Source organism: Rhinoraja longicauda, chromosome 41, assembly GCF_053455715.1.
Source record: "Rhinoraja longicauda isolate Sanriku21f chromosome 41, sRhiLon1.1, whole genome shotgun sequence".
Taxonomy (NCBI): Eukaryota; Metazoa; Chordata; class Chondrichthyes; order Rajiformes; family Arhynchobatidae; genus Rhinoraja; species Rhinoraja longicauda.
This window is the reverse complement of record NC_135993.1, coordinates 4,170,824-4,315,002: the sequence shown is the minus strand read 5'-3', so window position 1 is coordinate 4,315,002 and position 144,179 is coordinate 4,170,824. Positions and strand designations below refer to the sequence as shown.

At 42.4% G+C, this 144,179-nt stretch overlaps 1 protein-coding gene across 6 annotated transcripts; it reads right to left on the bottom strand.

Moving 5' to 3' along the window:
- Positions 1-29,380: 29,380 nt before the first annotated feature.
- On the bottom strand, positions 29,381-122,179 carry LOC144611814 (alpha-actinin-1-like). Of its 6 annotated transcripts, none has more exons than XM_078431086.1 (22): positions 121,725-122,179; positions 87,055-87,169; positions 82,687-82,806; positions 79,845-79,931; positions 78,304-78,391; positions 76,444-76,522; positions 73,408-73,489; positions 66,969-67,054; positions 64,580-64,672; positions 61,876-62,106; positions 58,994-59,141; positions 52,751-52,901; positions 52,378-52,486; positions 50,318-50,458; positions 50,031-50,213; positions 48,295-48,429; positions 47,066-47,245; positions 46,133-46,279; positions 37,127-37,207; positions 36,803-36,868; positions 34,638-34,796; positions 29,381-31,916 (listed from the first exon to the last, which is right to left on the bottom strand). In XM_078431086.1, exons 1-22 carry the CDS (start codon positions 121,863-121,865, stop codon positions 31,758-31,760), a joined length of 2,781 nt encoding a protein of 926 aa, XP_078287212.1. In that variant the 5' UTR covers positions 121,866-122,179; the 3' UTR covers positions 29,381-31,757. The 6 variants fall into 6 exon arrangements, with proteins under 6 accessions (XP_078287212.1, XP_078287214.1, XP_078287208.1 ...); XM_078431088.1 differs by lacking the exon at positions 66,969-67,054 and adding an exon at positions 66,691-66,776; XM_078431082.1 differs by lacking the exon at positions 36,803-36,868.
- Positions 122,180-144,179: the final 22,000 nt, after the last annotated feature.

Below are 144,179 nucleotides of genomic sequence, written 5' to 3'. Positions count from 1 at the left end.
CTCACCAGTCACTAATATGTGAAGTAGTGATTGCGATTTATTCATACATTTTTCTATTGACAAGATAATTTGCAATTATAGCCATGATCCTTAACCTTCTCTTGTTCCCGATATATTTTAAAAAGCAGGCACAAAATGCTGGAGTAACTCAGCGGGACAGGCAGCATCTCTGGATAGAAGGAATGGATGATATTTCGGGTCTTCTCCTTCTTCCAGAGATGCTGCCTGTCCCGCTGAGTTAGTCCCGCATTTTGAGTCTATCATCGGTGTCTACCAGCATCTGCAGTTCCTTCATACATATTTTAAAAGGCAGCATCCTCAAGGGGATGTAGGTGAATGAAGCATATTTAAAGGTGCCCTTAACTAAGGTTTCAAGATAAGAACTGCTTCCTCCAAAATTCACCCAAACAATCAGGTCTATTGATTTATTTCTAGTTTCATATACTCCCAACTGGTTGGATACCGTTTCATTCCTTGCATTATGCAAATCGCACGGGCTTCCATATTGAATTCTATGAGAATGGATGATAAGGGTGACGCAGTGGTAGAGTTGCTGCCTTACAGCACTTGCAGCGCCAGAGACCCGGGTTCTATCCTGACTACGGGTAACGTCTGTACAGAGTTTGTACGTTCTCCCCGGGACCTACACAGGTTTTCTCCAAGGTCTTCGGTCTCCTCCCACACTCCAAAGATGTACAGGCTTGCAGGTTAATTGGCTTGGTATAAATGTAAAAAAAGTCATCCCCAGTGTGTGTAGGGTGGTATTAATGTGCGGGGATCGCTGGTCGGCGTGGACTCGGTGGACCTATTTCCGCACTGTATCTCAAAATTACACTAAAACTAAACTAAACAGGTTTGCATTCACAAAATGCTGGAGTAACTCAGCAGGTCAGGCAGCATCTCAGGATAGAAGGAATGGGTGACATTTCGGGTCGAGACTGAAGAAGGGTCTCGACCCGAAACGTCACCCATTCCTTCTCTCCTGAGCTGCTGCCTGACCTGCTGAGTTACTCCAGCATTTTGTGAATAAATACCTTCGATTTGTACCAGCATCTGCAGTTATTTTCTGACATTAAACAGGTTTGTAAATGCAATGCACACAGATAATATATAACAAACAACCTTTGTGAAGGTAGTCTTGTATTTAACTGCTTTCTGCACTCTGTAGTTTTCCCGTTGCATTTCTCGATGGTGTGCTAACGTGGACACAGAACCGCTGTGCACCATGGAAAAATGGCAGTGTAAATCCAGCTTCAACGTATTAACCACGGTTCCACCCAAGTCCAAAAGGGTGTATAACATTTCACATTGTGTGACTGGGTCTCAAGCCAAGCTGTCTGGAGGTACGATGTGATTACAATCTTTATTGTGCAGAATTTATTCTACACATTTCCTCCTCCTCTGAAATTAGCTCAGTTTCCAAGTTATGCCTGAAGATTTGCTTGTCTTTCACCAGTTCCATATTAGGCAATAGACAATAGGTGCAGGAGGAGGCCATTCGGCCCTTCGAGCTAGCACCGCCATTCAATGTGATCATGGCTGATCATTCTCAATCAGTACCCCGTTCCTGCCTTCTCCCCATACCCCCTGACTCCGCTATCCTTAAGAGCTCTATCTAGCTCTCTCTTGAATGTATTCAGAGAATTGGCCTCCACTGCCTTCTGAGGCAGAGAATTCCACAGATTCACAACTCTCTGACAAAAAGTTCTTCCTCATCTCAGTTCTTCCTCATCTCACTCCAAAGACGTACAGGTATGTAGGTTAATTGGCTGGGTAAATGTAAAAAAAAAAAAAATTGTCCCTAGTGGGTGTAGGATAGTGTTAATGTACGGGGATCGCTGGGCGGCACGGACTTGGAGGGCCGAAAAGGCCTGTTTCCGGCTGTAGATATATGATATGATATGATAAATGGCCTACCCCTTATTCTTAAACTGTGGCCCCTTGTTCTGGACTCCCCCAACATTGGGAACATGTTTCCTGCCTCTAACGTGTCCAACCCCTTAATAATCTTATACGTTTCGATAAGATCTCATCTCATCCTTCTAAATTCCAGTGTATACAAGCCTAGTCACTCCAGTCTTTCACCATATGACAGTCCCGCCATTCCGGGAATTAACCTAGTAAACCTACGCTGCACGCCCTCAATAGCAAGAATATCCTTCCTCAAATTTGGAGACCAAAACTGCACACAGTACTCCAGGTGCGGTCTCACTAGGGCCCTGTACAACTGCAGAAGGACCTCTTTGCTCCTATACTCAACTCCTCTTGTTATGAAGACTAACATTCGATTGGCTTTCTTCACTGCCTGCTGTACCTGCATGCTTCCTTTCAGTGACTGATGCACTAGGACACCCAGATCTCGTTGTACATCCCCTTTTCCTAACTTTGTTTGTACTCTTCACTGTTTTACATTTGCCTCCATTTGTCGCAGTACAAATTCATGCATTATACATTGGGATCAGTAGCTCAAACACAGTTCCAGGCTTCACAACGCCACTCCACAACATCCTATTTAATACGCTAAAACTTAGGGGAAATGGAACAGATCTTCATTTGTGAAGTGAGATGGATAGCATATGAATGATAACCAACATGGCTTTGTAGCAATTCAGAAATCTATAACGGCTCTTTTAATATCTTAATTATCTCCTTTCCTCTTACAAGGCCAGTAATGAGCACACTATTCCAATGATGCCCCTCCATAGCCAGTTCGCAGGCGTGAATCTCAACAAAGATTATCTCAGCAGCTGGTAGAGCTTCATGGACACAGTGCCAGACACCCGTTTCGATTCTGAACACGGGTGCTGCCTGTGTGGAGTTTGCAAGTCCTCCCTGTGACCGTGTGGGTTTCCTCCGGATACTCTGGTTTCCTGCCACATCCCAAAGACGTAGGGGTTGATTGGCCTCTGTAAAATTACCCCTGGTTTACAGGGAGTGGATGAGGACAATGGATAACGTAGAAGTGGTATGTATGGGTGATCGGTGGTCGTCGTGGGCTGAAGGGGCTGTTGTTATGCAATACATTTAAAACTCAGAGGTGCAGGGAGGCTCTCTGACTTGAGGTATCGCAACCTCCATCCTTATCCTTGGGTGATATGTGCAGTTTTGGCAGACCGATTTCCCTCCTGGGATAAATACAGTTCTATCGTATCGTGTTGTATTACATCAGTGAACTTGTTTAAAACCCTCAGCATCTTTTTTCTTCATATGTTACATTTCAGTGAGAATGTGTCTCCACTCATCTATGTCATATCAGCCAGCTCAGCAGAGAGATAGATGAAGGGGATTCTGTCGATCGGATGGATTGCTTGAAGGCAAGAGTGTGGTTATACGCATCCGTATATAGAACCCAAACTGCTAGTCTCCAAACTGCTAGTCTTCAATCAGAGTAATGACAACCTACCAACCACTAGCACAAGCAGACGAAATCGTGCCAAATCTATAGTCTCTCACTGAGGGGCAATTTTAGTGAGAGGAAACATTGTTGGAGATCGCTACACTTATGCAAGTTCAGTCATTTCACTATATTTTGTGATGAAAACAGTGATAAGAGCAGCACGGTGGCACAGCGGTAGAGCTACTGCCTTATAGCGCCAGAGACCCGGGTTCGATCCTGACTACGGGTGCTTTCTGATGGAGTTTGTATGTTCACCCCGTGACCTGCGTGGGTTTTTTCCGAGATCTTCGGTTTCCTCCAACACTCCAAAGACGTACAGGTGGAGTGGGAGCACGTGGCCGCTGGCTGGGCGAGGTCATGTGGGGCGCGGGGTGGTGAAATCACCTTTGTCCCTTATTTGGGAGTGAGGAAGTTGGCAACCCTACTAATACGGGACAAGAGCGGTCCCGTACGGGACAAACTAATTTAGCCCAAAATACAGGATGTCCTGACTAATACAGGACAGTTGGCAACCCTACTTCACCATGAACAGAATATTTCAGCTGAAAAGATGCAGCTTGTTTTAAGGAATCAAACTCCACTGACCCCCAAATGTAACTCTCGAAACTAAGCACTTTTGATTCTAAACTTTCCCCCAAAGACTCGCAAATGTCAAACTAGAAATGTCCAGAATGTTTTCTTTGGCCTTTACAGCCACATGTCCCACAAAACACCCAAGATCGAGAGTAAATAAATATAAAGACAATAAAGCAGCAATACCCTCCCTCTCCTCTCCATCACCAAAGGGTTATTTATCTTGTGTTTTGAACAAGGGAGAAGTTTATTTCTGGCTTTAAAACATTGTCAGAACCCACACCGCACTGACCTCAAGACACAGACTCTGGAGTTGTCACGTGTACTGAGGTACTTTTGTTGCGTGCTAACCAGTCAGCGGAAAGACAATACATGATTACAATCGAGACATCCACATTGTACAGATATAGGATGAAGGGAATAACGTAAATAACATTTAGTGCAAGATAAAGTCTGATTAAAGATAGTCCGAGGGTCTCCAAGGAGATAGATAGTAACTCAGGACTGCTCTCAAGTTGTTGATAGGATGGTTCAGTTATAGACAATAGACAATAGACAATAGGTGCAGGAGTAGGCCATTCAGCCCTTCGAGCCAGCACCGCCATTCAATGCGATCATGGCTGATCACTCTCAATCAGTACCCCGTTCCTGCCTTCTCCCCATACCCCCTCACTCCGCTATCCTTAAGAGCTCTCTCCAGCTCTCTCTTGAAAGCATCCAACGAACTGGCCTCCACTGCCTTCTGAGGCAGAGAATTCCACACCTTCACCACTCTCTGACTGAAAAAGTTCTTCCTCATCTCCGTTCTAAATGGCCTACCCCTTATTCTTAAACTGTGGCCCCTTGTTCTGGACTCCCCCAACATTGGGAACATGTTTCCTGCCTCTAATGTGTCCAATCCCCTAATTATCTTATATGTTTCAATAAGATCCCCCCTCATCCTTCTAAATTCCAGTGTATACAAGCCTAATTGCTCCAGCCTTTCAACATACGACAGTCCCGCCATTCCGGGAATTAACCTAGTGAACCTACGCTGCACGCCCTCAATAGCAAGAATATCCTTCCTCAAATTTGGAGACCAAAACTGCATTGTCTGATAACAGCTGGGAAGAAGCTGCCTGAATCACACTTCTATACCTCTTGCCTGATACTAGAGGGGAGAAGAGGTAGTGGCTTCTCTGCGACTCGTCCTTGATTATACCGCTGGCCTTGCCGAGGCAGCGTGAGGTGTAAATGGAGTCAACTAGCATTTGGTCACCTTTCCCTGTGCGAGTAGAGCCAGTGAAGTAAAGAGTGAGAGAAGTCATATCTGGGAGGTCTCTTGCACACTAAATCTGCTCGTTCAGCACAGACTGTCGGTGAAACCATATGCTCTGGTTCCACTTTTGAAAGGAGACATGATCTCAACGATGAACTCAAAGGCCTTGTGTGATTAGTATTCCCCATTGACCTCTATACTTTTTTAGTTTCATTTAGTTTAGAGATACAGCACGGAGACAGGCCCTTCGGCCCACCAAGTCCGCATCGACCAACGATCTCGCACACTTACACTATCCTACACGCACGAGGGTCAATTCACAATTTTACCAAGCCCGATTAACCTACGTCTTTGGAGTGTGGGAGGCACTTGGAGGAAACCCACACAGGTCACGGGGAGAACGTACAAACTCTGTACAGACAGCACCCGTAACCAGGATCGGACCCGGGTGTCTGGCGCTGTAAGGCAGCAACTCTACCGCTGCGCCACCCTGCTGCCGATCAGGGGAAGCACCTTGTAGAGATTGCAAGTTTAGAAAGCAGCCTTGGGAAATAATTGCAGTCTATGTTTTAAATGGTGCCGACTGTAGGCCCAGTAGCGGGAGTGACCCTTTCAGTTTATTGTCACGTGTATCGAGGTACAGTGAAAAGATTTTGTCGCATGCTATCGAGTCAGCGGAAAAGCTGTACATGATTACAATCGAGTCTTTACAGTGTATAGATAGAAATGTTGCTGTAGGAGTAGAGATTTGGGCGTGTGATTGCAGATTTGCCTCTGTGGCTAGCACGCAAATAGTCGCCTGGGTTGGGCGCCATCTTGGAAGATGAGTAATGTGTGTCTGCAGTGCAGGTTCCACCAGCACCAGGAGAATCCGTGCCATCAACAGAGGAAGTGAAATTCGAAGAAGGGTCTTTGAAGAAGGGCCTCGACATGAAACGGCCCCTATTCCTTCCCTCCAGAGATGCTGGCTGACCCGCTGAGTTACTCCACCCTATCCTCAGTGAGGTTCAGGACAGGGTAATGGAGGCAAAGACCAGAGGGATGAGTGAACAAGTGAATGTTTGAAGGAGCTGCACACTTTTGTCAGAGCAGAGAAACTTAAAATAGCTCCCATCTCACATTCAGCTCCTGATCTTGCACGACAGAAGCGGGATGCATTTACCCACTGGGCAATTAGGAGAATCTATCAAATTAAGCCATTAAAATTCATTTGGACTACATGCTTTGAGATGTCAAGTTTTCATTATTAAAATGAATAATGTAAAATCCAAGGAAGGACATGCTAGTTGTTGTAGAACAGGCGCGTACTCTTATTAAAACCAAGGGAATACATTAAACGCCTGCTCGAATTAGGATCTTGGCCCTTCCTGCAGACATTGACTTGTGTACATTTGTATGAAGAAGCCTGTTCTACAACACTCTAGATGGTGATTGCTAGAACATTTAGACTTAAGGCTTAAACTCACCTCAGGAGAGGGGCTGGGAGTATTGCCTCCATCATCTTCAAGGTCGGCTGCAGGAAGCATCCCCCCCCAGGGATGGTCACAGAGGCAGTCAGGCGAGGAGAGGGACATTGGGTCACGGGGCCTGCAGCACCCTGGGGCTCACCTGGGCTCACCTGGATCGGCAGCCCTCCAGTACTTCCAGCAGGTGGCTTTGCATTTGGACATTTCCTTTGTAAACGGCGCCAAAATACGGCAACTATGATTCGTCGGTTGTGCAAAAGAATTTCACTGTGCTGAGCACAGGTGACAACAAAGAACCCTCGGACTATTATACCAGTGCAACCATCCCCGTAGTAAACCTTTAGAGTGTGATTAATTATTTTCATGTGGATGAAATCATTATTCCTTCCACCTTTCCATCATACCTTATAGTTACCAATGTTTGGAGCAAGTCAGGGAGGTTGGTCTGGGCAGAGATGATTTTCTTAGGTTTCGATTCACAAAATGCTGGGGTAACTCAGCAGGTCAGGCAGCATCTCAGGAGAGAAGGAATGGGCGACGTTTCGGGTCGAGACCCTCTCCTGAGATGCTGCCTGACCTGCTGAGTTACTCCAGCATTTTGTGAATAAACACCTTCGAGTTGTACCAGCATATGTAGTTATTTTCTTACACTTCTTAGGTTTGGAAGTCAGTGTCGTGGAGTCTAGAAGGAACACAAAGCTTTGTAGGACTACCATCACTACTTCCCTGCTTAAACAAAGGAACAACATGGGCTACTCTCCATTCCACCGAGACCTTGCCACTGGCTAGAGAAGATATAAATACCTTCAACAATGCCCCTGTAATCCCTTCCCTTGTCTCTGTTAATAATCTTAGATATGTCCCATCAGACCCTGAGGATTTATCCACCCTAGTGCTCTTCAAGAGCCCAAGACCACCTCCTACTTGGGTCTCAAACTGCCCGAGCATATTACTATTCTCCACACAGATCTCACTGTCCCCCATACTCTTTTTAGTCTAGTTTAGAGATACAGCGTGGAAACAGGTCCTTCAGCCCACACCGACCAGCGATCCCCGAACACTAACACTATCCTACACACACGAGGGACAATTTACAATTTTACCAAGCCAATTAGATAGATAGAGCTCGAGGGGCTAGTAGAATCAAGGGATATGGGGAGAAGGCAGGCACAGGTTACTGATTGTGGATGATCAGCCATGATCACAATGACAATAGACAATAGGTGCAGGAGGAGGCCATTCGGCCCTTCGAGCCAGCACCACCATTCAATGTGATCATGGCTGATCATTCTCAATCAGTACCCCGTTCCTGCCTTCTCCCCATACCCCCTGACTCCGCTATAAGAAAATAACTGCAGATGCTGGTACAAATCGATTTATTCACAAAATGCTGGAGTAACTCAGCAAGTCAGGCAGCATCTCGGGAGAGAAGGAATGGGTGACGTTTCGGGTCGAGACCCTTCTTCAGACTGAAGTCGGGGGTGGGACAAAGGAAGGATATAGGTGGAGACAGGAAGATAGAGGGAGATCTGGGAAGGAGGAGGGGAAGGGAGGGACAGAGGAGCTATCTGAAGTTGGAGAAGTCGACGTTCATACCACCGGGCTGCAAACTGCCCGCTATCCGCTATCCTTAAGAGCTCTATCTAGCTCTCTCTTGAATGCATTCAGAGAATTGGCCTCCACTGCCTTCTGAGGCGGAATGAATGGTGGTGCTAGCTCGAAGGGCCAAATGGCCTCCTCCTGCACCTATTTTCTATGTTTCTATTTTTCAATTAAACCTGTACATCTTTGGAGTGTTGGAGGAAACCGGAGCACCCGGAGAAAATCCACGTGGGAGAACTTACAAACTCCAAACAGGCAGCACATGTAGTCAGGATCAAACCCGGGTCTCTGGCACGGTAATGCAGCAACTCTACCACTGTGCCGCCCTAAATTTTCAATGTTTTCCATGAATATTTGTAAGGGAAATTAAATAGGAGCAGTGGAGTTGTGGGGGGGGGGGGGGGGGGGGGGAAGGGTAGCAGAGAATTAACTTTAGTTGTCAAAAAAGCCAATGGAACAAGTGCTTTTAGCTTCCATTAAACCTTCTCAAGTTAAACCAGCTGCTGAAAATACCTGATTTTTCCAATGAACACCTGCAGTAGATTATATTTCAGTGTTCAACTGGCCATTTTGCTTGGCAGTTTCAACATTGTATGCTGTAAAAGTCACAAGAGGAAAATTCCAGGGTCTAACACATTTCACCAACTGAATTCTCTCAAAGGGAGACATAAGCAAGCTGGTAAAATCCTCGCCAAGTGTATTAGAGTTCCAGTTCTGTTAAAAAAAAAAGGGCGTCACAGTAGCGCAGCTGGTGGAGCTGCTGCCTCACAGCACTGGAGACCCCGGTTCGATCTCGACCTTGGGTGCTGTCTGTGTTGAGTTTGCACCTTCACCCGGGGACTGCGTGGGTTTCTTCTGGGAGCACTGGTTTCTCCCCACATCCCAAAGTCCTGCGGGTTTGCAGGTTAATTGGTCCCAGTGTGTCGGGAGTGGCCGGGAAAGCGGGATAACATAGAACTGGTGTGAATGGGTGATCGATGGCTGGTATGGACTCATGGGCCGAAGGGCCTGTTTCCATGCTATTATCTTTCAAATAAAACTAAGCTAAAAAACAGCTTCCATGGTTCCAAAGAGGCAAACACAGCAACTTGCATTATTGAAGTATCTTCAATGAAACAAGCATTGATGGAACCAACCAAAGAAAAACTATTTTGCTTGTTTATCTTTAACGTAGCATTTTTAAATATTGTAGCCCACATCTGCAGTGCACAACACTGACTGCAAACTGTCCAGTTGCACACCTTGCCCCACGCACTCAGCTCTACAACACCTTGCATCCTCGGGAACCTTCTATCCAGAGATGACATTTGTCTCTGGAGAGAAGGAATGGGTGACTGAAGGGTCCGAAACGTCACCCATTCCTTCTCTCATCTTTTAGCTGTAAAAGACCAGCCCCTGTTTGTCAGGAACAATATGATCGAAGAAGTTCCTTTCCCCATGGAGAGCCTAAAATTTAACACGTGCTAACACGACAATCACCTCTCAAAAGTTTAAAGGATTAAATTAAATTAATCAATATAATTTGAAAATCTTAATGAAAGAAAACCTACCTATATTCAGAAGGGCACAAGATAGCAATTAATATATTTAAAACTGACATGAATAGAATTGGGAGATCAAGCAAATAGATTGAATAGATCAGATGTGATCTAACTGAATCGTAAGAAGGGAATCGACCCGAAATGTCACCCATTCCCTCTCCTAGATGCTGCCTGACCCGCTGAGTTACTCCAGCATTTTGTGTCTACCTTCGATTTTAACCAGCATCTGCAGTTTTTTTCCTACACGATGATGCCTGTCCCGTTGAGTTACTCCAGCATTTTGTGTCTATCTCCAATGATTTTAAAGTTCTCATCCTTTTGTAAACCCTCTGTGGCTTTTCTACTCTCTCGGACTCTCTTTTCATCTGCTTCTATGACTTATGAACCTATGAACACCAGCACCATCACTGAAAACCCAGTCATCACACTGAGCAGTTACAAGGCTTTTTAACGCTGATATATGATAGATAAACTACTCAAAAGAAAAATACCTGATATGTCATTTCAAGAATAAGTCATAAGGTCATGTGACAGGAGCAGAATTAGGCCATTCGGCCCATCAAGTCTACTCCGCCATTCAATCATGGCTGATCTATCTCTCCCTCCTAACCCCATTCTCTCCTGCCTTCTCCCCATAACCCCTGACACCGCATCACATAATGGGATGAGAAGTTTCTATTGTCAAAGACCAAGAGCATGATTATATCAGGAGGTGTACACTTTAATGAATGACGAGGATCCTACACACTTCAGGCAACCCATACGCCCCGGCTAATGCCAACTCACATCCGAACCAGTACAAAGATTGGTCTCATATTTCGCTTGGGCAGCTTACAGCCCAGTGGTATGAATATTGATTTCTCTAACTTCACATAGCCCCCGGTATTCCCTCTCTCCATCCCTCCCCCACCCAAGTCACACTAGATACTCATTTTCACCCTACAAACAGCTAACAATGGCCTGTTTCCTTTATCATCGTTTCTTTTTTGCCCATCTTTCATTCATTGTTCTTTATCTCTCCACATCACCGTCTATATCTCTCGTTTCCCTTATCCCTAACCAGTCTGAAGAAGGGTCTCGACCGGAAATGTCACCCATTCCTTCTCTCCAGAGACGCTGCCTGTCCCGCTGAGTTACTCCAGCATTTTGTGTCTTTCTTCAGTTTAAACCAGCATCTGCAATTCCTTCTTACTCAAAGATTGGTTGTTGTGACTCTGATAAGGGTTTTGTTTTTTTGTGCTGCATTGTGGGCAAAGAGGGAAGCACTAATGTAATTCCAGCAAACATGTTTTCATTCAAGTCTAATTAGCAATTCTAACACCGTAAACCTCACACAGGGTTTTCAGGACAGATACAGTGTGCGAGAGTTGTGGGCAATTCTGCCCAACTCAACTCGGGAACTGAAACCAACGACAGAACCTCATTTATTCACTCCACTCAGCAAGGGCCACAGATTTAGGCGACCGCAACTTTTGTTTATGCATCCCAACATCTTTTGGCACTCCACGTAACCCTTGAAAACATGGCAAGCAGCCACACAAGGAAACAGGGCAGGTGGCCAAGGGTTGATCAAAAGAGGCAAGCTTTGAGCATCTTAGAGGGAGAAAGGGAGAGATGGTAATGTTTAGCAAGGGAGTTCCAGAGCTCACAGCACCAGACAACTAAAAGTACAGACGTCAATCCGCGATGAGAGAATTCAGGGCTGCAAATGGAGGTGAGGGGGATTACAGTGGGAGGGTGGGGTAAGACTATGGAGGAGTGATGTGAAGCATTCTTGTTCTGAATGGCTCAGAATCTCACATCTATCATACCTCTGGGCTTATAATCACAGAGGTTCACAGCTGAGGATGCGTAATGGAATTGGCCATTTCCTGCAACATAAAAAAAGTCTTGCAGGAGCAGAGCCAAGATGAGCCTGACTATTGAATATTGATCTCTCTAACTTGGGTGACGTTTCGGGTCGAGACAGCTGCTTGCCCAGCTGAGTTACGCCAGCATTCAGTGTCCATCTTTGGTGTAAACCAGCATCTGCAGTTCCTTCCTACATATGGAATGCTTTAAGCTTGTGTTGGTTTATTTAATAGTAGCTGGATATACCTTTGTTAAACAAGACATTTGTGTATACCCATGCATGGAACATGCTACCTGAGGAGGTAGTTGAGGCAGGGACTATCACAGCATTTAAGAAACATTTGGACAAGTACATGGATAGGATAGGTTTGGAGGGATATGGGCTCAACGCAGGCAGGTGGGACTAGTGTAGATGGGACATGTTGGCCGGTGTGGGCTAGTTGGGCTGAAGGGCCTGTTTCCACGCTGTCTCACTCTATGACATTTTTCCCCTAGATGGTAGGATTTCAGACGATCTCCGTCTATGTATCCAGACATTGCTCATGTCCCATTTGGCTGCAGGGAGTAGATAGTTTGGAGAGAGACATCATGGAACGGTCTCTCCAGCCCACTGTCACACTAAGACCAGCGCAGAGCTTGACAGGCAAATGTAGGGATGATGCCTCCTCCGACAGTGCTGTGCCTGGAACCGGGAGTCAGCCATTCAGCACAGAAACACTAAGACATCTTCCAGCACACAGTGAACCTTGGAAACCTTCCACCCTGGAGAGGACAGGAGGCAGAGTTTATAACTTGTGTCAAAATAAAAGTGACTAGATTTGGAGAGAAAAAAACCAAAGTGATGAAGGAACTCAGCAGGTCAAGCAGCACCTGCGGTGGGAATGGACAGGCAATGTTGGGTCAGGGCCCTTGTTTAAGGTTAGTTTATTGTCACGTGCAGTGAAAGACTTTTGTTGCGTGCAAACCAATCTGCGGAAAGACTACACATGATTACAATTGAGCCGTCCACAGTGTAGATGCGTGGATAGGACAGGGTTAGAGGGCTATGGGCCAAACGCGGGCAGGTGGGAGTAGTGTAGATGGGACATGTTGGCTGGTGTGGGCAAGATGGGCTGAAGGACCTGTTTCCACGCTGTATCACTCTCTGACTAGTGTAGATGGGACATGTTGGCCGGTGGAGGCAAGTTGGGCTGAAGGGCCTGTTTCCACACTGTATCACTCTATGACTAGTGTAGATGGGACATGTTGGCCGGTGGAGGCAAGTTGGGCTGAAGGGCCTGTTTCCACACTGTATCACTCTATGACTAGTGTAGATGGGACATGTTGGCCGGTGTGGGTAAGTTGGGCTGAAGGGCCTGTTTCCCCGCTCTCAAGACTCCATGACAGGATAAAGGGAATAACGCTGAGTGCAGGGTAAAGTCCAATTCTTCAGACTGAAAGAAGGTATCCCGACCCGAAACATGGCCTGCCCATTCCCTCCACAGATGCTGCCTGACCCGCTGAGTTCCTCCGGCTGCTCTCCTTTCCCTTTTGCTACTTTCTTGTCTCCTGAACAGCCTTTTTATCAGGTTAATAGGGACCTTGCATTAGTGATGCTGCAAGGTGCGAAAATTCACAAGACAACTGACTGTTACTATTTTCTTCACACGTTCCATTAAAGCTAGATAATTACACAGCAAGTTGTGACATCTCTATTAGGTGTTAACTTTTCTCATCAGCTTTTAACAATCTTGGTAACACCAGAAGTATGGTGGGTGACGTTTCGGATCGAGACTCTTCTTCAGACGTCTGAAGAAGGGTCCCGACCCGAAACGTCACCCATTCCTTCTCTCCTGAGATGCTGCCTGAGCTGCTGAGTTACTCCAGCATTTTGTGAAATAAATACCTTCGATTTGTACCAGCATCTGCAGTTATTTTCTTACAACACCAGAAGTATGGTGGATCGCCCAGACCATTATTTAGCTTGGTGGGATCTCATCATTTCTGATTAGAGGGTGCAGACCACTGTAGATACAAAATGCTGGAGTAACTCAGCAGGTCAGGCAGCATCTCAGGAGAGAAGGAATGGGTGACGTTTTGGGTCGAGACCCTTCTTCAGACTGCTGTAGTTACGCACTGAAGGTAGAAACAATGCTAGTGCAGGTGCTGGTTTACAAAGAAGGTCACAAGATGCTGAGTAACATATTCGATCAGAAGGATCCTGATCCAAAACGTAATTTTGGACTGCAGAGGTACAGTGCAGAAACAGGGACTTTGGCCAATGTGTCCGTGCCCACCAGCAATCGCCTTGTACACTAATAGTAGGGACAATTAACAATTTTTACCGAAGCCAATTAACCTTAACGTGGTAGACACAAAATGCTGGAGTAACTCAACGGGTCAGGCAGCATCGCTGGAGAGAAGGAACGGGTGACGTTTCGGGTCGAGACCCTTCTTCAGACTCAGTCAGGGGGGAGGGAAACTAGAGATATGGAAGGGTAAGAAGAAGGGTCTCGACCTGAAACGTCACCCATTCCTTCTATCGATGTTTGCCTGCCCCGCTGAGTTGCTCCAGCATTTTGTGTCTATCTTAAAGTACTCCAGCTTTACTTAAAAGCTGGGTTCATTTACACCCAGCTTTACAGCAAATGGATTCCAAGGAAAGATGTCTCTGAAGTTTGATCTCCCCAGATCTCTGCCATTTCTGCTTGATGTCATGTCACGCGAGCTAGACAGATTATCCGAGGCATTTTGTGAACGTAAGCAATACAGACATTAAGTGCAGGCCTTTAACGGGCTCCTGATCCAAACCACCAGCCTTGTTGTAATTAAAATGCCATTCACCATCACTCCCAAACCTGGCTTTCTTCACAGCGCATTCGACACCATTCCCAAAGGAAAATCAACGTTTAGCCTCCATCAATTCAGGTGAGGGGGATTAGAACAAAGGATGGCGTTAAATGTCAAGATGATCTGGCATTACAAACTCCAGGAGAGTGGCACTGCTGTGGGACAGCGAGGGCTTTTATTTCAGAGTCCACCAGTAGCGTCCGAGATTGCTTATCCAAGTTAGAAAGCTGTGCTTTCAACTCTGATAAGTTCAGTAACATGGTGCCCTAGAGAGACACTTACTGCCAAAAAATGAAGGGGCCGCACAGTGGCACAGCGATAGAGTTGCTGCCTTACAGCGCCAGAGACCCGGGTTCGATCCTGACTACAGGCGCTGTCTGTATGGAGTTTGCACGTTCTCCTGTGACTGTGTGGAGTTTCTCCGGGTGCTCCGGTTTCCCCCCACGTACGAGTTTGCAGCTTAATTGGCTTTAGTGTAATTGTGTTCTTTATCTTGCTACTGCTCGGTCTGAAGAAGGGTCTCGATCTGGAACGTCACCCATTCCTTCTCTCCAGAGATGCTGCTGGTTCCGCTGAGTTACCCCAGCCTTTTGTGTCTACAACCAATCTTTGCACTGGTTCAGATACGAGTTGGCATTAGCCGGGCCATATGGGTTGCCTGAAGTGTGTAGGATCTTCGTCATTCATTAATGTGTACACCTCCTAATGTAATCATGCTCTTTATTCACAGAATGCTGGAGTAACTCAGCAGGTCAGGCAGCATCTCAGGAGAGAAGGAATGGGTGACGTTTCGGGTCGAGACTCTTCCTCAGTCTGAAGAAGGTCTCGACCCGAAACGTCCCCCATTCCTTCTCTCCTGAGATGCTGCCTGACCTGCTGAGTTAATCCATCATTTTGTGAATAAATACCTTCGATTTGTACCGGAATCTAGTTATTTTCTTACATAATCATGCTCTTAAGTCTTTGACAATAGAAACGCTTCATCCCTTTCACACTATGTGATGTGGGCACATTATGTGATGCGGAGTCGGGGGAGAAGACAGGAGAATGGGGTTAGGAGGGATAGATTAGCCATGATTGAATGGCGGAGTAGACGTGATGGGCCACTTATGACTTGATGACCCTGGGCCGGAGGCGTGAATCCACTTGTCACTTGCTCCAATCCACTCAGACACTCCGCCATGTCCCATCCCAGCTGCAGCTCCGCAAGCCGCAATCCTTTCATGTTGCTGAGTTAAGCCTTGACCTTCTCTCAGCCCATGTTACTAAACTCACATTCCAGATGTCTCTAGTGTAAGAAAATAACTGCAAATGCTGGTACAAATCGAAGGTATTTATTTCACAAAATGCTGGAGTAACTCAGCAGGTCAGGCAGCATCTCAGGAGAGAGGGAATGGATGACGTTTCGGGTCGAGAAGAAGGGTCTCGACCCGAAACGTCACCCATTCCCTCTCTCCTGAGATACTGCCTGACCTGCTGAGTTACTCCAGCATTTTGTGAAATAAATACCTTCCAGATGTCTCTAAATCACCGCTTTGTTGCAACGAGACTTCTCGACGCGCTCCCCAAGTTCCCCAAACTCTCCCAACCATTTTCAACCTGCGATGTACACTTTCCCCTTTGCATCGCCTTTGCAAGTGCCCTTCCCTGCCTGCTGTACCTCTTGCATTATTGGCCAGATTGCTGGCTTATGACAGTGCTGAGGAACAATCCCAGGAGCTCTGTCCCTTTGCACTCACTCACCGACCGGCTTAAAGTTTTGATCTGGCAGGCTCGGGAATGTCTGCCGAAGCTGCCTCTTTGACAGGGCAGTAACCACAGGCACCTGGCGTTTGAGACCAGAAATTAGAGCAAGCCTTCAGTACTCCATCATTGCACAGCAAAGACCTGGACACATCCGTGCCCATAAATCTTGGTCGAGATAACAAGATAGTGACGAGTTGAAGATAGGAGGTCAGAGGTAGAAGGGAGTCATCGAGTGAAAGCAGAGGGCGATGGAAACATTGCAGGGTCAGGCAGAGGTGCAGAGAGGAGGGGAGTTGAGGTCTCGGGACTTCACTCCCCTCTCAATTCTTTGCTCTCTCACTTCACAGATGCCTTTCGCCCCCGCCCCTCTCTGCCCCTCTCACCCCACTCCTCCCAGGATCTTATCGAAACGTATAAGATCATTAAGGGGTTGGACACGTTAGAGGCAGGAAACATGTTCCCAATGTTGGGGGAATCCAGAACAAGGGGCCACAGTTTAAGAATAAGGGGTAGGCCATTTAGAACTGAGATGAGGATAAACTTTTTCATTCAGAGAGTTGTGAATCTGTGGAATTCTCTGCCTCAGAAGGCAGTAGAGGCCAATTCTCTGAATGCTTTCAAGAGAGAGTTGGATAGAGCTCTTAAGGATAGCGGAGTCAGGGGGGTATGGGGAGAAGGCAGGAACGGGGTACTGATTGAGAATGATCAGCCATGATCACATTGAATGGCTCGAAGGGCCGAATGGCCTCCTCCTGCACCTATTGTCTATTGTTACTTCTCTATTTTCTTAAATCACAAACAGCCCTCCGGAGAACAGGTTAAGGAGTCCATTCAAGTCATTAGGCTGATGCTGCCAGTTTTGCAATCGTGCCAACTATGTTTTTCATCAAAAGTGCCGAACCTTTCTCCGTCTCTGATGACCCTGACCATCTCCAGTGCTTTCTTTTTGAAGACTTCAAAGTTAGTCAACTTAGTCTATCTACGGCCATCAATTCCCCCTATTTCAATAAGAAAATTTGCTGCAGGTAACTTATGGATATACGAGGTGTGCTTGTGTTTATAAATTACAGGAGCAAAACCAGGCCATTCGGCCCATTGAGTCTATCACACCATTCAATCATGGCTATTTATTCACAAAATGTTGGAGTAACTCAGCAGGTCAGGCAGCATCTCAGGAGAGAAGGAATGGGCGACGTTTCGGATCGAGACCCTTCTTCAGACTGTTATTTTCTTACTTCTTATTCAATCATGGCTGATCTATCTTCTCCTCTCAACCCCATTCTCCTGCTGTGTCGGCTGCAGAAGGAATGGGTGACATTTCGGGCCGAGATCATTCTTCAGACCTGGAACGCAGAACAGCAGAGCAGGAGGACAGGCCCTTCGGCCCACAATGTCTGTGCTGATTGTGAGGCCAAGTGCTGAAGAGGGCCAGGTGAGGAGAGGGACGACCGAACTGAGGCGACAGCTGCAACAGGCCTTTGTGGCCAGCTATAGCTGGGACTGTAATATGGTGCCACCTCTTGCATATGGACGCAGTGGGCTGTTCTGCACATTCTGGACTAACCGAGGGACTGTGCTTATGTATGATGATAGTCTTGCTGAGCTGCATGCAAAAAAAGTATTTCACTGGACCTCCGTACACATGGCAATAAAGCAATCGTTAACTATTGAAGTGAGAAGCCATCTGAAAGAGCTAAAGAATCTGTAGGAAGGAACTGCAGATGCTGGCTCGACCCGGAATGTCACCCATTCCTTCTCGCCAGAGATGCTGCCTGTCCCGCTGAGTTACTCCAGCATTTTGTGCCTATCTTCGGTATCTATAGAATCTCTTCTGTCAAACTCACCTGTTCAGCCAAAGAAGACACAGACTGCTGGAGTAATTCAGAACGTTACAGAACAGCAGAACATGGATAGGTGACATTTCAGGTCGGGCCCCTTGTTTAAACTGCAAGAAGAGTCCTGACCCAAAACGTCACCTATCCATGTTCTCCTGAGATGCTGCCTGACCTGCTGAGTTACTCCAGCACTCTGTCTCTTTTATAAGACAGCATCTGCAGTTCCTTGTTTCTACATTTCCACTAACAGATTATACACATTGATTTTGTTACGTGTCAAAGTTATGTTGCAAAATTTAAAACATTTATCGAATCACACAGAACCCATAGAGGTTAGTCATCTCATCACTCTGACGTCACCCCTAAACACCCTCACCCACCCTTCCCCTTCACCCTTCCTCTACCCCCCCGTCCACCCCCTTTTCCCACCCCAGCCCACATCCCTCCCGTCCCCTTCACCACCCTCACCTCTCCCCCCTCCCCTGCTCCACATCCTCTCCCTACACCTTCCCCTCCCCTACGCTCCCTGCTCTCACCCTCGACACTACATTCTCCCCTCCCTCCTTTGCCCCCTCCACCATCCCTCCCCTCCATCATCCTCTCTTCTGCACCTCATCTCCTACCTCCTCCTCTCCCCTTCCCACCCTCCTCTCCTCTCCTTCACTATCCCATCCTCCCCTCCCAGCCCTACACCCTCCCCTCTCCCCACCCACACCTCTTCTCCCCTCCTAGCCCTTCACCACCACTATTTGCAGCCCTAAACCCCCTCTCCCCTTCCCTCTCCACCTCAACATCCAACTCGACACCACCTCTCCTCTCCCCTCCACCATCTCCCCAGCCCTTCACTCTCTCCTCAACCACCCTCTCCCCAGCCCAATACATTCTCCTCTCCTCTCCACCCCTTCTATCCCTTCACCCTGCTCTCTCCCCTCCCCTCCGCCCTTCATCCTCTCCCCTGCACCGCAAATCCTCTCCTGCACCCTCTCCTTTTCACCCTCTCTTCTCCACCCTTTACTCTCTCCTTCTATCCCTTCACCACCATCTCCCCAGCCCTTCACCCTCTCCTCCCCTCAATACTTCACCCTCTCCTCCCCTCCTACCCCTCTTTCACCCTCTCCTCCCCTCCTACACTTCACCACCCTCCCCCCAGCCCTTCACCCTCTCCTCCCCTCCTATCCCTTCACCCTCTCCTCCCCTCCTACACTTCACCACCCTCCCCTCCTACCCCTCCACCTTCTCCTCCCCTCCCCTCTTTCACCCTCTCCTCCCCCTTCACCCTCCCCTCCTACCCCACCACCACCACCCTTTCCCCAGCCCTTCACCCTCTCCACCCTCCCCTCTCTCCCCTCCTACCCCACCACCACCCTCTCCCCAGGCCTTCACCCTCCCCTCTTACCCCTTCGTCCTCTCCTACCCCTTTACCCTCTCCTCTTACCCCTTCATCCTCTCCTACCCCTTCATCCTCTCCTACCCCTTCATCCTCTCCTACCCCTTCACTCTCTCCTCTTACCCCTTCGCCCTCTCCTCCTCTCCTACCCCTTTACCCCTCCTCCCTCCCTCCCCTCCCTCTCCCCCCCTCCCTCCCCCTACCTCCTCCTGTCGCCGCCACATCCGGGAATCCCCCGCAGACCGCATCCGGGTCCCGGTTCCCCGGGCGACGGGCGATTCCACTCCGACCGCGGGGGGGGAGGAGGGAGAGACCAAGTCCACCGAGCGGACGGGGGGGTGTGGAGCCGCTTGCCCCGCCCATCCCCTTTTCCCCGCCCCACCCCTTTCGCCCCTCCCCTTCGCGTCACCAGCGGCGGCGCTGCTCCTCCTCCTCCTGCGGGCGGCCGCGGGCTCTGCCCTCTGGCGGCGGTGACCGCAGCTGCAGCGAGCAATTGACACACAATGCTGGAGTTACTCAGCGGGTCAGGCAGCATCTCTGGACAGAAGGAATGGGTGACGTTTCAGGTCGAGACCCTTCTTCAGACTGAGTGTCAGGGGAGAGGGGAACTAAATATATGGAAGAGCAAGGTGTGAAAACCACAGTTCAAAGCAGATAGTGATAGTCCATAGAGCTCAGAGAACCATCGGGACACAGCTACCAGCCTTGGAGGGCATCTACAACACACGATGCCTCAGAAAAGCCACCAGCATCCACAAAGACTCTTCACACCCCTGCAACAGTCTGTTCGAACTTCAACCATCAGGCAGACGATACAAAACCTTCTACGCCCGCACCTCCAGACTTTTGTGCACAACCCGCAGGCATTGCCACTTTTATTTCACTGCACATCGTGTATGTGTATGTGACAAATAAATTTGACTTGATCCCCAGGGCCATAAGCTGTTATGAACCGGTCCTGCTGAGCCGGATGGTCACATCGCACAGCGAACCGGCACAGATTTACTTGCACTTTATTCTGTTTTAAAACTGTTCTCATTTGTTTCATTGGGTTGTTTAAATCAATACTGACTAGCTAATTAATTTATTGCATCGTATGGGAGGCCCATTCCCAATCTCGTTGTATCCCTATACAATGACAATAAAGATATATTGTATTGTATTGAAATGTAGAATGGTTCATTGAAGATAGACGTAAAATGCTGGAGTAACTCAGCGGGTCAGGCAACATCTCAAGAGAGAAGGAATGGGTGGCGTTTCGGGTCGAGACCCTTCCACAGACCGACAACACAGAACAAGACGGGGACATGTAGTTTGAGCACAATCCGCAGACGTTGCCACTTTCATTTCTCTGCACACAAAGACAACATCTGAAGAAGGGTCTCGACCCGAAACGTCACCCATTCCTTCTCTCCAGAGATGCTGCCTGACTCGCTGAGTTACTCCAGCATTTTGTGTCTATCTTCGATATAAACCAGCATCTGCGGTTCCTTCCTACACCAAAGAGCTGTGACATACTGCAAACTCCACATCTCAATAAACATCCCAGCAAACTGAAGACAGAAAGTGTTACACCACAAGGTATACTAGGGACCTCAGGGTTTTGTTTCATTTTGCCCTACATTGCTCTTTTTTATTTTTCTGAACTTTTTTTTTTCATTTTCTTTATCATGTTATCGATTGAGTGCAGTGTTTACAAATCTGTTGTGTTGCTGCAAGTAAGAATTCCAATCTCCTGGTTTGGTACAAATGACAATTAAACACTCTTGACACTGCTAGAATGAAAGCTGAAAGACGTTTGCTTGGTCACCTAGACGTGGAAGTGTGCAAAGCAACATGCCGCTTTGGTCTCCAGGCAACGAGATTTTTAGATTAACATTTCTTGTTCTTGTGTCAACTCTTACATGCACCTCGACCTATTTCTGAAACCTCGCCCTTTAAGGAAGAAAGAGAGTTTGTTCCACAGTACTCTGACTCTTGACACAAGTTCCCTTGATATTTATTGATCCACACACAGAAGTGCTTGGAGGAACTCAGCAGGTCAGATGGCACCTGTGGAGAGAATAGAAAGGACAAAGTTTTGGGTCAGGACTCTTCTTCAGTCTAAATTTCTCAATCATTGTCTTACATGGAGGCCCCCAGGTGTGCTTTTCCTGCTTCTGGCCCATTGAGTCCACTCCACCATTCAATCATGGCTGATCTATTTTTCTCTCTCAACCCCATTCTCCTGCCTTCTCCCCATAACCTTTGCAGCTCTTACTAATTAAGAACCTATCATTCTCCACTTTAAAAATACCCAATGACTTGCCCCCCACAGCCACGTGTGGCAATGAATTCCACAGATTCACCACCCTCTGGCTAAAGAAACTCATTTCCATTCTAAAGCTAAAGCTATGTCCTTTTAATCCGAGGCTATGTCCTCTGACCTAGGCTCTCCCATTCCCCCCCCCCCCCCCACTGCAGGTGTCCTATCTATGGAAGATTTGTTTTGGTAAAGATCCCATTAAGTGCCCAGCTTCCACTCATAAAGGGAATTTCCTTTGGCCAACAAACTTATAATCAAATATACACAGTGATGGAAATGGGGGTTACGCGGGGGACTGCGCAGCGGTAGAGTTGCTGCCTTACAGCGAATGCAGCGCCGGAGACGCCGGTTCGATCCTGACTACGGGCGCTGTCTGTACGGAGTTTGTACGTTCTCCCCGTGGGTTTTCTCCGAGATCTTCGGTTTCCTCCCAAACTCCAAAGACGTACAGATATGTAGGTTAATTGACTGGGTAAATGTTTTTTTTTTAAAATGTGTCCCTGGTGTGTATAGGGTAGTGTTAATGTGCGGGGATTGTTGGGCGGCGCGGACTAGGTGGGCCGAAGGGCCTGTTTCCGCGCTGTATCTCCAGCTCGGGTTTAATGAGCACTGCAGAAAGATTCAAGTCGTTTATCACTTTATTCAACTCAGACGAAAACGATTTGTTAACTGCCATGGTTAGCACTTGTTAACAGGTAGTAGTTATACAATGTGTCATCAATACATCGATCCACATTCCTCAGTAAATGTAATTGTGTTTTGACCATGTATTGATGACACCTTAGTACTTTTTTCCTTAGTACCTAAAAAGATGTACAGCACTTTGGTCAACGTGGGTTGTTTTTAAATGTGCTATACAAATAAAATTGACTTGACTTGACCACGTTCCTTTGAATAAAATTCAAGGGAGAATTTCTTAAACTCACTGTCAGGGCTAGCGGACAGCGAGCACGGGCTCAGGTAAAGTCACGTTATTTTATTATTCCACGTTATTTTATTTGCTGCTCTGCCTCAGTTGTTTCAGTTAAATTAGAATGGATGAGGAGAAAATTAAATAAGTAGTACCAATAGTTTTTCCCAGCCTAATGCCACCACTGAACATTGAGAGGCAGTGGCTGGTCAGAACACCCCTCAAACAATGGAAGGGAGGTCACTCCAGGTGGCCAAAGAAGATGTTGCGTGTAACACAGGCAATAGTGCAGAGACACACTATTAAGAGTTTAAGGTTTCTATTTTGTATATAGAGTTGTGTTGCATCTAGGAGGCTTTTAGATCGGCACAGATATTCAGGAATATGGAAATAGTTTACCTTTGCAATAAAAAACGAAAGCCAGTCAGCAAGGAAGTCATTCACAAGTTGCCAAGACTGTCTGTAGGGCATAACGGTGGCACGGTAGTTGTTGCCTTAGACCCAGATTCTTAGACCCAGATTCTTAGACCCAGATTCTTAGACCCAGGTTCTTAGACCCAGGTTCTTAGACCCAGGTTCTTAGACCCAGGTTCTTAGACCCAGGTTCTTAGACCCAGGTTCTTAGACCCAGGTTCTTACCAGGTTCAGAGACCCAGGTTCACTCCTGACTACGGGTGCTGTCTGTGCAGTTTGTACAATCTCCCCGTGACCTGCGTGGGTTTTCTTCGGGTGCTCCGGTTTCCTCCCACATTCCAAAGACGTACAGGTTTGTGGCTTGGTATAAATGTAAAAATTGCCCCTAGTGTTCGGGGATCGCTGGTCGGCACGGACCCGTTGGGCCGAAGGGCCTGTTTCCGCCATGTATCTCTGAACTAAAACAGTTCTGGATTTCCTTTGCAACAAAAATGTAGAGAGAAAGGGAATCTGCAGCATAGGACCCGTGAATCGTGAGGGATATTTGGGGAATGTTGGTGAGTGGAGGTAAACAAAATGCCAACCACTCACCACCACAAGAGGGAGCATGTGGGCAGCAGAGAGACAGGATGCACTGGGATTTCCATCATTAACAGACAGACTTTCCAGAAGTAAATATTCACAATTCAAAACATCATTTTGCTCTTTGAATGGAGGGAAAGGCAGAATTGTCGGAATTGAGGGGTTAGTGGAGGATAAATGATTTGGCAAATTAAAACAAAGATGCTGGAAACTCAGGACAGGCAGCACAAGTGAGAAACCCATTGACCTTTTAGTTTTATTCCAGCTGTTCTGACCAACATCTGTTCTTTGCCTCAAACATTTCACAGCAAAATGTAATTGTCCACGCTTCATCCGGTAGCACTCTGGTAACATTAACACTGCTTTATTGGCCGTTACAACTGACCCTAGACAATGGGTGCAGGAGGAGGCCATTCGGCCCTTCGAGCCAGCACCGCCATTCAATGTGATCATGGCTGATCATTCTCAATCAGTACCCCGTTCCTGCCTTCTCCCCATACCCCCCGACTCCGCTATCCTTAAGAGCTCTATCCAGCTCTCTCTTGAATGCATTCAGAGAATTGGCCTCCACTGCCTTCTGAGGCAGAGAATTCCACAGATTCACAACTCTCTGACTGAAAAAGTTTTTCCTCATCTCAGTTCTAAATGGCCTACCCCTTAATCTTAAACTGTGGCCCCTTGTTCTGGACTCCCCCAACATTGGGAACATGTTTCCTGCCTCTAACGTGTCCAACCCCTTAATAATCTTATACGTTTCGATAAGATCTCCTCTCATCCTTCTAAATTCCAGTGTATACAAGCCTAGTCGCTCCAGTCTTTCAAGTCCCTAGTGTGCGGGGTAGAATCTAGGGGAGAATGAAAGGGGTTTAATCAATTGAAAGAGACAGCATGGAAACAGGGCCTTTGACCCACCGATTCCACGCCAACCACCGAACACGCATTCACACGGGTTCTATGTTATCCCACTTACTCATCCACTCCCTACACACAAATGGAATGTACAGAGGCCAATTAACCTACAAACCAGCAGATCTTTGGGGTGTGTGAGGAAACGGAGGAAAACCAGTCATAGGGAGAACGTGCAGTCTCCACACAGACAATACCAGAGGTCAGGATCGCATCTGGGTCTCTGACACTGATGCCATCAGTTCAAACTCAAGGACAATAGGTGGGGCAAAGGGGAAGATACAGAGTGCAGAATATAGTTCTCAGCATTGTAGCGCATCAGTTCCAGAGACAAAGTCCAATGTCCACAATGGGGTAGAGGTGAATTGGACAGTACCCTAGCATATTGAAGGACCATTCAGAAGCCTGATAACCGAGGGGAAGAAGCTGTCCTGAGTCTGGTGATGCACGCTTTCAAGCTTCTGTGCCTTCTTTCTGACAGGAGCACAAAGAATGACTGGGTTTGCCAGACATTTTGGATAACGTTAGCTGCTTTTCTGAGGCAGCGTGAAGTGTAGATGGAGTGAATAGTGCGGAGTTGGTTCTGTGTGACGAACTGGGCTACATCCACAACTCTCTGCAATTACTTGTGGTCTTGGGCTGAAACCAAGCTGTGATGCAACCTGTATGCTTTCTATGTGTAGGAAGATAACTGCAGATCCTGGTTCAAATCGAAGGTAGACACAAAATGCAGGAGTAACTCAGCGGGTCAGGCAGCATCTCAGGATTTCTTCTCTCCTGAAATGCTGCCTGACCCGCTGAGTTACTCCAGCATTTTGTGTATGCTTTCGATGGTGCATTGGTAGACGTTTGTGAGAGTCACACCAAATTTCCTCAGTCTCCTAAAGGAGTTGAGGCGTTGGTGTGCCTTCTTGACCGTGGCATCAATGCGGTACGGTAAGCAGAGAGTAGAGTGCACGATAGGAACTGGAGAGGAATCACATATACTTGAATATTTTCAATTGATAAACAGTTTAAAGGAAATTAATATTGGGTGGCGCACTGGTAGAGTTGCTGCCGTACAGCGCCAGAGACCTGGGTTTGGTCCTGACTACGGGAGCTGTCTGTACAGAATTTGCATGTTCTCCCCATGATCTGCGTGGGTTTCATCCCACACTCCAAAGATGTACAGGTTTATAGGTTTTACGTCTATCTTCGGTTTGTAGGTTAATTGGTTTCGGTAAAAATTGTAAATCGTCTCCAGTGTGTGTAGGATAGTGTTAGTGTGTGGGGCAGGTGAGGATTTGGTGGGCCGGATAGTCTGTTTTCGCGCTGTATTGCTAAACAAAACATTCATGCTGACAGTCCAGTGGCATTTGGTTGCGTTGCACAATGCAAGATTTAACATGAACTTAGACTGAACCCTCCAATTCTCCCAGAGGAGGTTGCCTGTAAACATATGATCACCTTTCATCACGGGACTTCTAACCAGCATCAAAACTCTGGAGGGGAAATAATGCAAGCATGAGGGTAAATGGTGCGATGTGACAAGGTCATTTGATGTCACCTTTGAGCAAGGTGCAAATGGAAGCATTCCACTATGTTCCTGTGACATTTACGCATTTATTCAGCGTGATCTTTGCTGGTTCGTTCTCATTTACTCTGCACTGGTCCACACAGCCTGATGTTATCGATGCAGTTGACATTCACCTGGTGATGTTTCCTTTCACTAATTCGAACACAGAACATGACGGTCAACTGATACGTTGGTTAAAAAGGTTTACTTCACAACACCATCTTAGATCATGCAAATACAGTCAACCTTTTACCATCTTGCTATTGAGGGCGTGCAGCGTAGGTTTACTAGGTTAATTCCCGGAATGGCGGGACTGTCATATGTTGAAAGACTGGAGCGACTAGGCTTGTATACACTGGAATTTAGAAGGATGAGAGGAGATCTTATCGAAACGTATAAGATTATTAAGGGGTTGGACACGTTAGAGGCAGGAAACATGTTCCCAATGTTGGGGGAGTCCAGAACAAGGGGCCACAGTTTAAGAATAAGGGGTAGGCCATTTAGAACTGAGATGAGGAAAAACTTTTTCAGTCAGAGTTGTGAATCTGTGGAATTCTCTGCCTCAGAAGGCAGTGGAGGCCAATTCTCTGAATGCATTCAAGAGAGAGCTAGATAGAGCTCTCAAGGATAGCGGAGTCAGGGGGTATGTGGAGAAGGCAGAAATGGGGTACTGATTGAGAATGATCAGCCATGATCACATTGAATGGCGGTGCTGGCTCGAAGGGCCAAATGGCCTCCTCCTGCACCTATTGTCTATTGGTGAAATGCATGATGATTCACCGTGCCATTGTCTCTCAAGTGAGAGTGCACCAAATTATTTAAGCTGAGCTTTAAGTTCTTTGCCACAGAATGCTGTGGAGGCCAAGTCAATGGATATTTTTAATGCAGACAGACTGATTCTTGATTAGTACGGGTCTCAGGGGTTATGGGGAGAAGGCAAGAGAATGGGGTTAGGAGGGAGAGATAGATCAGCCATGATTGAATGGCAGAGTAGACTTAGTGGGTTGAATGGCCTAATTCTGCTCCGATTACTTATGACCTTATGTTCAGAGGGGCAAAGTTTAAAAGAGGTTCCAGACTTTTTTTAAACAGGGGATGATGGAATTTGCTGCCAGAGGTGTTGGTAGAGGCAGATACGAAGAGGCACACAAGAGGCTTTCAGATAGACTCCGAACAATGTAGGAAGAGAGGGTTCTGGTTCATACTCAGAGGAGACAGGTTTATCTGGTTGATGTTCGGCATGGAGACAGGTTGATGTTCGGCATGGATATTGTGGGGCCAAAATTCTGTTCCTGAGCTGTACTATTCTATGTTCTAAATTCAGATCAACCGGACACTAAATTCAATGGTTTCATTCAGGAGCAGTCAATGGGGAAAATACAAAATGCCCTGTATATTTTATATAACTAATAACAGGACTTCTGAAACAGATCAGCCTCCCCATCATCGACTCCTTTTACACTTCACGTCGCCTCAAGACCGCAGCCAACATTAGAGGATCATTTTCACCCTTCTCCCGTTAGGATGAAGTTAAAAGCTTGAAAGCACGTACCAGATTCAGGAACAGCTTCTTCCCCGCTGTTATCAACTAGCGCTCAGTCTGAAGAAGGGTCTCGAAGCGAAACATCAGCCATTCCTTCTCTCCAGAGATGCTGCCTGACCCGCCGAGTTACTCCAGCATTTTGTGTCCATCTTCGGTCCTCCCATAAACCTGGGTGTAGTCCTGATCTCCCAACCTACCTTATAGAGGATCTTGCACTTTTTACTCTGCACTCTGTTTCTCTCTTTATAGTAGCCTGTTGTGTTTTGCTTGATTGCACTCGTGTAGAGTCTGACTGGATATCAGTGTTTCCACTGCATCTCAGTACACACCAATTATAAATGATGGCATTGGCATATTGTTTATCCAGAGTAATACATCAGCCCGGCTGAAGCAGGGACGGTCCCAGCGGCTGATGTCAACAAAGACCTTGTGGGCCGCCAGTGGCCCCATGCAGTGGCAGGTCTGGTTCACTGCGGTGAACAAGGGCTCAGTGGGCCGCTGCCTGCAGGGGGGTGGGGTGGAGGGAGGCCCAGAGGACAAATCCACTGGCGAATTCAGACGCGAGGAGGATCAGGGTATTGCCTCCAGCGCCTTCACGGTCGGCTGCAGGAGGCGCCCTCGGGACACAGATGGTCGGGTGAGAAGGACGTCGGGTCACGGGCCTGCAGCAGCCTGGGGCTTACCTTGGACCCGGGGGGGGGGGGCGTGCTCTTTACTCCCAGCATGTGGGGCGGACTCGACATTTTTCTTCGCAAATGGTGCCAAAATATGGCGACTGTGCATTTATGGGTTGTGCAAAAGAATTTTACTGTGCTGAGCATTCGTGACAATAAAAACCCATTGAACCATTATACCAGTGCAAACCGTCCCTGTAGAGGGCGATTAATTATTTTTAACCCTTAGAGGGCGATTAATTATTTTTATGTCAATAAAATCATTAGTCCTGATCTTTCAGCTTATCTTATTGTAGACATTGGACTTTGTCTGAAGCACTATTCTGCACTCGGGTATTTTTCCCTTTGCACTACCTGTTGTGCTTGCGTATGGTTCGATTGTACTCTGATTGCATGGGATTAGCATGCAAACAAAAACACACGTCATACATGGATATGCCAGCTTTGGAGGGATATTGGGCAAGCACAGGCAGGTGGGACTAGTGTAACTGGGACATGTTGGCTGGTGTGGGTCTGTTTCCACACAGCAACACTATGACTCTATGATTCTGTATGTCAACAAAATATATCCCAATAGATCCCAATGTTTGGAGCAAGTCAGGGCGGTTGGACTGGGCAGAGACGATTTGTTCAGTTTTAGAAATCAGGGTTGTGGGGTCAAGAAAACTTTGTAAAGCAGCCTGGCATTCAAACATACGAGTGCTGGAGCAACTCAGTGGGTCAGGCAGCGTCTGTGGAGGGAATGGATAGCCAACGATTTAGGTTGGGGCCCTTCGACAGGCTGGCATGTGACAATAAAGCTAAGTATTCATTCATTCATAACAATACCAATTCAGGGGGCAGGGTGAAACGGTGAATGCCAGGTTGCCGAACAATACACAACATAACATGCAATTGAATGCATTTTCTTCCAAACTGCTCACTGCAGTTCCAGAGTTCAACCACGCCTTAAGAGTCCAGGAGTAGCTTTGTATCGCAAAAAATAAACACACCTTCAAAGTCAGACTTTAAAATAAAGAGTCTGGGAGCTTTTATTTCTCAAAAATAGTGATGATTTATTTCATCTAATAGGGCTAAGGTAGCAGAGACCCCCTGAAAACACCCTTAAATCAAACGTAGAAAGGCAGCCCTCGTTTACACTTCACAATTATGGCAAGGTGGATACAAAGGGGAAGAAAATGTTCACAAAATTTCTAATATTCCAGAAAATCTAATTTGTCCATTGGAATGTTTCTTTTTAATCCAGAGAATATTCAATTTATTTCCTCTTTTAAAAACCAAGCAGTAATTACAGTCCATGAGAATTTCAGATTATATATATATATATATATATATATTTATATATATATATATATGTCGTATAGCAAGTCCCATATTAAGGTAAATAGCAAAAAGCCCTCCCACACCACCAAGAACTGCAGTTATACTCTCTCAAGGCCAGCCTATTTCTCACAGCAACAACAATTCAACGTCTAAGTCCGAGGAGCAAGGAGAATCAAAAATTAAAACAAAAGCCCCCATTTCCACCTCCCAACCCACCCCCCTCCCCCCAAGACTTCTTTCTGCAAAAAAAACTCAGTACCCTCACAGAAAAAGCCCAGCTTTGTTTTGTTTTTATTTAAAAAGGCAGTCATTCAAATTATAGACCACTGCAGTATGTACATGAACAGATTAAATATGGAGAGATAAATACTTTTCCTACCTCAAAAATAACCTATTTTACCCCTGGCATAACTATTTAAATGGGGGAAACCATTCTCTCCGTTTAAGTTTGAGGTGAAGCTACTCAGTCACCATAGCCAGTTGCAGTTGTACCATAGCTTCGAGCACTGGGCTTGCTTTACAACTGCATAACTGGAAGTGTCAAGATACATAGCTGACAGTCCCAGCTCATCACCGTGTTAGTTACAGCACTTCACTCGAGCTGCCGACTTCGAGCAGAGCCATGATGCATTTCTGGGGCAGGCATATCTCAAGTTTCCCTCCAAATTCATTCTTGGGCATGCAGTGTGCATCCCCATTTGCGTTCACCGCAGATTATTATACTTTCATGATTTAGGATTCTAGACTGTGCATTTCAGTCATTTTACACCCATCTCCTTTGCTTTTCCATGATTAGTTCGCATGAATGAATCCGACTTCCCAGCGGAAATCTGCAATACCATGATGCCAAGGCTTAACGGTGCTACTGGACAAAGGAGAGCGTTGCAGTACCAGCCATGATTTCCTGCCCTACTCCTTCGGTCCCGACACAAGTCAACGTAATAGCAAAACACTCCAATCCCAGTCCCCATTATCATTCAACACTGCCTCAACTGCACAACAGTATCTAAAGCCAAGGCTATTTTAACGAGCTATTCATAATAAATAACTGGAACAGCGAACAGCAATTCACCCTTGGGGCTCTGCTAAACCCATGACACCACTAAGGTCACATGGTTTATTTAAGAAGCCATCAGAAACTCAAACACGTCACTGTCTTAATACCCACTGCCAGCAATTTATTTATCTCCCCTGCATTTCAGTAAAGGGCTGCCTACTCAGCATGTCGCCTGACCTGTCCAAACACCCCCGAAGCCTAGATGCAGATTCCGTTCAGCAAGGGCAGTATGGGCTACGCTGGAACACTGAATTAAAGAGGGGAAAAAAACTCGCAAAAAAAAAGATCAAAATCAGCCATGATTTTCGGTTAAAAACAATCGGCAGGTAACCACAATCTCCTTCAAAGCATATACTGCACTGTAGAACTAAATACCTTATTGTTTGAAAAATACATTTGTGCTATTTGTATGTGGCCCACCTGGTGAAATTTATTCTACATATTGGCTGCAGCAAGAAAATTAATTGAAGCAGCACATCAGTATAACTTGGTTTGGAGTTGGGGGAGAGAGGGGAGAGTGGGGGAGGGCAAGAGGTGAAAATAGGATATTTATAATACAAAAATATTTAGTTTTACAGTATCAAGTACATTTGGAAAAATACAAAGGAGCCAGTTTCCTATGGAATTTCTAGAATTTAACATCAAAACCTCCAAATTCCCGTGAGTCTGATTCATATAGGTCCCGGTGGCACTTATGAATAACAGTTGGTGCTCCAAATGGTGTGTCTGTGCAGAATGTACAGAAAAAAAGTTTACAGTTTTGCACCCCAATATAGAAACGCAAAATGGAAATTTGCATAGATTTAAGACTAATGAAGTCATAATATAAGACACATAATGGAATGTACAACAAAAGGTTCCTTGGTAATTGTGTGTGCCAACTGCAAAACGCTGCGGATAGCACTGGCATGTGCAGCTGGTGGTGGAGAGGATGCGCGTGCATGCTCCGGAGGGAGTGAGGAAAGAGTGGGCTGGCTATGGAGAAGAAAATTTGCTGATCGGATTACAGATCACTTTCACCGTACAGAGCTGTGGAGAAAGACATGTAATCCAGGGCACCAGGCACTGCATCATTTCCTCTGTACGGAGCCATCCGGGCAATACAGTATTCAGCTTGATCTGGGGGCAGCTCCCGTCGCAGCTCCTCCGCTGTGATGTATTCCTGAAAAAAGAACACACACACGAGCTCGTCAGACTTTTTTTTAAAAGCAGATCGTCAGGCTCTTGAACACTAACCACAACTCTACCTCTGCATCTTCACGCTTCTGTGGACTGCGCTGAGGACTATCGTTTAGTTACTTCGTACCGCGATGAATAATCTATGGCACTGTCGATCATTGAATATTTGCAAAGCTGGGTTGCCTGGGCTGTAAAATCGCAGCAACTAAGAATGGCACAGTTGCATGAAACATAGAAAATAGGTGCAGGAGTAGGCCATTCGGCCCTTCAAGCCTGCACCGCCATTCAATATGATCATGGCTGATCATCCAGCTCAGTAACCTGTACCTGCCTTCTCTCCATACCCCCTGATCCCTTTAGCCACAAGGGCCACATCTAACTCCCTCTTAAATATAGCCAATGAACTGGCCTCAACTACCTTCTGTGGCATGACTGGTGCATGTGACAGTTAAACACGCTTGACTTTGTCTTGATTCTCGACACTGTACCACCCAACCCTAGGCTGAAGTGTCCTGACCAGAAAAATGACTACATTCCCTCCACAGATGATCCCTGACCCACTGAGATCGGCTGGCACTATTTTGCTCAAGATTCCAGCATCGGCATTCCTCGTGACTGCATGACCCAACCCTAATATCTACAACCTGCCTCGTCCAAGGTGAATGTAACCTGGTCTCCCAACATTCTCATATGCCCTGTCGTGACAACGGAACTGCAGCAGAAACTATACATTCATTCTTTATGCCAAGGTAATATGGCTGCGGTGCTCATCTAGAAAATGCTCGAGTGTTACTGCCGAAGCCACTCCACCAGCACCTCCCCGACACGCAACCTCCACCAATGCAAATGGCAACACATAGTATAAGAAAATAACTGCAGATGCTGGTATAAATCGAAGGTATTTATTCACAAAATGCTGGAGTAACTCAGCAGGTCAGGCAGCATCTCGGGAGAGAAGGAATGGGTGATGTTTCGGGTTGAGACCCTTCTCAGTCTGAAGAAGGGTCTGGACCCGAAACGTCACCCATTCCTTCTCTCCCGAGATGCTGCCTGACCTGCTGAGTTACTCCAGCATTTTGTGAATAAATACCTTCAAATGGCAACAGATGCTTGGGAACAACAGCACCTCATTCCACTTGGGCAACTTACACCCCAGCGGAATGAACATTGACTTCTCCAACTTCACGTAACCCTTGCTTTCCCTCTCTTTGTCGTCGTCCCCCCCGTCCCAGTTCTCCAATCAGTCTGACTGTCATTTTATCTGTTTGCCTTCTCCTAGCTAACAACTCTACATTTTCCTTGATCTCTGCCACCCTTGATGCCACCCCTCCACCCACCCCGACTCAGTCTGAAGAAGGGTCTCAACCCGAAAAGTCACCCATTCCTTTTCTCCAGAGATAGAAACATAGAAAATAGGTGCAGGAGGAGGCCATTCGGCCCTTCGAGCCAGCACCACCATTCAATATGATCATGGCTGATCGTCCTAAATCAGTACCAGGTTCCTGCTTTCTCCCCATATCCCTTCATTCCCTTAGCCCTAAGAGCTAGCCTAACTCTTTCTTGAAAGATGCTGCCTGTCCCGCTGAGTTACCCCAGCATTGTGTCTAACACCACTCTCCAGGTCACACTATCCTGACTTGGAAGTCTTTTTCATAGGACCCAACCCATGAAAGTCCCAACTCAACAGCAGGAAATATTCCTCACCTTGACAAGCTTTATCCCACCCCCACTGCTCTTTTCCAGCTTACTCCCTCCATACTCCATCAGTCTGAAGGATGCCGACCCAACATGCCATCTATAACTTCCCTCAGCAGACACTGCCGGACCCACTGAGTTCCTCCAGAACTCGTTTTGCTCAAAACACCAGTATCTACAGTCCCTTGTGCCTCTAGGAATAGTTTTCAGCAGGAGTGCAACGATTCAAACTGCGGTCAAGTGAAAAGGGGCAATTTGCACATCAGGAAACTATGGGGTTTGTTTTTCCAACCACTAATTTGATAGGAACGGAGCAAAAAACTTGTCTGAGGTAGACACAAAATGCTGGAGTAACTCAGCGGGGACAGGCAGCATCTCTGGAGAGAAGGAATGGGAGACGTTTCGGGTCGAGACCCTTCTTTAGACCCGAAACGTCACCCATTCCTTCTCTCCAGAGATGCTGCCTGTCCTGCCGAGTTACTTCAGTTTTTGATGTCTACCTTCGATTTAAACCAGCACCTGCAGTTCTTTCTTACACAAAAACTTGTCTATGTGGCTCAGCTACACATTTGATCAAACCACAGCAAAACCTGTTGCAACAGATGATGCCATCTACTGACAACACAGGCTGGGATTTGCCCTATGAATGCCTTTAATGGAAAACGAGGCTTTCGCTTCACTTGAAGATTGTATCTTGTCTCCATGGCAACAGCTAATAAATCAGAGCCATATTAATTCACTGACACAAGACTTACTAACAGTGCGACCGACACAGAACCCTGCCTTAACAAAAGATTAGCTTTCCAGTTTGTTTGGTTAGCACTTTCAGCTTGTTCGTAAAGGTTAATAGACAATTTTAATAACTTTCTGCAGAGAGGTAACTGTGGCAAATTTCAAATAGTCATTTAACAAAAAGAGAAGGTTGTCATTACAAATAATTTTAAAGCAAAAATGGTATGTTCTACCTTGCAGCAAATTTTCTGGTGATTTTTAAGTAGAAAATGTTTACCTTGTCCCCTGCCAAAATCTTGAAAGAGGCCATGACTTGTTCAGCTGTATCAGTATCTGTTGTCTCATGTGACATGAAGTCGATGAAGGCCTGGAATGATACTTCCTCAGTGTTGTTGGGGGCAACAACACCCATTATACGCGCAAACTCGACCTCTCCCTGGGAAAAACAGCAAGAAAGTCAATACACACGAGCACTGCAAATAGGAGTGGGCCACTCGGCCCCTCCAGCCTGCTCTGCCATTTGATTTGATCACGGCTGATGCTAGCCTCAGCTCTTCCGTCCCATTTCTCCATATCTATTCCTGAATCAAATATTTATCCAACTGCACTTTAAATAGTTCTAATGATCCAGCTTCTACCACCTGCCAAAGAAGGGAATTGAGGGATTCACCAGTCTGCATGAAGGCATTTATATGCAACTCAGCGGGTCCCTTGCTCGAGGTTCTCCCACTGAGAAAACATCCCAACATTTGCCCTGTCGAGATTAAGATCTGAGGTTTGAATGAGATTAAACTTGATTCTTTGCAATCCCAGGAGATACAAGCCCAAATTGTTTTGTCTCTCTTGGTAGCATAACCCCTTCATCCCAGGAATTAGGCTGGGGAATCTCCTTTGCACTGTGACATGTGCAGCAAGGAGGTATACTATAGAAGAATTTCCTTGCCAATTTGTTTTCACGTTACTCAACCTGCCTCGCTGTTAGCCATGTGTAAGAACAAGTCTAGTGTAAAAATGCGCACACCACCGTAGGCTAACAAGGCATACAACTGTTTCAAGGAAACTTGCAGAGTTCCTTCAATTGAGAGTTTCCAATTGCAGTTGGCTATGGCCAGACGTTATGCCTAGACCACATAGACCTGGATCTGTCACTGCCAGATTGAAAAGAAAATCACGTTCTATTTTCCCCCATTTCCTTCAACATTCTCACCATAATTTTGTTGAGAAAGCATAATCTCATGGAATGTTGGTGCCATGTAATGAGCAACTTTTACTGCGAGATTAGGGCAAGTTAGGCCAAGTTTAGTCCTCTCAAACTGTCCTCACTTACATGTATGAAACTTTCAGCATGGATCTATTGCATATTATCCTTCCTAACTAATGCGAGTGTTCCATGGATGAGATCAGGTAACAAATCAAAGCTGAATCCTCCCCGATTCTCAATATCAGACGTATTCTTTGCCTACTTATTGTTAGAGAGAATCCATATTGTTGAGCGGAGATGATTTCCACCTCACATTTAAAATACATTTTTTTTAAAGTTATTCTATTTTGCAATTGCACGAGATTCCAGTTTATTACTTTAGAAAAAGATTGATTATCAGAAAGCAACCAGGGAGCAGATTATTCGATGTAACAGCCAGTGCCAAAACAATGTCTGGAACACAAGCCACAACATTTCCACAAAGTATTAACTGGTGGAATTGAGTTTATTTGAAGGCAAAGGCAACCAAGATATTGGGCAAAAATGTGTAACATCAAAATCATTCAGCAATTGACAACAACTTGACTATGATTGGTTTTTGTAGAGTATCCTACTTGCTTACTTTGACCTCGAATCTCCCGTTACATCAATTTAAGGGGGAGAAACTGCAAGATGTTTAAGAGCAAAAATTGCTTAACCAGATAGACACAAAATGCTAGAGTAACTCAGCAGGACACGCATCATATCTGGACAGAAGGAATGGATGACGTTTTGGGTCAAGGTCTTTCTTCAGACTGAAGAAGGGTCTCAACCCAAAAAGTCACCCATTCCTTCTATCCAGAGATGCTTCTTGATCAGCTGAGTTACTCCAGCATTTTGTGTCTATCTTCAGTGTAAACCAGCATTGGCAGTTCTTTCATACACATCACACATAACCAACTGCCTCACATTTAACAGATCAAATGCACAAAACTAGGGAATGTTTTGAAATATTATCCAATTACCGCTAGGTTCCTGGAGTACCCTGCAAAATGTTGTCTGGTCAGTTGAAGTTACAAATTAATGCCCAATATACAGCAATGCTTAAAATCTACTCGTGTAATTCAAATATGGAAGCTTCATACTGTGACTTTTGAGAGCAAAACTACTTCTACAAAAGATTTACTAAAATACAAGAGAGCTTACAGGTCAGACCCCTGGTATTTCTGGCTGAAGATGTGAAGGAGGAAGAGGAACCGTACCAGACTGTAGCCCGTAGAGATAAGTAGAGCTCGAAAATCATCCACGTCCATCAGCCCAGTTCGCTTCTACTCCAACAGGAGTAAGCACGAGGAAATTACACAGAGGGCAGAGTACCATGAACAAGGGTTTACATGTCAGACAAGACAGGTACAGAACCAACCCAAAAGGAGGAAAAATATTAAACAAATATAAAAAAAACAGGACAGGGTAATTGAGAAAGGAATTTGGGGATAGGCCAGAAAACAGAATCCAGGAGAGAAGTGGAGAGAAAAAATACATAGTTAGCAATTTACTGACTTTTAATTCATTCAAATCATCAATACCTGTTGGTCATTTCCAACATCGTAGCCCAAGCTGATAAGGCAGGCTTTAAACTCTTCAGATCCCAGTTTCCCGCTATGGTCCTATACGAGGTCATGGTACAGACCAGAGCATGCAGGTAACATGATGTGCACACACACAGCGAGGATGATTGGGGAAGAGGGAGAGGGAAGGAGGGAGGGAGGGAGACAAGGGGAAGAGGATGGAGTTTTGGTGGGGTCGTTGGTGATTCAGCACAACATGCACCATGCACGTAACATGCAGATGGAGAGAAGGAAAATAAAAATTAGACAAAAGACAATGAAAAACATTTGAACAAAAAATAAAAATGCAAATGAAATCATGAATTTTACACAAACCTTTCAGCTGCAAAACAGTACTAAAGAATTACACAAACAAATCAGTCCCGGACTTTCTCCCCCCCACAAGTTAACACAATTTCAATATAAACTTTAAATCAACCTTATTGAACAAGAGACTAATAAATCTCCATTTTGCAACTTGACACATTTTACTATATTGCTCTACAAATTATTAACAATCGATGTTGATGAAATGCAAAATTTCAGAAGTAGAATTTAATACATGTTGCTATATCACCCACCTTGCACATTAATGTTTGTTGAACATTTTATTTTTATTTTAGACATCTACTCAGAACGTTTCCATCATATACTTTATGCATTAAGATCACATTATAAATGCCTGAATTTTAATTGGCAGAGAAATATCTGATCTCACATGAATAGTAAATTGGAACAAAACAGTATTTTAAACAAACCTGCCACAAGTTTAAGGCACTGATCACAAACAGCTGCAGTCCCACTGGACTTCTGTTGGTAGTACTAGTCACTATCCTTAGCTTAGCAGCAGTTTCAACAGCAATGCAATACTAAATATACAACCCAAAAGCAATATTTTCTGCATTCCATTGTGTTTTGTCATAATACACAAATTCCTCATTTTATAAAAAACAGGAGTTTGGAAAACCCACGAGGTCGGCAGTAACTTGATAATAACTGCATTTTCTGGTGAGATTTTTGAAACAATAATTATTGGGCACAACAACAAAAACAGTCTTACTTAGAAGTTGCACTTAATGATTCAGACAATTCGAGTCCCACAGACATTTAAGAGAACTTAAATGTAGTATAAGAAAATAACTGCAGATGCTGGTACAAATTGATTTATTCACAAAATGCTGGAGTAACTCAGCAGGTCAGGCAGCATCTCGGGAGAGAAGGAATGGGTGACGTTTCGGGTCGAGACCCTTCTTCAGACCTACTCCTTTATTTGTTCTGTTGATAAGCTATGATGGTAATGGAAAAACTAATGCCCCTATTAGTCACTGTTAAGCCATTGCTAAACCTAACAATTAGTTTAAAATCTAATATTGCTAAGACAAGGTTTTCCACCTACAATGATTCTGATAAAAATCAAACAAATTAGTGGTGCCTCAACAAGTCCACCCCCGACACTTCTGTCACCACTGGTTACGCTGTGTTGGAAGCAACGACTAAGAAAGCACACCAATGCCTCGACTTCCTTAGAAGGCTTAGGACGTTTGCTGTGTCCCCTACAACTCTCACCAACTTCTACAGATGCACCATAGAAAGCATTTTATCAGGATGCATCACAGCTTGGTTTGGGAACAGCTCTATCCAAGACCGCAAGAAATTGCAGCGAATTATGGAGGCAGCACAGATCACCACACAAACCAACCTCCCATCTATAGACTCCATTTATACCTCATGCTGCCTCGGCAAGACCAGCAGCATAATCAAGGGTGTGTCATACCCTGTCCACTCCCTCTCCCATCAAACCAAAGGTACAAGTGTGAAAACATACACCTCCAGATTCAGGGACAGTTTCTTCCCAGCTGTTTTCAGGCAACTGAATCATCCTACCACAACCAGAGAGCAATGCTGAACTACTACCTACCACTGATGACCCTCGGACTATTCTTCATTGGACTTTGCTGGCTTTACCTTGCACTCGACTTTTATTTCCGTATCATGTATCTATACACTGTCGAAGGTATTTATTCACAAAATGCTGGAGTAACTCAGCAGGTCAGGCAGCATCTCAGGAGAGAAGGAATGGGCGACGTTTCGGGTCGAGACCCTTCTTCAGACGAAAGGGTCTCGACCCAAAACGTCGCCCATTCCTTCTCTCCTGAGATGCTGCCTGACCTGCTGAGTTACTCCAGCATTTTGTGAATAAATACCTTCGATTTGTACCAGCATCTGCAGTTATTTTCTTACACTATGTATACCCTGTAAATGGCTCAATTGCAATGTATTATGTTCCCGCTGACTGGTTAGCAAGCAACAAAAGCTTTGAACTGTACCTTGGTACAGGTGACAAACTAAATAAATTAACCTAAATAAACTAAAGACGTTGTGGCCAACTTTATTTCTACCGCAAGACAAACTGAATTTCTGCAAATGTGTTAGTACTTTCTGGATAAATGATCCTTTCTATGGTTTTTTAACTAATTGAAATGCCCTATCTACTGAAAAGCACAGCCAACCAATGGAAGAATTCAAACTTATGCCAAACAGCCATGGAGTTCAAAAGGTAGAGCAAAATTAGCATTCATAAAGGCACAACCGATTTAAAATGTTAAGCACTAGGTTATTTTGGGGGTCTTCATTTAAAATATAATATCTAGCTTTGAGTGTGTCAAACAATTTCTTCTCAGGCAATTAAACACTCAAGTATGTGCTCACCAAGGAAAGATTCTTATATTAAAATGATCAGGGAGTGCTTTATTATTAAGTAACTGCACCTATTCAGGAAGTATGCAATTACACCCGAATATATTGGGCAATACAGTAAACCCGATTAAATCTAAACTAACATGTTAAGCAACTTTTATACCAACCCATTTTGCACAGAGCTTGTTTCTTTGTTAAGATGACACAAGATACTTTTGAACAAGACTAAAAAGAAATTGCAATTTTAAACTGTTTCCCTCTAAGTTGCGCTCAATCTAAAAAAATACAGGTCACGACAACACTATTTGTCATGGCAGGATGTACAAGTATGCTTATAATTTCCACAGAGTTAGATTGCTCTTTGCCGCTTTCAACATTTGCTCAAGTGGACATCTGGAATTTACTGCACATTTAAAAAAAACTAATTAGAGTACTGTTCTGGAACAAAGGCAGCATTCTCCAATCAGCAAATTAACCGAATCACAGCTGGGTGGCAGGGTGGTAAAGAATATCAGCAGCAGTGATTGTAATTACCTACCAAGGTCTCAATTCCCCCATAACCCTCCGCCATCACCCTCCTCCAATCCTTAAGACTATCAACTCCCCTCCCACATCTCAAACTGCATGAGCACCTCTTCCTCCATCACCACTCAAGATCACCATTTTGTTTAGTTTAGTTTAGAGATACAACGCGGAATCAGGTCTACACCGACCAGCGATCCCCGAACACTAACCTACACACACTGGCGACAATTTACATTTTCACCAAGCTAATTAACCTACAAACCTGTACATCTTGAGTGTGGGAGGAAACCGAATATTTCGGAGAAAACCCACTCGGTCACGGGGAGAACATACAGACAGCACCCATAGTCGGGATGGAACCCGGGTCTCTGGCGCTGCAAGCGCTGTAAGGTAACGACTCTACCACTGCACCACCATGCCACCCCTTACTCCAACATTTCTCACCACTCATGTGGTTCAGATCCTGTCCTAACTAGATCAGGTTTTCCACTTCCAAATACTGATCGTTTCATTTCCTCAATTGTCAACGGTTCATTTCCCTTCCCAGATGCTGCCGAAGTACCGAGTTCCTCCAGCAGTTTGCATTTTTCTGTTCAAAGTCATCATTTCGTTCAATCAAAAATATCTTTCTCCACCGACAATTCTAGCCACAAACGTCGAATATGAGATCAGTAAAGATTAAGGAACATCATTTTTAGACGAGTTAAGGGTATGCAAATACATCTACATTTGTCAGTGGTTACCAAACCACAACGGCTCTGCTGTGACTGCACTGCAAAATATGCAATGTCTGAAAGTGCAGTCAAGTGTGACCCACTTGAAAAGATGCAGCATGTTCATGATTATATCAAACATTTCATTTGTTTTGATTCAAGAATTTGTATTAGAAACATAGAAAATAGTTCTATGCAGGAGGAGGCCATTCAGCCCTTTGAGCCAGCACCGCCATTCAATATGATCATGGCTGATCATCCTAAATCAGTACCCTGTTCCTGCTTTCTCCCCATATCCCTTGATTCTGTTAGCCCCAAGAGCTATATCTAACTTTCTCTTGAAAACATCCAGTGAATTGGCCTCCACTGCCTTCTGTGGCAGAGAATTCCACAGATTCACAACTCTCTGGGTGAAAAGGTTTTTCCTCTCATCTCAGTCCTAAATGGCTTCCCCCTATTCTTACAATCCCCTTAGGATTACAACACATGCATGAAAAATGTGGATGGTATTTTGAACCTACACATGAAAAGATGTCGAATAAAAAACACATGCTTCTGATTATGCAAATCTGAGCAGATTGCACAAGACATAATGGCTCCATGTCCCCGTGTCCAACAGACAAAGTGGAAAGGTTGTTTACTATCGTCACTCAATGGTGTCAGAGGCAGATGGCTTCCAAGGATAAACTGTTATTGTGGAAAGAGGGGAAAATTGAGAGATTTTGGCTAGACTGTTGCTTAGGTGAGGTGGAGCAAAACAGTGTGGAAATAGGCCCTTCGGCCCAACTTGCCAACATCGGCCAACATGTCCCAGATACACTAGTCCCACTTGCCCGCATTTGGTCCATATCCCTCCAAACCTGTCCATTCCATGTACCTGCTTCTTAAACATTGGGATAGTCCCAGCTTCAACTACCTCCTCCGACAGCTTGTTCCATGCACCCACCACACTTTGTGTGAAAATGTTACCCCTCATTCCTATTAAATCTTTTCCCCTTCACCTTAAACCTATGCCCTCGATTCACCTACTCTGGGCAAGGGGTTGCGTCTACCTGATCTATTCCTCTCATGATTTTATACTCCTCTTTCAGATCACTCCTCATCCTCCTACGCTCCAGGGAATAGAGTCCCAGCCTACTCAACCTCTCCCTGTAGCTCAGACCCTCTAGTCCTGGCAACATCTTCGTAAATTTTCTCTGTACTCTTTCCAGCTTGACAACACCTTTCCTAGAACGGTGCCCAGGACTGAACACAATACTCTAAATGCGTTCTCACCAACGTCTTATGCAAGTACTGAAGTAATCATTTACAAGAGGCCCAGTGTGAGCTTTATGGAGCAAAGACAAGGCATTATGAATACAGCAATATTTCATAAGGTTGAAAAATAATAATGGAGTAGGGTACAATAACCTTCAAATGTCTCTACCCAACACAATGGGCAAACAAGCTGAGCCACAAGTTAAGCTTAACCTGCCTAACGCAAATGCAAAAATAAAAGGAAGCCATCAGACAATTATATTAAAACACATCTTTGATTAACCAGTTCATCAACATTCTGATTATCTGTTTAATTAAGTTACCAGTACACTAGAGAAATTAATCACATTCAGTAACATGGAAGTAAAATTCTAAAGATTCCTCACTGATGCCACAAGACTTCAAGTAATTAACTATATTTTTAATGATGTAGCAGCATGCTTGAATGGGAACCGAGGGGGTACGGAATCTACTTTCTTTAAATGCTCTGGGGATGTGAAAATAAAAATCTGGGCCTGATATTCAACAGCATCACGGATCCTCTAAACAAAAGCTAATGTCAATGACTTAAGAGGCTTAGAATTGGTGAAATACACAGGCATCGTGTGCCAAACCTAAAACCTTAACAGCCCAAATGTTAGCCGCATGAAACAAAGCTGCTTAACAACCTTAAGCGCTAAAAAAATATGCTGATATAGGTGGCACTCAAAAACAGCAAAGTTCTCTCAAAAGGTGACAAACAATTATGCCAATGTACCATAAAGACTTGTCAAGAGATGTCAATGCTGTAATTCTGTAGGAAGATGAAGCACACCCTCACCTTTAGACAAAGTGCTGTAAAGTATAACTCGTGGGATGGAGGTTAAATTTATACTCAAGCTACATTTAGAGGTGTCAAAGTAATTTCCTGCTCAGCAGCATAACTTTAGAATAATTTAACAACAAAATTGAAAGACAAATGAAAATTAAAGAAGTCAATTGCTCTACTTTCCCGTGAAGAAATCATGCTGATCTTTTGCAAGTGCCCAATTTTTAGGAGTGAGGGAAATGGGGAGAATAGCGCAATTCCTGAAGTTAGCCATCGTTAGCCAGATTAAGACAATTTGACGTTTCACAGGTGAGCGTCTGTAATTTTAAAAACTTGCTCAACAGTGACTTTTAGCACTCAGCGCGAGATACAAGTTCATTCAGATGGATTGCTTGCACTTTTTGAAGTGTGACCACGCAAGAGCTTTCCCTCAGAGGTAAATATCTAAACAAGTCACCTGGATGCCAGTTATGTTCATGAAACCATTTGGTGGAATTGTGCTTTGTTGTTTTGTTTATCGGGGTTGAACTAAGCAGGCAGAAACAAAATGCTCATTGTAATGGCAGTTTCTTTACCATCTCAAAGTCCCACTTACTGAATTAAGCATAAATGGCTCCTACACTCATTTTGCTGCATTCTAAATTCTTTCTACAATGACAACATGGCTGCACCTCAAGTACAGCAAGACTGGCAATAGGGTACCCTTGGGACTCTGTTGACATTGGAGTGGCATATTTTACAGACTATTGGATGCTATCATATAATGCTGACACTTATGTAAGACTCATGTAAGACTCATGTTAGACAGTATAATAAATTTGTCCGTGAACCCAGCCAGTTGAAAGGCAGAAGAAACTGTGCCCTGGTAAGTTTAAAGGGAGCCCAGGAAACACAGCTTGGCGAGTTTCAGCTTGCAGTTTTCACCCAGCTCATCTCTGGCCTCTAGTTCCAGCTGCAATCCTTATTCCCAACTCCAGCGGCACAACCAGCTCACACTCCACACCCAAGTTCTGGCCACAAACCTACGCAGACTCCTTGTAATACACGACTGACTTTGTCGCTTTGTGAACGGCGAGGACTTAAAGTGCATTAATGACCTTGCTAGATGTTGAACCATCTGGATTTCTGAACAACTGAATAATGGGCAACGTTTTCCTGTAAAGCAGGAAGGGTGCTTTGCTTCAACTCAAGTCAGTACATATAAATTGAACGCCTGTCAAATAATATTTCTCGGTTCATAAACCACAAGATGACGAAATCCTGCAAGTGTTTTGTTTTTTGAAGTGCTCAGCAGGCCACATATTCCACATTCATTCAGAGTGACTACACTGGATATATAAAGAACACTCTCCCCACACACACACCAAAACCATTAAACACCCATGCATTGGAATTCAGATTTCTCCGCTCAAAATTAAATATCAACTAGGTCTCCTACCCATTTCAGCAATAAAGCACCATTGTACTATAACGAGATTTCAGTGCAAGTACTGAAATGAACATCAAGGCTTAGGATGTCTCACAAAGCTAATCAGTTACATTATTACCTGCCTGCATGAGAAAAGGCAGATTCAGCACAATAAAATCCCCTACTCTTGTAAACAGCTGCTGGAGTCACACCCTTTAACTTAAACCAATGTAACCAGATTATAAGCACCACATTCATCAATGCAAATTCTCCAACTGCTCAGTGATTCAGCTATATCTGGTCAACCAATACAGGGAAGACAGACACAAAATGCTGGAGTAACTCGGCAGGACGACTGGATAGAAGGCATGGGTGACATTTCGGGTCGAGACCCTTCTTCAGACCTTGACCTGCAATATCTCTGCCTCCACTCCTCAGGGGAGAGGGAGACAGAGATATTGCAGGGCAAGGTGTGAAAACAAGGTATCAAAGGGGATGAAAGTGAAGGAAAATAGTTAGCATGGGGATCATTGTTAGCTAGGGGAAGATGACAACGAAGCACACAAAGATAAAAATGTAATCTCAGGACAGTCAGACTGGTCAGAGAACTAGGATGGGGAGGGATGGAGAGAGGGGGAAAGCAAAGGTTACTTGAAGTTAGAGAAGTCAATATTCAAACCGCTGAGTTGTAAGCTGCCAAGGCGAAATATGATGTGCTGTTCCTCCAATTTGCGTTGGGCCTCACTCTGACAGTGAAGGAGGCCCAGGACAGAAAGATCAGTGTGGAATGGGAGGGAGTGTTACAAGAGCAGATTGGAAAAACCTATTAAGACCGGGCATTGGATTATCCACATTTAAAATCTTTAATCCTTTCAACTTCATATCACATTAATTGGCAACTATTCTTCTCGTGCATTAACACAATACAATCAGCCACCCCCCCCCCAAAAAAACAAAACCTACTCTGTACTCAGTAAGATCACAATGTCTTGGATTCATATTCACTTTCCTAATTATTTCCCCGAAATACCTATTCTTCTGGCCCAAAATATGTCTGGGTCTTAAATGCATTCAACAGGTGTTGGGAGTACAGAATTCCGAAGATTCAAAATCCCCAAACTTTCATCTCCATATTAAGTGGGTAACTCTTTATTCTAAAACTATACCCACTTATTTCCAAATTCCACCTCAAAAGATAATTTTGGGAAAGCATGTGGCAATCTCATGCAACAGCATGGAGATGCTGCAATTGTGGATCTGCTTTGAGCCTTTATGCTTCAAACCCAATGTCAAAATCTGGGTTTAGTACGTGGAAATGCTGAAATCCGATTAGTAAAAATACACGTCATGTTGTGCATATTCAGCAAATAATTAAGCCTCGCGTACACCTTGCTCTCTACAGCTCCTGCACGCTGCTACTAAAGTGCGGCTACATCTGCAGGTTATTATATTAAGCAGGACTGATAGGATGCTTATTGTTAAAATCAAACTTCGCAATTCCATTAGGTAAATACCCCAATGCCATACAAAGCAAATTACTTTATTGTGGGATGCATAGGAGGAGTTGCAAAACGTACCTTGTCGAAGTGATTGAACGATGACCGAAATTCGTTGAGCTGCTCTTGGCTGATGCCCTTTGCATCACGGGTGAGGATTTGGTTTTCTACTTCATTAATAGTTCTGGCAATCGTTGTCAGCAGCTGTTCCCAGCCAACTCGGATGTGCTTTTTACATTAAAACAAAAGCAAGCCGAGGTGTTAATACATTCAATTTGGGCAGGAAGTTAATCAATCCAGCCTACGCGTATCATAGACTTTGACCTGTACTTCCTTTGTGAAAAATTAGTTCAGTTTTAAAAGCGGATGTGGAAATTGTGCATATTTAATACTCCATATTCTATCCCACATGTGGTGGCATGACTTACGACCTTCCAGATCTCTATTTAATCAATCTACCTGGATGGTACGGTGGCACAGCAGTAAAATTGCTGCCTTACAGTGCCAGAAACCTGGGTTTGATCCGACTGCAGGTGCTGTCTGTACAGAGTTTGTACGTTCTTCCCGTGACCTGTGTGGGTTTTGAAATGAATTGAAACTTCTCCGGGTGCTCTGGTTTCCTCCCACACTCCAAAGACATAAGGGTTTCTAGATTAATTGGCTTGGTATAAATGTAAATTGTCCTGAGTGTGTGTAGTATTGTGTTAATGTGCGGGAATCGCTGGTCAGTGCGGACTCGGTGGGCCGAAGGGCCTGGTTCCGTGCTGTATCTCTAAACTAAACTGGAAAATAATCTTTTTGGCAAAGGGGAAACTCCTGTTAAGAAAGGACAGGTCGACAGATTTATTTTCCTTTCAAGAGATGCTACTTTGGTTCAGGAAATAATCAATAAAACTTTTTCACAAGGCGGAATGAGAAGTAAAGCTACCATCCTCTAAAGAGTCAGCGTCCCACACAGTAAGTGTATTGCCACTGATTTTAAACAATGCAAATTCATCTACAAGTAGATATTACCTCCATGGTGTAGTTGGTGTGCTTGTTGTCAAAGATCAGGGCCTCCTGAATGAGTTGATGGTCCTGCTCCAGTCTGTCAATATTGGATTTATAATTGACGATACTACTCTCATACTGCTTCAGTTGATTTAGCTGGTCTTCCAGTGTACCGTGCATTTCAATAGAAATCCGTCCAATCTCCTAATATAGAAACACAAAACAACAGTCAATTCAACCACCCATTGTCTACATCAAGGAGTTGCCCTGCATTCAGATTGAGAGAACAGCACAGGTCTAGAATTGCAATATTGATTTTCGCCCAATGTGCAATCTCAGTTTGACAGATGCCCATCATAATTTGAAGATACATTAAATCCCCGTCAATTTTGGTGGATGCAACAATTGATTGATCCTCACTATAATAAAAAGTAATATTGCAATAATAACTTCCAAGTCTACAGAAATAAAATTAAAGATCAGGGAACATGGATCAAAATCCAAGATGAGACAAACAGGCTTTTAAAGATTCCAAATACCCTTCAAGACTCATTTCCTACCTAGAGTTAAAACTGCACTAAAGATTAATACAGCGAGTCATTTCATCACTTCTCCACCCCCCCCCCCCCAAAATAAATGATTTCTTCAATGTCAAGTGCACAGGATGGAGAGCAAAATTTGTAAACTCCTAATGGAAAAGATAAAATGTTTTCGCTAATACCTCAATTTTCTCTTCATTTACTATTGTAGAATTCAAAGTTAGTTCTATGGATAGTTAGCAAGGATATATATTTAATTCATCATGGATGAATGATATTTCTCCGCACAATAGGGTGACATGTTAGGCTGTTTTCAAGACCAAAATAAGAGTGACAAGTCCCATGCTGGCCAAGTACAGGTGACCACTTCCTTTCCTTAGAGTCAGAATTTCCCACAAAACTATCATGGGTGCGGTTAATAAAATTACAAGACCTGTCAAATTGAAGTTCACGACACACCATAACTCAACCCCCCCAGAACACTAATTCAATCCCACAACCACTGGACTACATATTTCACCAGTCACCATCTTAAACTAAAATTAATATAGAATGGATGACAAGAACAATTTAGTTGATTAAAGTGTTTAAATAACAAATAAACTGCATAAAGTTTGTAGCTAATTACAGTGGAATTTAATAACTGGAGTTTGGAGGTAGAAGATTTTTTTTGAACTAGGAGAAACTATCCTCTGCATGTCAAAGTTTGCCAACCTGCATCTTGGTCTGTATCCAGGGACCAACAACATTGGCTGTATTTGCAAACTGCACGCGCAAGTTTTCATTTGACTGCTGTTTGTTAAATTCCGCTTGCAAGGCTTGGTCTCTTGCTGGCACCAACTGCTGAACCTGGAAGCACAGATACAAACATTCAGGTCATCGAAGTTTATGCTCAATAGCTTATATACATTTTTCCAGTTCTTTCAAGCCCCCCCCCCCCCCCCCTCCTCACCCCTCACCCACTCCCCTCTCAGTCTTCACTCTTGGCTTTGCAGCTTCTTTTGATCACCTCAATGAGTGTTCCTAGTGACCCATCTTCAGGTGTTAATAGTATCAGTGACTTAAGACAATTAATCTTAAGCACATTCATTTCCCAAGTTTAGAATTCTATTTGAAATAGCAGAGTGGCATTTTAGGTAAAACTACCGCCTCACAGTCCATGACCCATGTGGAAGGAAGGAGAATACTTTATTGTCACTATGTGACTAGGCACAGTGAAATTCTTTGCTTGCATACACAATGTAAACAAACAGCAGCCACCTACGGCACTGACAAAGTTACAAAGCACGCCAGCTCCCCCTTTTGTCCCCCACCACCCACCCTCAGCAATACCCCCATGCCGGGTCCCCATTGTCCTTTGTCCCCTCCCCCCCTATTGTCCATTGTTCTGCCCCCACCTCCTCACGGCAGGTCGTCCATTGTTCTCCCCCACCTCCCCCACGGCTGTCCCCCCACGCCGGGTGCTCCATTGTTCTTCCCCTCCCCCCTCACGGCTGTCCCCGATCTCCTGTGCTGTCCACATGGCTCGCACATATTTTCCACGACCACATTGAGTTTCCTCCATGTGTCAAAGATGTGCTGATTTCTAGGTAAAATGGCTTCTGTAACCATAATGTGGGTTGGTGGCAGAAATAAAAATCAGGGAGTGCTGATGGTCAGATTAAAAATAGATTACAAGGAAATAAGTGGGAGAATGATATTGCTCCGAGAGGCAGCAGCGACTCGATGAGCCAAATAGTCTCCTCCTCTGTGTCCCATACCACAGAAACTGATCCCCAACACCACCCCCTCCCTTCCTTAGAGGTGGCTGTGGCACCGCTGGTAGAGCTGCTGCCCGCAGCACCAGCCACCGGTTTAATCCCAACCTATGTGGAATTTGTATATTCTTGCTGCGACAGTGCGACATACTCCAATTTCCCCCTACATCCCAAAAGACGTGTGAAACGGTGGGTTAATTGGCCACTATCAATTACCATTGATGTATAGTTATGTGGCAGAAGCTGGGGGAGTTGATGCCAATGTTCAGAGTTATTAGCAAAATTAGTGGTGATTGGAATTGCTGTGAGCCCACATAGATTCAACAGCTGAATGCCCTCCTCCCATGTCATAAGGAATATTTTGAGTAAGGATTATGACTTTTGGTTTGAAAGGCGTTGCAACAGCACAGCTCAAATCAGACATTAGCTGCACGAAAGAGGAAAACTTCAGCCAGTTTCCAATTTCAATATTTGAACCAAATATTTTTAATCAACTAATTTTCAATTGGGCTCGCGTGTTCTTGTGAACTTGGCATGCTACATCCAGTCCCCCATATATATTAAATAACATTTACTATATAAAGCTATCAGATATGGAGTAATACTTCCCCACTACATCTTAATATGAATAGTACTGTGTAGAACAATCATCAGCTACAAATGTATTTTTGATACCCTTCAGCAATCTCTTACGTTATTCCATTTATCATTAATACTCTGCGAGGTAATGGATGTGTATGGGTTTACACCAGAGAGTTTAATGTCATAAGACTGGGCAATTTTCATCATTTCATTGTGGATGCCCAGAATTGCTTCCCGCTCTTTATCAGCATCTGGTAATGTTGCTTTGAATTGCTCATGTGCTGCAATGAGACCCTGCAGAAAGCAGAGAGAAGAAACCAATTAGTCAGGGAAGTAGCTTGAATTCACGGTTAGAACGACAATATCACTTTATTCCATGTATTGTCCTCAAATTGTACCTGAATCTCCTCAGTAGTATGGACAATGAACATATCCTGCAGGTCTTCCATCGCACCCTCCATCCAATTGTTGAAAGGTGCAGCTCTTTTAGCATATTCCAGGTACAGCTGGTCAATTGTTTCCTGCAGTTTTTCAGTCCTCTGTTAAATCAATTAAATAAATAAAAAGATCATTTAGGAAGCAGCAGTCAAATAGAGAACAAATTTAGCCTTTATCCACCTCTGCTCTCATAAGCACCAAAATGAATGGTGCTTAGCAAAGAAATTCTGCTGGAATTCAAAGATTAGTGTTTTGCAATAACGTCACTAAATCAGTTAGAACTCAACCATAAGAACCAGACAATTATGTAGCCAAGTGAAACAAGCTTTGTTCTTAATTTTGCAATGTAATGGATTTTCTACACTTTCTTTGTAGTGTACAATAGCAGCTACTATTCAATTCCTTCAAAGCATGCATCTTAGAATAGTTTCAAACTCTAACATTAATGACTTGGATGAAGGGATTAAAAGTACCATCAGCAAATTTGCAGATGATACAAAGCTGGGTGGCAGTGTGAACTGTGAGGAAGATGCTATGAGGTTGCAGGGTGACTTGGACAGGTTGTGTGAGTGGGCGGACACATGGCAGATGCAGTTTAATGTAGATAAGTGTGAGGTTATCCACTTTGGTGGTAAGAATAGGAAGGCGGATTATCTGAATGATGTCAAGTTAGGAAAATGGGACGTACAACAAGATCTGGGTGTCCTAGTGCATCAGTCACTGAAAGGAAGCATGCAGGTACAGCTGGCAGTGAAGAAAGCCAACGGACTGTTGGCCTTCATAACAAGAGGAGTTGAGTATAGGAGCAAAGAGGTCCTTCTGCAGTTGTACAGGGCCCTAGTGAGACCGCACCTGGAGTACTGTGTGCAGTTTTGGTCTCCAAATTTGAGGAAGGATATTCTTACTATTGAGGGCATGCAGCGTAGGTTTACTAGGTTAATTCCCGGAATGGCAGGACTGTCATATGTTGAAAGACTGGAGCGACTAGGCTTATATACACTGGAATTTAGAAGGATGAGAGGGGATCTTATCGAAACATATAAGATTATTAAGGGGTTGACAAAGTTAGAGGCAGGAAACATGTTCCCAATGTTGGGGGTAGAAAATCCAGAACCAGGGGCCACAGTTTAAGAATAAGGGATAGGCCATTTAGAATGGAGATGAGGAAAAACCTTTTCAGTCAGAGTTGTAAATCTGTGGAATTCTCTGCCTCACAAGACAGTGGAGGCCAATTCTCCGTATGCATTCAAGAGAGAGCTAGATAGAGCTCTTAAGGATAGCAGAATCAGGGGGTATGGGGAGAAGGCAGGAACGGGGTACTGATTGAGAATGATCAGCCATGATCACATTGAATGGTGGTGCTGGCTCGCAGGGCCGAATGGCCTACTCCTGCACCTATTGTCTAGGTCACATGCCTTTTTCAAACTCATTGCATTTGCTCAATCTGATTTGTTGATGTGAAAATCGGCATGCTCAAATATTTCTGGAAAAATGGTCATAGTTTCAAATCCTGTACTCATGGAAAGCTAGTTGACAAGTCTAGCCACTGAGGTCATGGTTCCACTCGAGTGCACCCATGAATTTAAATAACTTTTCATAAGACAATTACAGTAACTATAATCATAAGGGAGTAAGGGTACAGAGACCAGAAAATGAGACTTGAAGCGGGGCTGATACGAGTCTCAGCTGGACGGAGTCAAAATTACCCCAATACCCCTTAGGAAGGGAGGAAAGTGAATCACTCGGCCATTCTATTTCTCAATGTATCAAGAACTTAATGGAAACCAAATACAAGTTAAACCAAAATTAATATAGAATCTGAAACACCGCCAACAAATGAAAAAAATCAACTCAGACACATGATCACCTCATCTCACAAACAGCATTGAATTTCAAGCCAAGTGTTTTCCCATTAATATCCCAGTCATCTGGATTTAAAATTCTGACTGGGGTTAGAGATATGGATAAATTAAACACATGAATTTCACCACATAATAAAACTCAGCAGTTTTGGTCTCACCTCCAGGGCATCCCTCCTACTCTGTGTTAAAGAGCCCAGAGTGTCCCAATGGTCACAAATCGTCTGGCATCGAGCGTTTACGTTGGGAGAGTCATAATAATCCAAATCACTGCAGAAAACAAATTATAAATTAAAAAAATTGAGCTAGAACACCACAGGATTCAGGATATTTCACTTCATCACAAACATTTGATTAGATGATTCAACTTGCATTAGGGGAAATATTCACTTTGTTCGTATTCATTAGAGCATAATAATGGTTTGTAAATTTCTGACTGCAGAAGCATTCAAACAGTGGGATCAGTTATAAAACCTGGTCTTTAATGTTGAATGGCAGCATGGTTGGTGCAAACAATCATATTATTGTACATACTTGAGCTCTTGTGCGATGGCAGCGATCTGCTCCACTCTGTCTTGGTGTGCTGCCAGATCACTCTCAAACGCTTCGTGTTTCTTGAGCAACGCCTTGATGTCAGCTAGTGCTACAGTTTCATAGTCTTTTTGTGTCAACATTACTTCTTTATCTGTTGGAACAGGCAGCAAGGGTAATATTTGCATCACCATCCAAGAGTCAAGCGATGATGCTGGTCAGGTTTCCGTTTTGGCTCAGTTGGATACTTTGCTTAAATCTGAAGTTCTGGGTTCAAATCCTATTAGAGACACCATAAAATGCAATGCTGGTAGTACAGTTGCAGCAGTGAAGGAGTGCTGGTGTCATAGGTGGCATGTTTTGCAGCAGAGTGTTACTCAAAAGGCAGAAGGAAACAAACACACACACACTATCTCTAAAAGGAGCATGGTGTCTTCAGCAATATTCTACTAAAGGAGACCTGGCCAACATCACATTGCTTGTGACCATTCAATCCATCTCAAATTGTCTGCTATTCACATTCCCACCCACTTGTGCCTGGAACATAACTAAAGAATTGCTTTGATGACAATCTTTTATTAATTAGAGCAAAACTTCATAGGTACAACCACCTCAGACATGGAAATTAATGAGAAGGTCCATATCAGAGGTTGCTTGAATTATTAAATGGTGTAACAGCTTAACCATACATTCACTTGTAAAGTTGTACACATGAGCCTTAAGTGTGTCTACCTTCGATTTAAACCAGCATCTGCAGTTCTTTCCTACACAGTCCTTAAGTGTGTGTCTGGGGATAGCACTGAACTGTTGTAAATTATTAGTGATTGTGGATGCCATCTCCCTGGCCCTTTACTCATCCCAGAAACATCTGGACAATGGACACCAGACTCCTTCCTGCTTATTGTCCATGGCTCTGACGTGCACACCATAATTCCAACCAAACTTTTCAACTCCAGGGCCACGGACTCAGCACACCTCCCTGCAACCAGATCAATCATTATTCCTGACCCACAGACTGCAATCAGCAGGCAACACCTCTACCAAATCCCCATCTGCCCTGCAAAGCTGCATTCTCAGCCTCTTGGTATACTACCCGCACACCTACTACTTTGTCGACAAATTCTACTCCAATGTCATCGACAGGTTTGCAGTAGGCTGGATCTCAAAAAACTACAAGATGGAGTTCAGGAAGGAGTGGAGAGTTTAGTGGCATGGTGGCAATTCAACAACCACCCCCGCAATGTCGCAAAACGCAGGAGCTCGTCATCAACTTCAGGAAGCAGAGTGGAGTACACACCCCAGTCTGCATGGTGCGGTGCTGGAAACGATCTGGTGCTTCAATTTCTGGGTGTAAATATCAATAATTTGTCCTGGTCCAACCATATAACAGTTAATGCGTCAAGAAAGTGCACCAATGTCTCTACTTTCTCAAAAGGCTGAGAAAATTCAGCATGTATCCAACGAGTCTTACTAAATTTTACTGATGCACCATAGAAAATATCCTATGCAAATGGACAATAGGTGCAGGAGTAGGCCATTCGGGCCTTCGAGCCAGCACCACCATTCAATGTGATCATGGCTGATCATTCTCAATCAGTACCCCATTCCTGCCTTCTCCCCATACCCCCTGACTCCGCTATCCTTAAGAGCTCTGTCTAGCTCTCTCTTGAATGCATTCAGAGACTTGCATTCAGAGAAATGCATCGTTGCTTGATATAGCAAATGCTCTGCCCTAGACCACATGAAATTGCAGAGTTGTGAATGCTGCCTGGACCATCATTCAGATCAGCCCCCACTTCACCGACTCCTCCTATAATTCTCATTGCTTCATGAGAGCAGCCAACGACAGCTCCCACCACAGTGACACTCTTCTCCCCCTCAGACAAGAATTCAGACAAGCTATGATGAATTATTGATCTCCTAAACTACTTTATTACAGCCCTTGTATTTTTTTCATCTGCACTTTTTCTGTAGCTGGAACAGTATACATCACATAAACTCCTCTTTTACATTACCTTGATGCATGTACTTATGGTACAATCTTCTTGGATGGAATTCAAAGTAGCATGCATCTTGGTACACAATAAGAAACCAAACTAATGGTTTCTCCTACAACACAGTACCCCTTCGGTGTTTTGGCTGGGGTGTGCTTAAGCCTCGAACGAGATTTGAACCCAAAACTTTGAACCCAAAGATTTGAGCAAGGTTTGTAGGGCTTCTAACTGGGCACAACTCCTTAAACGGAGCAGTTGATGGCACTATTTGGGATAGGGAAAAGCATATTTTTATCGTTAATTTATCATTTAAAATGGAAGTCACTGGACTAAAGCACAGAAAATCGTTAAGCAGCACGGCTGCAGGCCACTATATCTTTACCTTCCCCCACTCACTCATCTGCAAGTAAAAGGATTTTTGTTAGACTAGCCATTGAAAAATTAATGTTGACTTTTTCCTGATGCTTCTGGATAACTGCAGTCGCTCATGGTACCCATTCTTTTTGTTCCAGCTTCAAAATGTCTACCTGTACAAGCCTATGTTGAATCCACAAGCCAATTCAAACATCAAACCTAATATTTTTGCCTAGATAATTCAATGTACAGAGAGGGCACTGTGTGTTTGCGTCACCATGCGGAGAGAGTCAAGGTACACAAAAATACTGTGGTTAACTCAGAATTTCCACTCTTGTTCAAACATCTAATCGAAATACACATTAACTCACCCAAGTGTTGCCTGACTGGATACTGCAAGTGAGGAAAATCACTTCTCCTTTCCTCCCTCAAATTGAACAAAATGAAGTTTCATTTTGTTTTAATTTTTTATTAAAATAATGAGAAATGCACAAGTTTCTGGCCTTTTTTTTGGACGTTTCGTGCATGAGGTAGGTGTGATTGAGGGAGAAGGAAGAGCTGTGCTGGTATTCAAGCCAAACCTCATCAGAAACAAAAATACACAAGAGCTGAAGCACCTCAAGGTTAATAAGCATCTGCTAATTCAATTTCACAACATCTGGCAACAAGCTTGGAGGAATCCTTCAGCCAACCTCAATATGCTGCACCATATTTTTAAAAATACATTTCTTAAGGAGACAACTGAGCAGGGTATTCGGTGGACTTAAAAAATCCCCATGCCTCGAATTTGCAGTCAATAAAAAACAATAATACTGGTCAACCTCAAAGGCAGCGGCCGAAATAAAGTTTCAAACTCTTAGGGATCTCCCTTTGTACAACTTTAGTTGCTTTCAAATCACTAGTTCTTTTGTGGGATTAGTGGAGGGAAAGGGGGGAGGGGGTGAGGGTGTCTCTGACATCCAGCAAGACATCTCATTAAGCAAGCTAAGCAACAAATCTGACAGCAAGCCAGAAAATAATATGTTTTACCAGATTTCTTTAAACATTTTATATAGCTCGAAAGACTGAACACAGAAGCAATCTTAAACATTAAGCCACCAAATAAAACTTTGAACATTTAAACTATAGAAATTACAAAGTTAAGTTTGAGGATATATAGACTAACAAGTTTCGGAGTCAAATGTCATTAGATAACAGAAACAGTACACTCAGACTCTACCCAGGTCTGATCCTGACTACGGGTGCTATCTGAAAGGAGTTTATACGTTCTCCCTATGTCCACATGTGTTTTCTCCGGCATCCTCCAACATTCCAAAGACATGTAGGTTTGTAGGTTAATTGGCTTCTGTAAATCATCCCTAGTGTATAGGATGAATCGTTGGTCAGTGCAGACTCAGTGGGCCAGAGGGCCTGTTTCCATGCTGTATCTCTAAACTAAACATTTTCAGTGGTTTTTCCAGCAGTGATTTTGTCAATTTAAGATGATTGTAACAGGGCATCACTGCCAGCAACATTATTTTTAAGCTTAACTATACCATAAACAATCTCCAGAAGCTGCTATCAGATTTTAACTGTTATGAGTATCACCACTGAAAATGTAATTATAAATTTCATTATTTTAGAATGTGTAGTTTTATATCAAAACAAAATTCAATGAAATTAATATTGAAGGAAGATTCCAACTAATACTCCTATCTTCTAGATACAACCTAACTAGATGGTGTTGACTACTTCATTGATATTTCTATAATGTCCCACCACACATCTTTTGGCCCATTATGTATATGTGGGCACTCACTACAATTCCACTTAAACCCTCCCAAAGTTTTTTCTTGCAACCTATTCTTGCTCAATACCTACTCTTCCTGCAACACACAACACCAGTATACCTTTGGCATGTGGGAGGAAACCAGAGCAAAGGAGGAAAGCAGCTATCATATAATTGTTGAATTGCTCTCTGCCTACCATTTATTCTTTAAGCCATAAGTTTTTCTGAAACTCAATGGAAATTACTTCTTTCCACTTTTGGCATGATTTATGTCAGAAGCAATTATCAGGAAATGGCTTAAAGATAACTTTTCTGAAGCCAATGTTAGTGCTAGTTTAAATCATGAGGCAATTAAAGGCCTGTTATCTTTGGTGGGATGAAAGCTGATATAGATGAGACTGGGCGTGCCAACAACAAATAATCGAATGATGAGCACAGAGATATTGAAATTAATGCACTAGGGGAATGAGATGCCAACAGTAGGCACCACAGACTTGAGGACAGGATAAGTATGGAAGCGTCAATTGGTTACTGGAAGTAAGAACCTAAACAAAAGTTACAACATGGGAGCAGTTAGAAACAAGAACAAAAAGGGAAGCACGAGTTGCAAAATGCAGCCTTGAAGGAAATACAGCCCGCCTCTTCTGGCATGTCCCAATGCAAACATTTTGCAGTTTTTGCATTCTTTTGTGTTTTTTCTCTCTCATTTCCCCTCAACAGCCATTTACTGGACAACCTTGTCTACAACATATCCCCATAAACCACGCAGAAATATTCTCTCAATCAACCTCAGGACAACTTAAAAACTAGCTTGCTTCCTTTCCCAGTTCTGATGAAGGGCCATTAACCCGAAACATTAACTGTCTATGACCAGAATATTTTCTGACCCAAGTGTTTCCAGCACTTATTTCACATTTCCAGCTGCTGCAGGACTTTCTTTTACTCGTCACCAAAACCTTGTTGGCTCATTTAAATTTTATCTTCCCAAAGATTCCCAAGAGGAATACAAATGTCAGTGTTCTGATTTTGATCTGTACAAAACTAGGAGATATGATTGCAAAGTAGTCGCTTATAGGTTGTACAAAGACGATAACAATTGCTGAGGGGTTGGGAGTGCTCTATCTATTATATATATATATACACATATATATTTACATATATGTAGAAAAGAACTGCAGATGCTGGTTTAAATCGAAGGTAGACAAAATGCTGGAGTTACTCAGTGGGACAGGCAGCATCTCTGGAGAAGGAATGGGTGACGTTTTGGGTCTGAAGGGTCTTGACCCGAAATATCACCCATTCCTTCTCTCCAGTGATGCTGCCTATCCCGCTGAGTTACTCCAGCATTTTGTATCTACATATATATACATGCGCGCACACACGTGTGTGTGTATGTGTGTATGTGTGTATATGTGTGTGTATATGTATATATATATATATATATATATATATATACACACACACGTGTGTGTGCGCGTGTATATATGTAGATACACATAAATGGCAGACAAAAAATTGCCTGCGTGCATATCAAAAAAAATTAAGCTCCCCTTGTAGCTTATTCTACATATTTCTCAAACATGAAGCAACTAATTTCCTGTCCCAGTTTCCTGTGCACGTTAAATTAACTGCAATATCAAAAGCAACCACTGGTCTTCCCTCAGATTTTATTCACTTGTTTCCATGGAGATCTCGAGTTACATTAATCTGAGACCAGTTGTGCAAATTTCACGTATACAGCACTCGTCAGGTGGTTTGGATGAAACATCAGGAATTGGTACATTGATAATTGCAGTATTTATTATTCAGCAGCTGGGATCATTGAACAAAAACAAAACAGCTTCTGGATAACTTGATTATGGTTCCAGTGTAAATATTGCTAACGGGAAAGAAGATTTGAGCTTCAAATGTCAGTTATGTTTTTAACTAAGGGTTGACAATAAAGGTTTAGCCACAAAGAAATGTGCTGCACATCAGCTGGCTTGCAGCAACAAAATTCATAGCTTAATCCATATTATTGTTTATCAATTGATAGCCAAGTAGCTGCTGATTAATGCCATGTATATAAACTTTGCACTAGATGATCATCCTAAATTTAGAATGCTATACAATAAAATATTGATATATTACCTGTGGTCCAATCTTCGTGGATGGTGGCTTTCTGCCTGAATTTTTCTGCCAGATGATCAAGTCTTTCCAGCCTCCTGATCTCGTTCAGCAGCCATTCCTCGTACCCTTTCTCTGCCTGCTCCAGACCTTGCCATGCATTATTAATATCCTATACACAACCAAAAGAGATTATTCCATAGAAGCCTAATGAGAATTAAGCATTTTCATTAAAATTTGCACAGTATTATTTAATTAAAAGAATGTATTATGCAAATACATGCAAGCAATTCAAAACATAAATATTAAGTGTTCACATTTGACATGAATGGCTTATTCCATCAACGAACAGGCTTAGGACGAACCTGGGCCTACAGACCAGTGTTCCTAAAGCCGTCCACCGATACGGGTTGCCACCATTTGTTTGGATTTGTTATGGATGAACTGATGGCCAACATAAGTGAACAATTGCCTTTTGCTTCTTCAAGCATCAAATGTTAGTTTAGTTTATCACTGTACAGAGAGGTACAGTGAAAAGCTTCTTAGTTTAGTTTAGAGATACAGTATGGAATCAGGCCCTTCAGGGCACTGAGTCCGCACCGACCACCGCACATTAACACTAACGTGCACACTAGGGGACAATTTACATTTATACCAAGCCAATTTACCAACAAACCTGAACGTCTTGGGGTGTGGGAGGAAACCGAAGATCTCAGAGAAACCCCATGTGGTCTCGGGAAAAACGAACAAACTCCCTACAGACAGCACCTGTAGTCGGGATGGAACCTGGGTCTCCAGCGCTGCAAAGCAGAACTCTTATCGTTGCGTCCAATCCAAATGAGATGATCCTTTATCGCTTCTCCAGCAATCTCCACTGAAGCTCATCTAATCACCCACGGTATTCATGGAATTAAAATTAAAGCACTTGAAGCTTGTGAATAGAGTGGCTATTCACATGCATGTCAAGATTCAATCAACCAAACGGGCAACTTGTTCAGGATACAAGTATTTGTTTTGATGCCAACAGTGGCCTGCATTCCCCCACACCACGCTCCTCCTTATGAACATTGAAGGCTATTTTTCCAGTATTCTCATTATCAAGCACCTCTCCTTTCTCCAATTCCTTCCCCAAACAGAAACACACCAATCCTAACTTTATCACAGGTATTAGGGCGGTCATTTCTTAATGCTGAAACAAAAGCATTATCTTATTTATCCTTGGAATATTACTGCTGAGGTGTCCCGTTGTCTTGTCAAATACATTACATTGTACCGTTGACCCTGTGCCAACCTACATATGACAAATAAATCTTTAATTTAAATTTAATTTAAATTTAGATGCTACAATCTTGAACAATAAACAGTGCTGGGGGAACTCAGCAGGTCAGGCTGCATATGTGGAGGGAATGGCCAGGTGACCATTTCAGGTTGGGATCCTTCTTTAGACCATACAGACTGCATTTCATGTAAGGAGCGGAGTCTGAAGAAGGGACCCGACCCAAACGTTGTTTGTCCATTCCCTCCACGGATGCTGCATGTCCAACAAACAACTTTAGATTGTGCAACAAAAAAAGGAATGCAAACATTGTTGGTTGGTTCAAGACCAAAGAATATGAACTATCCACTTTTGGCTACTTTACTTCGTGTGCAGAAAAAGTCCAAGAATACTTTGGCACAGAGTTTGTTGTTGCATATCTTGCTACACCAGTGCCAAGCAATGACCATCTCCAACTGGAGCATTTAATCATCTACACTGGACATTTAATTCCATCACCAAATTCCCACGCTTAGTTGCCTGGGAGTTGCTATTGACCGGAAACCTAACACTTGCCACATTGGTTCAATGGGAATAAGATCAGATGGTACACTGGGTAACTTACTGCAAGTTCCCATTATCAACAAAATGGACAAAGTACACTGGACGAGTACAGATCCAGCCATACAAGCTTGATATTTCACTTCCCTCACCAACAGTCACAGTGAACTCACCATTCCACACCGCCTTCCTATCAATCTCCATTCAACTGGCCCCATTAAAACAAAGCAACCAAATTTATACTCCATGGATTCAATTGTAATGTCAATGGATTCCACTGGTACGAGAAAATTGTTCTTTCAATTTAAAATACACAGCAGCATCTCTCCAACACCCTATCTCTATCAAGAGCAGAACAGCATGGAAACACCATCTTCTACAGGACACTTTCAGTAATATATTACCGTAAGATTGGAATCTCGCTCACCATGTAGTCACCACCAGGCCTAAATCCTGGAATTCAAACACTGTGGGAATGCCAGTCACATTTCAAGGGCAATTAGAGGAAGGCAGTAAACCCACGTCTCAAAATGAATGGAACATTACTGGCACTTGCACTTTATTCTGTTTTAAAACTGTTCCAATTTGTTTCATTGGGTTGTTTAAATTAATACTGACTAGCTAATTCATTTATTGCATCATATGGGAGGCGCATTCCCAATCTCGTTGTACCCCTGCACAATGACAATAAAAATATATTGTATTGTATTGTATAAAGTATGAAAACCAATGGCGTTAATGAATTCTCACGAGGGAACATAGTATAACTCCACATACAAAATGTGTTCCCAGTTTGATTCTCAACCAATTCTAGGTTAACAGATTTCAACTAGGAAGCCACTGAATGCACTAACAGGAAAAAACTATTTCAATAGTGCATCAAAATATAAGCAGGACGTGCAGGATTGCAGTCCAGCGTGCAACTGATTGAGAAAATTAAATCTTTGCTGTTAGCCTGGGGAAGTGAAGGGAAGCAGAATAATGAAGGTAAAGAAGCTAAAGTGTATAGAGTTTATCCAATAAACATCAGATACAATTTTCCAATTTCAACTCAACTGTGGCAATGAATTAAAAGTGAAATGTTTCTTACCGAGATCATTTTCCCTTCAGAAGGCATAAACGCTGGACGGTTGCTGAGGCGGAGTTTGGTCTGAAGGGTGTTGAAGTTGATCTCAAGCTGACACTTCTCTTGTACCTTTGGTGGCTTGTGAACACGCCGGTAATCACGGAAGTCTTCCAGTTTTTGCTGCATAGCTTGCATTGTTTTCTCAGGTTCCCTGTTCTCAAGCCAGGGTTTGGTTTTGCGAATCCATTCCAATAACTGGAAACAAAACACCACAAAATACAAAAGGTGATCACAATTTTTTTTAAACTTAAAAGAAATGCTTTCGAAACCAAGAAATCTACTGAAAAGGCCCAAGTACTTCATTGTTTACTACAATTTCCTACAATATTTAGCCATAGTACCAAAATTGCGCCATTAATACCAATTTTAAACAGCAAACACTGATGACTGCTACTTACTTCCCATAGTACATGTCACATGTTAGTCAGCATTCCACCACACCTCCTTGACATTTAGCCTCATTTAAAGAAACATCTAAAATATATATTTTAAGGTTTTTCAATTGCAACACCATTGAGAGATTTGAGCTAAGCATTTGGTTTGTGGTCTTGCAACAACTGGTTCTTGAGGTAGCACTGTTATAATTCCAAAACCGTGGCCATTTTTATTAGGATAAGAACCAGTTGTTACAGGGCAACAAATGAAATGTTGATCTCAAATCTCACAGTAGCTCGGGAATTTAAATACACTCAAAACAGAATTGAATAAGAAATTAGCAACAGTAACGGCAATCATGACACTACCAATAAACGACCACACTTTCTTCAAATAAAATCCTTCAGGGAAGGAAATCTATTAACATAGATTTCGTTATAGAGCTCGGCTCGGCCTGGGACTTTCCATCGCCCGGTGGGGGCTTCAAAAGTTGGGAGCCTCGATCGCCTCGTGGCACCACGGGAGAAGAATAAGGAGATAAGACTTTTCTTTGCCTTCCATCACAGTGAGGGTGTGCCTGGAGCAATCACTGTGATGGCTGTTTGTGTTAAATTGTAATTGTGTGTCTTGTGTTTTTTATTGTCTACTGCCGGACCCTGACGTGAGAGGACGCTGGCGCTGTTTGTTCACCGCTTCTCCGTCAGTTTGTCAGTTTGTTTGTTTTTATGTTTTACTGTTTTGTAAAGCGTCTTTGAGCATTTGGTAAAAGCGCTATATAAAATAAATGTTTATTATTATTATTATTATTATTATTCTGAGCTCGATTGGCAAACGTGCCTCACTGGGATTAACTTTTAAAAGCCCTCTGAAATGGACACCTAGCCACTCAGTTCAATGACTATTACAGACTAATAAATGTTGGCTTTGCCAGCAAGTGCAGCCCATGAAGGATAAATGGACCAACAGAAATTTGTCAAAATACAAAACCTCAGGGTTGCAGTTTTAACACTGTTCAATTTCCAGAATCTAAATACATTTGTTACTCCCCAAATTATTGGAACCCCCAAATCTAGGAAACATTATATACAATTTTACAAGCATTTCTCATGAAAATACACTGTTGTAAAGGTTATTAAAATTTGCAAATCAGAAATTGTTAGGGGGCATGACATTGTCCTCCACAATCCTAATGGAACTCACAGCTCTAGGATGAGTCCTCAGTTGAATTATATCTTCCCAGATTTTGCAAGAGGGTTTATTGTAAATTGTCTTAAAAATCTATTAATTCTTCAAGATGCGTCACTGTCAAGGCCAGCACTTACAACTTATCCCCAATTGCCCCTGAACATAGTGGCATAGGTCATATAAGGAGCATTTAAAAGTCAACCACATTGGTTGCATGTAGAACAGTTGAGGTAAGGAAGGCCGATTCCCTTCCCCGAAGTATATTCATGAACCAGATATATTTTTATGATATTCTGCGAGTTTCATTGTTATTTCTTTTTTTCCCCCCGAAATTCAAGTCCAGATATCCAACTTTAAAATCCACATGTTTGCAGTGATAGAATTGAATTTGTGTCTCTAGCAAGTTAGTCCAACTCTCTGCATTATTTTCCCTGACATTTAAATGTCAGAGAGAACAACATCATGAACAAACCTCCGTTTCATTCCCTGCATGTTTAATCAAAAGTCTCCACAAATCTATCTGGAAAATTGTACATTCATTGGTCATTTTTCCCTGAATAAGCACCTACTGATGGGACCGAGAAAAACAGAGAACTAAACATCAACAAAGTCATAGAATCCAAAATGTGCATCATCCCTGGCAGAATGTGGACTCTGAACAGGCACTAATGATGATCAGCCAAAATGACAGTTCAGCTGTCTTATTGTTCCATAAATCCACCGCACAAATGAGCTATCTGGCTAAACAGTTTGATGATCATGCCAAAGTATAATAATTGGCTGATTTGCAAAAAGCCTTTTGATGGAACAAACCCCAAAACTAATCCACAGATGTGTTCAGTTATTGTTAAGAAATTTAAGACTACTGGCTACTCACATTTGTTTTCGGTTTGATGACCATCCACAAATTGTAATAGTTTTTAAACAAATGCATTCTTCTAGACGGAAGGGTCTCGACCCGAAGCGTCACCCATTCCTTCTCTCCAGAGATGCTGCCTGTCCCGCTGAGCTACTCCAGCATTTTGTGTCTACCCATTCTTCTAGACTATACTCACTGCAAGTCATTCAGCAATTTAAAAAATGTACTGCATTCATGCAAAATACGTACATCACTCGCCAACTTTTCATAATCTTCCATAAGGTGTTCATTCTCTTGATTAACTGCCAGAACTTTGCAGATCCTGTTGGCTGCAGTCTCCGCCTATTGGGAACAAATACATGGGTAGAAATTGCAGAACACTTAAAGTTTTATGGAAAATGTTATGCAAGGCTCAGACTTAATCAGATTCATGTGATTGTTAGGCCACAATATTAAAATGTTATTAAAGTTTTTTAAATTACCTTTCAATTCCAAGAGCAAACATCTCAAAAAAAATTGCCACTCTGCAGGTCATGTAGAAGAGTTGATATTCACAATAAGTTCAGCTTAGATTAAGCTTCACAAATGACAGTGTCATTTAAGCAAAGATTGGTTCAAGAGACAAAATGAGTGATTTGAAATGCAAGTAAGTAAACAAAGTTTAGATTTATCTAAAGATCTGGGTCTCTCCTAAAGGCTTTATTCTCCCCCCCCCCCCCCCCCTTAAGGACAAAGACTGGCAATTATGGATTCTTTTCCAGAAATACAAGCATGCATCACTACAACCAGGATTAGTGCAGAAATGCCACTCACCTGACCCACCTCAAACTAACATGAGCAACATGGCAGCATGCTGATGCAGCACTCCACTTAAAAAATGCCAATTAGTGTTCTATTTCATTAGAGATAACAAAGCAATTTTGTAATCCATCTGTACTGTATGGGATTTGCAAATAAAGTGAAAGCAAGCTAGTGTGCCACACCAAAGCATGTACCCTTGCCCCAAGGATTCTGCTTCCAACAGTGCCGGTGCCTTCATCCACAGTCTAGTGAGTTGACTACTTTAACTGTCAACTCACTTTTGCAGAATGAATTAGTAAAGAATCGCTCAAAGAGGAAAAGTCTTTCATTGTACACTTGTTCACATCAATACATGCAGCAAACTATATCACAACCTTTAAATGGCCAAGTTAAGAGAGTGACGATGAAGTGATGTGTGAGAGAGAGCACATTGCTCCAAAAAGTACAAACAGAGTGTCAGTGGCAAACCCATTCATTGCCGAGAGACAATAGGAAAGGGAGGCTTTTGTACCTGTCGCACAGCAAAAAAGATACACAGGTAGAACAAAAGCAGATGAGAGCTGGTCACCATTGATGGAAACACAAAGGGTCTACATAGAGAAAAAAAAAGAGACAGCAATGGTTGACAGGTGAGAACAAGTTCATGGGGTTATTTTTTTTATAAAGGAATATTAAATGTATGCAAATTGCACTGTAGATTAAATGTCATCTTTAGGGCTTTTTATGGGTTGTTTTGTGTAGTAGATTGAAATAGATTAGGCTTAAAATTTTGATTTTGCATCATTCTCTCTTCATATTGTCACTAATCATCCTGACAACGTCAATTAGCAGAATTACATTGAAGGCCAGCAAATAAATAAGACTACTTTTAGACATATTTATATCTACTATGGACTAACCATCCTTATCATTGCTGACATAACACCCAATTTACAAATGGTGTGAAGACAGGATTAGACGCTATGCTTCTCCCCCTAACATCCCAGCTTTCTTACAAAGAAGAAATGTAACATCTTGATGTTTTAGGTCATAAAATGTCCTCTTCACAACTTTAGTTTTCTGGCATTATTGGGAATTTTAATCCTGAACATGGGAAAATAATACATTTCCAGACGTCCAGATATTTGGTGAAGATTCTAATACTAGGACTCTAACGAAGTTTTGAAATTAGTCACGAAAGTAGATTTCAACAGAACAGTATAATTGCTCGGAAGGATATGCAGCCAATATTAAATTCAGATATATTGCTGCACAGAGGGAAGGGGTAGAGTAAGTGGGAACAGAGAACAAGGGTTGACCAGAGGTAGTCCAAGGGCCTTGTTCAAAATATTTGGATTTAGGGCAGTTCATTTGCATATAACAAGAGCATGCTTATTTCAACAAATATATACACACACACAATGTACCTTTAAAAAATGACACACATTAACCTACAGAAAATACATGTGCACAATATGCAAATGAATTTAGAACGTTCACCACCCTGCAAGAAATAAGCACCCCACAGAAGACCAAAAGCACACAGGTGGATAGAATGTTTGCATGAGTCAAGAGCTCACCTTTTGAGCACCTGAGAAGGCATGGTAGTAGCATGAAACGTAAGTCATTATAGCCTTTTCATCTGGCCTGAGAGTGCCTACAATATCTGTGCAGAGAGAAAGTTAGCAGAGTAAGGTCGCATCATGCCATAAGCAGAAAAACAAGTACTCTTATCGTACACAAGAGCACAGGTGCAGCCTCATGCCTGGAACCAAGAAATTAAAAATCTGAAGGATAGCTGAAAGAGAAGCATAAGATCAGTGCTGCAGGAAGAAGTGGATCCTTGGTGACATGGTACCTTCTGTGCTCCTGAAAAGGCATGGTAGAAGCAGGAGACATAGGTCATTATAGCCTTCTCATCAGGACGGGCAGTGTTCACAATGTCTGTGGGTAAACAAAAATATTAGAAGCTTCTAGTCAACATCCGAACTTTATCATTAAATATTTGTATGGACCAATCAAACCCAAATGTACAATCTTGCCATTTAGACAGTTAACATAAGTTCAAAAAACAAAGTGATGCAGCACACTTACAACTTTCTACCTCAAATCCATTGGAGCTGCATACGTTATAAAATAGCTGTTTCTCACCATCAAAAAAAGTATAACACAATGAAAAAAAAACAGATCGTCATGAGTCACATATTCAAATATAATCATCCATGGGAAAAATTAGATCTCTAACCAGAAATTGATTGACATTTATATTTCAGAACACACATTAAAGGTTGATGATTAGTATCCATAATATGGTCACCAGTAAATATTGCACAAAAGATTAGACTAAAGTGTGCCAATTTGCCTTCAGCCATTTCTACAAAAATTAAAATAGAAATCTTCATTAAACAAGGTTTGTTTATTCCATCCTGTAAAGCCTCTAGCAGTATAGATCCTGGCCACAAAATCAGTCCAACTAAAATATGTGAACAATAGTGCTGGTGCACAGTCTTTACAATCAAATAAATCTGCTGATGCATATCAATAGTAAACTATTATATTCATCCAATTAAAAATCACTTGAGGTTAAAAATAAATTATATTTAAGTACTAAGCACACATTTGCTCCTGAAAATTCACCAACAGGCCATGATTCCATAATAGCCCCCAGCCTCTAAAATGTTGGTAACACTCAGGTTAGGTTGCAACCAAGGAGTAACAATTTTATTATTAAGTTGCAGACAATTAGGGAAGGGACGGAAATGACAAATGGAGAATCTCTAAAAGGACGAGGCTAAGTTTCGTTTTCACCTTCTCTGCTACTTCACTTGCTTTCTCTGTCCCAATTCTAACAAAGAATGCAGCCTGAAGTGTTGACTGTCTTTCCACAGATGTGGCCACACCTGCGGCTTCAATCATTACTTTAACTTCAGATTACCAGGTTTCTTTTGGATTTTCAAGTCTACATAAAACCATCACTCTCCCAAGTTTAAAACAGAATTATCTAGAAACATATTTCAGCATAATCTTGCCAAACATACAAACTGAAAAAAATTAAGTGTGGAAATTAACATGCCTTTCTGCTAATCTCGTGATCGGATATGAAAGGGGTGAAACAAATGAATTATATCACAAAATCAAATGAGAATAATTACACATATCTGAACATCAATTCCACTGAACTGCAGCAAACAGCCCCAAGAACACTATCCTTCAGGCCTATACACCCAAATTTATTTTTTCCTTTTATTCATCTGTCTCAATCTCAAGTCTCAAAACATTTTTTTTGCCTCAGACTGATAGCTCCTAATGTGATTGCATTCGCAAATGTTGCCATGTTATGGAAACATCCAAATTATGTACTTGGCTCATTCATGCCCCAGTGAACACTCGGTGCAATTTCACTGACAAAAGATTGGGCTCCTTTGCTGCAAGTGAAATATTCGTTACTTTGGCAATATAGATGAAAGATTTTACAAACCAAAACAGGAAATGTGGTTTGAAATTGCAAGATGTTTGGATAACAGAACGTTATGAAGGAAGTCTAAAATAATACAATGCTCTTGTTTTCAATACAAAAAATACATAATGATGTACATAAAATTATGAAAGGCATAGATAGGGTAGACAGTCAGAGCCTTTATCCTAGAGTGCAACTGTCACAGACGAGAGGGCATAATTTTAAAGTGAAAGGGGCAAAGTTTAAAGGAGATGTGGGGGGCAAGCTCTTTTTTTAAACGCGGATGCCTGGAATGCACTGCCAGGATGTTAGTGGAGGCAAATGCAATAGGTACATTGAGAGGCTTTTGGATAGGATAGATGTGACAGAATGGGCGGATAGGGATCATGTGCAGGCAAATTAGATTAGTTTATCTTAACAACAAGTTGGGCACGGGCATTGTGGGCAGAATGGGCCTGTTCGTGCTGTGCTTTTCCGTGCTCTATGTTCTATAATTCTTCCACTAAAAATGTCAATTAATACAAAACCCTCAGGAGTACTCTCTGTGCTCCATGAGGTAGCGAGAGCAATGTCAGTTGTAAATTACTGCTTCAAGCCTGCACAACAGTTAGATATTTGGCCCTCAAAAATCAGATATCCCAGCCTATCCAATAGCAACATCTAGAAAAGGTGTACCTCAGTGTCAATTTACAAGTGATCAAAAGCAACTTCAATTTCCTTCAATGCAACGTGCAAGCCAAATCTCATCCTTATCCGTCCGCCATGTGAAATCTCAGCCTTGCCCATCATCTGTGTCCTCATGGAAACCATTGACTATTAATTGAACAATTGAATCCATTTTCCTTTCCAAACTAGGTTGAACCCTTTCTGCCAAGTTAGCATGCAAACAAAATTAATTTCAACTACTACTTGATTTGCTTGGCTCAGCTGTAGCAACAGATATACACCAAACAACCCGGGGAACAACTACTCACCATCCAAGTGAAATGTTCTTGCTGCAACATTACTGTTACTTCCACTAAGGACAAAATATAACCTTCTAGCATGATGATTGCATCTGCACATGTTTAGCTTTGCACTTGGCAAGGAAGCATCTGCATCATCATTCCCTAATGGCATTCATTTCCTACACTAATGTTCATAGTTTACTGAAGTTGGATTTAAGCACTTCCTGCAAAGCCTAGCAACAATAGTTTAATCTCATTAAAGGTTCGTTATACGTTGGGAGTTGACCTGCTCTACAGAGAGCGTTGGAGTTTAAGGACACCCAAACCATATATTTCTGGATGTGCATTCTATGAGACAAATAGCCAAAAAATCCCATATCATTAACAGATCTTAGTTGAAAAATACACTTTACTCAATTGTGCAACTCTAAACAATCAGGTTTTTACTCCCAAAGCAACTGTATTGCATTTAAAATCTGTATAGTATTTTGTAAAGACCCCCCCACCCACCGCAAACCTGCCACCACAAGGCAGATAGAAGGAAGTGTCAAGTTGCTGCACCAGTGCAGTGCTCCTCCCATGTTACAAGTCCCAGCTTTCATCGAGATGCTGTCAATAGACAATAAACAATAGGTGCAGGAGTACGCCGTAGGGCCCTTCGAGCCAGCACCACCATTCAAAGCTACTTTTAAATGCAACTTTTAAATAAACAAATCACTTGGTAATTCTAGCTTGAAACATATAAGATAATTAGGGGATTGGACACATTAGAGGCAGGAAACATGTTCCCAATAATAATAATAATAATAATAATAATATTCATTTAATTTTCATTGCAACGAGTACAACGAAATTAAAAAATAGCCAATCCTGACGGTGCGTAAAAACATATATGCAGTAAATGCAAAAACAAATAAATACAATTATATTAAGTACAAAAGATTTTTAACAGTGTTGCCTAGTGCAGAAGGTAGTGTTCAGTTCTCGTATGGCCCTGGGGTAAAAACTGTTCTTAAGTCTGTTTGTTCGGGATTTGATCGACCTGAAACGTCGACCAGAGGGCAGATGAACAAACAGACGGTGGCCGGGGTGGGATGGATCTTTTATTATTTTGCCTGCTCTACTGAGGCAGCGTAGGCCGAACAGGTGCTCCAGGGAGGGCTGTGAGCAGCCGATGATCTTCTGGGCTGTCGTGATGACCCTCTGAAGGGCCTTCCTGTCCTTTTCTGAGCAGCTGGCATACCATGTGGTTATACAGTATGCCAGCACACTCTCGATGGAGCAGCGATAGAAGGACATCATGAGCTTCTCCTGCAGGTTGGTTTTCCTGAGGATCCTCAGGAAGTGGAGTCTCTGCTGTGCCTTCTTTACTGTGGTGATGGTGTTGGTAGACCAGGTAAGATCCTCTGCGATGTGCGTACCCAGGAACCTGAAAGCGGGTACCCTTTCCACACAGACCCCATTGATGTAGAGTGGGTCGTATTCTACACTGGTTTTCCTGAAGTCAATTATAAGTTCCTTTCTTTTGGAGGAGTTCAGGACAAGATTGTTCACTGAACACCATGCTGCCAGCCTTTGGATTTCATCCCTGTAGGCTGTCTCATCTCCTCCTGAGATGAGTCCAACCACAGTCGTGTCATCCGCAAACTTGATGATGGTGTTGGTGGGATGGGTGGGGGCGCAGTCGTGAGTGTAGAGGGAGTAAAGGATGGGGCTCAACACACAGTCCTGTGGTGAGCCGGTGCTCAGTGTAATGGTGGAGGAGAGGTGAGGGCCTATTTTGACAGTCTGGGGGCGGTTGGTCAGGAAGTCCTTGATCCATTGGCAGATGGTTTGGGAAAATCCAAGGTCAGAAAGTTTGGTGACCAATCTGCTCGGGATGACCGTGTTAAAGGCAGAGCTGAAGTCGAGGAAGAGCATCCTCACATAGCTCCCCTGGTGTTCAAGGTGGGTCAGTGCAGTGTGAAGAGCACTGTCGATGGCATCCCCTGTAGACCTATTTGCTCTGTAGGCAAACTGGTATGGGTCGAAGGTGGGTGGGAGGCTGGCTTTGATGTGCTGCAGGACCAGTCTCTCGAAGGTGTGAGTGCTACCGGACGGTAGTCGTTTAGGCCGCTGATGAGACTTTTTCGGCAGTGGGATGATTGTGGCGGACTTCAGGCAGGGAGGGATGGTGGATTTTAAAAGGGACAGTTGGGGGAGTCCAGAACAAGGGGCCACAGTTTAAGAATAAGGGGTAGGCCATTTAGAACGGAGATGAGGAAGAACTTTTTCAGTCAGAGTGGTGAAGGTGTGGAATTCTCTGCCTCAGAAGGCAGTAGAGGCCAGTTCGTTGGATGCTTTCAAGAGAGAGCTGGATAGAGCTCTTAAGGATAGTGGAGTGAGGGGGTATGGGGAGAAGGCAGGAACGGGGTACTGATTGAGAGTGATCAGCCATGATCGCATTGAATGGCGGTGCTGGCTCGAAGGGCTGAATGGCCTACTCCTGCACCTATTGTCTATTGAGACATCCAATTCAATATTTTTCCAGCTGTAACTCCAAATTACTGAGATCCAAGCAAGGAAATACACCTTTAAATACTTGACCAACTATTTATTTTAAAATATCAACAGGACTCGGAAAGTATCATTTTGTACTCAAATGAAAATTTCAAATAACCAAAGCAGTAATGTTTTAAAGTCCAAAAAGTGATTTCCTGCTATTTTTTGCACCATCAGAATTACGAGTTCGCCTAATAGAACATTTATTCAAAGAGTAATTAGAAATAAGTTTATTGGGAGCCCCCCCCACATCTTCATGTGTGAATTATTTTAAGGATCTCGTAAGAGAGAACACTGAAAGGAGGATTTCCAATAACAAGCAGGAACAAGCCCAGCACTCTTTGAGCAGCAAAGATAGAAACATAGAAAACATAGAAAATAGGTGCAGGAGTAGGCCATTCGGCCCTTCGAGCCTGCACCGCCATTCAATATGATCATGACTGATCATCCAGCTCAGTAACCTGTACCTGCCTTCTCTCCATACCCCGATCCCTTTAGCCACAAGGGCCACATCTAACTCTCTCTTAAATATAGCCAATGGACTAGCCTCAACTACCTTCTGTGGGAGAGAATTCCACAGACTCACCACTCTGTGTGAAGAAATGTTTTCTCATCTCGGTCCTAAAAGGCTTCCCCCTTATCATTAAGCTGTGACCCCTGGTTCTGGACTTCCCCAACATCGGGAACAATCTTCCCGCATCTAGCCTCTCCAACCCCTTAAGAATTTTATATGTTTCTATAAGACCCCCCCTCAGTCTTCTAAATTCCAGCGAGTATAAGCCTAGTCTATCCAGTCTTTCTTCATATGAAAGTCCTGCCATCCCAGGGATCGATCTGGTGAACCTTCTCTGTACTCCCTCTAAGGCTGGAATGTCTTTCCTCAGATTAGGAGACCAAAACTGTACACAATACTCCAGGTGCGGTCTCACCAATGCCCTGTACAACTGCAGCAGAACCTCCCTGCTCATATACTCAAATCCTCTTGCTATGAATGCTAACATTTATCTCAGACACTTTAACATGCTATTCACTTCTAGCCCTTTCTGACTCTCCCTATTGGTCACTGGAATGGGCTATCGCGAGCATTACATATTCGGGCCAACCTACAAAATCTTGCTGACAATAACTAGTCAATACTGAATTAACATTAGCAATTTCTACAGTAAAAACTGCAGCCTACTTCTGAACAAGGGATTCTACGCAATCAGAATCAAAGTTTGCTAGAACTTTAACAAAAAGACGCAAAGCGTGCTAGAGAATTAATCTATATCAGCAATCTTAAATTGAAACATTCATAACTGGACACCAAATACATTTCTTTCAGTTACCGTTAACAGAATAAAATAACTCACCTTCTGCATCCAACATCTTGGGTATATCTAAGTATTTTTCTGCCACTTCAAAGGCATTGTTCAAGTTTGTGAGAGGATCATCCTATCAGGAAAAGAGAAACCAAAGGGTCAAACACAAACATTGTAAGTATTAAAATTCAATTTGCTACCTCCAAAAATATTTTTCTCCATCAAACACGAGCATAAACAGACAAACTATTGGTAAAGTATCCCTAATAACTGAATTAAACACTAGCATGCAATATATTTCCATTGATTTAGGATCTGGGAGTCACTGGAAAGGCCTGGACTTATTACCCATCCTTAATTACCATTAAATGGTGTGCTCACACCATGAACCACTAATGTTCTTCGGGTGCCAGGCCTCCCACCATACAGTTGCGGCTGATTTGGTTCTGGGATTTACACACGGCGACAATATTGTGGCTTCAAGGAGGAACCTTCAAATGGGGATGTTCCTTTTGCTTAAACCCCTTGCGTTTCTTGTTGGTCATTGGTTTGGGGAGGTGATAGCCAGAGTGCATTTTATAGATAGTGTGCACCGTAGTCAGCATGGGCTAATGAATAGGATGCTTGATCCTGGATGATAACAGTTTGGGTGTTGTGTGCACACGCGAAGAGCAGGTGAAGACCACTCCAGAGTTCTGGTTTGTGCCATGTCAATGGTGGAAAGGCTTTGTGGTGTCAGAAGCCGAGTCAATAGCAAGAAGATACTCAGCCTATGATGCATTCTTGGTAGCTGTTGTATTTATGCAGCTGACCCAGTTGAACTGTCTAGCACCCAAGAATGCTGCTGGTAGGTACTTGGTTAAGTCATGAAATGTCAGTGGAAGTTCAGTACACATCTTTACTGCTTTTTGTTTTTTTTTTATTTTTTAATGGGATCAAATGTTACTAGATATTAAATACCCAATGCCTAAAATGTTGCATAAATCTTGCTATGTGCAAGCATGGACTGGTGTATTTATAGAGTTGCAACTGGAATTGAACATTATGCAACAAACATCCCAACTTGGAACCTTATGACATGACAAAGGTCAATGATGAAACAGCTGAAAATAGATGGACCTAGATATTGCCCTGAAGAATGATTACAGTTATGTCCCAAGACTGGATGAGCAAATACAACCACCTTTCTTCATACAACCCAATGTTGATATGCCATCCCTTTTGGTAGATCTTACCATGCCTGTACAATTGGATGCACCAAGGAACTCCTTCCCCGCAACATGGACCACCTACACTTCGCATACCGTCCGAACAGGTCCACGGATGATGCGGTCTCCCAGGTTCTACACACCGCTCTCTCTCATCTGGACAGCCAGGGGGCTATGTGAGGATGCTGTTCATTGACTTTAGTTCAGCATTCAACACAATAGTCCCCAGCAGACTGGTTGAGAAGCTGCTGGAACTGGGGCTTAGCACCCCTCTGTGTGCCTGGGTCCTGGACTTTCTCACTGCCAGGCCCCAAGTGGTCAGGATGGGGGAACACACATCTAGCTCCCTCACCCTGAACATAGGATCCCCCCTGGGCTGCGTCCTTAGCCCCCTACTGTATTCCCTGTACACACATGACTGTAGGGCCAGGTTCAGCTCAAACTCCATCATCAAGTTTGCTGATGACACTGTGGTGGTGGGCCGGATCTCCAACAACGATGAGAAGGCCTACCGGGAGGAGGTGGCTGATCTGGCACTCTGGTGTCAGGACAATAGCCTCCTCTTGAATGTCACTAAAACAAAGGAGCTGATTGTGGACTTCAGAAGGGCTAAACATCCAAGGACGTACACGCCACTGGAGATAAATGGGTCTATTGTGGATAGGGTGAGCAGTTTCAAATACTTGGGAGTCCGCATCGCAGAGGATCTGACGTGGGCAACGCACATTGCCGCACTGGTGGGTAAGGCTAAGCAGCGCCTTTACCACCTTAGACAACTGAGGAAATTCAGAGTGTCGCTGAGGATCCTTCATTGCTTCTACTCTGGGGCTGTAGAGAGCATCCTGTCCGGCAACATTACAGTCTGGTTTGGGAACAGCTCTGCCCAGGACAGGATGGCCCTGCAGAGAGTAGTGCGTTCGGCAGAACGCACCATGGGAACTACACTCGTCCCCCTGCAGGACCTATACATCAGGAGGTGCAGATCCAGAGCAAGCAAGATCATGAGGGACCCCTGCCACCCCAGTAACGGACTGTTCCAGATGCTACGATCAGGCAAACGCCTCCGCTGTCACGCTGTGAAAACGGAGAGGATGAGACGGAGCTTCTTCCCACAGGCCATCAGGACTGTCAACTTTGATAACCTCAGAGACTAAATTTTTGTCGACACTTTTTGTGCTATGTTTAGTAACTTATTAACTTTATTTATATGCTGTAACTGTAATTCTTTTTGTGCACAACCCGCAGGCATTGCCACTTTCATTTCACTGCACATCGAGTATGTGTATGTGACAAATAAATTTGACTTGACTTGACTTGACTAAACCAATAAAGCTAGAGCATATGGCCTGTGACAGTGCCTTCCAAATTTAATGTTTAGTCCTCAGAAGTTTGAGAACTTCACAGTAGCTGAATGCCAAGCGCACCATTTCAGTGGGCACTTAACAGTCAACCACACCTTGGGTGCTCTGAAGTCTTGTATAGGGAGATGAGGATGGCAGATCTCCTCCTCTGAAAGGGATTAGTCTTTACCGAACAAGTCTTTATGTAGCAAAGAACTGCAGATGCTGGTTTAAATCGAAGGTAGACACAAAATGCTGGAGTAATTCAGCAGGACAGGCAGCATCTCCGAAACGTCATCCATTCTTTCTCTCCAGAGATGCTGCCTGGCCGCTGAGCTACTCCAGCATTTTGTATCTCGCTTTGTGGTCATGACTTTTCTAAAAATTCAAGAATTGTAACTGAAATTAAGCTTCGGAGTTGAGTCCAAGCTCTATAGATTAATAGTCAGTAAATTACACTTCCTTCAGCATGAGCACACCTACAGGTTAAGTGCCAAAGAAATATGCAAAGAAAACAAAATGTAAAATTTGTTACATACCTTCCTCAGCTTATCGTAATCAATAAGTTCTGGTCTGTGTCTGTGAATGAGAGCATTGAACGCCAGACCATCTTTCCAACTGGACATCAGAAATGGAATCCAATGGAGGGGGGAAGAGAGACAAGGGGAGAGATGCATTATTTATTTCAATCGAACAACTGATACAAAGAATCCGCATTAGCAATTTCAAAAAGTACTTTGGATATGTTAAAGCTATTATAGTTACAGAAGTTGTTTGAGGTGCTCTACACCAAGGGAAGGAAATATAAATTCAATGAATACATTCACTGCATAAACCTATTTATAATTTAAGTGCAATTCCATTAAGCTCAACATTTTCTGGAAACACTTGTCCCTTGAAATTAACTCCTGGGTCAACGCACTGCACTAATCCATCTAAAGAGCCCATTGAAAGTTAACAGAAATGTGCAAAGAAATTTTAGCCTTTTATCGTAGAACTGCCTCCCACGGGAAGATCCTTTCCAAAAGAGCTCTGATGCAAATGGCCCAATTCCCTCAGTAGGCTTGCAGAAAGGCTGCATTAACTTTGTATACTTCATAAAACTCTACAATAAGCTCATATCCTGACAGGCCATGACAAAAGTCCAAATTTGTATTAGAATAGTATTTCACACCTTGCAAGGCAAGATTGCATGCACTCGTTGTTTAACAAAATTATGGCAACATTAAAATGGGGGGAAAAAACACCTGAATAGTAACTAATGCAAAAAAGGCTTCATTATACAATGCTAATTATATTTTTACTTCAGAAATGAAGGCCCAGGGAGCAACAATATTATAAATGAGACATGATCTAAAAGTTATAAATCTACTGTTATATGAAATGGTATTAGAATAAAACTACAAAGTATTTCCAAAATCAAATTTGAAGCACTGGGACACTTTCCAGTGGAGTTGAGAAACCAAATAGGTTATATATTACACGTTTTAAAAACAGTGAAAGGTGAGAGCAGTAATATGGAAAGACCATTTCCTTTGGATGGGAAGTCAAAAATGAGGGACCCATAAATCTAAAATATGTTTGACAATGGAATTTACCCTCACAAGGAAGCATTTATGACAGACCATGGCATCTTAAAAGGAAAATACAAATGACAATGGGAAGCTAAAACCAGCTCATAAAGAGATGTAAAGGATGATGCCGAGATATTGTAGGAATAAGCACAGTGCCAAATTGCAAACTTTCACAAACCTATCTGGTACAGCATTTCTTCTTATCTAACCCATTAGAGTTTGATAGAATTAAACTCTTGCTCCAATTGGTACTATTGAAAATAGGTACAATTATCTGTCTCCGTGTTACATATTTGCAGTGGCCACAATAAATTGAAAATATTCAACCACAAGTTATGCAAAATTTTAACCAAACAATTAAGAGGACAAAATGTTCACCAGCTAAAGTGACAATGTCATTATTGATATATCTGCTGTAAAAAGGGAACAAACTAGTGCAAAGTATGAATGTAGATGTATACGGTTGCATACCAACTGAACCCAACAGAAACTAACTAAGGTCTATTCAATCATAGCATATATTTTAAACAAATCTTTTACAACCGAAATTTACACTTCCCACCTAAGAGGCAAAGTTTAGAGAAATGCTGATTTGCTGCTATTGTGAAAATTAAGGGCACTCAAGCATTCAAATGAACAGCAGCTGTATAAAATATCCAGAGTTTGCAAGAACATTAATAACAGGATTCACGTAACAGATATGACTACACAGGCTAGCTGCAAGTCTGCTTTTATCTATCACTCCAGTTTAAGAGATCACTTTCCTTCCCCCTCCCCTCCACCCACACCAAGTGAATAAGTGATTCATTATGCTGCACACATTACCTGATGTGGAAGTTCTGCACATTCACATTCTTATATGGCGCAGTCTTCCTCTGGCACCAGAGCAGCAATCCCTCCTTGGCAGATGTTTCTGAAGCATTTCAGGAGCAAAAAACAACCATTAGAACTGCTGAACTACCATAAAAAGCGCACAACAAAAAAAATTAAGTATCTATACTAAAATATAGTATCTAGGTTTGCAACGATCAGCAAAAATAAAACTGCTGGTTGGAAACACCCAAATACCTACAAGTTTGAATGTGGCACAGGACATTTTAAATTAAATGCTGCCAAGTCAATAATGGCTTTCTCAGCATCATGTTTCAAAAGAGCTTCAAGGTGTCACTTAATATGGAACACATCCGCCTTGTAGTGACACAAAACCTCATCCTAAGATAAAGGCTGCCAGCTCTCTCAACCCAGAGAGAAGAATTAAAAGTCATTTAATATTTAACGACTGATTGTTGCAATCCTTCAGAATTAGAGTGTTACTCGATATTTGAGAAAAATTGATATCAGTAAATTACAAACAAAAACTATCCTGCTTCCTGCTGTTTTTTAATGTCTATGAAAATATTATTTACACCTAACAGAACCCAAATTGGCAACAGTTCAAAAATCACTCACTGAGTTTAAAAACTTTAATTAGGATTGAGTACACACAAAATTTAATATCCATTTTGTATCCAACTGCATGTTTTATCAGACTAGTGAAATGAATTAACATGGCTGTCAGCATTTGTTTCAAATAATTTCAAACTTGCATTTATTAAATCTGCAACACAAATACAACACTAAATGAGCAAGTTAAGCAGTTACACAGGCTAGGATCACAATTGAAGCTTTCCATACCCCTGCACAACACATCCTTAAGAATGACCAATTATTCTGATATTTTGCCATGCCATTTCAAAATTGGTAATTTACCCATGGGAACACGGAGATATTTATTCCTTTCCTAAGTTGTTGCTGTGACATTCACAACCCCAGAAGATTTTTGAAATATTTAAGGGCAGCACAGTGGCGCAGTGGTAGTGCTTACAGTGCTAGAGACCCGGGCTCGATCCCAACTACGGGTGCTGTCTGTACAGAGTTTGTACTTTCCCCATGACCGCGTGGGTTTTCTCCGAGATCTTCGGTTTCCTCCCACACTCCAAAGACGTATAGGTTAATTGGCTTGGTATAAATATAAAATGTCCCTATTGTGTGTAGGATAGTGTTAATGTGCGAGGATCGCTGGTTGGTACGGACTCGGTGGGCCAAAAGTCCTCTGTTTCCGCACTGTATCTATAAACTAACCTCTGCCCCGAATGAATGAGAGACAATACCTGGCAGGTATGGTGTACTAAAACCTACCAGGTGGTAGACCCCAATGAGATTTGTGGGTCAAGATGATAACATTTATGAATATGACATAGTTAATTTTCAATTCAAAAGCCAAGCATAGTACTGACAGCATAAAAGGATTTTTGCTCATTATGCACACAATTCAGATTAATCTGCTTGTCACCAGCATTTATGGTCATGAGACAAAATAATTTTACCTTCAACAGATATGTCTTGAATAGCAAAACGAAGGATGATTGTCCAGATCATACCTAGGGTCATCTTAGCATTACCATCCACAATTTCTGCAAAGAAACATTAATATTTTTGAAAAAACTGCACAGCTAATCTTGAACAAAAATAAACCAAAAGAATAAAGATGTCTTCGTGATAGGTTGAGCCAAAATGAATACATTACATTGCAATAGATCTCAGCAACTTCAAACTAATAAATAATTAGTCCAAGTCTCTTTTTTTTCCTTTCGTGGCTTTAACCACAAGGAGTTTTAATGTTGGTACTGAATTCCTGTATTTTATCCTTACTGAACAGAGCTCCCTCCATACAGTAGACTAGTGTTCAGAAACTTTGCACTGCTGGTTTTGTTTTTCTTAAAGAACCAGGCCATGTGAAAGCATAACATAGACGTGGTGAATGGGATGCCTCTTGCAATCAGTCTGAAGAAGGGCACCGACCTGAAATGTCACCTATCCATGGTCTCCATACATGCTGCCTAAGTTACTCCAGCATTTTGTGCCTCTTGCAAAATTCCTTCACCGGGGCAAAACTTGCACGGTAAATGGTAGGGCTTTGGGAAGTATTGTAGAACAGAGACACCCAAGGATGAAGGTACACAGTTGCATGAAAATGACACATGTAGACATGGTGGCGAGGGCATTTGGCGCTCTTACCTTTAGTCAGCATCTTGAGTACAGAAGTTGGAATGACATGATGTTGATATGGTCACACTTGGGAGTACTATATAGAGTTCTGGTTGCCCTGCTATAGGAAGGATCAAAAGTTGCATAGATTGGAGGTCGGTACCAGGTTTGGAGGGTTTGAGTTACAAGGAGAGGCTAGTGGCCTGGGTTTTTTTTCCCCTGGATCATAGAAGGCTGAGGGGTAACCTTTGAGGTTTATTAAAAACCCGAGAGGTATTGATAGGTCGAATTGCTAGTCTTTTCCCCAGCTTAAGGGAATAAAACTAGGACAAAGGTTTAAGGCGAGAGGAGAAAGATTCAGAAAGAACCAGATGAGGCAATTTCTTCCTCACTGAGGATGATGTGTATACGAAAGGTGGTGACAGAGAGTGGTGAAGACAGGTACAATTCTGACAATTAAAAGTCACTTGGACAGGTGCATGGAGGGATATAGGCCAGACGCAGGCAAGAGGGACAAGCTCAGCTCAGTAACTTGGACATTTGTGCTGTATAAACTCTTACTCAAAAACTCTTCAATGCTGCAGTGGCAATTAGTGCCACGACCATCGACTCGATACACAGAAACATCAAAAGAATAAACATAACGGCAGATCATTACTGCAATGTGGAACAACCCAAAATAAACCAATATTTACATAATTATGAATCCCAAATAGCAAATTAATTTTTGCCAAAAACTGGAAAAAGAGAAGAATCCAAGACACCAAATTATTAATGGATATGAAGCAAATTGCGGAATCTAGTTCCATTCCAATGTGGTATCCTTCTGCATTGTTGGAGACATTGTGGCTTTTTGATATTCGGACCATGTCCTACCGCTGTCTCTGTGTGTAATTCTGGAACAGGTGTCACGTTTCAATAACCTGTCACGATTCAGTGCACTTACCCTGGTTATACCTCGTAATTATAGCCCTAATTTCAGGATGAACACACAATCAAGCCAACTCGGGTACAACAAAACTGCATTGTTGGAGATATCACCTTTGGCGCAAGACCTTGACTGCTTTTGGGTGGCACGATCAAAACTCATTTCTCCTATCAGAATGGCCAACATACCACTCAACTATCTTCATTCCAAATGGTTGTGATCATTTAGCCATCATTACATCTTTTGCTGTTATGGGCAAATTAGCAACTATATTTCCATACACTTCAATAACAGCATTTCATTGACTGCAAGCAATTGTTGTTATACCATTGAGGCCAAGAAACTGTCTTTCAGAACCTATCTACCATCCAGAAATGCAAATTAGATAATGCTTTATCCAAAAATTTACTTATTCCACATTACTTGCAATAAGCAACTTTATTTACTCGTGTCTACCTGCAATAACTTTAAATCACTTACTATGCTATTTTTGTAGGAGTTATCTGGGAAGTACATAAAGGAACTTGGGCAAAACTAGCATTGTTGGTTTGATGTTCAACTTTCTTCAAAATCTTTCGACATACATTCTAAGGTGCTATTGTACCATTTGACCATAATGAATGTTTTTCTTATGGGAATACAGATGTATTATGCACCAAACCAATGTCAAAAGAATATTCTTGAATTATATAAAAGCCATGTAAAATTTCTATCCTCCCTCAAATCATTTATATAGAATTTACAGACATTGGAAAATTCAAACCATGTGATATATCTGAGTTTTTGTAATGGATTCTTGCAATACAAGCAACGAGAAATAAATATTGTCTGCTATACATTTTTCATCAACACCCAGGAGTTGTGTCGTCTAATTATTACCATATTTATTGACTTTCAACAGTTAAATTCACCAACTTTCCAGGCTCACAATCAAGATTAGCCATTTGGAACATTTAAAAGTGCGGAACCAAGTGCCAAAACAAGACAACCATATGCAACTAGGCAGAGAAAAAAGCTTCACAAAGAACAATTACTCAAACTGTTTAGCATGTTTTAATGGTTCACAACAAACCAGATTTCATCAACATGATTTTAAGGACCCTGTGATAAGCTGCCAAGTCCAGTTCCCAGAAAACAAATTTTAATAGAAAGGAAAAGCATATCACCCTGAAAGTTTGAAAATCCCCAATTCCATACCACTTGGTTTCAGAAGTTTTATACAATATCATGTAGACGGAAAACAATGATTTTACCTTCTGCTCCAATGGAAACTAGCTTCACGCCTTTAGACGCAATAAAGTCCAAAGCCTTGTTGACATTATTTATTTTATGCACCCTCATTTTTCCACGTTCTGGTTTAGGTAATCGCTCTCCTGGGGAAAGATTGAATATTGTTCTTACAAAAGTTCTGCAAGATTCTGCAAACTTGCATTAAAAATGGTAACATCCAGCATTTCAGATCCTTTAGTTAAACAAAATGACAAGGACAATTTACAGGTGCAGATAAATAAAATGGTAAATAATATTTGGGAAACACGAACACAAAAGCATTACACGTTAATACCATTGATTTTTGGAAACTTTATTCATCCCAAAAGTAAAAGTTCCACAGATGTAGCAGCTACTGCATAGGTCGGTGAAAACAAGGACTAGGAAATAAACCACAAGATTACAGAGCTTCTAGTGCCTTTCTTCAAACCTAGGTTATCCTACATTACTTCATTGGCACAGTAATGCAAGTATAATTGTATTGTAGGAAATAAGACAACCAATTTATACACAGCAAGCTCCCAAAGTTAGACTTTTTTTAATAAAAGGCAGAGTTGAAAACATTGGCTACTGAAAATCGCACAGACTTTTTACAACCAACTGAAGGAAAGATAGGGCCTCTACTTAATAATTTACTCAATTTAATAATTCATGCTCTCTCAGCCTACAAAGAAATGTCAGCTTAGATTTTTGTGCTCATCTTCGGAGCAGGACATAAACCAATAATCATAACTGAGATAAATGTACTACCATGGCTTAATCAATTGCTCTAAATATCCTCAGCTGTCCCAGTTTTCAAAACTTCTGCAGGTCTTTAGTTTTTTCAAGTATTTTTTTGGGTCAAATCAGCTAAACGTGGCCAAGAATCAGAAACATTTCCAAAACAATGTTGAATAAAGTTAGATAGACACAAAATGCTGGAGTAACTCAGCGGGACAGGCAGCATCTCTGGAGAGAAGGAATGGGTGACGTTTCGGGTCGAGAGCCTTCTTCAGACTGAATAAAGTTAACAAGCTGAATTAGATTTCTAATAAATATAGCAAGATTTCAGTTTCAAGGCCCAATTACCAATGGTAGGAATTTAGGAAATGAATAAACTTAACTTAGATGCATAATCTAAATAGTTCTTGTCACTCAGGCATAGATCAACAAAATGCTTAATGAATTATAGAAAATTTGACTTTCCCAGTCCCAGCCATTTAATCCTCTAATTCCACTGTGTTCACATTAGGTTTGCAATCCAAAGGTTGAGATCTGCAATTCAGAGACAAATTTGAATCCCAAAGCAAATGGGCAATTTAATTAAATAACAACTTAATTAAAAAGACAGTATAATGGGATCGTAAAGATAATGAAATACTAAAATGTTATTGTTTCACTGATGTCCTCCGGGAAGGGAATTTGGTTGTCCTCACTTTGTCTGCCATGTTAACCCCTCCAGCAGAAGATTATGGTCAACACTAATTGCATCCTAGAAAATGGTCTAATGGGCCATTTCATTGCAGCAGGCCACAAACTAGAGGACAAGAATACAGACCCCTTTGCATGGACACTGGCATAAAAATACATTGAAAATTCAGTAAAACACATTCCATCCCTGCATCCCCAACATTACATTATGTGGGTGCGTGCCTGTATTGAGCAAGCTACACCACAGACTAGACAAGAAATAGCCCCACACTGTAATATTCAGAACATTGCATTGGTGCCAAAATTCCAGATTCCAATGCTCCCCATGTAATATCCTGTTTCGTCCCAGCGGTAAGACACACTAGTCAAAGGTAGAGAATAATATACAAAGAACAGGGAACGATTCTGGCTGACTCAAAGATGCTCATGACCAGGAATAGCTTGATGGCACCAAATCGAATCAAGCCCTGAAGCATACATAGTAGACACAGCCTGCAACAAGCAGTGACAAAACACAAAAAGCCTCAGTCTATCCAAAACAGTTACATACAGCCATGACTGTATTAATAACAATAAGAATCCCTGTCCCATCGACACTTAGGATACTCTCCATTACATGGCATTGCTACTGTGGTAAATGGGTCATTCAAAACAAATCCAGGTAATAAATGTGCACATGGTGTTGCAGGCCATTACCAGCAGAACCATCATAGTCCAACTTCGCAGTCCAGAATCTCGCCTGCTCTGCTATTGCCATTAAACCAAGGGATCAAGAGTATAAAACAAGCTACTGGAGGAACTCGAGTGGGACATGCAGCATAAATAGTACATATTTCAAGTTGAGGCCCTGCTAGATTCCTGCATTTGCTGTCTCTTGAGGCATAAAAAGTCAACTTTTTTTCTAGAAACAAAATGTCCCAAACCACGAGATAACTACACACATGCGCAAAAGCAAAATTTGCATTTTCTGGAGATCAGCTTAAAGCTTATCATTCCTGTCTGTCACATTACTAGAGAATAGGGCCCCCTCAGAAACCAAAGAGGTCATTTGTGTATGAACAGAGGGGGGAAGGTTGGACAGGCTAGGATTTTATTTGTTGAAGCACAGAGGTGATCTTATAGAGGTATATAAAATCACAAGGGGGGATAGGGTGAAAGCACAGTATTTTACCAAGGATAGGGGAGATCAAAAAAACAGAGGACATAGGGTTCAGGTGAGCAGGGCAAGATTTAATACAAACTCAAGGGGAAAGAAATTCACGGAGGGTGGTGGGTATAGGGAACAAGCTGCCAGAGGAGGCAGTTGAGACATGTACTATAACAGCATTTAAAAAACACATGGACAGCTTCATGGATAGGAAAGGTTTAGAGGATATGGGTCAAATGCAGGCAAATGGGACTAGCTTAGATGGGGCATCTTGGTCAACAGGACGAGTTGGGCCAAGGAGCTTGTTTCTGTGTTATATGACAGAGTACAAGCTCAAAAAAGGCTCAAATTGTTGGAAATATTTCATTGAGGAACACTAAAATGGACAATCCATCTCCTTGATAGAACCATGATCATAGAAGCTAACTGATTCACTTTATATCAAAAAAACAGTTGCATACACCATACATAGTAAAAATTGTTGCAAACACCCCAGCTGTAATTAAACTTGCAGTGCCTCCATCCAACTAGCATCAGTACAGCACCGCTGTCATTTATCCAAACAATGTGGAAAACTGCCCTGTTCATAAAAAGTGGGAGACAAAAACCAGACCAAACAATTGCTGCCTTAAAACTTTATCAAATGTCACGACTTTAAAATGGTGATTTTGCTATCGAACACTTATCAATAACTTAAACAATGATACTCAATTAAGAATTAGCTAGGGCGGCACGGTGGCGCAGCGGTAGAGTTGCTGCCTTACAGCGAATGCAGCGCCGGAGACTCAGGTTCAATCCTGACCACGGGCGCCGTCTGTACGGAGTTTGTACGTTCTCCCCGTGACCTGCGTGGGTTTTCTCTGAGATCTTCGGTTTCCTCCCACACTCCAAAGACGTACAGGTATGTAGGTTAATTGACTGGGTAAATGTAAAAATTGTCCCTAGTGTGTGTAGGATAGTGTTAATGTGTGGGGATCGCTGGGTGGCGCGGACTCGGTAGGCCGAAAGGCCTGTTTCCGCGCTGTATCTCTAAATCTAGAATCACTGTAATCCAGAGCATTACAACCTTGTCCTAAATTCCAAAGGGAAGGAACTAACTCCTGACTGAGAAGGCAGCATTTATCAAATGTTGTATTCAGGGCCAAGTTAAACTGGTCAATGGAAAAAAATTACAGCAGTGGTGGCAGGAGTTTTTGGGGATGAGAAAATAAATGAAAGAATTCTGAAATGATCTCTTTTGTGAGCTTAAAAACAGTAAGCAAGCCCCAGTGCAATTTCTTTTGCTTCTGCTTTGTTTTAAAAAGTTGTCAAGTTTTTGAATATTTACAGATGGTTTTATTTCAATCAGACCTACAAAATAGTTTGCCATAAAGTAGTAATAGTTTAGCAAGTTTGGGCTTTACATCATTTAGACAAAAACAAATAATCATTCATAATCAATAAGCTGCATGCACTCGGCTATATTCAAAAACAAGTGTCTTACTTGCTTTATTGTGGTTACATTTTATTAAAATAAAATATTCACATCCTTCAAACTAAAATGTCATTCTGTACTTAGTTTAGTATTGATATTTGTCAATATTTGCCAATTTCCCCAAATAGCTTAGGTCATTGTCACAAAGATGCTAAAAAGCATTGACTTTCTGTTGAAAACATTATACGTACAAAGCACAGGAAAATCCAAAACTATCTCAAGAATAAAATCAGATTCATTATTAACTAACATTAATCAAATACATTCAATTGAAAATGATTCTCATATATTCAAATGTTTTAAGAGCTCGCATCCCCTCACCTGATATCACCTCCAAAAGTAGCATAAGTTTTAGACCATCTCTGAAATCTTCTTCAATTACTTCAATCTGTGTTCCTGTCTTTCGCAAATGCGAGTTGCACCACGCTGTAAAAGTCTGGAAGAAAAATGAATGCATATTCACACCATATAATATAGAATTATCATCCAATTGCTGAATACAAAAGTAGATTATTTCCTAGAAACATTCACTGTCAGGACTTGCTTTAGGCTCTTAGATACACAATAATTTCATAGTATTAATTATTTTAATGTGAGCAAGGCTTGTATCTTATCTTTGTGATCCACTCGCGGGAACTCCATTCACGCCATTCAATACAATTATAGTCGATGCGATTCAAACTCATGATTGTCTTGATGCCCATTTCGTAACAACAAATAACAGGTTGCTTCCCTGCAGGACATTTACAAACATGCTTCTTGCAACAATTCTTTGCTGTTCATTCTGATTTTTCCCAGATGAATTTAAATTTTGCAACCGGATCCTAGGAAGTGCAGTATTTCATATCAACCACCTCCAGATGGAAAGAGTTATAGTTTGCAAGTTCTGCTATAACAAACATTTCCATAACAAATTGGACACGACACAAGTGATGAATTAGGGAACAGTGAGCACAATGCAGGACTAAATTGATTCGAACAACAATTTTGATTGGGTACTAGAGAACCACTTGGACATTATGCAGAATACAACGTGCTGGAGCAACTCAGCAGGTTAGGCAGCATCTCTAGAGGACATGGATAAGCTATGCTTTGCTTTAGGACCAGTTTAAAGAAAGGTCCCAACTCAAAATGTCACTTACCCATGTCGTCCAGAGAAGCTGCCTGGCCTGCTGAGTTATTCCAGCACTGTATTTGTTGTTAACCAACATCTGCAGCTCCTTGAATCAGAAAAACCCATTTCCATGTAACCCCTCTCTGCAGTAATCATATAACCACTGTCTCTGAAGAATACAGCTGCAATTTTAACTGCGGGTGGCCATTGAAATTGACAATCACTTCTATTGACACTTGTGCAACTGTATGTATACTCTATTACATGTAACTGAGTTTTGCTCTTGTTTGCTCAAGATTGCAATGTCCACAGTTACACGTCTCCTGCATACAGCCTTTAGTATTTGTTGATTCCAGTAAAAAATAAACGTATTGCTATAAACAGGCTTATTTTTGAAAACCCAGCGTGAAATATAATTGCAAATCTGAAACTAACCTCTAGCCACCTTTTTTCCCCCATTGACAATTGTTTTTGTAACTTGATTTTCCATAAGATGGTTTCAAGAATGCTATTAACATGATAGCAGAACTATCTTTATTTTACAACTGCTGCACTGGAATATTGTGTACAGTTTGCAGACGAGTTAAACCGTTACTTTGGATCTGTCTTCACTGAGGAAGATACACACAATCTCCCAAATGTTCTAGGGGCCGGAGAACCTAGTGTGATGGAGGAACTGAAGGAAATCCACATTAGGCAGGAAATGGTTTTGGGTAGACTGATGGGACTGAAGGCTGATAAATCCCCAGGGCCTGATGGTCTGCATCCCAGGGTACTTAAGGAGGTGGCTCTCGAAATAGTGGAAGCATTGGAGATCATTTTTCAATGTTCTATAGATTCAGGATCAGTTCCTGTGGATTGGAGGATAGCAAATGTTGTCCCACTTTTTAAGAAAGGAGGGAGAGAGAAAACGGGTAATTATAGACCAGTTAGTCTGACATCAGTGGTGGGGAAGATGCTGGAGTCAATTATAAAAGACGAAATTGCTGAGCATTTGGATAGCAGTAACGGGATCATTCCGAGTCAGCATGGATTTACGAAGGGGAAATCATGCTTGACAAATCTACTGGAATTTTTTGAGGATGTAACTAGGAAAATTGACAGGGGAGAGTCAGTGGATGTGGTGTACCTCGACTTTCAGAAAGCCTTCGACAAGGTCCCACATAGGAGATTAGTGGGCAAAATTAGGGCACATGGTATTGGGGGTAGGGTACTGACATGGATAGAAAATTGGTTGACAGACAGAAAGCAAAGAGTGGGGATAAATGGGTCCCTTTCGGAATGGCAGGCAGTGACCAGTGGGGTACCGCAAGGTTCGGTGCTGGGACCCCAGCTATTTACGATATACATTAATGACTTAGACGAAGGGATTAAAAGTACCATTAGCAAATTTTCAGATGATACTAAGCTGGGGGGTAGTGTGAATTGTGAGGAAGATGCAATAAGGCTGCAGGGTGACTTGGACAGGTTGTGTGAGTGGGCGGATACATGGCAGATGCAGTTTAATGTAGATAAGTGCGAGGTTATTCACTTTGGAAGTAAGAATAGAAAGGCAGATTATTATCTGAATGGTGTCAAGTTAGGAGGAGGGGGAGTTCAACGAGATCTGGGTGTCCTAGTGCATCAGTCAATGAAAGGAAGCATGCAGGTACAGCAGGCAGTGAAGAAAGCCAATGGAATGTTGGCCTTCGTAACAAGAGGAGTTGAGTATAGGAGCAAAGAGGTCCTTCTACAGTTGTACCGGGCCCTGGTGAGACCGCACCTGGAGTACTGTGTGCAGTTTTGGTCTCCAAATTTGAGAAAGAATATTCTTGCTATGGAGGGCGTGCAGCGTAGGTTCACTAGGTTAATTCCCGGAATGGCGGGACTGTCGTATGTTGAAAGGCTGGAGCGATTGGGCTTGTATACACTGGAATTTAGAAGGATGAGGGGGGATCTTATTGAAACATATAAGATAATTAGGGGATTGGACACATTAGAGGCAGGAAACATGTTCCCAATGTTGGAGGAGTCCAGAACAAGGGGCCACAGTTTAAGAATAAGGGGTAGGCCATTTAGAACGGAGATGAGGAAGAACTTTTTCAGTCAGAGAGTGGTGAAGGTGTGGAATTCTCTGCCTCAGAAGGTAGTGGAGGCCAGTTCGTTGGATGCTTTCAAGAGAGAGCTGGATAGATCTCTTAAGGATAGCGGAGTGAGGGGGTATGGGGAGAAGGCAGGAACGAGGTACTGATTGAGAGTGATCAGCCATGATCGCATTGAATGGCGGTGCTGGTTCGAAGGGCTGAATGGCCTACTCCTGCACCTATTGTCTATTGTTTATCTCCTTACTCAAAGGATATACATGCCAAAGGAAAAAGTCGAACAAATACTCAGATTGATTTCAATAATGCTAGGTTTAATGCAAGAGGAAAGATCAAGGAGACTACACTTGCATTCTCTAGAGTTAAGATCACAAGAAGCTTTCATTGAAGTTTACAAAGCTCTTAAAGCACTTGACAAGCAGAGAGGGAGTTTCCTCGACAAGATGTCTGAGGATAAAAGGAATGTCAATTTCGCATAGAGAAGGTTTTATATGCAGAGAAGGAAGATCTTTGCCCATTCATCTTCCCAGAGGGGTGTGGCTGGACCAATATATGCAGAGACTTAAGGAACTTAATTTCACAGCAACACTCCAAACAATTCAACTTCTATTGCAAATTCAATCTGGAAGTCTGCATTCCCTTCAATAAGAATCAAATTAAAATCCCACTATTTCACACCATTCCCTTTTAAATCTTATTTTCTTTTGACATCCTTAATTTCAAGATGTGCTCTCTGTCCTCAAAACCCACACATTACTTCCTAGATTCAAATTCTCTAGACCATAGAAACATTTATAGCCAATTTGCATTCCACAAATTTAATCACACAAATCTGGAACTGGCATTATATGTGGAAAAAAATTGAGATCACAAGCCAATTTTGAAGCTAAACATGAGAAAACTTTGAGAAGAATGGTCCACTCAGTTCAAGTCAATCTGACACTGCTTTATTGATGTGAAGTTGTACATAAACATTGCAGACAATGCAAATATATTCTCAATGCACTTTAAAAATGTTTCACAACTATTTAAAAGGCCAGGACAATCAAATAAGCCAATGAAGGAAGATACAAGACGTTGACAAGATGGATTAAGGATTTAAAATTTGGGAAAGGATTTGAAGGAAGCAAATGAGGATTTCTATAACTAATACAATCAATGGCTGCATTAAATTGTGGAGCACTAGAAAGCATTCATTGAAAACCAGAGTTGGAGAATCAAAATAAAAATGGGCGCAGAAAATTGCATGTGGAGCAAGACCAAAGGAGAATCTAAAGAACTGGGCTGAGTAGGTTTGTTCCTTTATGAAATGGCTAGACTGTGGAGTTGGAACTGTAACTGCACTTGAACAGTATGTTTAAGGGCTTGGATGAATGAGTAATTAAGGAAAGAGGATTGACACCACAATACTAGGGAGGCAGCACCTCTAGAGGACATGGATAGGTGACCTTTAAGATCAAACCCCTCCTTCAGACCGATTGTAGTGAGGGAAAATTGCTGGAAGAGAGGTAGGTACAGGTCAAAGCCAAATCAGTGATAGGCGCATACAGACAAGGGTTCTTTTTTTTGGTAGGCAGGTGTGTGGACAAAGGACAGGGATAAAAGGAGACAAACAAATGTAAGGTAAGGCAAGAAGAAAAACGAAATGTAAAGTTACAGCAAGGGATATCGTGGAATGACAGTTGCCTAGCCTGTGCATGGTCTCACTGGTAGACAGAATGCCACATCAGGAGCAGCAAAAGCAGTGGCCAGTCCATCACAGATATTGACCTCCCCACCATCGAAGGGATCTACAGGAGTCTCTGCCTCAAAAAGGCAGCTAGCAGCAGAGAGCTACACCATTTCACTCATTTTACTCCTGCCATCGGAAAGGTGGTATAGGAGGCCGAAAGCTAATGTACAGATTCAAGAGCAGCTTCTTCCCAACAACCATCAGGCTCTTAAACACCACAACTTCAAATAAGCTCTGAACTACATGGAACTGTCCGATTCACCTTTATTTATTGAGGATATAGAACTTTATCCATGTTGGTGGCACTGTGGTGCAGTGGTAGAGTTGCTGCCTTACGGCACTTGCAGCACCAGAGACCTGGGTTCAATCCTGACTATGGGTGCTGTCTGTACGGCATTTGTACATTCTCCCCGTAGGTTTTCTCCGAGATCTTCAGTTTCCTCTCACAGTCCAAAGACACACAGGTTTGTAGGTTAATTGGCTTGGGTTTGTATACTTGGTACACGTGTAAATTGTTCCTAGTGTGTGTAGTCATGTGTTAACGTGCGGGGATCGCTAGTTGGTGCGGGCCAGGTGGGCCGAAGGGCCTGTTTCCACGCTCTCTCTAAACTAAACAAGCATATATCAGAAACCCAATACTGGAAATGGCAATTTGGCTCTTCACATAATGAAGATCAGTATATGGGATTCATCTGCAATAATGGAACATATCCATTCTGCTCGAGCTTTGAGGTTGCTGAAAAATTCTCATTCTCCACACCAGGTCTAGTGTAGGTTCTATTGACACCATCTTTTTAATACCAGACAAAATAATAATAGTGATTACATGATTACTTTTAATCAGTTGCAAGTATTCAGAAAGCACAATGCTACAAATCTATCACTCAGCATAAATATTTCCACCTTGATGGCCATTTTACCCAAGTTACCACTTAATAATTATACTTATAGCAGTCAAATGCACAGACTCCATTCAAATACATAAAATAAATCCATTTAACTAGGGAGTCTGCAGATTTCACAACTTTTCACTTAGGTCAATAACTATTGCAAATAATTTTAATCCAACACAGTCTCAGTGCTACAGAGGTTGGCTTAACTGGCTGGAAGTACAAACTAAAATCAGAGGTAATCGCTTTCAGGTCAGTACTAATCACACAAAACACATAGCCGATAAAAAGATGATAGCAAATGCATACAATACAACCACCCGGTCAGGACTACACACAATAATTTCTGCCAGGTTCCTACACAAATCAAGAAAATTAAGGAGGCGACATTGGTAGGATAGTGTTAATGTACGGGGATCACGGGGCGGCACGGACTTGGAGGGCCGAAAAGGCCTGTTTCCGGCTGTATATATGATATGATATGATATGAACTAGAACCATGCCTTTGAACAGATTTTCATGAAGACCAGCTTTCATCTGAAACAGCAAGAAATGCTTAGCAATACAAATGAAAATCATAAACAAGCCACCCTCTCCCTGCTGCGACCTACCCATTTCCAGGTTACAAGAATCAAAATTACAAACCACTGTACAATTGAGGTAATGTTTTTATCAGCATGTCCATAATTTTCCTACCCGAGCCAGAGCATTTCAGTTTTACCTGGCTGCCATTTTAAAACAATTGAACCAACTGTGTAAGCCATCTGGAATAATGCCAATTAAATTGTCTGAAGAAGGGTCTCGACCTGAAACGTCACCCATTCCTTCTCTCCCGAGATGCTGCCAGTCCCGCTGAGTTACTCCAGCTTGTGTCCATTCCCAATTAAATTAATATGGCCCAACTCAAAAGTTGTCATAAGTTGGTAAGACAAAGATTTTAATCCACTTACTAAAAACTGCATTTTCTAACTGCACTAACTTAATATCATGCAAAGTTAGTTCGAGAACAATTTAAAAATATAGCTTTAAATATTAGAAAGGCCCAATTTCCTTTTTAAAGTTCACCAAGTATGGTAAAGGACAAAGAAGTTGCAAGTTCGGAGATGTGTGAAAATTGGAGGAAGTGTGTTGAAGACAAGGGGTTGGAAAGAACCAATCAGCAAGACTAAGGAAATCGTATGCCTCACACTCTGGAACGAAGCTGGTAAAAGTGTGCGACATTACCCAATTAGACTTCAATCCTGTACTCAGTGCTCATACTCGCACTGAGAATTCAAAGATATGGTGGAATTTTAAATAACATTAAGCCACTGCATCAGTAGCATTTTGCTTCAACCTGAAAATGGCTCTCTAAACAGAAAAGTCTGGATTTGATCCAGAAACACTGCAAAATAGACAGCAGAAAACAATCTGCCGGCGGAGCCCAGCGGGCCAGGCAACATCTGTAGAGGGAATTAGACAGACAACATTTCTGGTTTTGACCCTTCAACAGTACAGGTTTCCCTCCACAGATGCTGCATGACAGAGTTAGTTCCTCGAGTAGTTTGTTTTATGCTCAAGGTTCCAGCATCTGCATTCTCGTCTCCAGACAGACATATGGTAAGAAAACAGTGCCAGAAACTTCAAATTAAATCATGAATTTAAAGAGCTATACAAGTGAAAATCTGACAGACTGAAGTTTTATTTTGATCTTGATAGGACAGTACAACACAAGAACAAGGTCTTCATTCCACAATATCTGTGTCAAACATGATGCCCAACTGCTATCTACAGGCACATAATCCATATCCCTCTATATCCAAAGGCCTATCCAAAAGACCCCCGAATGCCACTATCGCATTTGCCTCAACCACCACCTCCAGCAGCACATTCCAGGCACTCACCACCCTCTGTCACATCAAATGGCCAACATACCAAAGATGAAGGTCTGTTCATGGAAACAAATCCCAATAACCATATAACCATATAACAACTACAGCATGGAAACAGGCCTGTCCGGCCATACCAGTCCACGCCGACCACTCTCCCTGACTTAGTCTCATCTACCTGCACTCAGACCATAACCCTCTAATCCCCTCTTATCCATATACCTATCCAATTTACTCTTAAATAATAAAATCGAGCCAGCCTCCACCACTTCCACCGGAAGCCCATTCCATACAGCCACCACCCTCTGAGTAAAGAAGTTACCCCTCATGTTACCCCTAAACTTTTGTCCCTCAATTCTGAAGCTATGTCCCCTTGTTGGAATCTTCCCCACTCTCAAAGGGAAAAGCCTACCCACGTCAACTCTGTCCGTCCCTCTCAAAATTTTAAAAACCTCTATCAAGTCCCCCCTCAACCTTCTACGCTCCAAAGAATAAAGACCCAACCTGTTCAACCTCTCTCTGCAGCCTAAGTGCTGAAACCCAGGCAACATTCTAGTAAATCTCCTCTGTACCCTCTCCATTTTGTCGACATCCTTCCTATAATTTGGCGACCAGAACTGCACACCATACTCCAGATTCGGCCTCACCAATGCCCTGTACAATTTTAACATTACATCCCAACTTCTATACTCGATGCTCTGATTTATAAAGGCAAGCATACCAAACGCCTTCTTCACCACCCTATCCACATGAGATTCCACCTTCAGGGAACAATGCAGTTATTCCCAGATCCCTCTGTTCCACTACATTCCTCAATTCCCTACCATCTACCCTGTACGTCCTATTTTGATTTGTCCTACCAAAATGCAGCACCTCACACTTATCAGCATTAAACTCCATCTGCCATCTTTCAGCCCACCCTTCCAAAAGGCCCAAGTCTCTCTGTAGACTTTGAAACTCTACTTCATTATTAACTACACCACCTATCTTAGTATCATCTGCATATTTACTAATCCAATTTGCCACACCATCATCCAGATCATTAATGTAAATGACAAACAACAGTGGACCCAACACAGATCCTTGAGGTACTCCACTAGACACTGGCCTCCAACCTGACATACAATTGTCAACCATTACCCTCTGGTATCTCCCATTCAGCCATTGTTGAATCCATCTTGCAACCTCACTATTAATACCCAACGATTTAACCTTCTTAATCAACCTTCCATGTGGAACCTTGTCAAATGCCTTACTGAAGTCCATATAGACAACATCCACAGCCTTGCCCTTATCAATTTCCCTGGTAACCTCTTCAAAAAATTCAAGAAGATTAGTCAAACATGACCTTCCAGGCACAAATCCATGTTGACTGTTTCTAATCAGGCCTTGTTTATCCAAATAATTATATATATTGTCCCCAAGTATCTTTTCCATTAATTTTCCCACCACAGACGTCAAACTAACAGGTCTATAATTGCTAGGTTTACTTTTAGAACCTTTTTTAAACAAAGGCACAACATGCGCAATGCGCCAATCTTCCGGCACCATCCCCGTTTCTAATGACGTTTGAAATATTTCCGTCATAGCCCCTGCTATTTCTGCACTAACTTCCCTCAATGTCCTGGGGAATATCCTATCAGGACCTGGAGACTTATCCACTTTTATATTTTTCAAAAGTGTCCGTACCTCATCTTCTTTAATCCTCATAATTTCCATCACTACTCTACTTGTTTCGCTTACCTCACATAATTCAATATCCTTGTCCTCGGTGAATACCGAAGAAAAGAAATTGTTTAATATCTCCCCCATTTCTTCCGGCTCAGCACATAGCTGTCCACTCTGACTCTCTAATGGACCAATTTTATCCCTCACTATCCTTTTGCTATTGACATATCTGTAGAACCCCTTGGGGTTTACTTTTACATTACTTGCCAAAGCAGCCTCATATCTTTTTTTCGCTTTTCTAATTTCCTTCTTAAGATTCCTTTTACATTCTTTATATTCCTCAAGAACCTCATTTACTCCCTGCCGCTTATATTTATTGTATATCTCCCTCTTTTTCCGAACCAAGTGTCCAATTTCCATGGAAAACCACGGCTCTTTCAAATTATTATTCTTTCCTTTCCACCGAACAGGGACATAAAGACTCTGTACTCTCAAAATTTCACCTTTAAATATCCTCCATTTCTCTATTATATCCTTTTCATAAAACAAAAAGTTCCATTTCACTCCTTTTAAATCCTTTCTCATCTCCTCAAAATTAGCCTTTCTCCAATCCAAAATCTCAACCCTTGGTCCAGATTTGACCTTCTCCATAATGATATTGAAACTAATGGCATTGTGATCACTAGACCCAAAGTGCTCAACACATACCTCCGTCACCTGACCCATCTCATTTCCTAACAGGAGGTCCAACACTGCCCCTTCTCTGGTAGGCACCTCTACGTATTGCTGCAAAAAACTATCCTGCACACATTTTACAAACTCCAAACCATCCAGCCCTTTAACAGAATGTGATTCCCAGTCTATATACGGAAAATTGAAATCACCCACAATCACTACTCTGTGCTTACTACTAATATCTGCTATCTCCTTACATATTTGCTCTTCCAATTCTCGTTCCCTATTTGGCGGTCTATAATACACCCCTATAAGTGTTGCTAAACCTTTCTCATTTCTGAGTTCCACCCAAACAGCCTCCCTAATCGAGCCTTCTAGTCTGTCCTGCCAAAGCACTGCTGTGATATCCTCCCTGACAAGCAATGCAACACCCCCACCTCTTGCCCCTCCAATTCTATCACATCTGAAACAATGAAATCCTGGAATATTTAATTGCCAATCGCAACCCTCCTGCAACCATGTTTCACTGACCGCCACAACATCACACTTCCAGATGTCAATCCAGGCTCTAAGCTCATCCACCTTTCTTACAATGCTCCTAGCATTAAAATATACACATTTAAGGGACCCATCATTTCTTATTCTCAGTTTATTTCTTTTCCCTTCTTTCTCTCCTACATATTGGGTCTGCGTGTTTCCCCTTTCTGCCTCCTGCCTCACACACTGCCTATTAGCTATCTGTGTTTGAGTCCCTCCCCCCAACCGTACTAGTTTAAAGTCTCCGCAATTACCGTAGCAAATCTCCCCGCCAGGATATTGGTTCCCCTCAGGTTCAGATGCAACCCGTCCTTTTTGTACAGGTCATACTTCCCCCAGAAGAGGTCCCAATGATCCAGAAACTTGAAACCCTGCTCCCTGCACCAGTTCCTCAGCCACATATTTATCCTCCACCTCACTCCATTCCTATTCTCACTATCGCGTGGCACAGGCAGTAAGCCTGAGATTATTGCTTTTTAAGTCCTTTTTTTAAACTCTCTTCCTAGCCCCCTAAATTCTCCTTTCAGGACCTCTTCCCTTATCATACCGATATTGTTGGTACCTATATGTACCACCTCTGGCTCCTCTCCCTCCCCTTTCAGGATATCCTGGACACGCTCAGACACATCCCGGACACCGGCACCAGGGAGGCAAACCACCATCCGGGTCTCCCGACTGCGTCCACAGAATCGCCTATCTGACCCCCTCACTATAGAGTCCCCTATTACTATCGCTCTCCTCTTCCTTTCCCTACCCTTCTGAGCAACAGGGCCGGACTCCTTGCCAGAGGCCCGGGCACCGTCGCTGCCCCCAGGTAGGCTGTCCCCCCCAACAGTACTTAAACAGGAGTACTTATTTCCAAGGGGTACAGCCACCGGGGTACTCCCTAGTCCCTGCCTCTGCTCCTTGCCCCCCCTAACCGTGACCCACTTGTCTACCTCCCGTGGTCTTGGAGTGACCACCTCTCTGTAACTCCTATCTATAACCTCCTCACTCTCCCTGACCAGACGGAGGTCATCAATCTGCCGCTCCAGGTTCCTAATACGGTCCCTTAGGAGCCCCATCTCGTCACACCTGGCGCAGATGTGGATGTCTGGAAGACTATCAGACTCCCAGATTCCCCACATCCGACACCCAGAACAATAAACTGCCCTGGCACTCATACTCCCCAAACAAAGCCCCGCGCTCGGTTTACTAAACCTACCGCCCGGCCGCTGCTCCAACCGCCCACCCAAAAGAACTGAGTGATCTCCTGGGAGAGGCGAAAAACCGGATTAAAAACCCAGGCCAATTTGGGGGGGGGAAATCCAGGAAATTCCTCTCCGACCCCAAGCTAGGCGATCGAAACTTGTCCGGGAGATCACACAGGTCTTACTCCTTACTATCCCCACACAATCCCCACACAATACTTCCCAAGCAACACAGCAATGAACAACTTCAAATGTGAAAGGCTGAGCAGAAAACAAAAGTTGGAAAGGGGAAGGCACGAAGTCTGAAAACTAGAAATGTTGAAGTTGGAAGTTTAAACATCTCCCTTTTCATGTGAAGATCCAGAATGTTAAGATATTTTGCTGCAAGAGCACTATTACCAGTGGTGGGAAACTGAAAATATCAAGCATGTCAAATAATGGACAAAACGAGTAATGTATACAAAGACAATTGGAGTAGTTTAGATTAATGGACAGAAATCAGTTCTAACTCAAAAGGCAAAAATGTTTCACATTAGAGATGTTACTCAGTAAGAAAAAAAAGGCAAATGATCAATTGAAGATTAAAAATCCATACATTTAACAGGCATCAAAAAGGCAAGCGCCAACTGGAGAGAAAAAAAGATTTGAACAAATGTTTGCCTTCCCGTATGATATGGAAAAGTAAAGGAGAACTAATATTTAAAGATAGTCATGATAGATCAGGTATTGTGCAAGTCAAATCATGCATTATGAGCACCCAAGCCTGCAGCCCTTGATTTTAGAGAACAATAGCAACTGTTATTCTACATAGTGGAGGAGAGCAAAGACAAGAGATCTGATGGACACAAAAGGCATCGAATTCAAAATAAACAATGATAAACAGATCAAGGCAGGCAACGTGCTGGCTCAAAGTTCAGAAAAAAGTTGATAACTACTTCAGAAAAGCTTCAAAGTTTTCTGTAGAGCAAGTTTATTTGTGCTGCCAAGCATGGCAATTAGACAAAAGAAACATGGAATTAGTTAGAAGTGACCTATTCATCACGCGGATTCCAGTTGCAGAGGTTTCATAATAGTAATGTGCATTTACACCTAGAAACTCTTTTACTGATCTTCAAAAGCGTATTTCTCTGTACTGTAGTTACTCCAAGGAACCTTTCTGGCAACAAAGTGATTAGAGAGACAATCAGTAGCAACTCTGAGCTGATGTAACAATTCAGCATAAATTATGAAATATTTACAATGAATTGTTCTGAAGCTAACTTAATTGCAAAGAACACATTTAAGTGCCTTTAAACAATTGTTGCTATCTGTTAAATCAAGTAATTTTCACATTCCTAATCAACAGGAGATACAGTCATCTCGAACTTGTGCACTGAGGTTCCCTTATATTCACTTTGAATGCAAGATCAACCTAGAATTAATGAAGGGCTATCACTTTAAATTAGTGGCAATTTCTCAACAAGCTTTCCATCAATGCAGCAGTCAGCTAGCTACATGGCAAATTTGTTCATTTCATGACTTCCAATCATAACAATCACAGTGACAGCATTCTTGGCTGATGAGATCATTCACTGAATTTGAGCATCCAGTGCAGCATTTGTTTTTAAACAAACCGACCACTCATACCATAATCAGTTTTCAAGAGCCACAATATTTAGCAATGGCATTTCATATACTTTAATGTCTTTAGTGAATGATTTATAGTGTAGTGGCCAGCAAAAAAGAAAAGAATTCTCCCCCGACAAGGGAAAAAAATCTTCACTAATGCCCCCCACAACACAAAGGTAAATTGTGATGCCCTGGAAAAAGTCCAGACACAAATATATTCTATTACGGTCATAGAGTTAGGGTGACCTGCAGAAGATTTCTGCAGTGAAGGCACCATCAATAACTAGGTCATTCCTACTGGGAGGTTACAGCAGGCAGGAATTAGATGTGAACTCTGCGCTGATGGATCTAGATAAAAGTATGAGATCCTGAAGAGCAAGGCTGGAGTTGGCAAGAAGTTTATCCATTCAGATGCCATTTGGAATCTCTGCAGTCACCCAGTGTGTGGTCTGCAGCGCAGCATAGCTCAGTCATGGAGCAAATGCAGAGACATAACAATGGATTAAAGGTCACCCTAAGCACATGATTATGATCTGAATAAGTGCTAGGCTAAAAATGATAAATACAAAGTGGACAAGTTGTGAAGTCATTAACAAGTTGTGAAGTCATTAAAATATGAATGTTCATATTGAGAATGAGGAAAAAAGAATGAAGAGGCACATGTACAGATTCCCAAGTTAAAGCCTAGCAGATAAACAAAAAAACAAACGCTATCCTAAATTACAAAAGGCCGAAATATAGTGACGTTATATGCTATTGTCGGGTGGCATGGTGGTGCAGCGATAGAATTGCTGCCTTAGCGCTTGTAACTCCGGAGACCCGGGTTCGATCCCGACTACGGGTTTGTACGTTCTCCCCGTGACTGCATGGGCTTTCTCAGAGAACTTTGGTTTCCTCCCACACTCCAAAGACGTACAGGTTTGGAGGTTAATTGGCTTGGTACAAGTGGAAAATTGTCCCCAGTGTGTGTGTGCATTTGCGTGCAGGGATCACTGGTCGGTGTAGACTCGGTGGCCCGATGGGCCTGTTTCTGTGCTGTATCTCGAAACTAAACTAAACTCAGATTTGGACATCATACTTTTGAAAGCCAAATTATGCATCGTATCTACCGCGGTAAATATGCGATTTTTTTGCCCTAATCCAGTCACGGAAATTAGAGCTTTCATGACTAGCTGTTGAGGACATCAAAAGAAATGGAGCAAAGATAGAATAAAATCCTGAAGTGGCAAAGACCCACTCAAAATCTAAATTGACTTTGTTTTTAATAAGAATCGTAAAGATAATTTATCACTGATGACCAAGTCAAAATGGGAAATAGCAATAGCACAACTGAGCTTTAGAGACACCAAAATGACTACTTTTGTCAGTGCCCAACGAATGCAGCAGCTTTGGGGTTAGGTTTAACTAGAGCAAAAAAAAATAAAAAATTAAATCTTTCTAGAAATCTGCACATGGGGCTCCTGGGCCACAACAATGGGATTTAGTTGTAATCATTTTGTTCCCAAGGCGAGTAGGAAAGTATGAGATAAAACAGGCAAGGCAGCCTTCCAGCATTCGTTTCCCAACCTACAGACTATTCATTTGACCCAATGACTAGGATCAAAGCAATTTACGAAGAACAAATATCCTTTCCGTTTTTAAGACAAAGGCAAATAATGTTCAAGATGGCAAGCAGAAGTTATTTATACAGTTTATAACAAATGTATTAATTCAGGTAACATCAAATCAAATACCACATATGAAGCTCATGCTTAAACTTGAAAATTATTAGAATTGCCTGTCTGTAGTCACTACCATTCTCAAACTAATATAAAGCGAACCTCTCATTGGACTTGCCTTTTAGCAGTAGTCATTAGATTTGCAACTCTGCTTTTAAGAGGCAACAGGTTTCACAGAGCAGTCCACTTGCGCATGGAAAATTAGTTGTGAAATTTTATTGCCAATAAGTCAGTTTCCATTCATGGTTAAAGTGAAGCCCTGTCATGATTTGGCTACGATGGTCAGCCAAAAAAATGGCAGGGTATCCTTGAAGGGGAAAACCCATTTACAAATGGCAAGTGTGCCTGGAACCATTAATGCTTTTGACCCAATTAAAATGATTCCCCCTCCCCACAATCACAGCCAAAGGCAAATAGTTACTCAATTTGTTAATGCGAATAGACTTACAGGGTACTGGATTGAATTGGGAAGAAAAATATCCAGAGAATTCAATCATTAAACTTACTGGGCTATTCTGAAGCACAAAACAAACTAGACTCTTAAAGATTCCAGAGATATTTAGTCACAAAATTAATATTGCCAGTAATGATAGAGGGATGAAGAAATCGCTGTATGGATAAGTATTAGAGTATTTTGCTGCAAAGAGAGAAAAGCATTACAAAAAATTAGCAAATGGAGGAAAATGCAAAGCTATAGGGACACAACAGATGAGCTTTGGATTGTTTTAACAAAGGGAGTAGTCATAATGGTCCATTGACCATAACTTAACTTCAAATAAACTTTAGATTACAAAGATATATTTTAAAAATTAGCTTTGTGCAGATCACTTTTGCACTTAATGTCCGATTTTAAAACTGCTTTTCAAATTGTTGTGGCAAATTAACAGAGCTAGAACTGAAATGCATGTATTTGGTAGTGCTTTAGATAATATCAAGATGAAAAAAAATCAAGAATTTTGTGCAAGGACATGTCAAAATCTTATTGAAATATCAAAATACAAGTTCCATGCTATTTGAAAGTATTGGCCCATCATCTTTGCATAAAAAGTTTGATCATCAGTCCCTGTGCAGACTACTGAATGGTCAATTCCCCAGCAAGCCAGACAGACCAGTCATATTAAAAGATAGAGGAAAAAGTAGAAACAAGGAACGGCAGATACTGGTTTGCACAAATGAAATATGTATATGTAGCATGTAGATGATTTATGCATTGGCACATCTTGAGAGGCTAAACTTCCAGTAATTGGCAGCACAAACATTGAGGGGGTGGGCCTTGCACATATCTGCAAGACCAATACACTGCTACCACACCTCTTTGCCATCTGACAATGCAAGCTCAGAGCAAAACATTGAAAACATGGACCACTTTCATAACTCAGGCTCTCAAAAGGCAGACATTAAGGATGGAAATTCACTACCATGATAATTAGACTTTTCTCAATTGACAAAAAGGGATTTGAAGATCAAGACCACAAGACCGCACAAAACCCATGATCCCTCACTTATTGTGTAGGAAAGAACTGCAGATGCTGGTTTAAATCAAAGGTAGACAAAGTGCTGGAGTAACTCAGCGGGACAGGCAGCATCTCTGGAGAGAAGGAATCGATGACGTTTCGGGTCGAGACCCTTCTTTAGACTCAAGGGGGGGTCTCGACCCGAAACGTCACCCATTCCTTCTCTCCAGAGATGCTGCCTGTCCTGCTGTTACTCCAGCATTTTGTGTCTACCCCTCACTCATTCTTGTATTGAAAATAGTTTACTTTGAATGTAGTTTACTTTGAACAAAACTGCAAAGTTCTTTCCATCCTCATCTCTGCCCAATTTAAACTTTCAAACAGGTTACAAATCCCAAAGTAACCACTTCCAGTATTCAAAGATTTAATTAAGGGGCTTGATGCAAATCCTGTAAAACACACTTCAAGATAATTCCTAGCACTATCCACATGCATTCACTAATCTACCCCACTTCTAATGGATTGTGTCTGTGGCAATAATCCTATTCCTGTCACACCTAGTCTCTAGCCCTCAATCCATTTCAAGAATGCTCAGGCCATATGGTTAAACTCAAAACATCTAGTAATCTCAGGTTAAAATTCGAACGGACACGCGTTGCTTCCAAATTCATTGTTTCTACTGTGCTAGCCTAGAAGAAATCACATGCTTGAAATTCCAGTTAAACCAAGCTCGGCCAAAGGGGAGGGTCCAAAATCTTCAAATGATTACCCATTGCTCAATGGTTTTTCACTGCCTCAAAATATTCACTTTCTTACCTAGTTTTTTCCTTAATTATACAAACTGACTACATGCACAAAGTATGTACATTTACTGACAATTATTTGTAAAAACTAAATTTTGTTGATGGTAGATCATTAATTCCATAGCAATGAGTACTTGTAAACTGTCCAGTATCAATGTCTTGTCCAACCATCCATCTTCAATGTCTCCTTTGTAGAACCTGAACAGTTTGAATGGAATAAAAAGTAGTCACATTTCAGTAGTATGATTTCACAGCTGACTCAGATTCAGCAATGCAGATAACGCTGTCCCAACAAAAGCCACTCCCCCAGGTAATGCTTCAACAAGATTACCTTATAAGGTTAAGCTGCTCAGTTTCTGAATTGAGTATTACATAAGCTAGGTGTGTCATACCAGAAGTAGCTGCTATGCAGCCATTTTATTAGGCTAGTGGGATTGAACAGGATTACTAGTAGGCTGTTCACACATTTCAGATCACTAACTTCAATAGAGTGCACTGCAATGCCTCTGCAGCGCACTGCACCATGACAAGGAAACCTTTTCATTACTGAATTGCAAGTAAAATCCCCCAAAAAAAAAAAAGCTTTATCGTGCACTTGGTCAGAGTTAGAAGTAAATCCTTGCCTCAAGCACTGCAAATCAATTAACAGGCATCAGACTTTGAGCAAAGCAAATGAAAAAGTTCCTCAGCAGCATTTATTAAACTCAAGGTTGACCCAACTTTACAAGAATCATTTTACAGAAGCACTGCCATAAGGACATTAGGTTTGAAATATGGTAGATTGCTACTAATAAAAAGTTTAAATAGTGATTACACACAACAATGTAAACAATCTTTCTGGGGAAGGTCACTGTTGCCTTTGTTTAGAAATGGCAAATTCTTCACATAACCCATGACAATCCTAGCATTTCTGCATTTGAATTGAACTAGAGTAAAATTCAATTCCAGTTTAAATTGTTTAAATAATTTTAATGAATTCTTAGACAAGCATCACTGCTAAAATAAATACTAAGCTGATGTGATTAACCTACATAGCAAATGACTACAGCTCTGTCCCTCTCTCCCCCCTTCTCCCTCTAACTTCCTGTCTCCACCTATATCCTTCCTTTGTCCCGCCCCCCTGACATTAGTCTGAAGAAGGGTCTCGACCTGAAACGTCACCCATTCCTCTCCTGAGATGCTGCCTGACCTGCTGAGTTACTCCAGCATTTTGTGAATAAATACCTTTGATTTGTACCAGCATCTGCAGTTATTTTCTTACACAGCTACCTCAAAGGTCAGAGCACATGGTTTAGACAGACATCTCATACAAGTACAGCATATTATATTTATGATCTTGGGTGAAGAATTATCCAATTTCCTAAATTATGACCAATTTATCAGGAAACATTAGGGAATACAAATTAGTGGAGTTATTTCAATAATAAAAATCCCTCATTTGCTAAATAGTTATCAGCACTGATTCTTTTAAATAACCACTAGCTCCAAGTGATCTTGCTCCCATAATAAACAGAGTAAATTAAAGATCAGATAGAATTATTATATGTACAAACAATATTACTCATCTGTACATTCCTTCCTCTAAGGAAAAAAAATCCCAAGGTGGGAAAATATGAACAGCTGAATAGTTTTGTGGAAAATATGGATTTTCAATGCCATTTTTAAAATCCCTGGTTATAAAGTAAAATTTCTTCTTTGAAAAAAGAACAATTTTTATGAGTATGGTAGGGTGGAGAAGAAATGGGAATCATTACTCAGGCACCCGATTGCAATGATACAATAAGAAATGTGCTCATTACTTTAAATATGTTGGTTTAGTGGAATTACAACTAGACGTGAAAGATCTAGAAGGGCCAGCCAGCTGTCCTGTCCAGTGTTTATATTTTACCCAACATGACATGAAATGGATTATCTGTTCATCACATTGTTTATTGAACTTCAATGCCTCCAATTTATCAATTTCCTACAATACAAGCCCACAGTTCAAATCATACTTGATAGAAAAATATGCTCACACAATCTGAGGTTACGAACACTTCTGATGCGAGAAATGCATGAACAATACAATCGAGTTTCGTTGTTTGCAGCCTACACAAAATGGAAAATATACGCACCCCCCCCATTACACCCAGCCTATTATTACATTTGAAACATCGCACTACAATACCCAAGAACTACTGCTTGGCATACTGTTGGATTCAGAAAAAAAATGTTTTCAGAAACAAATCCCTACTATACATTTATATCATTACTTGCATTGCAGGGCAGGCAATGTACAATGCCAGAGGGGAGGGATACACTGCCAATTCTTCTTTGCCATAAATTGACAGTATCCTGTTGCATACTGGCAAACGATGGAAACAAGCAATTTGTGCTCAGAAGCACAATAGAAATCCAAGCAGGATAAAGTATGATAACCCAGCTAAGATCAAATTCTTAAACCTATAAAAGTGTCAGAGTAGAGGGGATAGAAGGTGGAAAGGTGAAGGGAAAGGTTGGGGCAAGAGATCCACATAAGGAGCAGTTGATTAGCAGATCAGTCATGTGGTGAGAAAGGTTGACATGATAACCAAGGATGCTGGTAATAATGCAGAAGACAAAAGGTGGAAGATGCAGGGCGAAATGTAGAACTAGAGGGAATGATAGAAAGTAGACAGGAACTGGGGAGTGGGGGAAATTAGAGGACCTTCCCCTCACCTTTCACCTAACAATCTCCTCTTTACTCCAAATTGGAAGAGTTCAAACCCAAAATGACATGCTGCCTGCTCCAGTTTCTCTATTTTTTGTTGTTGAGGATTTCAGCATTTACCGTCTCTTATGTCTCCAAGAAACCTATTAGCGACTGTTTTATTGGAGGACAACACCATATGTGTGCATGACTGCACCCAGAGTGTGCATTAAAGGGGGTGCGAAGGCGTTAGTTTTAATAAATAAGTAGATTTAATTGGGGCTAGTGCATGACATCAACACAATGCTACCCAGCCGCACAGGGGAATGGAAGCCAAATTTAAAATAGATCATATTTTGTGGGATTACCTCCTTGGTCCCGAAAGTTTTATAATCTATTCTAATACAGGATTTAGTCTTTAACACTGTTGTTTTGAAATGAATCCAGAACAAAACTGTCAATTAGCTGCAGAAATGTTCAAATTTGAATATCCAATGCATTTATGTACTTGACTGGCATTTAGAAGTCATGCACACATAGGCGGCGCAGACTACAGGCACACTAAAACCATTTCTTGGTAACCACAAAGATCCAAGGCTCAAGAATATCATATTTCAAAACATTCAATAATGACATGCTCTTAAAATACTTCCGTTGGTCTTCTTACAAAGTACAGTCAATGCAAAGTCTACAAAACATGTTTCAGAAATGGGCAACAAATCTCTTGTACCACTGTAAAGGCTTTCATTAACAATGGGCACATTCTTGCCTATTTGTTGTTGACTATTTTTCTACCCTAGACATGATGCCCCATTCATAGCAATCCGTTTCAAACCTGTGATGGTAGACAACAGCAATCATGGTAGATTATAGTCCCACCTTTGATCACGTATTTACACAAAGCTCAGGCAGGAATCAGAACTATGGCTTATAATTAGCATTGTTATAATTCTGAACATGGCATAAGCATAATTTGTTGCACTTCTAGATAGGAGTTCAAAGGTAAGCACATCTTAACCACAAAATAAAAACAACTGCAATAACCTTTTTCATGACATGTCACAGGCTGCCTCTGAAAACATTCACATGCAGATGGGGAAGGAACGTGTAACAATAACACGCAGGTTTTTTTTTCAAATGCCACTCAGCATGAAAAATATGTTAAGCCAATTAGGTATTCACCAAGACAGATTGCACTAACTAAATATTGCTGTAAACGACTATAGCTTTTAGGTAAGGGGGAAATATTTAAAGGAGATGTGCAGGGCAAGTTTTTTTCTATGCAGTAGTTGGTGCATGGAACATGTTGCGGGGGGGGGGGGGGGGGGGGGTGGATGGAAGCAGATACAATTGCAACATTGAGGCTGCTTTTAAATAAACATCTGAAAATGCTGGGAATGGAGGAATTTGGAACACATGCAGACAGGAGTGATTAGTTTAATTAGGCATCATGTTTGGTACAAACTTAGTGGGCTGGAGGGCCTGTTATTGTGTATTACTCTACATTCTGTAAACATATAGATCAAGAATTTACAGGTGTAATTTGTAGTACTCATGAACATTCCACCATTCCCATCCTTTTGATTGCAAGAAAGATGCCCTTGACGAGTACCCTGACCAGAAACATCATCAAAAGCTACACATGTTTATGGAACTGTTACTCCAGTACTCATGAGGACAAGATTTTTCTAAAGTTGGTCAAGTCTAGTTTAAACAACATTAACATACAATAGCAATTTTGAAAGTAACCAGTTGAACTTCAGAAACAAACCATAAAGGCACATTTCAACAATAGCATAAACAACTCGGTTAATTTAGGTTATTGTGAATGGGTTACCAAATTCTAAATATAGCGCAGATTCTGGTCCATACTGTCTGGAAGCCACAGATTAGAAGCATACTTTCCAATAAGTTGTCAGCACAGGTTTCAAATCAAATGTGTACCTTGTTCATGCTTTCAGCCAGAAAAAAAAATCCATTCAGCATATGCCCTAAAAGCTGTTGGTGAGCTACTCAGTCTGGCAAAAAGCCAGAGATGAAAAGGTCAGCTTCTTTATTTTTTAAAAATTCAGTAATCTGCCAACACTACCCTACGAAAACAGACATACATCCAAGTTTGATACAACTGGTTATCCACTACTTTCAGTGCACACCGAGATTGATTGCAGAATTTAGCTATTCGCTGAATCTTGGAGAAAGCCAATATCCAAGTTTCTATGCTTAATTTGTACCATCATTAGTTAAAATATGGTTGCATTGGAAACAGGAATTAAGGAGAATTAAAAAATATCTCTATTATAAATACAAAGGAGATGGGAGGAGAGAAAGGAAAAAAAATAGAACAATCATGTTTGTTTACACGTTGTCCCTTTTCTTAAAGGATCCAACAGACATGAAATTCTACTCAGCTGTCTGGAACAAGCAGCTTTCTGAAGTGGGGAACAACATTCAAATTTTTAATGTGTACATTTATTCTTGGTCCATTTTCTAGACGCAATGTGAAGTTTTTAAATGCAGTCCTGGGAAACACCATTTGGAATTTATAACGGTATTATTTTATATTTAGTATTTGCAATGATCGGTGTACACCCTTCAGTTGAAACTGCTCAAGATTTACTACTGCTATGTCCTATTATTACAAATCTTGGCAGAGGTTACTAGTTATTTTTAATAGTCATAAAGGCATACCAGTTTAATTCACATGTTCACATTTAATTCACATTTACCACATGTTCAATTCAGATTGGTTAACATGTAAGCTGTATTCTCGCAATTAAAATGTTGGAATATTCTATGCTGTAGAATTACTTTCCTTTGGAGAACAAATATCGTCCAAGATCATGCCAAACTCCAAACATTACTGGAAATACATATTTTGCATCAGAATTCATCTGCCAGAACCTCTGTACCTGTTACCACCACCCCCAGTTCCTCAGGATTATCACTGGAGAATGTGTCTGGGACTTGAAGAATTTGGAGCAAGACTCCCGTTTCAAATGGAGATCAGGGACTGCTGTGTACTTTGTTTCGTTGAAAGATGGCTCACCCTTGACTCACCTGACCCTGCTACATAAGCCCAAGTTTTCTCCAGTCATCATGTGGATTATATGCGGCACGGTAGCGCAGCGGTAGAGTTGCTGCTTTACAGCGAATGCAGCGCCGGAGACTCAGGTTCGATCCTGACTACGGGTGCTGCACTGTAAGGAGTTTGTACGTTCTCCCCGTGACCTGCGTGGGTTTTCTCCGAGATCTTCGGTTTCCTCCCACACACCAAAGACGTACAGGTATGTAGGTTAATTGGCTGGGTAAATGTAAAAATTGTCCCTAGTGGGTGTAGGATAGTGTTAATGTACGGGGATCGCTGGGCGGCACGGACTTGGAGGGCCGAAAAGGCCTGTTTCCGGCTGTATATATATGATATATGATATGATATACAGACACCACGAGCAGGGTGAATGATGGCGGCAACTGTTTTTTGGTCAATGCTTTGTAGTGCGTGGTTGAGAAACTCTAAACTCTGCTCCCTTAACTTTGAATACTTGTTCATAAAATGCCATCCCTGTTACCTATTGAGGAAATTCATCACTACCATCTTGACAGCAGTCTACATGCCACCCAATCCCCTGCCAAGGTGGCACTCAAAGAATTATATTTGGTTATCATATAGCTTGAGACAACACAAGTTGACACCCAGACATCATCGATGATGACTTCAACTGAGTCCTGAAGTCCTGCAAGTTTGGGATGTTATTGATTGGTAAAAGCTCAGCCTTCAACACCATAATACCAAATAAGTTAATCCCTAAACTTTAGTTTAGGCCTTGGGACTTCTATCTGCAACTGGCCTCTGGACTTCCTGACTTTCAAACTTCAATCGGTTGGAATCAGGTAATAAAATTTCCTCCACTCTGACGTTCAAATCTAATGCCCCTCAGGGTTGTGCCCAGCTCCATCCTCAATTCTCAGTATAATTTTATCTGTGTGGCCAAGTACAAAATCAGCTCAATCTTAAGAGATATGGAACTGGAAGATGCTGGAATCTTGTACAAAACAAAATGCTGGAGTAACTCAGCAGATCAGGTAGCATTGTGAAAAGAATGAATAGGCAATGTTACAGGTCAACATCCTTCACTCTGGAGTCCAAAGATTCTGAAGCAGAACCTATCCATTTTCTCCAGATGTGGCCCGACCTTCTGAATTACTCCCATTTTCTGTGTTTAAATTTTATCTTTGTGTCTGCCAATGATAATACTGCTGTCAGCTGGATCAACAATGAGACAAAGTTACAGGAAAAAGATTTAGAACCTTGTACATGTGTGTCAGAACAATCTGACCCTGCAATGCCAGAAAATCAAAAGAATGGTTGTTGACCCACAGAAGTGAGAGGGTGAACACAATCACATCCTCTTCAACCAAGTTGCTGTAGAGATGGTCAACAGCTTCTAATACCCAACTATCCATATCACCAACAATCTAACCTGGCCCCTTCACACTGATGCAGTGATTAAGAAAGTACATCAGCATACTTGCTTTCTTAGACATCCGAGAGGATTTAGCATGCCCACGAGGAATGTCTGAAAAACATTTACAGATGCGCTATACTACGAATTTTGACAGGATACTGCCTCATATGACATCTGCTCTTGATCGACTGAACCTGCAGAGAATGATGAACACAGTCCAGTCCACCACAAGCACATCATTTCCTTCCATCCAATCAATGTTCACAGTGTGTCGCATCAAAGTGACTGGGTGCCTGCATTCTGGCCATTTCCTATTCTTCGTTAAAACTATTAAGGTTGGAGGCTGGGGAGGGCAGGCAGCCGGAAATGATAAAAACAGAAATGGTCTGAGATTATGGCCTATTGCTCATCTGTGGGGTCATGGGGGGGTGGAGGAGGTTAGAGTAGGTTAAGGGAGTGGAAAAGTTGAGACGGTTGATGTCATGCCAGTTAATAGTTTTAACCCATTCCCTTTTCTTTCTACCTTCTGGGAGATGATTGAGGAGCTTGAAAGCTTGGGTGTCTAGACTTGGAGAACGGTTTCTTCCCCACTGCTATCAGACATTTGAATCAAGCATCTTTTTTTTCACACCCTCCTCCTGGAAGTGTTGCTAATCTAAACTCTATTAATTTAAACCATTATTGTACTTTAATTGTGTTTACTACTTCACATTGTATTGCACCACAGCCCCCAATGGATTTATTATTATTCTGTTTACCCATTGAGCTACATGTGAACAAGGAATTTCATTGCACCCTATGTGACGCAAATAGTCTGAATTTGAACCTGAACAATAATGGCTTCGGCATCAGCTACAAAGCTACATACGGCAGTTTCATGATACAAACGTCAACGCATACCATAATTCCGTCCTGACCTGCTCTAGTCAGTAATTAATTAAAGCATAGTATATTTTAGTCATTTTATGGGAACTGTCCAATGTTTGATTCAAATTAAACAGGCATGTCAACTCAGCGTGGAAAAAAAGAATAGACTGCATACCATTTAGCTCTGCATAAACCTTTGAACAAGCCAGAGCAAGATTCTTCAAAGAATGTAACTGGTTTCCAATGATACCCAAGACTATAAACCCAAACTATGTTTTATAAATTAGTCAATCAAATAATGGGAAAAATATCCCCTCCCCTATCCTGAAAGAAAAATCTTTATACCCTGTGGTAAAGATTGCAGAAAGTCTGCATGCTAACAGAGTAACAACTGCTAAGCAGCAAACATGGCCTATTAAGGGAGAAGAATTTGAGGCATTTAGTGGGAAATTCTGTTAATAGCTCCTCTGTGCCTCTGGCTGTAATTCAGAAGATGTCGTACATACAAAAGGTGACAGGCCGCACTGGTGCAGCAGGGAACATTTCAATGGTCTTGGCAGAGATATCTTGTATATGTTTTAGCTTTCAACTATATAATGCATTTCATTTGTCTCAGAAATAAAGATGTATTCCCTCAGCTTGCATTATTTTCTGCTTGGCATTTATAGTATAATAACTGGTGCCTTGGCTTCAGTCTGGCACAGTGCCAGGAAAAGTGTAAGGGAGAATTTACACCAACTTAATTCTGGCTCTCCAATTGAATCAAAAAACAATACCCAAATATTATGAACCACCATCCTTAAATTGAATAAAGATCCATTTAATCTTGATAAATCCTGTAGTTTAACAATGCGACCATTATTCACTTATCTCAAAGCAAACAAACAATGCACTCAACTACAATGCACTCAAGTCCAAAGGCAGGATATTTTGGCAGGGAGGAGAACATGGAGAAAGGAATAAAGATTATCCCTTATAATGAAGACTTTTAATGGATGCAGTTTTCTGCTTCCACCTTTATGGCAATATGCGTATGCCATTTTAAGTTAAAAGGAACAGAGCTGAACCAAAAAAAAGGTTGATTGTAAAACTTCTAAGTTTTGTCAAAACCAGTAGTGCAACAATGAAAACAAGACAGACTCAATCATAATGCAGTTATTTTGACATTTTCAAAAACTACAGTATCTTAAATTCTTGTGATATTCAACCCATTGCCCATCTAATACGAGTAATAACTTGCAAGCAAAAAATATTATTTTTGGAAATATGCATACGATACGCTAAAACTTTATTCATCCTTGGAAGGAAATTGGTCTACCAACAGTCACAATACACAAGGTACACAAAATCTTGAAATTAAAAGTTAAAAAAAGGACAAGCAATTGGCTGGCTGCTGTGTGCCCAGCGCCTAAACCGAAACGGACAACAAACAAACAAACAAATACAGGCTGATGCCCTGGGCAGAAGAATCTAAAACTAGATTTGCCCCCACACCGGGTCATGCAAGAAGTGTCTCAAATCATCTTTTCATTTCCCCCGCCTACAGATCTTGCCTGATGAGTTCCTCCAACAGTTTTGTTATTTGCATCTCCAAGATCTGATAGAACATAACTCCTTATGTTTCAATAAATGGTTCAAAACTCCAGATTTAACAGCATAATACTCTTCCTTTGCAACTTCCTTTTTTTGAAAAAATAGATAACCATAACTCAAGATAACTATAACTTGAGATTGAGTTTCACTCTAACATCTCAGCTGTTTATCACGAAGACAAATACTTTAGCCAACATGCAGGTGTTGGGAAACAATAAATTAAAACAATTTTGATAACCCTGCATTTATATCACATCTGCAAAATGTATTGGTTTTAATCTATGCTAGAAATGCAGGCACAAAAAATTTAAAGCATTTATTCTAAATTTCCTGAAGGCATATTTTAAAGTTTCTTTTTAAATCACTCGCAGTTTTAGCACTAGTTTGTGAAGCCAAATTCCACATTGAGGAATTCAAAATGTTTCTTTACTGCATTGTCTTGTCACAGTCAAAGTACTGAAGACTAAAAATATATAATTTAAGCTGCAATGTGGTCAAATAACTGCAATTCTCATAATCAAACATCTTTTCTTTTCCTCCCATTCTCTTGTGCGGCATCATCACAGGAATGAAATATCTAGTTGAGCTCAAATCACCAATGCATGCTTTGGGTCAGGTGCTTGTTAACAGTTATTCGGATTAGCATAGATAGATACTTGGTGAACATCCTGGGCCACGAAGCCTCCACCTACCTGTCTTCCCCTCCCCGCCTTAGCACAGAGCAGACAGAACACTAGCCATGGAATTACCTACAAGCAAACATAACAGCAATCCCATATACAGGTGGACCAATTTCACAAGTTTCAAACTTGCCCCTCTGGATCAAGAGTAAATTTCTATTGTAAAAAAGCAGGAGCAGGAATATGCCATCAAGCCCTTCATTCCCAATCTCATTTATCAGATCAAAACTGATCTTTCACTTAATGTAGCTCTATTCCAGAATGCCCACGATGTTCAGAAAAATGATCTACATTTTGAAGCAACTTAATGACCAAGCCTTCACAGCCCCAAGGTCAAAGAAATCACAATCCAAGTAAAAAAAATGCTCATCTCTACCTCTTATTGCAACACTGACTCAATTTTCGGCAATTCAGCCACACAAAATATCTTTCATGCCAAGCCTTGTGGGAATTTTGCATGTTCCAACGAGATCACCTCATTCTAAACTTTACTTAATGCAGACCTAGTTTATTCAAAAATTTTCCTGGCCCTTAACCAGTTCTCAATCTGCATCAGTATAAAATCAACAATTCCATGCATCTCAATATATTGGGCAACTTTCAGTTTTGGATCTTAATTGCATTAAAGACAAGTCAAAGCTGCACAGCACGATGTCCATGCCGACAAAGTTGTCAGATTAGTCTAGTATTATTCGCCTGCTTTTAGCCCATAACCCTTTAAACCCTTCCTATCAATATATTTGTCCCAACGTCTTTTAAGTCATAATTGCATCTATTTCTACAGCGACTTCAGCTCATCCTAGATATGGACTACCTGTATTGTAGTTGTATCACTCATTATTGCAGCTTTCATTCTCCCCTAATTCTGACGTGTCTTCATTCATTGATTGAAAGATACAGCATGGAAACAGGCCCCTCAGCTCACCAAGTCCATGCCAACAATCAATCACGTGTTTACACTAGTTCTACATTTTCCCACATTAGGGGCAATTTTCAGAGGCCAGTTAACCTTCATGCTCAGTTAACCAACTTATGCAGTGTTACCAACTCAACCTTCCCATGTCTGCAATGTTCTTTCTAAAAGAGGTACTTAAGTGAGGCAAGGGAAGACGTTGGTTGGGTAACAATAATCTGGCTACAAAGATTACAATGGTACAAAGACAGCAGGCTGGTTAGACATTGCTGTAATCAGTTCTATGAAATTAAGCAATCGAACAAGATTGCAATCTAACTGATGCAACATTCTTCAGTTTGTGCCCAATCAAGTGCCTTTTAAAAAAAAAAGTATAATGCTATACCGTACTGGAAAACATTTCATTATTTTGTTCCAGAATAAGTATTAAATCGGCAGCCAAGCATTCTCATCCTTTCAGAAAAGGATCAAGAAAAGACCTTTGAACCAAAGCTCACGATGTACTGCCAAATCATTGTTTATACCTGACTAACTCATCAAATGAGGCTAGAGTACTCAAACTCTAAAGTAAGCAGGATTCTAAAAAGTTCACATAACTCAATTATAAAAGTTAAAGCAACTATTTTTCTTTACTCAAATGCAATTTACTGAATTGCTAGGATCAAAGTACAACAGTTAAGACCAGGTCAACAATTCAAACTCGAGAATCTGGAGCTTTCGAAGGTCTATCATCAGCATGTGATCGTTTTTTACCAGAAAACACGAGGACTAATTTAATAAGAATGGCCAAGGAATTCAGAAGTTAATTAACCAAATTGCAAAACATTCTTGATTTGGAAACTACATGGCCCAAGGAAAAAAGATGCAAGGCATCCAAGACCAAGGTCCATCAAAATACCCGTGACTTAAAGAAACAAAGTGGTAGAAGGAAAAGCACAGTGGTAGTAGTAACTAGCTGATAGCTGCATTGCCTGGACTTTTCAATGCTGAACCCTAAACACCCATGGGTCTCATTTTGAATCAAAATCAGATTTCATTAAGAGCTGGGAGACATTCAGCATATACTGGACAAATAATTCAAACTTTTCAATCAAAATCCTGCCCTCGAGGCAAGTGTCCTAACTCCATCCTATAAAAGCACTTTCCGGTTTTATCACACCCTAGCCTGATTCTCAGCTTAAAAAGCTACATGTCATCTGAAAAATCAGCAAGATCTTCAGAGATCACAGCATCCCAACAGAAATACCCAAAAGACAGACAAAAGAAAACAAATTCACCACGACTTCCAAGGATCAATTGTCATTTATGTTAAAGTTAAAGTATTGAAGATCTAAATCCAAATTCCAGCACTTTGCCAATTGCCTACCAATCTGCAGTAATCCCCACCCTAATATCGGCTACAAAACATGGATCATCTACAGCAGGAACAAAGAAATGGAGGTCATCTCCTGCATCATTCAAACCAAGATTCCCAGTTTTAGAGATTCCAACTTAATTCAGCATTCTCTGGTCACATGCACCACCAAGCCCCTCCTCCAACCCAACCTCCAAAATGAACGTAATCATCAACTTTCAAGTTCTGTGCTCTGCTGACCGTCATAGAATAAAATAAAAAAGATGATACCATTTTCATATCAGCTAACATTTCCACAAATCTGATGCCCATTAGGAAAACATGATTAGAATGTTACAAATCATGCAATTTCTACATGGACTTGCAAATATTGATTGTAAATCGGCAATATTGGTTGAATATAAACATCAGTTGCTAATCACCAGACTTACAAGGGTGTTAGCTGATAAGAAATAATGGATTCACCCCACTTTGCACCTTATCAGTATGGTGGACTGCACAAGCAAATGATAAGAGACCACAAAACATGTAAAGGATAGTTTGAGATTTTACACTTCAGCCACAAAACCTTCCCTAATGCAAGAGTAGATATGCACTGGTTAGTTGCATACAGACATTTTGAATTACTGTGGAAAAACATTCACTATCACTGCTAATTTGAGTCCAAATACAAATCTCCCACAATATGCAAGGCTGCAGGATATAAAGTTACGACTAAAATGTTGCTTCAATTGCATTTGAAACAGGAACTAAATGACCCCAACACATTTAATGAAGCCATTTGCATGGAAAGTTTGAAAGAGTTATGTTTTGTTTGGTGTTTTTGCTAACTACAAATATGTTTAAGCTCAAGTTTTTTTTAAAGTATTCCATTGACTTAGACCAGAGGGTGGGAAAAACGACACTTGTCCAATTCCCAATTTAGATCTTCACTAACCTAACTGATTTTCACAAGACCCCACTCTCAAATCTAGGGGCTTGGTAAATCCTCAGTTCGCACTGTATAAATCTATTTTTAGAAGCATAAGTAGCAGTAGTGTCCAAATCCAAACAAAGACTACTGGTACTTCCAAGATTACATATAGACTCAATATATTATGTAGCTCGAGAAAGCTTGCTCATACCAAGTCTCAGTAACACAAGGTTGCATGCAGCCTCCTGAAAAAAAACATGCAAAAAAGTCTTGCTATATTAGAAAACTGCCATTTTTGCTGTGGGCATTAAATTTGCAATAATAGTTCATTTAAAATTTAAAGCCTACCATTACCTGGATGACTTCTCGAATTACTAGTGGCATAGAGCAGAGGCTTAGTTTACATTGCACGAGTTAATCATCTAAGCTTCTACCATTAATTTGCTTGACATCCTGTAATGATTTAAACCCTATAAAAAAAATTAAACTCCCCAGATAGGCTGAGTAAGTAAAGTTTGGGAAACAAACTGCAGGAAATGCACAAAAGATTATATCATTTAAAAGGCAGGATACATTTTTTCAGAACTGGATTAATTTCTCACACCAGCAAATGTCTATTTCCATACTTTGACACTGCAGAAATATCTTGTCTTCCACAGGTGAATGCATAATTCTTGTTGCAACCAGAGTAGACCTTGCTGGGTTTGAAAAAAAAATTACATGCAGATTGAGTTCATACTCTCAATTGCAAACTAGGGGGCCATATCAGAAAACTCTAGATTAAAGATATGCATTAAACCTTGGAATGTAGCTCCACTGGTTAAAAAGAGTGCACGTTGGATTTACAAAAGATTACAATTACTAAACCTCAAACTAGTTTTTAGAAATGAATACCGGCAGTCATTCCAAATTTAGCTAGCCCTGCATTTTAATCAACTTCGGCAGACTTTCTTTTCACATCAACTTAGACATTGAGCAGATCAATTAAAGTTCTGAATTCCAAACCGGCAGTGTTAAAAACGTCGTCACGCTTTAAAGAAGATTCTAAGTTTGTACACACTTATCAGGCAAATCTTGGAACAAGTGGAACAGCTAATTCACCAACCCAACAATCCATTCATGCTGGTAAATATCAATCAGTGCAGGACAAAGTCAATCCACGGTCAGGTTCAGAAGGTACTTTAAATTATAAATGCTGACAGGCCACCCATTTTACTGCCACTATTGCTCCAAAAGACCCCCCCCCATTAAAACAAAACACGATCAGACAGTACAGGAAAAGGTCTCAATGCGTGCTGAACATGTCAAGTTAATGTCCTTTGCCTGCACATGGTCCACATCCCTCACTATCCATGTGCTTATCTAAAATTTTCTTAAATACCAGTACTGCATTTGCCTCCATCAATGCTCCTGGCAGCACTTTCGAGGCACCCACTCTCTGTAAAAAGACTTACCCTCACACCTCCTTTAAACTTTGCCCTGTCACCTTAATGCTATGATCTCTGGTCTATGACATTTTCAACCTATCCATGCTTCTTAATTTTATATACTTATTATAGGTCTTCCCTCAACCTCTAAACTTCCAGAGAAAACAATCCAAGTTTACCTAATCTCTCTTTATAGCTAATACTCTCTAACCCAAGCAGCATTCTGGTACCCTCCACATCCTCTCCAAAGACTCCACACTCATCCTGTAATGGGGTGACCAGAACTGCACACAATACTCCAAATGCAGCCTAACCAAAGATTTATAAAGCTGCAACTTTACTTCCTGATTCTTACACTAAATGGCCTGACTTATGAAAGCAAGCCTACCATGCACCTCTATCTTGCATTGCCACTTATGGGAACTATGCACTTGGATCCCAAGATCCCTTTGCATTCCAATGCTGTCTTGGGGTTTTCCCTTACATTCAACTAAACAAAGTGCAACATCTCACATTTCCTGATTAAACTCCATCTGTCATACATGTAACTGATCGATATCCTGCCATATCTTTTGACTGCCTTCCTCACCATCAATTTTGTTGTTGTCTGTAAACCTACTAACTAACCCATCTACATTCAAGACAAAAGCATATATATTACAAACAGAGGCCCAAGTGCAGACCCCAGCATAACACCATTGATCACAGACATTCACCCAGAAGAACACCCTTTCACCACAACCCTGTCTTCACCAGGCAAAGCAGATATGAATCCAAATAACCAGGTCAGTGAATCCCACGTATCACAATTTTCTGGATCAGCCTACCATGAGGGACATTAGCAAGTATCTTAGTAAAATCCATGTAGCCAATATTCACTGCCCTACCCTCACCAAACACAGTCATGATTTCAAAGAAAAAAAAGGAGACTACTCTCCAGTCCACCAGGACCTCATCTGAGGCTAGAAGAATACAAAGATCTTCAAGGGCACTCCAATTTCCTCTCTTACTTCCCCCAATCATGGGGATAGATCCCAAAAGGCCCTGGGGATTTGGCCACCTTTAATACTTTAAGAGGGCCAACATTCCACCTTCCTGATTTCAAACTGCCCTAACATAGTGATAGATCGATAAAACAATTTTATGATAGGTTTTGCTTTATTAATTCAATTTATATACTGGCAATTATTGCCCATCTTTTTTGTCTCTCGGAAGTATGACCTGAACCAGATTTTTATAATTGCAGTTGCTGACATTAACTTCTTAAGCAAAATTTGAGATTTAAATTATTTCTGAAATGAATAGGACTTTGTCATATTGGGATTCCTACTCATGTGTCTGGAATCAATGATCCTGAACTCTTGACAGCTAGTACGAAAATACATTTCCCACCAATGATAATGGCTTCATTATGGAAGTGTCAGGTTTTAATCCAAACAGTTATAGATAGAGATTTCCCAAGAATCCAATTTTCAGAATCCAAATTTAAACGTGCATTAAAAATCCATTACCATGAAATGCTTTCCAGTGACAGAATTAAGTGCGCGCCACATCAATAAATTAAAGTAGAATTTGAAAACACCCAAAGTTCCAGTGGTACTCTCCCACCATGCTAAATTAGCCTTAGCTTTGCCACTGGCATATATGTTCTTGGGCTGAGGAAGGTTACAAACCAACCAATAATCCCAGATTGATGTTGCACAAGTCCTAGAGTAAGGTAGTGTGCTCACAAAAAAAACTGAACGTAGATTGGAGCTCTGCAGTCTAACAATGTATTATACAAAACCACAAATAACAGTCTGAAGGGTCTTGACCATAAACGTCACCTATTCCTTTTCTCCAGAGATGCTGTCTGACCCGCTGAGTTACTGCAGCATTTTGTGAAAAAATACCGTCGATTTGTACCAGCATCTGCAGTTATTTTCTTACGCCGAGTTACTCCAATTTTTTTGTGTCTAAATACATTATAAGCTCTTCACAATAACATCTACCCCCTTCCAGTTTGACTTGTGTTAATTGTGGACCTTTTTGCATTGCTGAATCACTAAAACAGCAATGCATTAAAATACATTAAAGCAGTGCAGAAGGTTCAAATATATCTGCAATGGAATGAATAACATCCTGTATATTGCAGACAGTGCACTGTTTTGAAATGAGATCGGTTGGTACTCAACTCAAACCTCACAATTCTTCAGTTACCCACTGTCTACTAAGTAAACCAAACCACATTCAAAAATTCAAAAAGGTAGACATAAAATGTTGGAGAACTCAGCGGGACAGGCTGGATGGAGAGAAGGAAAAGGTGACGTTTCGGGTCGAGACAATTCTTCAAAAACTCAAGACGAGTTTGCAAAATCCAAGCCGTCATTCCACAAGCGATGAATAACGCAAGTTACTGCACGAATATCTTGATCTTCGGGTTAAAAGGCGTGTCACGTAGCTACAGTAGTTGCGTGCATGGCTTTATGTTCTGTACACACCTAGAATTTATGGAGCTGCAGGAATTTAATGCACTCTCCGGCAAAAAAAAAAGCTGATGACGTTTACAAAAGGATACCGACTGGTCAATTCGGGAGCTTTCATTATTTAGGAGAAAGAAAATCCTTTCCAGCAGCCACCGAAGCGTGTGTAGTAGAGTTGGTGCCATACTTCGGCCCACCTTTGTACACGGCGGGGAGAACCTTGCCCCGTCCGACTGTGGGCCCTACCCCACCCCCACGATCCACCCACCCGGGGTCCCGGGCCCGTGTGCCCGCCCTTGGCCCTTTGCCTTACCTTCCGCTGTTGCCGCTCCCAAGCTGGGTCGAGCAGCAGATCGCGGTCCCAGTCGTCCTCGGGCTGCATGTAGACGCCGCCAGGCCCACCATGGTTGGCCTGCTGCATCTGCTGCGAGTTGGTTTCGTGATAGTCCACCATGTCCGAGCCGAGGGCGAGGGCGAGGGCAGCAGCTGCTCCAGGTGTCTGACGACTGGCCGTCAAACAAAAAAAAAACTAAACAACAACAGCAGCAGAAGAGGGATCACAAAAAAAAACCTCTTCGTTTTAATCTCCCTCTTTTTTAAAATTTCTTCCACCCTTTAATATGCACGGTTATGTATATCGGCAGAACCTCCCCCGCCGGCGACGGCCGCCCAAGCCACTGAATTATCCGCCACTGAATTATCCGCCGCTGACTGACTGACTGACTGACTGTCCGCTGGCGCTCTGCTTCTTGTGTGCCTCTTCACTTCCGCCCGGCTCGTTCTCGCGCTCGCGCGCCGTCTCCTCGTGCACGCGCGCCGTCAACAACCCGCCCCCCGCGCGTAAATGGAATCCGTTTGATTTCGAAAGCGCTCCCTCCCCCCCCCGTGCGCGAGCACACGGCGCGCGCGGGAGGAGCTGGCGGCCCACGTGACCGACATCGCGCCCACTTGCGCTTGCGCCGTGCCTTTCCTCTTCGTCGGGAGGGTGCCGGGAGTTGTAGTTCCGGATCGTTTCTCCTCAGGTTAGGTTTTAATAAGAAACTAACTGCAGATGCTGGTACAAATCGAAGCGGTATTTATTCACAAAATGCTGGTGTACCTCGACTTTCAGAAAGCCTTCGACAAGGTCCCACATAGGAGATTAGTGGGCAAAATTAGTGGGCAAAATTAGTGGGCAAAATTAGGGCACATGGTATTGGGGGTAGGGTACTGACATGGATAGAAAATTGGTTGACAGACAGAAAGCAAAGAGTGGGGATAAATGGGGCCCTTTCGGAATGGGAGGCAGTGACCAGTGGGGTACCGCAAGGTTCGGTGCTGGGACCCCAGCTATTTACGATATACATTAATGACAGACGAAGGGATTAAAAGTACCATTAGCAAATTTGCAGATGATACTAAGCTGGGGGGTAGTGTGAATTGTGAGGAAGATGCAATAAGACTGCAGGGTGACTTGGACAGGTTGTGTGAGTGGGCGGATACATGGCAGATGCAGTTTAATGTGTGAGGTTAGTGTGAGGTTATTCACTTTGGAAGTAAGAATAGAAAGGCAGATTATTATCTGAATGGTGTCAAGTTAGGAGGAGAGGGAGTTCAACGAGATCTGGGTGTCCTAGTGCATCAGTCAATGAAAGGAAGCATGCAGGTACAGCAGGCAGTGAAGAAAGCCAATGGAATGTTGGCCTTCGTAACAAGAGGAGTTGAGTATAGGAGCAAAGAGGTCCTTCTACAGTTGTACCGGGCCCTGGTGAGACTGCACCTGGAGTACTGTGTGCAGTTTTGGTCTCCAAATTTGAGGAAGGATATTCTTGCTATGGAGGGCGTGCAGCGTAGGTTCACTAGGTTAATTCCCGGAATGGCGGGACTGTCGTATGTTGAAAGGCTGGAGCGATTGGGCTTGTATACATTGGAATTTAGAAGGATGAGGGGGGATCTTATTGAAACATACAAGATAATTAGGGGATTGGACACATTAGAGGCAGGAAACATGTTCCCAATGTTGGGGGAGTCCAGAAAAAGGGGCCACAGTTTAAGAATAAGGGGTAGGCCATTTAGAACGGAGATGAGGAAGACCTTTTTCAGTCAGAGAGTGGTGAAGGTGTGGAATTCTCTGCCTCAGAAGGCAGTGGAGGCCAGTTCGTTGGATGCTTTCAAGAGAGAGCTGGATAGAGCTCTTAAGGATAGCAGAGTGAGGGGGTATGGGGAGAAGGCAGGAACGGGGTACTGATTGAGAGTGATCAGCCATGATCGCATTGAATGGCGGTGCTGGCTCGAAGGGCTGAATGGCCTACTCCTGCACCTATTGTCTATTGTCTATTGTCAGGCAGCATCTCGGGAGAGAAGGAATGGGCGACGTTTCGGGTCGAGACCCTTCTTCAGACTGGGTCTGAAGTTAGGTTTTTTTCTCTTTCACCTTCAGACCATAGACCATAGACCATAGACCATAGACCATAGACCATAGACCATAGACCATAGACCATAGATGCAGGAGGAGGCCATTCAGGCCTTCGTGCCAGCACCACCATTCAATGTGATCATGGCTGATCATTCTCAATCAGTACCCCGTTCCTGACTTCTCCTCATACCCCCAGTTCGGAGAAAAGAAATCGCTTCTTTTTGTGCAAATGTGACGTGTTTCGTTGTAATGGATGCTTTCTTTCACGTCATTGAGTGTGAAACTGAAACAAAACATAGCCTTGAATATGGCAACTTCAGGTTCAAAGAACATTCAAGATGCTATTCAGAAAACAGAAAAGCTGGAAATCTCCAGGACCGGACACGTTTCCCCCTCCACCCTCAAGCTCTACTATGCCGAACAACTGGCACCGATCTACACAGACATTTTCAAACTGTCCCTGCAAACCTGCACTGTCCTTGCCTGCTTCAAGGTCTCCACTATTGTCCCTGTACCCAAAAAGACAAGGATCACTGGTCTTAATGACTACAGGCCTGTCGCACTTACCTCTGCAGTCATGAAGACCTTTGAAAGACTTATGCTGGCCCAGCTGAAAAACATCACAAACCCCCTGCAGTTTGCATATAGGGCCAATAGATTGGTGGACGACGCAGTCAATCTAGGCCTGCACTTCATCCTCCAGCACCTAGACCGCAAGGGGACCTATGCCAGGATTCTGTTTGTGGACTTTAGCTCTGTTTTCAACACCATTGTGCCAGAGCTACTACACTACAAACTCTCCCAGCTGACTGTGCCTGAACCCCTCTGTCAGTGGATCATCAACTTCCTGACGGACAGGAAGCAGCATGTGAGGCTGGGAAAGCACATCTCAGACCCCCAGCATAGGAGCTCCGCAAAGCTGAGTACTCTCCCCTCTCCTTTACTCTCTCTACACCAACGACTGCACCTCCACAGACTCCTCTGTCAAGCTCCTCAAGTTTGCGGATTACACTACCCTGATTGGACTGATCCAGGATGGGGAGGAATCTGCCTACAGAGGGGAAGTGACACAGCTGGCGTCCTGGTACCATCGCAACAACCTGGAGCTCAATGCTCTCAAGACAGTGGAACTAATTGTAGACTTTCGAAGAGATCCCCCTCCCCCCACTCACCATCAACAACACCATAGTCACATCTGTGGAGTCATTTAAGTTCCTTGGAACCATCATCTCCAGGGACCTTAAATGGGGGGCCACCATCGACTCCCACTAGTTTGGAACAGGGCCTCTCTCACTAGGGCCCTATACAACTGCAGAAGGACCTCTTTGCTCCTATACTCAACTCTTGTTATGAAGGCTAACATTTCATTGGCTTTCTTCACTGCCTGCTGTACCTGCAAGCTTCCTTTTAGCGACTGATGCACTAGGACACCCAGATCGCGTTGTACGTCCCCTTTTCCTAACTTGACACCATTCGGATAATAATCTGCCTTCTTATTCTTACCACCAAAGTGGATAACCTCACACTTATCTACATTAAACTGCATCTGCCATGCATCCGCCCACTCACACAACCTGTCCAAGTCCAAGTCACCCTGCAACCTCATAGCATCTTGCTAATGGTACTTTTAATCCCTTCATCCAAGTCATTGATGTATATTGTAAATAGCTGCGGTCCCAACACTGAGCCTTGCGGTACCCCACTAGTCACTGCCTGCCATTCTGAAAGGGACCCATTTATCCCCACTCTTTGCTTTCTGTCTGTCAACCAATTTTCTATCCCTGTCAGTACCCTACCTCCAATACCATGTGCTCTAATTTTGCCCACCAATCTCCTATTCGGGACCTTGTCGAAGGCTTTCTGAAAGTCTTGGCACACCACATCCACTGGCTCTCCGAGTCAATTTTCCTAGTTACATCCTCAAAAAATTCCAGAAGATTAGTCAAGCATGATTTCCCCTTCGTAAATCCATGCTGACTCGGAACGATCCTGTTACTGCTATCCAGATGCTCCGCAATTTTGTCTTTTATTATTGACTCCAGCATCTTCCCCACCACTGATGTCAGACTAACTGGTCTATAACTTCCCGTTTTCTCTCTCCCTCCTTTCTTAAAAAGTGGGATAACATTAGCTACCCTCCAATCCACAGGAACTGATCCTGAATCTATAGAACATTGGAAAATGATCACCAATGCGTCCACAATTTCTAGAGCCACCTCCTTAAGTACCCTGGGATGCAGACCATCGGGCCTGGGGATTTATCAGCCTTCAGTCCCATCAGTCTACCCAAAACCATTTCCTGCCTAATGTGAATCTCCTTCAGTTCCTCCGTCACCCTAGGATCTCTGGCCACTAGAACATCTGGGATATTGGATCTGTCTTCACTAAGGAAGGTACAAACAAAGTAACAGTTCAACTCGTCTGCCATTTCCTTTTTCCCCATAATAAATTCCCCTGCTTCTGACTTCAAGGGACCCACATTTGCTTTGACTATTTTTTTCCTCTTCACATACATAAAAAAGCTTTTACTATCCTCCTTTATATTATTGGCTAGCTTACCCTCGTACCTCATCTTTTCTCCCCGTATTGCCTTTTTAGTTATCTTCTATTGCTCTTTAAAAGATTCCCAATCCTCTGACTTCCCACTCTTCTTTGCTATGATATACTTCTTCTCTTTTATTTTTATGCTGTCCTTGACTGCCCTTGTCAGCCACAGGTGCCTCTTACGCCCCTTAGAATCTTTCCTCCTCTTTGGGATAAATTGATCCTGCAACTTCTGCATTGTTCCCAGGAATACCTGCCATTGCTGTTCCACCATCTTCAATGCTAGGGCCTCATTCCAGTCAAATCTGGCCAGCTCCTGCCTCATGCCTCTGTAATCCCCTTTGCTATACTGTAATACTGACACTTCCGATTTTCCCTTCTCCCTCTCAATTTATAGATTAAAACATCATATTGTGATCACTGCATCCTAATGGCTCTTTTACCTTGAGTCCCCTTATCAGATTGGGTTCATTACATAACACTAAATCCTGAATTGCCTTCTCCCTGGTAGGCTCCAGTACAAGCTGTTCTAAGAATCCATCTCGGAAGCACTCCACAAACTCCCTTTCCTGGGGTCCAGTACCAACCTGATTTTCCCAGTCTACCTGCATGTTGAAATCTCCCACAACCACCGTAGCATTACATTTGCGACATGCCAATTTTAGCTCTTGATTCAACTTGCACCCCATGTCGAGGCTACTGTTTGGGGGCCTGTAGATAACTCCCATTATGGTCTTTTCCCCCTTACAATTCCTAATTTGTATCCATACTGATTCTACATCTCCTGATTCTATGTCACCCCTTGCAAGGGAGTGAATATCATTTCTTACCAACAGAGTGACCCCACCCCCTCTGCCCACCTGTCTGTCTTTTCTATACGTTGTGCATCCCTGAATATTCAATTCCCAGCCCTGGTCCTCTTGTAGCTATGTCTCTGTGATTCCCACAACATCATACTTGCCAATGTCTAACCGAGCCTCAAGCTCATCCACTTTATTTTTTATACTTCGCGCATTTAAATACAACACTTTAACTTTGGTATTCACCTCCCTTCTCACACCGGTCACAATTGGCCCTGACTTTACACTCTTATCCCTTCTAGAACTTCCCTTCCCGTTTATTCGAAAGTCCTTTGCAATTTCTCCTGTATTCGTTTCCCCTTTAACCCCATCTTCATATTCCCAATTTGTCAACCCCTCCCCCCCACTACTTAGTTGAAAGCCACACGTGTAGCACTAGCAAACCTGCCTGCCAGAATGTTGGTCCCCCTGCTGTTAAGGTGTAACCCGTCCCTTTTGTACAGGTCACCCCAACCCCAGAAGAGATCCCAGTGGTCTAGAAATCTAAATCCCTGCTCACTGCACCAGCCCCTCAGCCATACATTCATATCCCCAATCTCTCTGTTCCTGCCCTCATCAGCACGAGGTACAGGTAGTAGTCCAGAGACAACCACCTTAGACGTCCTACTTCTCAGTCTTCTTCCTAACTCTCTAAACTCACGTTGCAGTATCGCCTTCCTCTTCGTCCCGACGTCGTTCGTGCCCACGTGCACAACTACTTCCGGTTGATCGCCTTCCTTCACTAGGATGTTCTGAAGCCGGTCCGTGATGTCTTGAACCCTGGCACCAGGGAGGCAACAGACCATCCTCGAGTCCTGCCTGCCGCCACAGAATCTACTGTCTGTACCTCGGACAATGAAGTCACCCACTACTATGGCTCTTCCTGACTTTGGTCTCCCCAGTCGAGTTTCCTTGCCTGGATTAGAGCCACCAACCTGTCCTGAACTGGAAGTGTCTTCTGCCCCGACAGCTCCCAAGAGGGTGTACCCGTTTGCAATAGGCACAGCCACCGGGGTCTCCTGGAGTCTACGTTCACTCCCCCCTGAAACGGTCTCCCACCTTCACTCGACCTGGACCTTTGGCGTGACAGCCTCACAGTAGGTCCTGTCCAGGAAACTCTCACATTCCCGGATGGCCCCGAGGTCATCCAGCTGCTTTTCCAACTCTACCACACGTCCATTCAGGAGCTGCACCTGGACACAGTTCTTGCAAGTGTAGCTCCCAGAAGCTCCAGCGGTGTCCCTACCTTCCCACATCCTGCAGGAAACACACTGCACCAACTTATCCACCATTACTTTAGTGTCTAAAAACAAGTGTAACCTCCTCAGCCAGACAGGGTCACACCCCTTGTGCAAGCCTTGTTTATATCAGTCACTAAATTGCCTAATTGGCCAATTTACCAAACTTCTAATTTAATTGATCAGCCAATTCACGGACTCACTTCTATCCTGCCTTCCTCTGACGAGCTTGGAGGTATGCGCTTCACTGATTGCCTGCTAGCGTCCTTTTGACGCTCTTTTTAAACGGACTTTAACCTGCAATTAACACTTACTTTCTCTCAGCCAACGGTCTTCTTTGCTCCTGCACTCCCGACCTTTACTCATTGGAGAGATGCTTAATTTACTTAGCCTTCCAAGGAGGTGGCGATGTTGTTGTGCTTTCTTGGCGAGATTAAGGTTTTTGAACATTAAGTGAATCATGGGAAATCACACCGAGATAAAATGTTAGAACAGGTGTGAGAAACCAAATGGCCTACTCCAACTATTTCCTATGTTCTTAGTTGTGTTGGTTGTGTCTCAAATGAGCACAAAATTCTGGGCTATCATCTGTGTGGCGCTGGATTGAGAGGGTGCTATGTTATCAGAGTTGCTATCCATGGAAGATGCTGTCTGTCCCACTGACTTACTCTAGCATTTTGTGTCTATCTTCTGGACTCGGCTTTAAACTGAACCATACCTGCTCTCCCAACTTGCCAAATATCCCAAGTCACATTGTCAAAGAATAGCAGCCATGTTCCCTTTGATGTACTCATTATTGGTTACTCCTCATTCAACATTAACTTGAAAATTTATTTGGTCATTATTGCATCACTGATTCTGGGAGCTTGCTGTGCTTAAATTACACGTTTCATTTACAACATTGCAACAACAAATGTACTTCCAAGTATTTTGAAGATAGATACAAAAAGCTGGAGTAACTCAGCGGGACAGGCAGCATCCCTGGAGAGAAGGAATAGGTGACGTTTCGGGTCGAGACCCTTCTTCAGACTGAAAGTCACGGGATAGAGAAATGAGAGATCTAGACGATGATGTAGAGAGATATAGAATAATGAATGAAAGATATGCTAAAAACTAATGATGATAATGGAAATAGGCCATTGTTAGCTGTTTGTTAGCTGGTGTGACTTAGGTGGGGGAGGGATAGAGAGGTGAATTCTCTTCCAAGTATTTCACTGGCTTTGGCATATTCTTCAAGCAATGTGAAAACTCTAATGTAATACCAGTCATTTTTAGATCTGATTGCATGTCAAAAGGACAGACTTAAGCAGCTGACTGATATACTCATGCTTGGAAAGGAGGAGATGTTACTTAATAGTGGTTTATTGGCCATCAGATGAAGAGCCATGATTCACCACTCACGAGATTGTTTTAAAAGGTACATTGAATAATGTAAAGCTCCATCTTTAAAACCCTTTGAATTTTATTTTATTTTTCTGGATCGTAATTTTGTAGATGGCTGTTTCCTAAAGACGTTTACTGAACGTACATGAGATGGGAGAGTGAAGTGGAATGATCTTTCATTTTCAAGTGGAGGGGAGGACTATGCAGGATCTTGTGGGCTATTGAAAGAACTAGCAAAAAAAAAAGGATTCAATTCCCAATAATGAATTTGCTGCAAAACAAGGACTTGATTGAGTCAACGTGACAGGTCAGAATCATGATTTGAGAAGTCAATGAAAACTTTAAAAGGTCAGAATTATGATATAATGAGGGAATGGGGGGGGGGGGGGGGGGATAAATCAACTTATATTTCCAGAGTTTTGCTCTGTCTTCTTAGCTGTTTCCCCTTTGGAGTAAGGTTTATATTTTGACAATTTCTCGATGACTTTTTATAAACTGAGTTGCTTGGATCTAAACCAAATGTATGGACATCTTAATCTATTGTTTATATCAAAGAGACAGAAACACACTTTTAGAGTGCTAACTCTAGTAATGATCTACTTATAAAACCTGGTTTATATATTCATCTTACTACTGTGACTGCTTGATATAATATTCATTATAAAAATCCTTGGCAGGATCATTGTGCTGCCACCATGTTTATTATAACTAAAGATTCCAATCAATCAGTAGCCAGGTTCCACTGCATAGGATTGGACAATACCTCAATTAATCCTTAATGATTTGCTGCACAAGATTTTATGAGAACAGTCTAACATACTGTCGGCAGGACTACTACTTGGGACAGTTGTACATTGCATGTGCATAGGATTGCACTTACTGGTTGATGGTATCGCAGGGATCACGTGATGTCCGATAGATAGGATACATGCATGGATAGGGAAGTTTTAGAGGGATAAATGGACCAAGTGCAGGCAAATGGGATGGGGCATCTTGGTCAGCATGAATGAGTTGGGCCAAAGGGCCTGTTTCTGTGCTGTACGACTCTACGATCTATGACCTATAAACCTTACTACATTCACTTGGGAATAAAAGATACAAACGTGCTGGAGTCAAATTCTGCGGGTCAGACATATTGGGTCGGGGCCCTTTTACAGACTGATTGTAGGGGGGGGGAAGAAAGCTGGAAGAGAGGAGAGGCAGGATAAAGCGTGGCAGGTAATAGGTGATCACACGCATTTATCATTTACTTGAAGATAGATACAAAAAGCTGGAGTAACTCAACGGGACAGGCAGCATCTTCGGAGAGAAGGAATGGGTGACGTTTCGGATTGAAACCCTTCTTCAAACTAATTTACTTGTTATGGGTTGTTTTGTAGCTTGTTTTGGGGGACACCAACTGGCGAGTAAGTGGGTCAAAAACCCAGGAGGCCCTTACATACAATCTACCAAAGTGCAATGTATATGACCCACCCTGCTCATTTCACTAATGCCTTTATGTTCTTGCACATCACCCAATCAGAATAACATATTTCCATTGGATAATGATTAGAAATGTGAAATAAATCAAAACTGGACCTTAACAACTCAAGTATTTGTCAGTGAACGTCATTAGATCAGGTCAGGAATCAACCACTCCCCACCACATTAAATGGTCCTACCTCCAAACTAAGCATCAGCAGTTAATTTTTGTCTCATTCTATCTACTCCAGCAGTTGTGTGATATTCGCAGTGGAACTGTGACCTTCAGCTACCAAAAAAGTGTTAACTCCAATCTTTTTTCTTTAAAAAAATTGCTCAGATACTTCCTGTAGATAAGCATTTCAAATAGGCACAACCTGAGGCCCATTAAAGGCTAATTATTGAGAGCAGTTCTAAGGTCAAAAAGAAGCAAACAGGAAATTATTGGTTTTCTTTCTCCGAACACTTTTCACACTTTGGGCTAGTTTGCTTGAAGTACGACAAGCTGCAAATGAAACATGATTTAAACTCTAGCTTCTCAGTTGCGGTTATGTGAAGAATCTGATCTTGCAACATGTATTGTTATTTATATAACACGGCGTAACATGCATTATATGTCTATTTGCTTCAGAATTACTTCTCCACTATTGTTGTGCTACTATAACATAACATATAACATATAACAACTACAGCATGGAAACAGGCCTGTCCGGCCCTACCAGTCCACGCCGACCATTCTCCCTGACCTAGTCTCATCTACCTGCACTCAGACCATAACCCTCCAATCCCCTCCTATCCATATACCTATCCAATTTACTCTTAAATAATAAAATCGAGCCAGCCTCCACCACTTCCACCGGAAGCCCATTCCATACAGCCACAACCCTCTGAGTAAAGAAGTTCCCCCTCATGTTACCCCTAAACCTTTGTCCCTCAATTCTGAAGCTATGTCCCCTTGTTGGAATCTTCCCCACTCTCAAAGGGAAAAGCCTACCCACGTCAACTCTGTCCGTCCCTCTCAAAATTTTAAAAACCTCTATCAAGTCCCCCCTCAACCTTCTACGCTCCAAAGAATAAAGACCCAACCTGTTCAACCTCTCTCTGTAGCCTAAGTGCTGAAACCCAGGCAACATTCTAGTAAATCTCCTCTGTACCCTCTCCATTTTGTCGACATCCTTCCTATAATTTGGCGACCAGAACTGTACACCATACTCCAGATTTGGCCTCACCAATGCCCTGTACAATTTCAACATTACATCCCAACTTCTATACTCGATGCTCTGATTTATAAAGGCAAGCATACCAAACGCCTTCTTCACCACCCTATCCACATGAGATTCCACGTTCAGGGAACAATGCACAGTTATTCCCAGATCCCTCTGTTCCACTGCATTCCTCAATTCCCTACCATTTACCCTGTACGTCCTATTTTGATTTGTCCTACCAAAATGCAGCACCTCACACTTATCAGCATTAAACTCCATCTGCCATCTATTTACTATGTAAAATATTCATCTATTGCCCCTTCCCCAAAAATATTATTACATTGAGTGTAGCCAGAGAATCACCAGCAGTGACTTCTATCATGTCCCTGCACCTTAGAGCATAAGAGCAGACATCTGGTGCCTGTTGTACTGTTCCGTAGGACATGACCAATTGTTCACCTCAGTGTCACTGTCCCATTCTATACATGATTCCCATTATATGTAAAAATCTATTGATTTCTCTCTTGAATATATTCAGCAATTGAGCCCCTAATGTCAGACATCCTGTTCAAAGTAAATATTGGGGAAAATAAATCCTTTATCTTTAATAAACCGCAAAGTGCTGAGGAAAGTCAACTGTTCAAGTAGCATCTGCAGAGGAATTGGACAGGTGATATTTCGTGTCTGGTCCTTTCCTGAGTTTGAAGAAGGATTCTGATGTGAAATATCGCCTGTTCAATCCCTCTACATATGCTGCCTGACTCGCTGGGTTCTTCCAGCACTTTGTGTTTTGCTCAAGATTCCAGCATCTGCAGTTTCTTGTATCTCCTTTGTCTTTAGTCATCAGCTTTAAGCTGTTCCCTACCAATCCATCCCTATCCCTGCCTGAACCAGCTGTTCATGACATGACCTTGATGTTTTGTGAGACTGAGATAAGGATCAGATAACATTTCCACAAAGAGTACATATTTCCACTTTTACAACATTGCCATGCTCATCATCTGATAAAACCCACATCAATTTTTCCATCATTCGTGGCTGGTCTCATTTGTTCCATGTCCATAAGCCTTAGGCTATCCAAACCTCTACTGCCTGTCTTTTGATTCAGGTGAAGTTCTGCACAGTCTTCACCTCTGCTTGCTGATGTACATTGATTCCCACTTAAGCAATATCTCCATCTTAAAATTCTTATCCTTATTTTTAATTTTCTATTTATTTTCATAATTTTTTTCAGCCTTGTAACTCAGGATCATTCTAACTTTGGCTTTTAATATACCTGAATTTAATTATGCCACCATTGACACCGTGCCTTCTGTTGTTTGGACGTTAAACTCTTGAGTTCCTCTATGACTCTTTCTGCCTCTCTCTTCCCCTTTAAGCTGTTTTATAAGAATTACCTTTTTGGGTAATATTTGAACAACTTATTTGGTCATCCGCCCTATCATGTCAAGTTGCTCAGGGTTAAATTTTTTGTTCACGTGTTCCTGTGAAGATGCCACAAGATGTTCCTCCACATTAAAGATGCTGCGTAAACCAAAGTTTTTGACTTGCAAAATGTGATTGCAAAATGTTTTCTTTCAAGACTATGAGAGTGAGAATTAACTTAACCCAGAGTGAAATGCGATATCATCCTTTTCCTGGGTCATTTCACAATACTCTGTAAATTTGACTGGGCACTTCCCATGACATGATTTCTGTGAGCTGAGATGATGCCATTTCCTCTACAACATTCAGTTTGGAATATGGCAGAGAACTTTTCTGGGAGTGACTATTACCTCAATTCTTCCATCTCCGCCGCATCTGCTCCCAAGATGAGACTTTCCATTCTAGAACATCTGAGACGTCCTCATGGTTTTTCCCTTTCTGTCATGGATGGATCTCTCACCCGCATCTCCTTGTGTCCCGTAGTTCTGTTCTCGCTCCCCCTCCCCCTCCCCCGGATGGAACATGGGTAGAGTTGCCCTGGTCCTCGCCTTTCACCCCACCGGCCTCTGCATCCAACACATCTTACTGCGACATTTCCGTCACCTCCAATGTGTCACATCTTCCCATCTCCACTCCTTTCCGCCTCTGCAGAGAACACTCCCTCTGCAACTCCTTAGTTCACTCATCCCTTCCCACCCAAAGCACCCCCTCCCCAAGTTCCTTCCCCTGCAACCACAGGAGATGTATCACCTGTCCCTATACCTCCTCCGTCGCCTCCATTCAGGGATCCCAGCAGTCCTTGGTGAGACAGAGGCACACGTACACCACCTCTAACCTCATCAACTGTATCCAGTATTCCCGATATGGCCTCTTGTATCAGAGACCAAGCGTAGACTCTGCAACCGTTTTGCTGAACACTTGCTCTCGGTCTGCCAAGGCCTTCTGGATCTCCCCATTGCTAACTAATTTAACTCCCGTTCTCATTCCCACACTGACCATTCTATCCTGGGCCTCCTCCATTGCCAGAGTGAGGCCATATGCAAACTGGAGGAACAGCACCTCACATTCCGTTGGGTAGCTAAATATGTAATATTTTCTTCAAGTCATCAAAGACTACATAAAATATAGACAATAGGTGCAGGAGGAGGCCATTTGGCCCTTCGAGCCAGCACCGCCATTCAATGTGATCATGGCTGATCATTCTCAATCAGTACCCCGTTCCTGCCTTATCCTCATACCCCTTGACTCCGCTATCCTTAAGAGCTCTATCTAGCTCTCTCTCGAATGCATTCAGAGAGTTGGCCTCCACTGCCTTCTGAGGCAGAGAATTCCACAGATTCACAACTCTCTGACTGAAAACGTTTTTCCTCATCTCGTTCTAAATGGCCTACCCCTTATTCTTAAACTGTGGCCCCTTGATCTGGACTCCCCCAACATTGGGAACATGTTTCCTGCCTCTAACGTGTCCAACCCCTTAATAATCTTATACGTTTCGATAAGATCTCCTCTCATCCTTCTAAATTCCAGTGTATACAAGCCTAGTCGCTCCAGTCTTTCAACATATGACAGTCCCGCCATTCAGGGAATTAACCTAGTAAACCTACGCTGCACGCCCTCAATAGCAAAAACCTACGCTGCACGCCCTCAATAGCAAAGATATACACAAAATATAAAACTGTATCTTTGATACTTCAACCATTTTTCCAATTACTCATAGTGAACTGCCCACCTTGTAAAATGCTCGAGAGCCACAGAATTCTGAGATCCTTTCCTCTTCCCAGAAATGTTATATGAAATGGAGCTACTGTATTGATTCATGACTGTTCTGAGTGGACTATCGCCTGTTATTACCTTTTAAGTCACTAGTAATTTGAACCCGACTTACTGCTTCAGTTTCCTTCCTGGTTCTGAAACTTAAGTCCTTAATGTTATACCCTGTTGCGGTTTGACATGATTTCTCTTAGGTTTATCTCTTGTTCACTGCTGCTTTTGCATTTGGCATAGATTTTGTGTATTTATTCCTTCATGTGCCACTGGACAAACAGCCCTCGGCTAAAGTAACCTTGTGAGTCTGTGTGCGCTTAAACCTGCTCTCTCTGCTATTAACTGACACTGTGTATTGACGACACATTGGCATCCCAGTGCATGGGTTTGTCACAACCATACAAAATACAAAATAAGTTACTGAATACATAATAAGTTTCCAGAGTCACTAAAGCTGGCCGTCAGCAAAAAGAATGTGCGTTTTTCCAGTCTCTGACCAAAGTGATTTAGCCACATTTATTTTGGTGTAGCTGTGGCTTGCATGACATATTTGCACTGAAACTTTACAGCAACAAAGTGCCACTAAGCGAACAGAAAAGCAACTCAAATCTATCCTCCTCTGTATCTTGTGTTTATTTTTTTGCCTCACTTGTTCCAGTGTCAGAAATAATTTGAATCAATGCATTCAAACCACCATTTGTTGCAGATATAAAGATATTTTTTCTTTGCTTTCCCTTTGCTGGGAGGAAATGGAATTTAGGTCATTCTTCCCACTCCCTCTGACAATCCCTCCTTATGTTACAATGTTGTGCTATATTAACACCAAGGTTCAGAATCCATTTGCACAGATCCCAACAGATCGTTCAAATAGTGGTCAATAAGGCTGTGCGGGGATGATTGGGAGGGCAGGCCTGGTTTGTCGCTGCGAGAAGAAAAAACTGTTCAATAAACAGTTATAACTTTGCCAGCGCCAGAAACGTGGCGACTCTTTGTATACGGCCTAGGTGAGGTCTGCTGTATGATTTTACCAGATGGTATGCAAAAACAAGAATTTCACCGTACCTAGCTAGGTACATGTGAAAATAAAGTATCATCGAATTGATTGAAATGTTGAGATGTGCAGGGCAAGCCTTTTAAAAATAGAGGACTAGACCAAGTGGGCCCAAACCTCTCCTGCATTGGTGCAGCACCCTCCCCTTCCCCCCCTTCCTCCCCCCTCCCCTCCCCCACTCCTCCTCCCCCTCCACCCTCCCCCAACCCCCACCCCCACCCCCAACAACCACCCCCTCCCCCTCCTCCCCTCCCCCTCCTTCTCCCCTCCCCCTCCTCCTCCCCTCCCCCTCTCCACTTCCCCTCCCGCTCCCCCCTTCTTCCCCCTCCCCTCCCCCTCCCCCTTTAAAATGTGAATAACTTAAAAAATATAACACCGATTTCAATGAAACTTCTTCCTTTAGCACCAAAGGGACAGCAGTGAGTAAGATGGGCTTACAATTGTCACGCTATCGTGGACTGTTTTGGCTGTAGTCCAGGAAGAAACAAACAAACAGTTTTAGTATATAGATGATGGGTGCCTGGAATGCGTAGCTGGGGTTGGTGGTGGAGACAGATACATTAGTGGTGTTTAAGCGGCTTTTAGATAGGCATATGAATACACAGGGTATGGAGGGATATGGATCGTGTGCAGGCAAATAAGAATAGTTTATCAGAGCATCGTGTTTGACATGGACATTGTGGGCCGAAGATTCTGTTCCTGTGCTGTACTTTTTTATGTTCTACATTCTGTAGAAGGCTGATAGAAACTTAGCCTTTCTTTAAAGGAGGTTAGAATTCAAAAACGTGGAAGTGCTTTACAGAGCCTGATCAGACATGGGTGGAGTACGGTATTCAGTCCGAGACAAGAAGTCTCAGTAAAGAACTGTGGCATGTTCAGCACAGATCCACAAGAATGATATCAGTCCTCCCAGTGTTAAATTATGCAGACTATTTAATAAACAGGCTATGTCACTTTATTTCATAGTTTTGTTTAGAATGATAAACCCATTGTGTAGATTGCATACTATTCACTCGGGGAAATCAAATTAGAGTAACCTTATTCAGGAGTGAATCCATCTTATTTCCAAAGAGGAACATCTTTCTCATTAAGTGGCCATAAATTTTAATTTTCTAGTCTGAGACTGATTGTGCTACTTATCTGTTAGATGAGTATATCCAGGGATATCAGGCAAAGAAGGAGTGAAGGAGTTAAGTTGTGTAATCTGCACGGTGGCGCAGCGGTAGAGTTGCTGCCTTACAGCGAATGCAGCGCCGGAGACTCAGGTTCGATGCTGACTACGGGCGCTGTCTGTACGGAGTTTGTACGTTCTCCCCGTGACCTGTGTGGGTTTTCTCCGAGATCTTCGCTTTCCTCCCACACTCCAAAGACGTGCAGGTTTGTAGGTTAATTGGCTGGGCAAATGTTTAAAAAAAAATTTGTCCATAGTGGGTGTAGGAGAGTGTTAATGTGCGGGGATCGCTGGGCGGCGCAGACCCGGTGGGCCGAAGGGCCTGTTTCTGCGCTGTATCTCTAAATCTAAATCTAAAATCTTATTGAATGGTGCAATGGACTCCAAATTCCTGAATGTCCTTCTATTTCTACCCTGAGATCCTTGGGTGATTATAGTTTTCCTTCCAATTGTTTTACATACAAAATTGCCATTTAGATGAAATGTGAAAGAGTTGCTGGCAACAATATAAATATACCTTAGAGGGAGTGTGTAGGAAGGAACTGGCGATGCTGGTTTAAACCGAAGATAGACATCAAAAGCTAGGGTAAATCAGCGGGTCAGGCAGCATCTCTGGAGAAAAGGAATAGGTGACGTTTTGTGGTGAGACCCTTTTTCACCCGAAAGGTCACCATCCTTTTCCCCAGAGATGCTGTCTGACCCGCTAAGTTACTCCAGCTTTTTGTGTCTATCCTTAAAGGGAGTTCCTCCGTTCAGAATTGGCATTGATCTTGGGTGTGGGGACATTATTACAGAACATGAAAAAGTATCACGATGAATTAAAAATTACTGCCCAACCTTGAATTCCACCACCATACTTGTACTCTGCCTCAACAACTTCTCACTCCCGAAAAACAATCCTTTTTTAAAATAGTTTCATAAAAAAACAGCCTCGAATAGTTATAACTTACTACATACAGTATGTGAATATTTCGAGTTTAGACATGACTGTTTTACTGTCACTCCCTGAGGGAAGATAATGACATAATAACAACCTACGTTGCCTGGATACCTGTGTCCTGACAGGCTAACACTTAAGTAGTAATTGTATAATGTTCAGAGTTGTTTTCACTGTAACAGCTGCAATACCAATAGTCTGAAGGAGATACAAGTTTTCATTGGAAGGAAAGTCAGTGCACAGATTTAAAATGTTTGGTAACATGAGGTTGAGAATTACTTTTTCAAGTAGCAATTTGCGATAATCTTCTATGCACTGGATAAATATATGAAAAGATCAGTAACAATGGGCCAAATGGCCTCCTTCTGTGCTGCAAGGTTTTGGTAGGGAGAAAGAATAATGGGAAAAAAATTGCAATACCTTTAAGGCCTTGGTGTTTAATACTACATGTTAACCCGCTTCTGCCTAGGAGGAAGGTAAATTGAATGAGTGTGAATGGGTTTCACACTCCTTCTGTGCTGCAAGGTTTTAAAGGTAGGGAGAAAGAATAATGGAAAAAAATTGCAATAACTTTAAGGCCTTGGTGTTTAATACTACATGTTAACTCGCTTCTGCCTAGGAGGAAGGTCAATTGAATGAGTGTGAATGGGTTTCACGTAGGTATACAAGGAATGGAGGATGTGCAGGCAGAGGAGATTAACTTAATATAGTATCATGTTTGTCATGATAGGCATAGACATCGTGGGCTGAAGGGCCTGTTCTGTTCTCTGTGAATGCATATCTTAACGGTACTGTAATTTTTGAACTCCTTGGGTGGGTACTAGTCCTCTTAATTCTGGTTGTTTCGCCACTTCAAATCATCTAACATTTTGAGTAATCCAAAGAGACCAAGTCATATATCATTAAAGCTTACAAGGCAAATCCAGGGACTGTATAAACAGGAGACGGCCACTGTGTTACCAAAGCTACAGTCCTGGCTCACATAACGCATTACAGTGGGCAAAAGGAACTTGACCTTCGCAAACAAATTTTAAAAGGCATTTCCTGTTTTTGCTATTCCTCATTTTGTTTTCAACTTCTGTAATTTCACAAAAAAACTGCCACTTGCACATGGCATCTGGGGCCCAATGTTTGCACATTCTGCATGCAATTCCCCTTTAGTTTTGCAGACACTTACGAAAACTACTTTGCTCTGAGGATGCAAAATCTTTTGCTGATGTTGTTTATTTTTTTCCGTCTCCCAACATGAAGCTTATTTAGTGTTTACTCTGTCCCTGTGGTCTGTGGCACAATGTTAAAGCAATATATTCTGGGAGAACAGGGTGCGGCCTTCCGCTTGAAAGCTGTCCTGAAAGCAGTGGGCAGATTCCTGCACTGCTGGAGCAAGTTCCAACAGCAGCTGAGGATCCTCCATTCAAATGGGACCTTTTAATTGAATTACATCCGGCTGTTGTAAAAATGTCTGCACAGCATGGGGTGTGGAAGGGGAAGGGGGGAAGGACAGGATCAGCCGGGGGGGGGGGGGGGGGGACGGGGACGGGGGGACGACACTTCTGGAATGCTTGCGATTGTTAAATGTTTACCTGCCACCCTGCACCAGTTTCAGAATATAAAGATGAAGTCAATCTTAGATTTATACTCACAAAATGCTGGATTAACTCAGCAGGTCAGGCAGCATCTCAGGAGAGAAGGAATGGGTGACGTTTCGGGTCGAGACCCTTCTTACTTGTGTAGGAAAGTACTGCAGATGCTGGTTTAAACCGAAGATGGACACAAAATGCTGGAGTGGCACAGCGGCGTCTCTGGAGAGAAGGAATGGGTGACGATTCGGGTCTTTGTGTCTGAAGAAGGGTCTTGACCCGAAATGTCACCCATTCCTTCTCTCCTCAAGTTTTTATTTCACAATTTTTGGAAATACATACTTTGGCAGTGAAGTTCAATCCCGACCCCGGGTGCAGTCTACATAGTGTTTGCACGTTCGCAATGTGACTGCGTGGGTTTCCTCCGGGTGCAGACAGACAGACACAAAATGCTGGAGTAACTCAGCGGGACAAGCAGCATCTCTGGAGAGAAGGAATGCGTGACGTTTCGGGTCGAGACCGATTATCTTCGGTTTAAACCAGCATATGAAGTTCCTTCCTACACATTTCCTTAGGGTTCTCCGGTTTCTTCCCACATCCCAAAGACGTACGGTCTTTGCAGGTTAATTGGCCTCTGTTTAAAAAAATTGCGCCTATTGTTTAAGGAGTGGATGAGAAAGTGGGATAACGCAGAACAAGTTGTGAACAAGTGATTGAAGGTCGGCGTGGACTCGGTGGGCTGAATGGCCTGTTTCCATGCTGTATCTTTCAACTGAGCATTGAGGTTTACTGCATAGATGTTCACAGTTATTCGACTCCTCTAAATCTCGAATGGCTATATTCTGTATGTTCTGATGAAAGGTTTTTGACCTAAAATGTTATTCCTGTTTCCCCCTTCACAGATGCTGTCTGACCTGCTGATTATTTTTGCCATTTTCTATTAATAGTTCTGATTTTCAGCAACTGTAGTTTTTCTTCCTTTTCAGTGGTTATATTCTAAATGACTTGAATAATTTCACTGCCTTCCTCTCTCCACGTAGTTCTATATTTTCCATTCACTGTTTCACATACAGTATTCATAATAGAGAATAGTGAGTTCATTATCACAGGCTGTGGAAAAATATAGGGTAGTTTTACTTCCTTTCCTGGAGTTGTTGAGTCACGGTGTCTGTAGTCAGTGGTACAATTGAATGTAAAGTTGGCAGGATAGAGCATTAAATTCCAGCTTTGAATGAGAGAGACTAAACACATGCCTGCATTGTATTTTGAGAATTGGTGGTGAGGGCAAGGCAACCTAAAGTGAGTCTTACTCCTGTACGTCTTGCTAATACTGCAAAATGCTTCATTCTGTAGCTGCTCTGTGAACTGAGTGTAATGAATCGATATAGTTTCAAGATGGCTGAGTACTGCAAAAGTAAGAAGTCACAGAGTGCTGAAGTAACTCAATGTGTCAGGCAGCATATCAGAACATGGATAGTGTGATGTTTCGGGTCGGGACCCTGACCAGAAATGTCTCGTATCGTTGTTCTCCTGAGATACTGCCTGACGCGCTGAGTTACTCCAGCACTCTGTGTCTTCTTTTGTAAACCAGTTTTGTAAACCTACTACTTTTGTAAGCCTACTACTAGTAGACTTGAGTCTGAAGAAGGGCCTCAACCCAAAATGTCACCCATTGAGTCTGAAGAAGGGTCCCGACCCGAAAAGACACCCATTCCTAGAGATGCTGCCTGACACACTGAGTTATTCCAGTATTTTGTGTCTATCACCTTCTTAAGTTTATTCAGTGAGATGGGCTCGACAGGTTTCTGTTGTGAAGAATTCCACAGGTTCACCAGCCCCTTAATGATAAAATTTCTCTTCACCCCATTCTTAAATGTTTGATCTTATATCCTGAGGTTGTGAGACTTGGCTCGAGACACTAAGGGGAACATCCTGCCTGTATCTAGCTTGTCAGATCCTGTTAAAGTTCTGTACTTTCAGTGAGATCTCTTCTAAACTCATATAAACACAGGCCTTTTGACCAAATCTTTCTTCACACAGCAAACTAGGCATCACAGGAAACACTCTGGTGAATCTTTGAATTGTGGCTATTAACCCTCTGTGGCAATTAACCCACTAAACCAGAGGCAAGAATTAAGACTCTCCCTATCAATATGTAAACATATAACTAAAGATCAGGATTTTTAGCATCCATTTTTATACTTTAGCCAGTGCTCTTGGAGTTCCACACTGATGACTGTCGTGCACATGATAAATGTAAACCATTTCATGCTGGGGGCTACACTGGTGGCTGTGTTGGATTAACCCTGTGGGCTGTCCAGGAGGAAGTGTGCAGACTATGATGCTAATCAGCACGCATTGTTAACTTGACACCAGTGCGACTATTTTGGAGTTCTCCTCTGCTCTTAACCTCGCATAGCTGAGTATGTATGCAGCAGCAGGAAACCACCCCCTCACCCCACACCTCTCCCTTCGCAACAATTGACTGAAATATTTAAAGAACAACTCACCCAGCGTCTCATTGCTGCCAAACCCGTCGTGAACTCTGTAGATCCCACCATGCAAGACGTCATTAGCTACCTTAGAACTGACAAAGACGCAAAAAACTGCAGGTGCTGGAATCTTGAGGGGGGATAAAAACAAACTGCTGGAGGAACTCTGAAGATGTCTGAATCTGAAGAAGGGTCCTGACACAAAACATCTGTCCCTTACAATACAATACAATATATCTTTATTTTCATTGTACAGGGGGACAACGAGATTGGGAATGCGCCTCCCATACGATGCAATAATTTAATTAATTTAAGCAACAACAACCCAACGAAACAAATTGTAACAGTTTTAAGACAGAATAAAGTGCAAGTAAATCTGTGCCGGATCACTGTGCGATGTGACCATCCGGCTCAGCAGGACCGGTTCATAGCAGCTATGGCCCTGGGGATGAAGCTGTTCCTGAGTCTGGAGGTGCGGGCGTAGAAGGCCTTGTAGCGTCTGCCCGATGGAAGGAGTTCGAACAGACTGTTGCAAGGGTGTGAAGAGTCTTTGTGGATACTGGTGGCTTTTCTGAGGCATCATGTGTTGTAGATGCCCTCCAAGGCTGGTAGTTGTGTTCCGATGGTCCTCTGAGCTCTATGGACTACCCGCTGAAGAGCTTTCCTTTCTGCCTCCGTGCAGCTGAGGTACCACACAGGGATGCCATGTGTTAGGATGCTCTCTATGGTGCAGCGGTAGAAGGTCGTCAGCAGCTGTTGGGGTAGACCAGACTTTTTCAGTATTCTTAGGTAGAACAGTCGTTGCTGTGCCTTCTTGACCAGCGCAGCAGTGTTATTGGACCATGTTAGGTCCTCCGAAATGTGAGTGCCCAGAAACTTGAAGTTGGACACTCTCTCCACCCTGTCCCCGTTGATAAAGATCGGGGCGTATTCCCCGTTATGTGACCTACGGAAGTTGATGACCTTCCCTCCTGACCTGCTGAATTCCTCCAACAGTTTGTTATTCTGATTAGAATCTACAGAGCTCAGCTAGAATCAGGGATTCCTGGCCCCAGAGACCTCTTAAGAATATGTAAAGCCTAAAGTTGAAACAAGGATCTGCAGATGCTGGTTTACAAAAAAAAGTCACAAATTGCTGGAGTAACTCAGTGGGTCAGGCAGCATCCCTGGAGAACATGGACAGGTGACGTTTCAGGTCTGGACCATTCTTCAGACTGTAAAGCTTACAAGTTAGTTGGAGTTGAAGTGTTATCACTTGTGGTTCCAATTTAAAATGTTTGTGG

Coding starts and splice junctions, on each gene's coding strand:
- LOC144611814 (XM_078431086.1), bottom strand. CDS start 121,865: ATGGTGGACTATCACGAAACCAACTCGCAGCAGATGCAGCAGGCCAAC. Junction 87,170..121,724: donor GGGAGCGGCAACAGCGGAAG/GTAAGGCAAAGG, acceptor TTTTTCTTCCAG/ACTTTTACAGCGTGGTGCAA. Junction 64,673..66,968: donor CCTTTTCAGGAGCACAGAAG/GTACCATGTCAC, acceptor TGTTCCCAATAG/GCGGAGACTGCAGCCAACAG.